The sequence below is a fragment of the Vidua macroura genome, chromosome 3, assembly GCF_024509145.1.
Source record: "Vidua macroura isolate BioBank_ID:100142 chromosome 3, ASM2450914v1, whole genome shotgun sequence".
NCBI lineage: Eukaryota > Metazoa > Chordata > Aves > Passeriformes > Viduidae > Vidua > Vidua macroura.
Window position 1 is genome coordinate 101066127 of NC_071573.1, and position 144179 is coordinate 101210305.

A 144179-nucleotide genomic window follows, 5' to 3' on the forward strand; every position below is an offset into this window, starting at 1 on the left:
TTACAGCAAGGACACCCACAGCTACTCCGACAGCACGGCTGTTCCCAGCTGTCCCTGCAGATGGCAATGCCCTGGGCTCTGGGACTGCTCCATCCCATGGACCTCTGCCGGGGAAGGATCTCTTCCCATGGGGCCTGATTCCTCCCCTGAGGTTGATCTGTACCACTTCGGGCACAGGGATCAGCTATTGTCCCATGCACAGGGGCCACGGTGTCGGTTGTCCTTCTGGTTTATTTTGGTGGCCTTTTGCAGCCATCTCCTGAGCAGACTCGAGATTTTTCAGGGACAGGAGCATCTTTCCCCCAAAGTGGCCTTACCCTGCCATGCCCGGCAGGTTGGCAGCAGCAGCCGGGGGAGCAGGTGCCGCCTCATTTCGGCTCCTTGCTCTCATTTTGGAGGCTGACCCTTCAGAGAGTGGAGGATGTATTTTTGCAAGGGTAAATAAATCTCAACGGTATTCACTGCAGATCTGCTGTCCTGCAGCATCAAGCACGTGTGCTGCCTTCCCACCTACTGAAAAACAAACAGTAAGTTGAACCCGGACCCTTCCCTGTGGTTCACTCTTTGGGAAGCTGACTGCAGGCCAAGTCCTTTTGCATTTTATTTAGGGCAGGTTGCGGGAGGTCAGCGATCATTCTGTATCTGGAGATCATGTCTCAGAGAGCGTGCCCTGTCTTAATATAGATCTGAAAGTTCAGCTTGGTCCACAGGGATGAAAGGCTGTGAGGGCCACGAGTGGCTGTCAGCTGCTTCATCCCCCAGCTCCTGTCACCTCCACTGCCTTTGCACCATAACAACGTGCATGATGAGCAATGCTTTAATAACACTTATTTATCTTCTGCTGCCATAAGATCAGCAACCTCTGATCAACCTCTCTGTTTCTGACTCTCCTATTCTTTGTAGGGGTTTGTGACAACTCAGTCTCATCTAGAGTAGGAGTTTGCACCTTGTCAAGGCCACAGTCCAAGGACTGGTCAGTCCAAGGCTGACCTTCAGCAGCTCCAACTGAGCAGCTAAACAAAACCTACTGAGGTCTAGGCTGCAAGTGTAAAACACTCTGAAAAGTAGAGCAGATAAGAAAAACCCAATCCAAACAGACAGCACAAACACATCTCCAAGAACCAGAGCTGTCTTAAACACTGAGATTTTTGAAAACAGTGATACATATTTGTTTCTTGCTACAGGCTTTTAGATGTCTGCATTTAAAAACTTATCAAGCTATTACCAGTCATGGCAAAGGTTAAAACTCTTTTCAATTTAAAGTCCCCTATCTCTGGGAGGTAAGAAAAAGCTTCCTGAAAAGCAGTATAAGTCTGACACTTCCACTGCATCTTCCCAAAGAGCTTCTGTTCCAAATCAATGAGCAGATAAGGGCTGGGCTGTCATCAGCTGAGTATTTCCCACAGACATCACTCGGGGAGCCATGAGGCCAAGGGTGCCATAACAGGGTGTGCACAAGGGACCATCATGTTGGCACCTCAGAATGTGTTCCCTCTGTTTCTAATGCACACAAGCTGGGGAGATCATTGAAAAACCTGCATGGCAAAATGGTTCAGAAAATACAGAACTGCCTTCTACTTCACTTGAAATTACATATTTGAGGCGGGGAATATGTTAAGGAAATGGGATCAAGTGAGCTTGGGGTTCTCATCACTTTTACAGAGTTAGAAATAATTTAGAAATTGCAAATGGAGCTGCATATGGTGAAGGCTAGAGACAGGTGAGAGTGAGCATGGGAGCAGAAAGGAAAGCTGTGCTTGCCTGTGGGGCAAAGGAGCAATGAGAAGGGAAGGACATGTTTTACTCAAAGCCTCCTGCATGGCCATTCTGTCAGGGCACACTGCCTCACACTGTCCCATGCTCCCAGTTCAGATGCACTGTATATTAGAACTGAGGTAAATGCCACCTGGGATTGCAGTTCCTGAAATGAGGAATGGAAGTGATCCCAAGACCATCCTCAGAATCAATTTTCTCTCTTTTGATACCAGTAGCCACACTCATAGGAAAATCAGCCACTAATTTTATGAGAATTTACCAGTATAATATCATATATATTAATGCAGAGAGAAAAAGAAGTTCCTGAAACTGTTTCCCCTTTAATCTATGATCTGTATTGTTCCAAATGAAGCTCGTAGTTTCTGCTGTAACTTCACCACCATCCCTGAGTCCTTTACATCTGTGCTGCTGCCTGCTGGAGCTGTGCTGGTATGGTTTCCCTGCAAAGCTGACAGCAAAGGAGAGCCTTCACTCAGCTTTGCAGAGCCTCTGTGTTCTGTTCTGTAGGGATGAATTTTGTGGGCTTCAGTGTGAATTTTGTTCAGTTTCAGCTTCTTGTGACCCTGCCATAATGCTCAGGGGCTGGAGGCAAAAGCCTGTTTATCCCTCAGTAGTACCATTTAGAAGTTTTAGCTCTTTAAATCTTCAACAAGTACCAAGCTGTGATTTTTATCTTTACAGTCCCTCAGGAAGTTCATCATCAGAACCACAGACCACAGCACAAAAAGGCAATAATTTACTCTATATTAAAGGCACTGTTACCAGGCAATGGAGATATGCCTGCTCACAATAAATTCTTCATCCTCCATTCAGAAAAGCCAAGAAGAAAATACTGATGGAGGCATTTATGTGTTTTCCATTTTTTCTTTCCCTCTTTTCCTTCTTTCCCTTCTGTCTTCTGAATTTCACAAAAGCCTTGGTCTGATCTTGTAGTAATGCTGGTTTTGTGGCTTTGCAGAGAAATGCTCTGCTATAATGGATGAACAAATTCTACTTTGCCCAACCAAAATGGGGAACAAGGAATTGCATAGCTGCTTCCAAGCAAGGCAGGCCAGGCAGGAAGCAGTCCCCTTTCATGAAGGTCTAAGTCAACAAGGAAAAAAAAACTGCAAAAGGACAGACTGAACACAGGCAGCTGGTCTGATAAATCTTTTTTTTATTCAAGTGCACTCTCCCTCTAAAGTGAACTGTATCAATCATCTAAGGAAGACTGCTGAGAGAAGAAAGTTTGCAGGATTAGTCTAGAATGAATCCAGTACACAGAGAATTGCTACTTTTCTTTGCTTCTTCTTCTTCAGTAAACTTGGAGCCTTTGAACCAAGTGGCAGATATCTGATCCATGGATCAGGTGAATAGTTTTAGCATATTCTTCTTTTAAATGCAGAGTTAGCAATGTGTCTGCATAGCAACACAGACAAAAAATACAGTCTTTTTTGTGCTATTCCAATCTATAGTTGTTGTTTCAATTAATTGATTCATTAATGTTATATGTTCTAGGCCAAAACAGTCACATTGCAAAAATCTGTAATACAGAAAAAAAATTAGTGAGAATACATGTTTCATAAAGGTTATTTGTCACAATTTCCTCCAGCTCTTCTGGGCTGCAAAATATCTTAAAATAAAATAAATATTTTCCTATAAATTTTCATGAACAAGTGACAAGCCCCAGTTCTGCTCCCTCCTGCTTTTGCAGAAGTTGTATTGCTGCCAAAAGGCTTTTAAAGTGAGGGATTTTTAAATCAAAAGTGCCCTCCAGTGGTCCCACATATTATTTTTGGCTGACACCTGATATTTATCTTCCCCTTCTTAGAAATGAGGCCATATGATATTTAACAGCTTGTAGCAAGTAAAACCAATTAAATTAGATGTACCCTTTAAAAAAAGGTCAGTTACTTTGGATGTATTCTTATACAGAGATATTTTGTACACCTTCTAACCAGTGTGAAAGCTTTTAACTTATTCACTTTCAATTTTTTTCATCTCAGGAGTGTTTTTTCCTGCATTGTGCTGGGGTATTCTCTCTGCTTACCCTCTGCACGTGGTACAGCTTTGACTAACACCATCCATATTGCAATCTGCTACAGGACGGAGGCGACCTTTGCAAAGCAAACAATGTATCAGGCAACTCAAGAGTAATTTTTACTTACACAAGCAATTAGGAATTCAGCATAGCTTTGCTAATAAAATCATTAATTTTCCTTTAAAATCTGGAAATTATGATGGATTACCCTATCTTTTTCTAAGTATTTTAGGATCCCATGGACTCATTATTACTTGGATATTTTAAGGCAGAGAAGGATCAGGGAGAGGTATAAACCAAGGCTTTGTGGGATTTCCATCTCAGTAAACATCTCTGAGAAATCCCTGGAGTTCAAGGATTTTCATTATAAATTTCTGAGCCCCCCCCCCTTCCTCTGCCAGTTTTGCTTAGAGGCTTTTATGAGTCAAAAACATCTGAGGGGCAGCATTCCTTCAGAGGGACACTTTGGAAATTCAATGGAAAAATACTCTTTAATAATTAAATAATTCACAATAAATACTTTATTTGAAAACTCTTTTGTAAAACAACAGTTTCCTTAATCTGTTTTAGCCTTATTAAAACCAACCAACAAACAAAAAACAGATTAAACCTGAAGGAGAGTTTTCCCAATGGGTATTTAAATGTCCTTAATTTTTAATTCCTTAGTGGATTCACTGCATGAGATGAGTCCTGGTGCTTTTGTAAGGTCAGTGGAAATGCAGCAGTCATTGCAAGTGAGCTAACTTAAAGCAGTTACAGACATGACCTTTGATAAAAAAAGTTTGGGTGCTCCAAAATCCCTTCTTCTGGAAATCTAACGTCTGTGCAACAGAGGCCAAAACTTGACTATACGTCAAGGAAGACTTGACTCTCAGCTAAGACTGAGAAATGAGCTGTGGCTCTTGCCCTGGTCAGAGCAGTGCTGGCCTGAGACAGGATGACAAAGCTATTTTCCCTCACGCTGCTGGATGAGTTTCAATAACCCTGTGCAATTTTCTCAGCTGCTCCAGCTGTTGGAAGGGGATTATGTTAATAACACCTTTTGCAATATATTGCAACATTCACCAGGCTGTGCTGTGCGTGAGCAGGGTAATGCAGTTAATAAACAGAGTACAAACACAATAATACTTTTTTTTTTTCCTATTCTATGTGAAAAATAACACTAAGTGAAAGGAATTTAAATGAAAGAAGATGTTAGCCCTATTTTTCATCAATTTCCTCTCCTGCTTCTCTCCAGCAGCTGTATTAGACTTGTAAAGGACAAGCCCATGAAGATGGGCACAGACCACAGCAACACCTGTGTATATAACCCATGCAGAAGGTTCATGTATTCTTCAAAATTAATACACTTTCTTTTTTCCCCCCTAGGATAGCAGGTTGTAGATCAGGCCATAATGGTAAAACTGAGAACAAGTAGTTTCCTTTAACTCCTACTTATTTGACTAATTCATTAGTTTTATCTTCTTCCTCTCTTGGTCAGTGCTGCACAAATCTCAACAGATCAGGAAATAGTACAGAAAAGAGAGCTCTGCCAGGACCTGTGAAACAAAAAGAAGATGGATGGTAGAAGGAATGGCATTTTATCTTGGCATACTCTGTGACAGTCAAAAAGGTGGTTTATTAATAGTGGTTTGGCAGACATACTATACCAACACTTCATGACTGCAAGAAGAAGACCAAAGCAGGTGTCTAATTTCCTGCAGGCAGCCTGTGCCTGAGGGGTGGCAGGTTTTTGCAGCAGGAGAGGCAATGGTCAAGTTTCCTCAGTTTTCTTGGCAGCTCTCTGCAGCTGGGTAGGAGAAGGAAGTTTCTGCAATGGATGAAGAACTACGACAATGTTCTGGACTGAGAATTAACCCAGTGCTTACTGCAGGATCCAGATACTTGGCTTTTGCTTGGGCTGGGCACTTTACTTGTAACCTGTAAGCAGGAAAGGACAAATAAGCAGGACAGCCTGTGGGGATGCTTCCAGGTTTAGCAGAAAGGCTGGGAACAGATGGGGGTTAATGGCGAGGGTGAAGCAGAGTTGGAGGGGGAGGGTGGACATATCCGGGGCATGGGGACACTGGCTGATGGGGAAAAGGTTTCCCTTCCACACAGCACTCATGTAAGCTGTAGGCAAGAGCTGGGCTACTTCCAGCCCAGCAATGCTTTTCCTTAGCTTTTGGCAGGAGCTGGAAGGAGCCTTTTCCCTACACTGAGAAGAGCTGCCAAACACCAGAAACATCAGCATCTAGCCCTTCCTCACATGGCATCTGGGGAAGAAACCTCAATCTCAGCCACTCCAGGGATTCCCACAGGTTCCCTGGGGCTTCCACCTCCCATTTTCCTGTGGAGAAATGGTTTCATTTGATCTCCATCTACACTGTAGAAAAAAAAGGAAAAAAATAGGATTCTACAGGTTTGTTACCTCATTTCAGTGGAAACATAGGTTTTGTATTAATACACTGAATGATTTATTTCTACAGTCCAAAGGCAACAATCCTGTCGGAGTAATTCAGTCCTTGGAATCGTCTCTATCTCTTCACTCCCTACAGAGGGAAGTGTGAGCTCACTTAGGTTTCCTCTAAGGTTTGGGAAGATGCTACTCACTAGGAATCTCCACAGCATTTACACATGGGAGAGGCAGTTCCTCACTTTAACTGGCTTCTCTCAGTTCAGAGCTATTGAACAGTGGTCTTAATTGCTTGGCAACACCAGTAATTTATTTTCTGCTTTGTAAATCCTCAGACAAGCATTCCTGAAGCCAGGCTGGAGCAGACATACCCCCTGACTACTTGCTGGCCTTGTGCTAGCTGTGCAGCATATTCCTGACCCTGCCATACATGTCCAACAAACCCTTCAGCTTATACTAGGCTGCCTACATTAATGATGACTTGTTTCTTATTATATTAATAAAGTTGGTGAAGAGAGTGAATGACTGCCCAGACTTTTGAATGCCAAGATTTGGGAAAACTTCACTTAAATTAATAAGGATTTCACAAATGAGGCATCCTATTGCAACCTTTTCATTTTGTCCCTGTACAGTGTGTGACAAAGTGAGCCTTAATTAAAGCTTCAAAGCACTGCTGAAGGCCAACAAACATCAGCATAGAATGTGAGTCTTAGTGCATCTTCTTTTTCTTTATAAACCCTAGGATAATTTGATACTTTCTTTATAAACTCTCTGATAATTTAATGCTGCAACAAAGGAAGCTCTTTTGACTGCTAAACTGCTTTTCAGGGTGTATTTGCACTTGTTTTCACTTTTTCATTGACTATGAGAGCTTTGCTAAAGAGAAGTTGACTTTGATGGAAGTAGTATGCTCTAGGTGAGATACAATAGCAGATCTATCCTGTGGGAAAAAGGGATGGAAAATTTAATGGGAAAAGAATAGCAGGCAGTTATGAAAATGATCTTTCCAAGACAGGTCAGAGGTACATTTAGAGAAAAAAGTTTGTATTTAAACGGTCTATGTCATGCCATGCTAAGGAAGCTTAAATGGATCGTGTTCTAACAGTGCAACATTCTCTATGGATTAATTAGAAAGGGAATCCAGACATAACCATCTTTCTTATGACTATTTAAGGTAAAAAGGGCAGCCCCAGGATCTGATCCCACTTAAAAAAGGTGGCCATGAAGTGAAGGGGAACTATTTTCTCACATTAAAGTCAGACAGGTACATCTGGGCTGAATATAATAGGATTCTTACATTAAATAACTTTGGATTCAATACCATGGAGACTCCAAATCCAGTCTCCAATGGAGACTCCAATCCATGAGTGCTATCTCACTAACACAAGCACTAACAATCCAGCCCAGACAAAGGATATCTTTCTATTCAACTGATGCCACATAAGGAAGGCTGTGGCCTGGGTGAAAAAGACTCTGAAAAAGTAAAATCTTGTGTTGGCACCTCAAGTGAAATAAGAACAGGTGGACCTATGTGCTTGCCCTCTGCAGGAATCCCTTCACATAGGAATAATTACATTATGGGCATTGAATAATGAGGTGAAAACAAGGAAATATGCAGGAGCCTGCTACAGTGAACAGATTATTTCTTGCCACCATCTTTCTTTTTGCTGACTACTTAATCTGTGAAGTTAGTTTAAAAATGAATCCCACCAGTCTGGAGTATCAGGAGGTGTTAATTTCTCACAGAACAGTTAACAATCAGTTAACCCATTGAAGTCAGGAGTACCTTTGAAGTCCAAAGTAGTCAATAAAAGATCATTCACAAAATGGAGCCTTGAATGTTCCCTTGATCTAACTTCTGGGAAAATCATTCCAGTGTAGGTAACAGAAACAGCACTTGTGATCCTCCACTGACACTGCTGGATCTCTGATGGCCTTGACTGTGTTGCTAGATGCTGGGGAAGGTTTGGAGGTGGAGGACTTGTAACCTGTCTCTCCATATTGTCCTTAAAAAATAAAGGCAAAAAAGACAGTCCCAAAGCATTCCTGAAGGCAGCTGGTTGTGCTCTATCAATCCAGCACTGCTTCACCACCAGCCTAGCTGCAGTGGCATCTTCAGGATTGTTAAATAAACACTTGGGGTTGCTCTACTTTTGAGTGAGCCAGCCCTTTGTGGAGCATCCACTGATTACAAACTTCATTCTCTGCAGCCAGGGATCTGTAAAGCTTCACCCATAGCAATGTCCTGCCTGGAGAAAAACTGTATGACATTTAACAAAGAGACTGATGGCTGCCAGGCCACTGAGCCTTGTTTAGGCAAAATACTGAAGAAAGTAGGAGGAGAGGCAGAGAACTTCTAAAAGTGTGACATTGTGACATGGCAAAAGAATTTCAAAGCCAATGCAGTTATTTTAGTATTAATTAAAGCCCAGTCAAGCCCAAGGGATTATTAACATTAAAAAAAAAAAAAAATTCTAAATACTTTTAAAGCTTTCTGTGTGAACAAGTACTAAATGTGCACCACAGAAAAAATGTTCCTGGCCCACTGCGTTCTGAGATGCTTCTTTCCAAGAATTTTATTCAAAGACTTCCTCTTGTTCTGCACATACTGTTTTTCTTCTAGTCAGCAATGTTGCAGCATATATTGATTGGATTTTATGACTGCCTTCTTCCTAGAAATAGTCCTGAACAATGTGTAGCATTAGTGAGAAAAACAAATCACTTACAATGAAGAGGCACACTCCCCTCCTCCTTATTTTCTGCTCTTCTGGACAAGAGCCAGTAGGAAGCTGCTTCCAAAGTCTATTTATGAACATGTGTTTACTTTTGCATACAGGCAGTCTTTACTACATGTGAGCTCTGTGTACTTACCCAATGAAGTCAGAAACTGAAAATTGAGAAATTTGCTTTCATAACAGTAGGCTGAGTTGATAATGTTTCTCTATTTTATATTAAAAAAACAGAAGCAGAGTGAGGTTAGCTGGGTTGTGCAGCAGAGCACAGCCAGCCTGCAATAGTGCCAGCTGCAATGGAAGTTTCCAAACTTCCTGACCTACCCCTCAGACGTAGGATTGTTTTTCCTCTTCTGTTGTTCCAGTCCAGAAATCTGATCTTGGGACACAAGGTCTCTTCATATTACAAAAATACCTATGTTCCACAAAATGACATAAACTTATTCCCTAAAAAGCTGTGGCTAGCAAATCCCTTTAAAAAACCCTATAAAAACTACATACAATACAATTTTTTCAGCTGTTAGGAATGTGCATGTGAGGCTTCAATATTTGAATGCTTGAAGCTTTTCAAAGAACAGCAAGCCTACCTGTTTTTTCTTTTTTTCTCCCTAGGTGGACAAAGTGGAAAAAAAACCCATGTATATTTTAATTCACTCACACTTTAATGGAGGTTTGTTATGACTCTATCAAGCCAGTCATGAAGCCATACATTAAATCCTGTTTTGCCCATCACTGTTGGTGCCCTTGATGACTCTGGACAGTGACTAATATGCAAGTACTTACATATCAGTACTGACTTAATGGAACTTCCCTCTGTGGCAGAATTTAATATTCTTTGAATAAATTGCATTCTTATGGGAGGCTTTCCACAAATCAATGAACAGGGGGATGGGAAGCATCACTGGCAGCCTAAAATAGCTATGATACCCATAGGGAAGACCTCTGAGTAAGTCTACAAGAAAACAAAGTAAATAAACAGAGATAATAAAAAGCCCAGCTAGGTTTTACAGGTCAGCTCCAGATGTGGCCATTGCCTCCCACTTGCCATGACCTTTATGCCTCTAAAGAGGCAGCTGCCCTAGGCAAATGGACAAAGGGTTCAATCATAACATGAAAGGCTTGTGCAGATTTCAGGTGCAGCACACAGTTTTTTGCTGTCATCTTCCTAACCCCATCATCATTCCTGAAATTCATGCTTACAATTGTACAGAAAACAAATGGGATCAGGGAAATGCCCCTTTCTGAAGGCTCCCCACAAGCTTCTATAAGGTATTTGTACAAGGTATTTGTATGTGACCCATGACAAAGTTTGCTAGCAAGCAAAAACATAGTCTGTGCCCGGTATTATTTGAAGAGCAGGCGCAGCACAGCAGCGGTAGCAGCTTTGCTCTGTGTACTGCTGTGAGTGGGGAGCCTGGGGATCCAATGTGTGGCACAAACCCAGTTTCTCAAATCTTTAAACAAGCCTGCTGCCAGTTCAGCTCTGCTGCCATACCTGTTTGACCAGAATCCCTCTGAACTAAATCAGGAACTTCTTGATAGTTCCCTCCTTTTTTCTCTTCAGAGAGTCCTCTGTTTACATGACTGAGCACGTATCTTGTGTCTCAAACTGAACATCAGTGGGCCAGATTAGTTTTGTTTGCTCTATATCATGAAAACTCAACATTTACGGATTCTTCATGGTTGCAGATCCTACATTCAGCCAGATCTAGCTCTGAACTCCTTTGCCTTGCACTTAACAATGAGGGTCTGGATGACCCAAAGCCTCACCACGCCTAAGCCACAGGCAGTGTCAATACTGCAGTCATGAAGCTCAACCACCCACCAGCTTTCTGCCCCTGGCTGTGAGGAGGAGCAGCCATTTTCATCCTTCTCTGGTGAAGAGCATGTATTGCCCTCTTCTGTGCTCTGGGGAAAGTTGTGAGTAGCAGCTGCCATGTCCAGGGCTGATGGAGAAGTTGCTTAGGGAGATGTCTGGGTCTGGAAAGGCTGATGCCATGAGGGAGGGTGGGGTGATGTGGATACATCACCTCATGAAACACCTTTTGGTAGCCTAGGGTGGTTCCTAAGAGAAACATTCCCAGGTGCAGTGTTAACTGCAGCCATTAAAATATCCGACAAAAGCAAGTGCCGGTGTGGTGGTGGGGCCACCACCCCTGCCAATGGTGGTGGCAGCCAAACAGGCTCCACCCTGCTGAAGGGTCTGTGGGAGATGACAAAACGGCCTTTATCAGCATGCCTTGCAAGATGTTAGATAAACAGCTGATAATTCTCTGCTGAGTGACTAGGGTGAGGTTAAGAAAAGGGAGGAGCTCAGCAGGAAAAATCCAGACGTGGCATGAGGTTCTTTCAGGGTGTATTTCAAAGACCAGGGTCCCCTGTGTTAACCCAGCCCTGGGATGTACTCAGTGAGGTTTCTGGCTAAATGAGCAGCTTCATAGTGTCTTACTTTCAGTCCTTAATTTTATCTTCAAAGTGTCGTGAGCAAACCACCATGCCTGAGCTCTGCTGCATTTTGCAGCAGCTCCAGGACAGAAGTGCCATAGATATTCTCACTTTTTTTTTTTTTTTTTTTTTTTTTTTTTTTTTTTTTTAGGGTGTATTATTACAAAGCATTCAACTTACATCTGGATTTCAAAATAATTTAGGAACTTGATGTAGTCCACTGGGAGATTAACTCATTGAGAGCAGCCATGCAGAGAAAGATTTGGGGATTCTGGTGGATGAAGAGCTGGACAGGAACTGTCAATGTGCACCTTCAGCCCAGAAAGCCAAATGTATCCTGGGCTCCATCAAAAGGAGCTCTGGTGAGACCCTGCCTGCAGTGCTGCATCCAGATCTGAGGTCCTCAGTGCAGGAAAGACATGGACCTGTTGTTGGAGCAAGTCTAGAAGAGGGACATAAGAATGCTGGAACACCTCTCCTACAAAGACAGGCTGAGAAAAGAGGTTCAGCCTGGCGAAGAGGTTCTGAAGAAACCTTAGATTTGCCTTCCAGTACTTGAAAGGGACTATAAAAAAAGATGAAGAACAACTTTTACATAAGCAGGCAGTGATCAGATAAAGGGGAACAGTTTTAAACTAAAAGTGGAGAGATTTATATTATATTTTAGGAAAAAAATCTGTACTGTGAAGAGTGAGGCAGGGACACAGGTTCCCAGAGAAGCTGTCAATGCTCTGTCCTTGGAAGCATACAAGGCCAGGTTGGATGGGAATTTGAGCAATCTGGTGTAGTGTGTGTCATCCCTCCCCATGGTGATGGGGGATTAAAACTAGATGGTCTTTAAGGTCCCTACCAACCCAAGCCATTCTATGATTACAGTAAAGGCATCCATGTTTTCAGCAAGGAAAGGACAGGGAGAACACTGCTAATGCTGCAAGAGCTGCCCTAGCACCCATGCTTTCTCCAGAGAAATAGAGGCTGTGAGGGCTGGGCAAGCAAGACTCCAAACTGCTGTGATCTTCCCACCCTACACCTGTTCCTCTGTCTCCATGTATGCCTTGGGACCCTAGAGCTACCAGAGTGCTTGAGCATAATGGCTCCTTTGACTTTGGGCCTGGTTTGAGTGAGTTGATTAAACAGCACTGGTTTCTTGTTGTGCTTTCTCTGCTTCATATGATAAAACTTGACTCTGGCTTCCATATTGCAAAGTACTTAAACTGTTCTGTGGACATCTCCATGGGCAGCAGCTCCCATGTTGCCTCCTACAGACTGGTGGTTTTATTTTGGTAGCCTTCTTATAGAAGATAAATACAGATAGAACATCAAGCCATTTAACTAAGAACTCACTACTGAAGTTTCTGATAGAACTCTTGGTAGTTATATTTTTTTTTCCACATTATTTACCGATGTCTCAAGCTTTGTCTTGACTAGTTACAACCTCTCCAGGAAAATTAAAATTGTCAGTCAAATCTGACTTATATGAGAAGCTAGGAAATGGTTTTCTTATTTTAGGTCACTTAGAAAGGCAGAATGATCATGTGGCAATTGGATTGTCATCTTACCTTGAAAGAAGGTGGCCCTCCTTCCTCTTTGTTGCTTAAAATTACTCTGTAGTGGAGATAGCATCTCCTCACAAAAGATACCTATTCTGGTTCTCTGTGAAAGGACAGACCAGCTGCTTTGCTCTAGGCACCCACACTGCAGGGAAAATATAATTCACTCTGGGCATCAGATGCTCCTCAGGGGAAGTAATAGGATGTTTCTATCTGGTACTAGCAGAAATAAAGCACAGTGTGTACTTAACTACATTTAGAGGCATGATTACTGTAGGTACCTGATTTAAATTACTTGAGTAATTCACAAATGAATAACTTTGTTTACAACACCTGTTGCATCAGTGTGATGAGCTAAACACCAGTCAGGTGATGTCGTGAGACTGAGTCAGAAGTTTGAGACAGAAGAGCTGCTTAGGTCACCCTGCCCATCCCTTGCCTACTGTGCTGTGCTTCCCTATAACTTTCTTTAAATTCAAAGCATTTCATGTAACAGGGTTTTCATCACCAGTTTCTGTATTTTTTCCCACTGTGAGATTTCCTCGCTATGAAAGAACTCCTGAAAATGGATTCTCATTCTGCCATGTCACTTTATCATAGACTAATAGAATACAAGGCTGCAAGAGACTCAGAGATCATCTGGTCCATCTCTATGCCTAGAGGCAAATTCAACTATAATTAAAACATTTCAAATGCATGTTCAGCCTGCTCTGAAAGATCTCAGCCTCTTCCGGCAAGCCATACCAGAGCTTGGTTGCTCCTACTATTATAAAGTTTTCCTAATGCCTAAATATTTCCTGTTTCTTTTCATGCTCACTGCATTTCCACATCTCTCCCAAGGGGGCATGGATTACAGTTACTGCTACTATTTTTTGCTTGCAATATTTTTATATAAGATATATTTTTCTGTCTAAGTTGAGAGTATGAAATGTAGACTAATCTGTTCTTCTGCAGATATCAGGCCATATCTGTTAGCTCTGAGTCTTCTGTTTTACTTCACCTTCTGTCAGCTAAAAGAAATATCTTCATTCTTAAACACTCCATATTAAGTTGGGAAAAGTACAGTTTAGCTTAATGCTAACAGACTGGGCAATATAGGGTCATAAAGACTTTCTTTAGGGGTCAAAGGGCAAATTTTGCTTTGCACCACAAATTAAGGTTTTCTTAGAAATATTATTGAATTTCTCCTGACAGTTTAGGAGCATATTATTTATCTTAGACATCAGGAGAGCTGTGCAATAATGCCTGTGATATGCCCACACTCTTGGAAGCAAAAAAGCTCAGGCAGCTTCAGAGGAGATCTGGATCTCTTGGCTACACTGATGGTAGTAAACTAAACGGTGACAGTGCCCATTCTCTGGCTTTGATGCTGCCTGGTGTGATCTATTCACCTCCTGCTATTATTATTATTAAGCTCCATCAGCACTAAAAACCAGTTGGCCTCCTTGAGAGGTCTGTTGGAAATGCTCTGTGCTCATTCCCAAGCTGGGGGCTGCCAGCTGGTTGTGGCAGCACCTATGCCAAGTGCTGTTTTTCCAGCATCAGGGCACAGGCCAGAGTGTCCCAGTGCCTCCGCCTGTGCCTTGACTATGATTGCCTTGTACAGGAATAGCACTTGTGTCCGATTTCACTAGCTTAAGTGCAAGGTCATCTTTTCCCCACATTAGCTTGTTCTCTAAGGTCAGCAGGGTGCCTTTTGAGGCTGGCACAGCTAAAGGAAAGATTTCATGCATTGTGTCTGCTTTGAAATAATTTTTGCTCATGTCAGTTTGCATTTCCAAGCCTACTAAATAGGAAAGGCAGACAGTTGTTTTACAACAGTCACTCAAAAAATATGGACAAGACATAATTAATTAAATTCTAAAATTTTCCATTAATTGCAGGTCTGAATGAAAGCTCCTTAGGGGTGTTTTAAAAATGTGAGCGGGAACAAGAGATTAGACAACTCAAAACATCAAATACTTAACTGCAACATTAACTGTACTTTCAAAATGTTGGCAGGGATCCTGGAGAGTCGCGTGGTTGTTTCACCAGTACACAAAGACTGTTTTACAGGACAGTCTCTGATCACTGTTTTTCAGAGGAACTGAATGCACAGGCAGCAGCACTTTTGTAAAATTACCAACTCTGTTGCAACACACTGTTGACTTTTCTGCTAATGAAATGTACTGTTTTCCTGCGGCAGTTCCTATTACGATGTTTCTGAGATTTATTTTTTGGATCATGGAATTTTGAAAGAAAGAAAAAGAAAGAATGTGTGCTTGCAGCCCTGAGAGCCAACTGTGTCCTGGGCTGCATCCAGAGCAGTGTGGGCAGCAGGGTGAGGGAGATGATTCTGCCCCTCTGCTCTGCTCTGGTGAGACCTCACGTGGGAGTGCTGCACCCAGCTCTCAGGCCTTCAGCACAGGAAAGATGTGGAACTGCTGGAGCAAGTGCAGAGGAAGCCACAAAGGTGATCAGAGGGCTGAAGCACCTGTCCTCTGCAGACAGGCTGAGAGAATTGGGGTTGTTCAGCTTGGAGAAGAGAAGGTTCTGGGGAGACCTTATGGCACTTTCCAGTACCAGAAGGGGCAACAAGAGAGTTGGAGAGGGACTTTTTATGAGGACTTGTAGGACAAGGGTGAACATCTTTTAACTGGAAGAAGGTAGACTTAGATTAGCTATTAGGAAGAAATTCTTTACTGTGGGGATGGTGAGGCACTGGAACAGGTTGGGCAGAGAAGTTGCGGGTGCTTCATCCCTAGAAGTGCTCAAGGCCAGGCTGGATGGGGCTTTGAGCACTTTAGTCTCATTAAAGGTGTCCCTGCCCATGGCAGGGGGGTTGGAACCAGATGGTCTTTCAGGTTCTTTCCAACACAAACCACTCTATGATACCTCTTAAACACAAACAGGCTCATGCAACAGGAAAATACAGTTATATTGAAATCAGCATTTGCATACAACATGCATCCGTATTTCAATTATTAATTTAGCCTGGAAGAGTATTTCTGTTCATTTAATTACTGGTGTAACATTGCCGGTATTTTTATTCTGCTTCTGAGAACAGAAAAGATAGACCACTTGTTAAAACAATGGGCCATGTGGAAAAAGGTCTGTTCCTAATTCAGATGCTAGAAGTTCTTTGTAATGCCAAGTAAGTAATTTAATCAGGGTGTATTTCAATTTCTTAATTTGATAAATGGAATTTATAATATCTTCTGGTCCATAAGGTTGTTGAGAGACTTGGTAAACTTGTTTGAATACTGTGGTGCAATCCTGAGTGGAATGTTCCAAGTGCAAGATATTGTCGTGAACAGAAGGCAGCCTATGTGCCAGACCTCTTTGTCTTCCTCTGATTGTGCCATCTCAAACTTACTTGTCACATCCCCCACATGAAATGATATTCTATTTACACATGTACCAGAGCATGTGAATGTAATTACCAGTGTAATTAACAGTAATGGAACCCTTAAGAACTGGACTTACCAGAACTAGGTGAATTTATTTCTGTAGTGCTTGTTTTGCTATTTCTGATTGCTCCCTATTTGTAATGGTTTCATAGTCTTTATTCAAATTGAAGAAAGTTCAGAAAAAGGATAATTTTATACCTTTTCTATTTGCTCAGTAAAATTCTACAGAGTATTCTGGGTGTCATATAACTTGAGAATGGTAGAGAGCAGAATGTTTTTTCTTTTTTCCTGGTGAGCATTTTTGTCTGAAAAATGTTGAGATTTGAATATGTGGGAATATGGGTGTTTTGAGAACACACCACCAGCAAATCTGGCCATAACTTTTCTAGGCAAAAAAGGGAAATCTTTCAAATTATTTGTTCATATCATCATCATCATCATCATCATCATCATCATCATCATCATCATCACTGTATTTATTGATCCTGGGGTGTTAGTCCATACAGTATGACATTTCACTATGGAATAATTTCTCTTCAATAACTTTTCCTTTTATTTATATGTGTCCCTTCATCTCCAGCAGCACTGAAAGCTTACCCTACTTAGTGGGTATTAATTAATGTTAATATGTCTCACAACTGTGGCTTCTTTGAAAATGAAATCACCATTTACTCCTACTTTTGTGCGTTCATCGTTCATAAAGAGGTTGTCACAGTAATTGTCACCTCAGCTGTGGGCTCTGTCTCTGGAAGTACAGTCACACCGCTGAGGCTCCTGTGCTGCCTATCTGCAGAGGAATTACTCATGGATATACTCATGCCTCTGCTATGCAGACCCTGAGCACCAGGTTGCTTCAAAGGGGCTGAAGTGTGTTCTTGTTCTACAGAATGGCTTTTCCTGTCCTACTGGGTACTAGAGGTCTTCCTGTACCATGAACACATCTAGGCATAATGCCATATGAAAAGATCTTTGGCATCCCCATCCTGCAAAAGAATAAACAGACACTGTTATGGTTCTTCAGAGCTCACAGTATTTGCTGACTTAGAAGTTCTCTCCAGCTGATGAAACAGATCCTACTAGTAGAGGACTAAATCCTTCTGCAAAACCCCTGAAAACTGAGGTGGTGGAAAGAGAGAATTGAGAACATTTCTCAGTCCAGATAAAAAGTGAGGATAACACAAAGGCCATGTGGCTTACAAAGGAATCTTAGGAAAGGTGTTAATTGAATCTGGGTTTCAAGGACCATGAATGATGCCTGTATATATTAACTTCTGTGTATGGTTAATTAACTGTGTTATTTTTTATTATGTTTTGTTTCTTTCAGATTCCGTTGATGAAAGACCCTGGTTGGATTCGAAATGTCTGGACACGCAATCTAAATGTAGGAATTTGATTGTTCATTTGCTTTTTAACTCCAGTGCCTTAGAGCAGGCCCAGCTTGAAGTCTAGTGGTCTTTGGTAAAGCAGGATGAGGAGTGGTTAATTCTTGCCCACTTCCTGATACCCAGTGCAGAGTGTCCAAGTGTCACTCTTTGGACACTGTGTTACTATATGTCACCACTATAATGTGATATTATTATTCCTGTGAAAGGCTGGGTAGCTCTGTGAAGCTGGTGGCCCTCATATGTGGCCAGTACTAGCAGGATAAGGATGGAAACACATAACAATTTGGAAATTTGGCACTTGACCTGGACAATAAGCAGAGTGAGCAAACCTGTGACAAATGTGAGATGCAAGACATGTCCCAAGCCAGGGAAAACATGCCCAGACATCTCTGCTGCTGCTCTCCTGGAAGGCAGAGAGCATATCTCTGAGGTGGTGGTCTTGGGACACAGCCATGGATTGACAGAAGAGCCACTCAGGAGAAGGAATGAGAGGGGGAGAACAGCACTTCCCATACCAGTTATAGAACTGCCACTGCTGAATGATTGGTGGAGGAGGCAAAAGAGGCAGATCCAGGGAACAACCTGATGCTAGTCTAAGTGATTCGAGACTCTATTCCTCAGAGTGACCTACTCTTACAGTGATGGTGGGGCAGAGTATTTAGAGGCTGATTTGATGAAATCACATGTAAGTCCACAGCATTTTTACCCAGCACCAAGCAGAGCTGAGCAATCACATCTGCCTAGCTGAGCTATTGGAGCCACGGTCCAGCTCTGCATAGGCTTCACAGAGGTATTAGCCTGGGTGGAGTGTGATGTTAGATAGCTACACTGCTATCTCATGTAAATCCCACCTGGGGGCTCCAGACAACCTACACAGTGCAGTATAGGATATTCTCTATATTTTCCAGAGGAATCTTCCTGATCCAGGAGCCTGTGGAGACTTGCTTGTAGCTTGTTGGTGTGGGAGCTGGTTGTCAGAGCCTGGCAGCCTCTCAGTTGGGTCTGGCAGATATAGGAAGGTATGTCAGCTTCAACAAATTGAGGATCTAACCTTCATGCTGAGCTTGATATTAGCAATGTCACATAAATAATTACAGCTAGATAAGCCAAACAGGCTGTCTGAAATTAGGATGGGGTTGGTTGCTGTTGGCAGGAGTTGGGTTTGGACATGCAATTCAGTAGCTGTGCTTTGCAGACAGACAGGTATCTGGGAATTCAAAATGCCAGTAAAATAAACAGAAGGAACTCCAATCAGCAAAGGACAGCATAAAATGTGAAAATTAAACATATGTGAAGTGATACTACAGATGTGATCTTTTCATTCCAAACTTTGGGAACATTCAGATCTGCATTCAGGTGAGATTCTGAAATTTACAAGAACATATGCTGGGTGACCAAAACATGCCATGTGAACTTGTGATGTAACTTTGAAAGAATGGAGGATAATACATACTTGCAGTAAGATTATATTTTAAGAAGGATCAGGTTATGGGTTATTTGGGCAAAAATTTGAATTTTTAAAAATGTATCAGTACCTTGGTTTTTGTTTTAAATTTCTCAAAAGCTAGTACAGAAATACATGAAGAAGAGGAGGAGGAAGAATTTTGTAACATGGATGTGCTACATTTAAAGCCTACTTAAAGAAAGAAGATTGAGGGGAACAAGCTAACCACTAATGATAAAAAAATCTTAGATTTTTTGCAAATAAAAGAGGTGCTTGCACTAAGCTGTTTCAATATCTGCAGAGAGAAGTTAGCAGTATGAAACAAAAAGTGAGAAAAAATATATCAGGCTGAATCTGCCACAGGAAGCAGAATTACACAGAACAAATAACATCTGACCTGGACAAGGTAGATAAGCAATAAGCATGATCCCACGCAAGCAACATGAAAAACATGCAGGGTGAATGAACTGGGCTGTCATCTAGAGCTGCAGGGGAGTGACATCTGATATCACTGGGATGACTGCACAGGGAGGCTTTTTTGTTAGTGCCCAAATTGCAGTGTGGGGGTTGGAATGGGGAAAACGGTTTCTGAAGAGCTCACATCAGAAGCAGACATGTACCTTGACATGCCTCTGACCTACCTATGGGTATGACTTTGGTTTTTATTCTACTAAATTATTTTCTTTGATTTCTGACCAGTCCTTTGTATCTTCTTGTACTATGGCAGTGCTTGATACAAACCACTGCTTTCCTGTTCCTACTCTTGCTTTTTAAAAAAAACCCCAAAACTTCACTGTTTGAAGCAATGAGCAAACCCTTTGCTTGTGTAATACAGAGTTCACTGGCTTTAAAGGGATTACATTGTTCTGTGTGAACTGAGCACTAGGCCTGATACTTTCAGACTCTATACTCACTGGGACGGGAATTCCCTTTGTGCATGATACCACCAACACAATGTGGCTGATATGTGAGTAATAAAACAAGCTGATGTTGTTTTTGTGGGCAGAAGCTGCTGGCTTTGAGATACTGTGCATGGTATGTAGATTTTGAAGTAGATATGGAATGAGGGTAGCAGGAATGAGGCAAAGTACCTGATGAATTCTCATATTTGCATAATGGAATATGTGTTAATTCCTGAATGTACTTATTTTCTCAAAACAATTCAGAAACAAAATGTTTTTAAACAATTCTTGCATGTATGCACAAGTGCTGATAAGCTTTTTTCAAACAGTGAAGAGGAAAACATGGAGACAGAATTGACCCATTTATGTAAGGGCAGTACACCTAAAGAGCTACATTAGAGCAGGCAGGCTTGGTAATGCATTCATTTATATATACATTGGTAATACATTCATTTATAGTATCTTAATACTGGACTAACTAAAATTGTTTCAACTTTCTCAGTTCAACATTGAATTACTGGCAGTTTCCTTCTGATGGATCATTGCCTCCTGAGAGCCATTCAAACACGTCATACTTTGTGACCAGATTACATAGATATAGTAAACACCCCTTTAAGACAGTTGTGTTTCACTTGCAAAAAACTGTTGTGCATTTTAGACTTCAAGACTCTTTTATACTGAAGTTTTCATTAGAGTAAAATTTTTATTTTTGCTCAGCTTTCAACACAGTGGCAGAAATCAGAAAAAAAAAACTTTCTTTCAAACCACAGATTACAGTTCCTCCATTGGTTAATATACCCTTTGTCAAAGCAAATCTAAATTTAGTTTTCCAAGTAATTATTTTTAGACTGATGGAGATGAAATGTTGCTTAATTATAGTTCTAAAATAACATTCACTGCTACGTTCAGGGATTTTAGTGCTATAACACTTCTGGAGAGACTATACTCATTTTGACACTGTGAGTACTTTAAGGGAAGGATTTACTGAATTACCTGGGACATTTCTACCACTCATAGAAATTTGAACCTGAAACAGACATAAAGTACCATTTTCATAATTTTGCAAACTCAATCATACCTATTAAAGGTATTAGCTCTCCAGTTGTAGAAATCATAAAACTTAAGCTAATTTCTCAGATAATATCATGTAGATATGCATCTCCTTGCAGGAGATACAAAGAATGACAGCAGCTAAAAAACAGAAATAAATGACAATGTTCCTGATTTAACACAACTGACTTAGAGTTAGAGTTTTATACAAGTTCTCAGCCTAAATCAGGAGAATGAAGTGCTTAGATAAGAGAAAGAATGCAGTATTTACTGATTAATTACCCAGGCTTGATACAAATAATTAAAGAGAATTTATTCTCTTGTGATGTGCAGGATTTAATTCTGTGCCTCAGCTTGTTCCTAGGATTTTCACAAATTTTTTATTATTAACTTTATCTATAACAAGATATTTTTAAGAACAAAAGAGCCAACAAAAATAAGATTGTCAGCTTTTATAGCAACCAACACTGAAAAGATTATTTGCTTAAGCAAAATATGTTTTAAAATAGTGTCATTGTTCCATTTAGCTCAAATTTTGCCTGATAAAAATTTATCACAAGAATTCAATGGATGATTTTACTTTTAACTCAAAACAAGCACAGTGGCTCAAACTGTAATCACTAAAATCCCCAATAATGGAATTAAAAGGAAAACACTTCTAAGACAGATTATCCCAATCCAGTATCTCACCTCTCCCCCCAATTCACCCAATACAGAGCCTTGAGGTTAAAGATCAGAGAGATCTGAAATCTGTGCTGCCAGATTAAGTTGTCTTCAAGTTTGACACAGAAGAAGGAACGAGAGGACAGTGTGGAAAGATCTTAGAGCCAGAGCTCCCTTATGCCTCACTGTTACAGAAAGCCCTGAGAAGAGAAAGCAGGAGTCCTTCAGGTGGAGGCACAGGACCCACACCTGCTGCAGAAGCTGAATTGGGAAAAGTACCCTTTTAATGTTACACACAGTTGTTAAAAACAAAAAAAAACCAACAAAACACTGCTCTAACCTGGTTATATTCTGTCACTTCAAATATTCAAGAAAACTGAGTATTAGTGAGAGAGGAAAACACTAAGTAGTACGAGGTTGCACTATCTCACGTTTTTTTTTACAGCAAAAGTAATAAACCTTTCTTCACTTTGGATGAAGGGATAAAGATGTGAACTTCTGGGCAGTACCTGCAGAAGCCTTCCCCATCAGTTCACTGGTGAGGGAGACAATAACCACAGTCTGCCTCTCCTCCCAACAGGCTGCTCACAATCCTCCATCTGCCTCTTTCTTGAGGGGAGAATAAAAACCCTTTTCATCCAGTTTATATGAGAGCCAGAACTAATTACAGTACCTGGGAGAGTACAGAATTATCTCACTTCAAAGCCAAGAAAACCTGCTTCTTGTAAAGCCAAGCCAGGGACAGAGTGCCCCGCATTCACCAGGAGCCACACACAGCAAAGCCCCCCTCTACCCTGGTCTGCACAGAAGTGAAGAATTTTTCTGTCACAGAGAGAAGCACCAAATATTGCTACTTGGATTATAAAACACATTTTAGATACTTCACTTTCTCGGTGGAGTTATAGAATGAACTTCAAGCTAACCTATATTAGCACTCAATTCTTAGCTCACCAGAAGGAAAAGCTTTACACACAATACGTATTAATCCTCTTATTATCATAAGTGCAGCTGTTACATCTTTGCTACCTACAGTTTTCCTGGTAAGGTGGAAACAACACTGTGTACTAATCAAGATGTCCAGTTTTACAATCCCCAAGAAATAACTTTCAGAACCTATTTGCAAGGAGAATTTCACATTGGTAGGCATTCTGATCTGGAAATTTCAGACATGAGGCTGAGTGAAAAGCAACAAACTTCTCAACAGAAGGAGTTGGCTTCCAAATATCGCTATCCTCTTTGGGATTAAGATTGCCATTTAGTTTCCAAGCATTGCAGGTACTGTGAAGAAAAGATTATACCCTGGGAAACAGACCAGCTTTGTTTGAAGTTCTCAAAGCATGTTTTGTACTATTTTGTTCTGAACAAATAATACCAATTATTTTGGTTTGCTGTGCTTTGGAAACAGTATTCTGGGCAGAAGCTTTGCTAGTCATGCACAGATATATTGGACTAATGAAAAGCTAGATTTTGGGCTGGAAAGCATTTTGTCCATGACAGGATAGACAAGCTGTGTTATAATATCTCATTTCTTGTATGTATGCGCACTTAGACATCAGTATGTATTTTACCTGAGCAGGATACAGGTCTGTGTTTGAACAAGCTCATGCAGGAACTGTGGTCTTGGCTGAAGAAAGAACACATTGATGATTTCACTGTTATATCCTTAACCTCACATTGCAATTGCTTTGCTTTATCAGGGCTTGAGCTTTTCTAAGCTTTTTAAGATTATCTTTAGAGAGTTCAACTGTGCTATTTACAGATTTGGAGCTAAATTGCTTTCTGATGAGATTGGACTGGTACAAGTGCAGCTCCAGCAGGGTTGATATATTTAGCCTCTCTTGTTCCTAATTTAAATACCCCTACACTCTTCTGCTTTGATGATATTTGGATCAGAGGAATCAATAGAAGTCTCTGTTTCTCAGTAGCCAAGTATTTTGTAACAGAGAAATTACTTTTGACTGGGGAAAGTGCTGCTAGGATACAAAAGAAGCATTGAGGTTCTCAAGGGTTTGCACGGTTGGATGTGGACTTAGAGAAAGAAGAAAGGGTCTTCTGAGAACCTTCACCATCAAGACTTGTTATACTCTGAGAAGCAAAAAAATACTTGTCTAGTGGTTCATTTGCTAGAGATCCCCTTTTCCCATTTTTTTTTTTCAGTGAAGGGGAGGAAAGGGTGTATCTGTCACAAAACTAAGTCCAAAAGTACTTGGTTCAAAATCAACTTTGGTTAAGCAATGCACACATTGATGGCCTGAGAGACGTTATCATTACAGATGAGCATTTTGGTACATGATCAATGCTTCCTGCCCTGCCTCTAATTCCAGCTGCAACAGTTCCTGGAAAATTGCAATCCCACATTTGATCATTTGGCAAAATAATCCTCTCAGTTTCGCTTTTCACTGGTCACTGTCAATAATGCCTCATTATTGACTAAAACTTTATACTACTTCTGATGACATCACCATCCTGAGGATGATGTCATCATCTCACCTCTTAAAACAGAGGTCAAAGAAGAAAGATAAGAAATTATGTCAAAAGTGTATTGCTGGCATGTGCAACTGTCAGCAAATGATTACAATACTCAGGAACTGTGATGATACAGAAAGCAAAATCCCAAAGCTAAAGCTGTCAAACTGCAAGGACCTCAGGGGGACAGATACAAAGCAAAAGCAGCAGCAGCACAGTCAAAACTGGCAACGCGTTAAAGTCAAAGGCAGGGGAGGAGGGAATGTTTTAGAAATGTCTGCAACTAAGTAACATCTACATATAGTTTTAAAAATTGGTCTCCAATCAAGCACTTAGAGGCAGATTAAATGCCAGTATTTGCATGCTACAACACCCTGTACTACTGTGTCTTCAAATGAAGGATGAAATGAAGTAGTAGATAATTGTACTTGAAGGAAAAAGGAAGAGAAAAAGAAAGGGGGGAAAAAAAGTGAACCAGACAGAGAATTCAGTAGATTATCAGAGGCAGCTGTAGGTACTGTATAAAAATATCTACTTATGTTAGGAGAGAAATTTCTTTGTTAGGATGGTGGGATGTTTAATCAGGTAATTACAGAGTCAGTCAGACTGCTTTTTGATGTTTACACTGGAATAAAACTAGATCAACTCTTAATTTACACTGCATGAGCTACTCTGAGTTTATTACTTATATAAAGAATGTCAGCACAACTCCAGACCATCTTTGTTTATGAGTTAATTATAAATTAAAAGCTAAAAGCTCATCTTTTCTATTTACTGAATAATTTCTACCTGCACATTGGGCATTCATTAACAGTTGTAGTCATTCAGAACCCAGGTCCTGTGTGCCTGAACATCAACCCTAGTTTTAGTGGGGGAAAAACCAGACATTACTGCTAATGCACAATGGTTTGAATGGTTATTTTGCTCACTGGCAACATCTTTGCTAGGAAAATCTAGCATCCTAAGGTAGAATTGAAGGCTTTTTATCCCCCCGTGCATGGATTTATGTAATTTTTTTCTAGGAATTTATTCTTGGATTTTATTAAAATCTTCTGTGCTTGTCAACTCTTTTTAAACCCAGTTTTATTAATTTACAAAAGACTACAAAACTCAACTTTCTTCATAAGTGTATTTTCATAGTAACTTTGAGCCCAGATCATAGGCTAGAACTCCACTGTGCCAGAACTATACAAACACAGACTGAATACATAACTTATAAGGTCTTTGAAACAGAATCAAAATAATCAGAGTTAGGTAATAATGAATTAATGTACATTGACCATCAAATGAATGGAAAGAAAAACGTCCATGAGCAGGTCCTTCAAAATTTTGTGGACAGTTTTAGATCAAACCTTGGTAAACAAACATCTGTTGACTAACACAATACCTCCAGAAAGAAACCTGTCAAAGGCAAAACCTTTCAGGAAGAAAACAATAATACTTCAGAACTTCATCATTCCTGAGTGTGTTTTGGAAACTACACTGTCAAGGACTTTCCTCTTACTAGGGCCATACTCCCTCTGCCAGCTAGTCTGTGGGTAACTCCAGATTATTTTTTAGGAACCATACCTGACAGTACTATCCTCCAAACTCTGCACTGGGCTGAGTCAAATCCACAGCCATGACCATGCTAAAGCTTGAACAATGTCAAAGTACTGGTTATGTACAAGTGTTTGGTCCTCTAGATAGAACTAATTGAGAGCAGTTATGAGCTGAAGTGCAGCCCAAGTAAGGATTTCAGAATGAGTTGGCAAAGGTTGTTCCAGGGAAGTAATCTGAGGAACACCACTCTGCACACTGGTCACACCATGAATAAGAATAAAGTGAAAAAGCATAGAAGGATGGTACCCTGCTCACTGTTGCTGTGCAAGCATTTGGCACTTCCCACAGCATCTTGTGTGTATTGTGGCTCTATTTACTCTGCTCTGTAGGAAGAGAAAACATGACTTTGTACATCAAATAATTAAAAATGTAGAGCATTATTCTGTGGGCTATTTTACATCAAGCAGCAGATGGTTAGACATGGTAAGTAGCTAAACACAATATAGTACTTCCAAAAACGAGAACCTAGCTTCCTAGTATTTCTGAAAGAAGCATGGAAGGGTGGGTGTTGTTGAGACTGTGGAAAGACAGTGTTTTTGATTCAGTATGTTATGATCATGTTTTGGCTTTAGCATAGTAGTAGAAGACCACAGTGGACCAGTATATTAGAGGAGTCCTCCCACCTAACATGAATGGTGATGGCTGGAGATTTCCACTCTCTCAGAGGGAACACAATATGGGATTGTATTCAGCAGAGATGTGGTGGGCAGAGCACTGGTAGGATCCACAGTCAACACAGATAAAGCTTCTTGTATTAACAGGCATGGGATTATTTACCAACATTTCTCATTGCCTACTGACTGCCCACTGGCAGGAAATTAGATATGAAATGCCTGGGAAGTGAAACTGCAGTTGTGTATTACTTTCTCCTTGGGACTAAGTATACACCTTTCTTTGTCATGACTGGGCAGAAACTGTCTTCACTGACTTTTCTGTTCTAAACTGAAGTGTACTCATTAGTGTAGCTGTGTAACCAGGAATGGAGGAGAGAACAAGAGGTTGGGCTTGGAGTCTGTGAGTTTGCACTGGGTCCTATCACTCAGTGGCTCTGTCTTATCTGTGAGCTGTACAAAGACTGGCCAACATGGAGAGACAACTAAGAGAGATACAGGAAGAAGATGTGTTGCAGAAACACAATTTGAAAGGTTACAATCTAGTGATAACTTAGAGAAGATTCCACTAAGATTGTTTTGGAGTGTAACCAGAAATTTAACAGAAATGGAAGCCTTAATTACTCTAATTACTAATTACTCTTCCCAAGCTTCAGCTGTATGTACATTTGAGGACTTCAACACAGAGATGCTGGAAATCCAGCTCTCAAAAACTTATTTTCAGGCCTAAAACTAGCAGAGTGCTTCAGTAATGACCTCTGATACTTTGTTGTTGTTGTTGTTTTTTGGTGTGTAATCTTTTTCGTGTTTTCTTCCTCCGTGTTACTCTGTTTCCTGTTTATTCGTAATGGACATAGCACCACCCTCTCCTGAGTTCTGTAAACAAGCCTTCAAAAGGCCTGGAAGATTCCTTCTTCAGTTTGTTTTTAACATGGACATCCACTTCCCTTTTTAGCTGTATAAGTCCATCAGTGCAAAGAGAGGTTACAATACGGTTTACATACAAGGAAACCACTATCAGGTGGAAAAGCTTCATTTCATCGCATTTATTTAAAGCGATAAAGCGTCTGACGCTGACAGACGCGTTCCCGATGGTGATGAATGCTAGGCTCTGGCAGCCCAAGCGACGCCTATCGCGGACCTGCCTTTGCTCAGCCTGGGCTGAGCGATTCCCTTTCCCACTCTCCTTTTTTTTCCCAGCCAAAAACCCGACTCGCCGGCGGCCGCGGGATCACCCCACACCAGCGCGCCTCGGCCCCGGGATCACCCCACACCAGCGCGCCACGCCCCGGCCCCGCCCCGCCCCGCCCGCGCAGGCCCGGCCCGGCCCGGCCCGCGGCGGCTGCGGCACCTCCGGCTCCGGCTCCCGCCCCGGCGGGCGGGGCCGGCCGGGCCCCCGCTGTGCCCCCGCTCCGCCGCGCCTTCCCCGGGCCCCGCGCTGCCTCCACCCGGCCCCTCCTCCGGGGCGGCACCGCCGGGCGGCCCCAGCGGCCCCGCAGCGTCCCCGCAGCGTCCCGCGGCCGCGGCGCGCACAGAGGCGGCGGCGAGCGGAGCTGCGGGAGCCGGCCCGAGGCAGAGGTGGGTGCCGGGGCTCTGGCGGCCTCTGCGGGAGGAGGGAGGCCCTTCCTCCTCCAACTGCCCGCAGGCAGGGAAGACAAGGCCAGGAGCTGCTGAAGGCAGCGGGTCCGTCCGGCCTGGGCATCCTGGCGGGGCTCCGGGCGGCTGCCCGCATCTCCTGCCCGCATCCCCTGCCCGCCTTTCCTTGCGGAGCCGCCTGGCTCTGGGCAGTGACAGCTGCGCCCGGGTGGCTGGGTCCATCGTGGCTGGACACTGCTTTGTGCATGGGATTAGAGGGAGGTGTGATGCTTTTCAGGTGTCCCCTCAGAGGAAGGCACTCTGCGTGGGGATCTCGGGTTTGGGTCCGTCCCCCGTCGATCTGTGTGAGCTGGTGGTGGCCAGTGGCTAGCTGCCACTGGAATTTTGCTTCTCTTTGCCTGGCAGCTGCTGATGCAAATCTCTGCATTATGCCCCTGCTTCACTAATACTTTCTCTGAGCCTGAATAACGACAGCAATAACAGGACAGAGGGATTTAATGACATAGCAGAGCCTGGCTAGCAGCAATGCAATGGCTACATGGGAAATTAATCTTTCAGATATTTTGTATTTCTTTTATGTTATCCCCCCCCCCCCCCAACAGTTATTACTTTTCTATTGATTTGAGTATTTCCTCTACCTTCGAGAAGCAAAAGTAAAAGCAAATGTGCCTTGTGGGGAGGAGGCAAAACACAGCAATATTGTTATCCCTGTCAAATAGAGGAATTGCGTAGAGGTAGTATCCCAGCCTTGATGTTGCAGACCATCTAGCAGATAATTTTTCTTTTCACATGCAAAGTCATAAGCCTTGATACATCTTTTGACCTCTAATTTGGCTTCTAGTGTGGACGGTGTTTAGAAAAGGTTTATTTTCTGGATAGCTTTATCTATGTCCCTGCCTCCGCTGTCTCAGGAAGCAAACACTGGTAAATGCTTAGTGTACACACATAAGGTTTTGTTGTCATCAGTGCACTGTTAGATAGGTGTACTCCTATTACAGTAAAATGAGCCTGCTTCCATCAGGAGAACTTGGAGAAAAACTGGGGAGACAGTGAAGGAAATCAGATGGAAAATGCTCAACATAAATATGATTTTAGGCATAAAGCCATGGAAATAGCTTTTAATGGTTTTAGATAATTTCTGCTTTTCTTATAGCTCCAGGTCACTAACGCAGATGCAGACTACCTGATAATATCTGCTTACCTGATGCAGTGGGGCCTGTTTGTAAGGGAGTTGGGCAAGTTTTTGTCTTTGACCCTTTTCCACACCTGAGCATGTGCAGATGTACAGATCTGTTTATCTGTAAACATATATACACAACAGCAGTCATCAAAATGAGTTGGAATATGGTAAAAGCTTACTTTAAACTTTTAAAATGCAGAAAATATAGAGCCTAATGTACAAATTTGTTTTCCAGTCCTGCTGAGAGAAAGCATGCCAAGTCACGTGAAGTGTTTGTATAGAGTAGCACTGCTGTTTTTCCACTCTGATTAATGTTCTCTCACTGACATCAGAACAGTAGCACAGGACAACACAATACATGACGTACCATATATTCTCAGCTACTTCAAAAGTTCTTGGCTTCAGGCACCAGTCTGTACTTTTCAATTTGTTGTAAAGTTTGAACTCCTTTATGCAGGGTCAGTCCAAAGGGGTCCAGTCCTTCTGTACGTTCCCTCAAAATGTCTCCATGAGGAGGGAAGTACTTTACAGATGGGAAGTTAAGGTACAGTGGGACTAAGGGAAATGTGGAAGGTCTCCCAAGAAATCTCTGGGAAAGGAGTAGACAAGTCTTGAGATATGATTTCAGGACTGCCTGGAATTTCAAGAGGTGTCCCTTGTACTGTGCACTGCTGACTTTGTTTCTCTCTTTGTTTGGTAGTAGCAATTGTATGGGTATGTGGTGAGTCAGATCATCCCATTGATCTAGCTAGAAATTATTTTTTCTAGCTTTATTGGTGTTACTTTTCAGTGCTGACAGAAGGGTGAGATTTAGAGAGTGGGGAATGTGCAGCTGGGAGGTTGGTGTGGGGACTGTGGTTGTACCCTTCAGTTGGCCTTGAAATAATTTTCCTGGACTCTTGGGTACCAGTTTGATACCCTGACTGTGGGGCTTTGGGCCAGTTCTCCTTTTGTTTGAACATGGGGATTTACTGCAGGAAAGTTTTGAGTCTTCAGTTTGAATTTTTGATTTTAGATGCTCTCAAGAAAATACTCTGTTCTTTACAGGGACTTAATGAAGTATTGCACCAAGTAAAGTTTTAATTATTTGAAATACAGTGCAATAACAGAGCCAGAGGGATAGTCACATCATATTCAAAGTCCATGACTGTGAGTGAGTGTGAGTGGGTGGGTTCTTGGATGGACAGGCAGCTTGGGAGATAAGTTTGACATTTAATCCATTTGACTCTCTGGCTGTTGTAAGAAGTCACAATTTTTGGCACTGGTCTTGGGTAACTTGGAATAGAAGTCAAATAGTTCCTAATAGAATTAGGCCCAGAATAATCCCAACCCTGAAATATTTCTGGAGGTTTGACTGGCAGGAAGCACAATGCTCTTACTCTGGTGTAGAGTCAGCCACAGGCTGAATTTTGCTTTCTCATGTGGGACATACAAGTGAGCTGCACCTGTCTCCCAATCGACCAGATGTACTGTCAGATCACCTGCAGGAATGTGGTCTGTCCCATGCAGCTGTGACTATGGGGAAGTCTGGAACAAATGTGAGTATAATCGGACTTGGACAGAGTTTGCCCTCCTATTTACAGAACAACCAAAGTCACACTGCTCAGCACAGTGCTCTGGAGTTCTCTCTCAGCAGCTTGTCCAAACTGGGGTCATGGCTGCTTATGGCTCCCTTTCAGGTCATGTGTCCAGGTTTCCTTTCCCAGGAGAAAAGAACATGCAGGGAGAGTGTTTATCTATATCTCAGTTGGGTGAGCTTGGCCTGCTGCAGTTAGGATATAGCCCCAGTGGTAGACCCTGCTTGCAGCCAATGGGAGCTACACCCTCTGAGATAAAAGCCTCAGTAACTTGCCCAGAGTTATGCAAGGATCTTGTAGGAAAGTGGAGCTCTAAAGGGAAGTCTCCCAAAGTCCTGTGCAATGTCTTCATGGCTCCTCTATAGAAACTAAATCCAGGCTCTGATTTTACTCTTGAAAATGCACGACTTTGAGGTTCTGCCTGGGCACTTACTCAGAAAGGTAGGGTGGGAATTCATGGCAGTGACTTTAGGTTGGATTGATGTAGGAACTCACAAATAGTTAAGAAAAAGGCTTTTGAGAGTTCTTAATGATTTTCAGTTTCCTGAAAATGGCATAAAATACTAAGGGATTTGAATGTGATAATCAAACAGCATTAGTAACTTTTCAGTGTGTTGACAGCTTACTAATAAACAAAAGTACATATTTTAAAAATAATAGAATGATAACTATCAAGAGCTTTTATAGTTAAGAAGTCAACATTACTATCATTGTTGCACAGACATGAAGAGCTAAGCTTAATTTTGAAAATATTCATCTAGAGAATCTTCATCTGAAATATTTTCTTGTCTCCCCTACCTTTTTATCATGAATCTTTTTTAGAACATAACCTCTGAAACTGTTTTTCATGGTAAAGAATATGTCAATAGTAAAATTCCATTAGTTGCAGTAGAGGGATTAAGTGTTCAGTACTGCAGACAAAACGGAATTGTTTCAGAGTCAAGAATAGAAATACTTGATATTCAGTAAAAGAGTGTTAATAAGCACTGACTTTGAAGTATTATAATTTGCTTATTATTTTTTGTAAATGAGGAATAATTTTCTTGAAGGGACCACAGTCTGATTCCCAAATATAGTCCGATCTCTCAAGCTTTACATCTTCAAAGCAGAAACCAAGGGCAGATCAGGGGACCAGATGGACCAGGTTTGTAAAATTGTCACAGTTTCAGCATCAACAGCAGAGCTGCAGTGATGTATTCTAACTGAACACTGGCCCATCAATTTTTATCTTCCCTTCACCATTTCACAATGGTGAAAGTTATGTATGGAAGTTCTTAGGAGGAAAGTTGATTTGTTTTGTGCTTATGCCCATCACTTCAGCCATGGACCAGGTTCTCATCATCATATCAGGTATTAGAAGTGTAACTGAAATATTTGTCTGTATTTTTTGTGGGATTTTTTGTGTTATGTTTACCATTGCTGCAAATCTTCCTCTCCTGGCCTACAAAACCAGTCCACAATCATAACCATAGAACCTTAGAAAAGGGGCTGAAAGAGACCTAAATGTTGCCAAAGCTCATTCTTGGTGACCAGACCAGTTAGCACCATCTATTCTACAAAGCTCGGTAAAGCTTTAAAAGAAGGTGACTGCTTCTAAACTGGCCATGGGAGTAGTGCCCAGTCCATCTTAGCTCCTTAGCTGTAGCTTGGCATTGCTGTGAGAGTGCTTATTGGCCTGTGCCTAAAAGAAGCAGATTTTGAAATTTACCAGAAGCAGATTTTGAAATTTAAATAGATTCAGTAGAGATGTCCAGATAGTAATGGTCAGGTCGGTGATGGGATATGGGTTGATTTACTGCCTTGGCCACAGGCAGAGCAACAATGTCTTTCCCAAAGGTTGCAGTTGCCTTTTCTTAAACCAGTCCCAACAAATGTTTGTCCTGTTTTCAAAATGTTCTGCATTGGAAATTTCATATCTTCCAGAGGAAGTGTGTTTGACTTTTTAATTACCCTTACAGCATACCACCTAAATCAACTGTCTGTTTTTAGAGCATGTTGAATAGCACTTGCATCCCTTAGTAATTTGGATATGTGTGGATATCTAATCTATTATTCATTAATACTGTGGCACCTGATGAGACACCAGGTATTGCAAAAGGAAAAAAGGCCCTTAGTCTCTATGATTTTCAGTATTTTATTTTGAAAATTGCAGTAAAGAAAGATGAAGTAAGGGGAAGAGCTGAGGTCTAAAAAAATCCCCAGAAAAACAAACAACCAAAACCATGCCACAAGGGATACAATTACTGGCTTTTCCAGTGGAATTAGGACATAGTCTCGTGTACGAAAGAAGTGGATTATCTAGATGACAGTGTGTTTGATCTTACTGTGGCATCCAGCAGAGTGGGACTTTAAAGAATTATTTATTTTGTTAGGTCAATCTTTGCTAAGTGAATAAATCAGTTAATAATAAGGGAGATCACCAGCTGTTTATTTTTGACTTATTTTTCCAGATGATGATAAATTCTGAAAAATGGCTGGTGTCTTTAACAATCAAAAGAGTTGGAAATTTTCTAGGCTATCTGGAAGGTGATGCTAATTAGATTTATATTTAAAATTATACTAGAAGATACCTTTAATTTTATAGTAGATGCAAAATGTAGAGCTGTGAAATGTCTTCTGGCAAAGAACAAAACTCAGACCATTTGAGAATCCTGACAGAAGCAGTACAGACTGTTCTCACTTGCAAGCTTAGATCAAAGGATTTCTGAATTTTCCCAGCACGAAAAAATATTCTGTGCTGCGTCCACTAGCATGGTATGAGAACAAGAGTTTTCCTAAACTGAGTATAATGAACAGGCAGACACTGGGGGTGTAACCCATGATGTAAACTCGTGTTTGCTGCTGAAGTTGCTGCTGCCTGGTCAGTAAGTGAAAGACTTCTTGGAGTGGCCAGAGTGAAGTGTTGCTCCAAAACCACATCCAGTCCCTCTGAGGTTTGAGGAGTGTTGGTTTCCTGGAGTGCTGACATGGCATGGATCAACTTTAGATTTGGAGTACAAACTGACAAACCTCACACTCCAAACAATCTCAGCATTGGTTGGCATGTATAAAAGGTAGGGTAGAGGGCCTACAACCATCAGAGTCTAATTTCTGAACTCTTCCCCATTTTAACTACAGCATCTTTTGTTCCCTACATTTGAAAAATAAACCCATTTTTGTAAGTTTCTTGGGGAAGTGGGGTTTGTGTGATCAGTCTCCCAGTCTGTCTTCAAATTCCACAATGACTTTTTTGCACATGCCAGGTTCAGCCCTGCTTGAGAGGAGTGTCCACTACCAGCTCACAGTTTGAATGTGGCACTTTTTAAGGGATAAGAGATTTCCACTGTATGGAAGCAAGCTGTACTGAGCTGTTTAGCGTCAGAGCTTGTGGATGGTGTCCACCTTTTCTAATTTGTGGGTATAAAAATAATCTTTGTGTCCAAAGACAGGGCAGGCAGAGTAGCTAAGATTTGTTGTGAGCAAGAATAGTTGCAAAATTCTCTGTTTAGGATTTTAGGAGCCCAGCTGGTGTGACTTGTAATAAGGACGTGTGAGTCCTCATGTTTGGATTGTCTGCCCAGAGCTCTCCCAAACAGTGGGGTTTATATATAGTCCCAGCAGCTACTTCTCCACCAAGAAAGTAATGGCTGTTCTGCAACTAGAAATTTTGTTACTTCGTCAGATCAAGCATTAACTGGGGTGAGCTGTACTGTGTAATTTTGACCCTAACTGTAGCTGTATTTGCATTTAATTTAGCTCAATAAGAAATGTGTTTGTTTTTGTGCTTTAGGTTGGAAAAATCGCCAGTAAAAACTATTTTTCCACAGAAAAGGGGTAATTTTAAAAGTTTGCTTATATCTGCCACCCTGGAGGCTGACTTCTGAACTTAGAGTTGTGCCTGTGTCATGCCAACTTTTTAAGAGTTTAGATGGTGGACCCCAAGATAATTAGGGGGCTAAGATCTTATGACTTAGAAGCAGAGTTTTATTTTTCTTCAGAATACTTAGTTACTTTTTGGGGGGGTGTAGAGGAAACAGCTGGGATATTAGAAGTGCACAGTGGTAGGACAAGAGGCAGTGGCACAAGCTGCAACATGGGAAAATCGGGTTAGGTATAATGAAGAAAATTTCCTCTGTAAGGACAGGGATACATAGGATCAGGAGAGCAAAAAGGCTTAGAAATCTTCATCCTTAAGACAGTTAGAACTCTGTAGGATTAAGGTTGTGGGCAGCCTTGGGCAGATGTTTGGACCAGGTGACCTTTAGAGGTCTGTTCCAGCCTGTTGTTCTGTAGACATTTCACACAGAGTAGGGTGTGCCGTGAGTTTCAAGTGCTGCTCCCTGTTAAACAGCTTGCCACTAGATTTGCATTCAGGAAGGTGATGTTTCTAGTGTATAATAGGAGACAGAAGTGCTGATACCAGTTCAGTGCTGGAGAAAGGAATATAATTGCCATGAAGTTTTTGTGTATTGGTTTTTCAGTAGGTGGCACTTTCTGGATGCCTGAATTGAGGGCTGTGCAGAAATAGCCCTCACTTCTCCAAACACTATGTAGGCATTATTCTTCCATTAATTAACATTTTTCCTGGTTTTGGCTGAGATAGAGGTTTCTTTCTAGTAGCTGGTATAGTGCTATGTTTGGGATTTAGGATGAGAACAATGTTGGTAGCACACTGCTGGTTTAGGTGTTGCTGAGCAGTGCTTACATTATGTCAAGGATTTTTGATGGCTTATGCCCTGCCAGTGACAGGGCTGGAGAAGCATAAGAAATTGTGAGGGGACACAGCCAGGGTAGCTGATCCCAGCTGGACAAAGTTATATTCCATACTGTAGACCAACATGCTTAGAATATAAACTGGGGGAGGAAACTGGCCATGGGCTGCTGCTTGTGGAATGGCTGGGAGCTGGTGGGTGGGTGGTGAGCAACTGCATTGGACATCACTTGTTTTATATGTTGAAATTCTTTTGTTCTTTTTATTATAATTTTTATTGCAATTTTTCATTATTTTCTCCCTTTCTGTCCCATTAAACTGTCTTTATTTCAGCCCATGAAGTTTATCACTTTCACTTTTCTGGTTCCCTCACCCATCCTGCTTAGGGTAGGGAATTGGTTGTGAGTGAGTGACTGTGCAGTGCTTTGTTGCTGGCTGGGGTTAAACCACAGCAGCATGTTGTGCACTGAATACTTAGAAAATAAACCAGATTTTTTTAAAGTTAGTGCCTAGTTTTAGTCTTAATCTTTTTGTGGTTTCACTCCCCAGTTGTCAGATGGAGAAATCATGATTGTTTTTCAGGGACAATGTAGTGATGACTACCATAAATAATTCTTCCTTCAGAGCACAGTTTGTGTCCTGACCCATGTATTGCAACAGAAGCAGAGAAGAAAGCAAAGCCTCAGTCCACACAACGTAGAGGGACTTTTGAAAAAAAACACAGGTGAACATTAGTTAATTAGAACAGCAATGCATGGAAGAAAACTGCCTTAATTATAGCATTTCCTAATTTTCTGATTTTTTTTCACTCTAGTGCTTTCATGGTATTCATTAAATAGTCTTTTGTTTATAAGTGTAAATCACAGTTAAAATTTGGAGCCATTTTGCAGCATCTCATACATCTTTTTTGTTGTTTATGAAAGAACACAGCTGAAAGAGTCTCTATTGTAGCAGATGCTTCTGCTGTGCAGTGATTGTCTCAGGCTCTGAGCTCAGTTCTGTTCTCATCACCATTAGTGGGAGTTTCAGACTTGCCTACCCTGCAACTGTCACTTTTATTGATGTCCAAGTGCTGTAGTACAGCCTAGCAAAGAACTTGTGTGTGAGTCTTAATGCTCTATCCTGTGTGCACAAGGACTTTGATGAAATCAGGATCTTGGAATCTGCAAGAGGTACTGGAAAAGTAGTGAAAACAATAGACACTGGAAGTCTTTAAACCCTATACTATTCAGGAAGGTATCTGCTTAAATTCACTCATATTTTGGGAGCCATTGAAAGACTTCCTTATCTTTTAAGCATGTCTGAATATGCATATTAGTCATTTCTGGGGGACTAAATATATTGAACAGGATGTGTATTAATAATGTGGAAGCAGCAAACTAAATGCTAAATACTAAATAAATGCAGGAGCAGGGGAAATAAAGCAAATCACTTCAACAGTCAACATAATTGTAATTTTTAATAATAGTGCAGATACTGTTTAAAAAGGCTGTTGAAACAAGAACAGTAAAGTTGCATTAGGAAACAATGTTCAACCTTAATGCATATCTATTGTTTGAATGCATTATAATAACCTTTTAATGGGAGAAATCAATGTAAGACGGGAAAATAGTCTTTGCCTTTAGTGTGGTGTGAAATTAGATATGCTCAAAGCTATTCACTTGCCCTGCCTTTAAAAGCCTGTGGAAATACACCAAAAAAAAGTATTTCCAGTGTTGAGGGCGCAATAAATGTTAGGAGGAGATGTTATTCTGGAAGTAATGCTTTTCTCCTCAGAGATAATTGGAGACATTTGAGCTTCAGAGTCTCAAAGTCTGACAGTTGTTTTGAATTCAACTGATTTTAATGAACCTTTGAAAGTTGTTACAATTTTCTGACTTACAAGGTCCCTTTTGAGTTTTAATAGCTCTCTACAAACATGCTGTAAATAAATTAGGTGGGAAATCCTGATTTTGTGCAAAATTGTTAATTTGTCAAACAGGAGAACACCCCACTGGAAAATTCTCCATCTCTCACGTCTCCAAAATACAAAGCAGGGATCAAAATCCAGTTTGTTCCACCTTTTGCCTTTCAGGTCCAAACCATGAATTACGTTGGACAATTAGCAGGGCAAGTGTTTGTAACTGTGAAGGAGCTCTATAAGGGTCTAAACCCAGCCACGCTGTCAGGATGTATAGATATAATTGTTGTACGTCAGCCAGATGGAAATCTTCAGTGTTCCCCTTTCCATGTTCGCTTCGGGAAAATGGGAGTTCTGCGTTCCAGGGAGAAAGTGGTAAGAAAATGTGTCATTTTTTATATGTCCTGTCTGTGAGTTAACTGTAATAGCATGGAAGTTACTGAATGTTCTTTGGTCTGCTAGTTGAGGTTTTCTTTAGGTATCTTTTATAAAGAGCCTGAATTAATTCAAGCTTCAGTTAAAATGGTTGTTACTGATTATTGCAGTTTAGAGTATAATTTGTTAACTATAATAAAAAGCAAAATTGACTATAATAAAAAACAAAACTAGCCATGAAATTTGTAATATTTATGTTCAATAAAGCAAAATTTCAAATGTGCTAATTTGAATCTATTCTAGATTTCATTAGTTACTCATTAACACCCCTTTCTTTGTTCAAGTTCAATTATATGTTCAGTGATAGTTCCAAAAAGGAGATATGAGTGAAGTAATATTTTCAGATAAATGTACCTTGAGGTTAATTGAAGCTAGAAAAAAAAACAGTGAGGATCTTGAAATAAATGTAACTAGGCTGAGTGACCTGGTAGTGTATCAGATGTGAAGTTACCAGTGTGACAGATTATTTTAGGAAGTAATTTTTCACTCCATAGAGCCTGGATTCTACTGTAGCTAGAATTTTCAGCAGAAAGATCCTAAAGTCAGCATGGACATGGTTCAATTCTTACTTAGATCAGAAAGAAATTCCAGTATTTAGATTCGGTAAACATTGAAAGATATTACTGTGCCAGTGGTGCGCTGTGTCCTGAAATAGACTTGTAGACTTGTGCAAGTCTCCAAAAAATTTACAGTGAAAATGGAGTTGCTGGCAAGCATGGTTATAGTCAAAGAGAGAGAGATCTTCCTGAGAAGAAATGGAGATAGTTAGGGCTGTACAGTGATAGGATAAATGTGTGGAAGGAATAGTCACAGGAATTGAATGCAAAATTATTTTTCTCATTTGTGCTTCTCATAGTGTGAAGAGAAGTCTCCTTAATGAATTTGAAAGACAGTATATTAAGAATTTGCATTTGGAAGTACTTCTATCACAATTAAAAAATAGGCTAGGAATTGAAAGAGCAAGTAGATTTGTGTGGCAAGTGAAGCATTCAGAATTTCATTTAAAAAGATTGAGAACTTTATGTAATGACTATAAACCTTTCTGAGTAGAGGAGCAAGGTATCAATGAGCTGAACAAGTTAGAAAAACATCTTTATAATTGATTGCTTTGTGAAGGGGTACTGAAAGAAAAAAGAGTAGGTCACTATTTCCTGTTTATTGTAATGTTTCCTACACTTCCCTGAGAAGCATTTGCCCAGTGTCAGCAGTAGAATTAACTTTCTTTTCATATAGGAATATATTTATTTCCTTCCAGGTTGACATAGAAATTAATGGAGAGGCTGTAGATTTGCACATGAAGCTGGGAGACAATGGGGAGGCCTTTTTTGTGCAGGAGACAGATAATGATCAGGTAAGAGTAAAAATGACACTTAATTCATTAAAAATCCGATGCCAGCTTTTCAGAGTCAGTTTTGAGTTTAGGAATCTTGTTGAAAAATACACCTTTATCCATTTTATAGTTTTGAAAGTTTCTGGACAATTTTCTGCTATGGAAATTTAATGCTGTGCTGTTACTTCAGGTTTTTTTTTTAATTGCTGAGATTTGAAAAAGCTGAAGATAATCACATGAATGAAAAATAAATAATTTGCATGCCAGTGTGTGAACAGAAATGGCAGCTACAGAGTTCACATGCTTCAAAGTTGCATGCAAGAGGTTAATGTCCAGGGACCTGTTTTTTTGGAGAAATCTTTAATTTGAACATATGCACCAGACTGCCAGTAAAAGTGCACATGCTCTGTAAACATCTGTGCACACATTAATTCTCGTGCTTCTCATAAACATGATCTCACAACTATTAGTCATGTGGGACTGTATTTAAATGAGAATGTCTGCTGTTGTGCTGTGGTTAAACACTGGTCCAAATAAATTATGTTTACAGTAACTTTGAGTGGTCCACATGTAATGTAATATAAGAAAACTTTTGCAGGCATTTCTCTTTATATATCCCAACTAAATTTTTTCACTGTCCAGAGGAGGATGAGTGTTCAGATTCCTGTCTTGAGTATGATATTACCAGTTTCAGGTGAGAGTTTTGTGAATGTGCATCTCTATACCTTTATTTTTTAAATTTTTGTGTGGTAACAGTTATTTGGTGACTGAAAACTACTGGAAATACTTCTATGAATGTCTAGAGATGGATATATATATATGTGAATGCATAGTAGGGTGTTTGTGTGACCTAATTATAAACCATTGACCTGTCTGATACTATCTGTCATCTGTGTTGTGAAGGAGAATTGTATTTTACAAAATGTTCAGGTTCTGAACTAAGATTTTGTTTCTGCTCTGTATCTTACTTGAGGTGGACAGAAACTTACACTGTAACCTGGCCAATATTAGATGCTCAAAGGATGCTGTATTAAGAGTATTGTCCCTGGTTTGTCTAAGGGGATGCAGCTATGGAAAAAATTTCCATATGCCATAGGAGCATAATGAGTATCCGGGTGTCTAATCCTTGTTATTTTTCTGAGGAGTAAATAACTTAGATTTTTGGTAATATGTGCATAGGTTGCCAGTTGTATGACTGGCTAAAGAGCTAACATGTTTTATGGTTTGAATTTTTTCTTTTGCAGGAGGTAATTCCTTATCATCTCTCCACATCTCCCATTCTGTCTGAGGGGACTGCCTTAATGGAATCCCAGCTGAAGAGGAATTCCATAGACAGGATACGAAACCTGGACACCAATGCATCCTCACAAGTCCCACCCCAAACCCATGGATCCCAGCCTTCTACTGAAACATCTCCAGTCTGTAGCTCTGTGAAAAAAAGGAGGAAGAAGAGGAGGAAGTCAACTCATAAAATAGACAGCTTAAAAAGAGAAGACACACATGGAGACACATCAGAAGATGAAGACATGTTTCCCATAGAGATTAGCTCAGAGGAGGAAAAAGAGCCATTGGACAATTCAAGGTATCATAGTGGAACTGAGATATGTAATGAAAACCTGGGTTAATGATACAGTCCATGCCTTCTAGCAGTAATTCCTAAGACAGAACATATGGCTTATGAAGATGTTAGTTTAAAAATAAAGCTTTAGGGTACAGAACATAAGAATCCTCTGTAGTGTTGTGAACTAGATGGTTTGAATGAGATAACATTTCTTTATCTCCTTTTAGTTCAGGTTATACTAGTTCTTCTCTGCGATAGGGTTTGTTAGCTGAGATATATGAAAATTCAGTAACCAAATATGTTTTTTAAATGTCACTTCTTTCCCCTATTTAGGATCCCTGTTCCAGATGTGTTTGTTGATGATGTATCTGACATAAAGGCTCCTGCAGTTTCTGTGCTTTCTCAGTCTGCACCTTACACTCATTCAGATGGAGAATGGTCACCTCTTCAAAGGTACTTTTTCTGATAGTACAGTTCTAGATAGTACCCTTATTTTAATTTTTCCATTGGTGTCTTCTGTGCGAGTACTATACGAAGTCTCACTAGCGATTTTGATATCAAACATGGTCAGTGACCATTATTAGATTAATACTTTTATATTTTCAATAAGATAGTGTACCAAAGCATCAGGTTGGCTTTGTCCTTGATGCAGCAAATGCATACATAAAAATGCAGGTCCATAAATTCTGAAGACTATTTTTATCTGTTAATGTCACTGCATATAAATACTATAGAGAGGAGGAATGTTTTGTGAAATCTGACTATATGCCTGATGCACACACCTTGTAAGGGCTTCAGTGAATGTAGGTTTATAAATCTTCAGTGTAATTTAAGTGTAATATTTTTAAAAATTTCCCAGATACGAGTTAATATATAAAAATAAGAATTTTTAAATGAATATGAGCTTTTCATGTCACTTTTAATATAGATATGATATATTTACTTTATGAAAAAAGCGCATACAGTAGTTTGCATACTTTTTCCTGTGTGTGTATTTGTGTGCATGTGTATACCTTTCATGTCAAAACAGAGCAGTTTGGACCTCCCTTTTTGTGTCTGTCAAAAAGGGACAGTTTTTTGCTCAATGCATTGCACTATAATTCCAGTTAGGTCTGTGTGTGTGTGCCCCATGCACGTGTGCTCCACGTCCCCCATGCAGGCTGCTTGAGTGCAGCAATATTCACAAGACCTTGTCCTAACAAGTCTAATCTCAATATCCTGCCTCTGTCGTTGAGGGGCAGAGGAAGGGAGTGTGAGGAGATTATTTCAGGGCAATGGCTAAATTGAACTGTTTTGAATTGCATTCTGGAAGAAACATTGTCCAGTGCCTGTAAAGCTTATTGTGATTGGCTTCACCAGGCTGCTGATAGCATTTGTCAATACTCTGCCCTTTTGATGGCTTTTGGAACTGTATGTTCTGTTTGTTTCTTGATTGCAGTATCCTGGGTTTTAAAAACTCTCAGTGTAAAGTCAGCATTTGTGTAACTAATGCACAAAGAGTTTATGTTAATCAGCACTTGTGAATATAATGACACCCTGTCTTTCTTTCTCCCCACATGCTCTGCTGCCCAGTAAGGTTATAGATTGTACAGGGCAAACCACTCTCCTCACTGTTCCAGCAGACAGAGGCCTATCTAATTCTTGTCCTCAACAATCTTCTCGCTTTTCTCTTCCGGACAGGTAGAACAGTTGTCCTCCTTCTTTTCTGGACTGCTTTACATTTTAATACACCTTTTAACACTTTAATACACCTTTACCACATTAAGACTATGTGAACTGCTGTTGTATTCTAACTGTACTTACTGCTAACCCAGACACTTTGAAAGGGACATTGGAAACCACTTTCTCAGTTTGCTTCTTTGTGTGCATTGAGTAGCAGTAAGTTACTTTGATGAACCATTCATTGAAAGATGGTGGCTCATACAAAATGATGTCAATGAAAGCATGGGTTAAAAATCAAGTTCATTAAGATGGTAAAAACCCCAAAACGGAAGACCTTAGTCAGTGAATTCACTCCCCTGAAGAATGACATTTCCACATAGCTTTTTACAATCAGTGTATATTTTAATGACATTTTTATCCCATGAATTTCCCGAGTTGTTTGCTTGTGCATAGATTGCTAAAAGCAAAACAAAAACCTCAGAGAATAAGTGAGCAATAAAAAATTTAAACCTTGTAATGGGAGGAGCCCCGTGCCAAAAGAAAACTTCTCTCTCTAGGCCTTTTCAGTAGTGTAGGATTCCTCTTTTCCACAGCGCTAAAATGGATACAGACACTTTCTGTGTTATCTTAAATTCAAGAAGTCTCAAGATTCTGCAGTCAAGCTCTTTCACTCCATAAAGTCTGTGGAGAGAGGTCACAGCAACGTTAAAAAATATAAAGTAGTAGAATATGACCTCTACAATTCTCCATTAGTACTGGGAAAGCTTTGAGTAATACATCAGGCTAAATTACTCATTGCTTATATCAACATAGTTGCCATACTAGGTGCCTAAAGCCATATCAAAACTGATAATCTTGAGGTTTTCTCAGCTTCTAGGTCTGCCTTCTTTAACCTGACCATGTTGCAGCACCAAGTCAAAAGTGAGAGCCTGGGTTGTTCAAAACTGTTCTCCTTAGCATGTTCTCACGGCAAGGAAGGGCAGGAACACAGATTGGGATGGAGCAGTGATGTGCTCTGGGTGGCTTCATGAACTTTGTTCTGGAGTTCACGTGTCTTACAGACTAGATAGACATTTAAAGTGCTGTGCAACTTGTCTGAGTGAGGCTCTGTGTTTGCAGCTGTTGAAGAAAGAAGTGCTTGGTGGGTCTTTCAGCAATTTTTTTTTTTCCACCATGTAAAGTAAGGAATGCTATTTTGGCCACCTAAGAGGTGCTTCAGAGGCTCTCAGTCATTGCTGTGACATGTACATGATGTAGGCCTCTTTCCTTCTGATCATCTTTTATCACAGGTACTTTTTGTCACACAAGACAGGGCTTTTTCTCAGGTCTTATTGCTGCTTTTTGAGGGATCTCTTTGCTTCCAGTGGAAAACATTGCAAAGATCATTGTAGTCTGTTATTGCAGAACTGCCAACTACAGGCCAAGTTCCTTGTTCTTTGTCATTAGATTAAGTGCAGTCATAGCTGTTAAAGAGTATAAAGGACTGTGATACAAATATTCAGCATCTATGGGATGTGAATCAGAGATGCTGATCTAAATACCTGAAGTTTCCCTTCCTTCTTGTGTACTGTTGACAGGATGGGTGGCTCTGGTTTGATCTGCAGTATCTCAGCAATCTGTGCAAGGCAAGGAAATTTCAGCTGGGCTGAGGCAGTGCATAACTTAAGGACACAGGAATTGCAAGACATAGTTCAGCCCAAGGTAAACCCAGACCACTGGGCAGCAGTTGCAGCAGGAACCTTCACAGAGCAGAGCTCTGCTACTTTAACACAGCCATGTGTGTGCCCTGTATTTCCGGTGCTTTCCTTGTGTCTCTGAGAATAGAAATCACGGGGCTGAGTAACAGCTCGGGCTCTTCCCAATCACCTGTGTGTACAAGGGAACTCTATTTTCAGGGAAAATCATGGATAAGACCAGGTTCCCCTCCAACCCAAATCTGTTTTCTTACTGCAAAATGCAGAGCTGAAGCAATACCTTTATTCTTTCAGGGTGTCCGAGGAAGTGGGCTGAAAAAAGACAGATTGGAGATTTTTCTAGGTAAACAACAGGTATTTTGGGGGTTAAAATGTCTGTAGTGCACAGGATAAGTAAGACATGAAGTGACAGGGCTTCCTTAAATCTAGATATTTTAGGCTTAAAGCAGCCGTAGGAGCATTATTGCCTACTGAGATTTTCTGAAGTGCTCAGGCTAGTGATTTCCCAGGTTTCAATGGCCTCTAAATATGGAACATACTGCAAATCCTACAAACTTTTCAGTGGAAGATTTAGAAGTTGCTTAAAAACCCACTAAGCAATTTTTTAATTCTTAGAGCTTGAAAATACTTTTAAAATTGCACTGTATTGAATCTTTCATCTGTCAATAGGTTACACCCTAAGGACAGATAAAATATTGAAATTCTTAGGCTCTAAAAAGATGGCTTACAAATTTTATAATTTAATTAGGTAACATAAATATCTGTAGCTAAAATGTCCTAGTGTTTGTCCATATTCAAAATGTATTTTACTGCATAGTTGAAAACAGTGAATAGTATAGATAATTAGGTTGCTGTTGTTTCAGATGTGAATGTGAAGTAATTATTTTGCTGTGATTAGTGAATTCCCTACCAGTTGGCTCTACAGAGCATTGAAAAATGGAGACTTTATAACACCTTACAGTAGCTAAAAAGGAGAGGAACTTTTCACAGGGGCAGGTAGGTACGGGACAAGGAGCAGTGATTTTGAACTGAAAGCTTGGATTTTGGAAAGAAATTCTTCACCGTGAAGGTGTTGAGGCAGTGGAACAGGTTGCCGTGAAAATTTGTGGATACTCCATCCCTGGAAATGTTCAAGGCCAGGCTGTATGGGGCTTTGAGCAACCTGGTTTCATGGCAGGGTGATTGGACTAGATGATCCCTTCCAACCCAAACCATTCTATGATTTTACCTTTACATATATTCCTTATGTTTGATTTATTCTTTTCTGCATAAACTGAACATCCACACCAGTTTGGATTTTTCATAGAACTGTAGAATCACAGAATGATTTAGGTTGGAAGGGACCTTAAAGATTATCTTGTTCTAACCCTCCTGCTATGGGCAGGGACATATTCCACTAGGCCAGGCTGTTCAGAGCCCCATTCAGTCTGGTCTTCAGGGATGGGAAGTTCACAGCTTCTCTGGTCAACCTGTGCCAGTTCCTCAGCACCCTCCCAGCTTTTTGTCCACAAACACCCTCAGCTAATTCTTCCCATGGCTGCTGTCAGTCCATTCTTTGCCCAGGCTGTATTGGAATTGCCTTGTCTCAGGCATAGCACCAGGCACTTGGCCTTGTTGAACTTCATGGAGTTAGGCACTTCATGAGATGGAAACCTTTTGTTTTTAAGAATGACAGTAACTCAGTTTGGACTTTTGGTTTGGGAATATTGTGGATTCTTTTGTTGCTTTTAGTTTTTAAATCAGGATTGGATGAGGATACCAAGACATGTTATGGCTCTGAGAAAAACTGCAAGCTTTGTTCAGGTTTTGGGGGAGATTCTATGACTTGTGTTATACAGAAAGGCAGAGAAAATAATGTGCATTTTTCCTTCTGTCCTTGAAATTAGTGATTCATTATTTATTAATGACTGACTTGACATCACATTCTTGACTTCACCACATTAAAAATACACTATAAGCTGATAATTCACTAATTAATTTCTAAATATTTATTATCAAGCAATTATCAAAACAAACAGTTGAGTATGTTTCAACTTAAAGGGCTCAAATTCTTTGTGTAGCTCTCCTGCTGTTTTCCTTATAAACATCCATCCAGTGGTTGAGCTGAGCAAGTTAGAAAGGAGTCAACTGGATTTCTTAAAGTATTACTTAGGATAAGGTATCTTGTTCATGTGAGTAATTTCTGCACTTTGCATACATTATTCACCTGCTGCTGCTGCTGGTACCATCCCCATTCTTTCTACCATGCAGAAAACCAAAAACTGTCCTGAAATCAGGTTCAGTGTTCTTTTCTATCTCTTTCAGCCTCTCAAATACTACTTCTCTGACAGCACTTGCTGAAAAAGGGATGAGGCCTCTGAATGCCAGTATAAGAGGATCCTGAACTCTTTAAACTATTTTTCTATGCTTTCATACCTTCAGGTGGCTCTTGATTATTTCAGTTTTCAATTCCTTGTATTGGTGGATATCAGTTTGGAAAGCACTAGGTGCGTCGTGGTTACTTTTGCTTTTGTAACATTTTTTGTTTGTTTTTCTTTAGCCCATCAGACTCACGTCCTCCTACTCCTCAGAGTGACTCAGAATTAGTCAGTAAACCTACAGACAGAAGTGGACTGAAGGATAATCCCCACATGCACTGGGCATGGGGAGAGCTACCCCAGGCTGCAAAGGTATCCAACATAAGTTCTGTAATTATGCTAGCATCTCTTTTGCTTTAATAGGGCATGTATGCTTAGTCTACTGCAGACTCATGAAGAGGACATGGATCCTGATTTTACCTAAAATTGCAGTGTTTTATGTAAGAGAATTGAATCTTACTCCATAGGAGGTATAGGAAAGTACCTTATGGCATGGATATTCTCAATACTGGTGATAGACAGTAGAAAATAAAGAAGTAACTGAGACCCAGTCTTGTAAAAGTTGGAAGCTTAAAAAAAACAGAAAAAATGAAACCCAATGTCCTTTGGTAAATCACTGACATTTATAAATGATCTTAAATGGAAATTAGGTGCTTGGTATTAGCAGTCAGATTCACAGAAATTAAAATGGACTGCTTCAGTACAAAAGCATCCAGAGACACCTGCAGTTCTGTATCTGCGGATGTGCAGACCTGCTGTTCTCTTGGCTCATAGGACTGGCTTGGTGCCTGTCTCCTCCTGGAGCCATTTGTCTCAGTTAGGTGTGGAATCTGCAGCCAGCAGTGTTGTTTCCAGTGCTGCACAGAAACTGCGGGCAGCTGCCCACACTGCAGGCTGGTCAGGTGCTGGCTGGCTCCTTGTAACAGCTCCTGAGGAGTCACAGCATTCACATGGGAAAGGGAAGCCTTAGGGTTTACACGTGCAGCAGGGTATGAGAGATAGAGGTCAGGTTTCAGTGGAATACTGCAACTATGGGGGCTGGGATAGTGCAGAGTTTGGCACCTCCTGCTGAAGGCTGGCTTCTCTGCAGAAAGAACTGCAGGTGAGATGGGCTCACACACAGTGTAAAGAGGAAAAATTGCTGTTTGCAGGCCAGGGAAGTGGGCATCCTGTTCAGAAAGACTTCTGTGTTCTGGTGATGGCACCAGAATTATAATGGCACTATTGTAATTTGTTGTAATTAATTCTCTGTTGGTAATTAGTGAAAAAAGGAGGGGTGGGAGTCCAGAATTCTTAATTTCTTTAGAGGAGCTCTGGTCTCTTCTTTAATATGTCAGTGGTGAGCTGTCTCATCACCTCTGCACTCTTCTCCTCCCTGTGTACATTACAAGAAATTTGGGAGCTATTTTCTGCTCAAAGAGAGCTGATTTAAGTGCACAGGTCCATGCAGGAGTTCCAAATTGGCAGTTGCAGTCTAGAATGGAGGGTTTCCTGCTAGGAATTTAGGTGTACCTTTTTTATCCCAGTCACACACCCTTGTGTGTATTGCAAATCTCACCCCCAGAGGCTTTTCTCTCTGCAGACCCTGCCTATGTCCCAAGCTATTCTGATCTTGCTATACCTGAACTGGGAGTCATACTTTGGCTGCTGTTGAACTTCATGTAAGAGTTGTTTGTTTGCTATGACATGAAGGTTATAGCAGCTATGCAGCTATTGCTGTAGTTCAGCTCCTCTCTGTCCCTCTGTAAGAGCACTTCCTGTCCCACACTCAGAGAAGATCTGGAATTGTTCCTATAAAGTGATTTAAATTCTAAATCTGGGAATTAGACAGTGACCTGGTGCCTGAGACCATTTTGATTGTGCAAGGACTCCTGTCTGCACCACCTTCTCTTGTTTGTCAGGTTAACCTTCTGAGGGACAGCCAGGATTTTCACAGGAAGAGAGGAAGGCAGAGTGAGAGGTGGGATGTGCAGGTGAATGGAAAATGAAGACTGTAGAGCACATTGCAGAACAAATTTTTCCTGGCCCCAAGATGCAAATGAATTTTGCACAAACACACAGCAGAGAGGTCTTTTGCATATTGTAGTCTCTATCTCAGTGGTGGCTTTCTGCTGTAGTTGGTCATCCTGACAGTCTGATCTCACTGGACTGAACAGAACAGGTTGAACTCTGGCTGTTGTATTTTTTAAGGGCTCTTCTTTGTAGTAATCTGTTAAATTTTCCTCACAGGCCAGTTCTCTGCTCAAAGCAAAGGAACCCAGCATGGCAGATGTAAATCCTTCAGAAAGCACCCACTTTCGGGTCATCCAGAGCTCTCCTGTAGAGGAGTTTAACACAGTGTCTCCTCTGCCTGCCCTTGGACAAGCAGATGCAGCAATTGCTGATGAAAGTGAGCCTTTACCAGCTGAGACAAGTAAGCCAGAGACAGAGCTGCCAGGAGCAGCTGAACCCCCATTTCCTGCAAATGAAGAAATAAAGCAAGCTGCAGCTTGCTCAGCCCAACCGACTGGCAAGATGGATTCCCCTTCCAGAAAGAAAGGTAAAGGTGTTGATCCTGCACTTTTATATGCATGACTTTATCTTCAAATTTTATGGTGATAAAGCATCTTATTGCCATATAAATTAATCCATGCCCTGAAGGCACTTTCAGATCAGAAAAGGAATAAGCTTTGGAATGAGCCTTCAAAACCTGAGTTGTGCATCAAGCTGTTCACATGAGATATGTATTAGAAGATTCTTCTTGGTGTGAAGTTGTCAGCAGCTCTGTGCATATGAGCAAGACTACAAAACTTGCTCCAGTTGACAGATTTGGGGATTTTACTTCTATGTATAAGCAGACTGTGGATCTGCTGATTCACCTGAGTGATGCGTTGCTGGAAATTGTGGAAACTCTGCTCTAGTGCAAAGCTGTAGTATGTCTTTTGCACAATGAATATTGCCATAAAATAAGGTGCTGTTGTTTTATATGCTTTTCAGTTCTGTGTGGTACATACCCTGTCCTGAATGTGTGAAATATAACTTCATCTGCTTTTCTATCCTAATTTCTGGGCTCTATTTCCATGGTATTTTATAACAAGTGAACAAGTGTTACAATCTTCACATGAAATTGATTTGCTTACAACTGTTCTGTTTTAGAGTGCTGATCATTTCATAATTATGTAAGCTGTATATAAGTCTAGTTTGTGCAGCTGCTTTTTAATCAGTAAACATACAAGTTTCTTGGCCTCTTCCCCATGCATTCCACTGTCTTTGAAAACAAAAAATGACGTGTTTCTCTGCTTACTATTCGGTCCTTGTATAGATTTTCTGATTGCTTTTGTGATGCTTGGTGTTGGAAATTAAGATGGTGAGAAGTTGCGGGTTTGAGAATGAATTCCAAATTAGGTTTTGACCTTACAGTGGTTACTTATCTAGGTGTACTGGCAACAAAAGGATAGTGGTGGCTCTGTGTTGGTCCTAGTGACAGGCCTAGAAGGGATGTGTTGTCCCCTACAGTGGTGCATGTGCACACAACAACACATCAGCTGAATGTGCTTAAAAGTGAATTGTCTCCCTAACGAGCCAGTTATAGTGTGTGAGTGACCATATTTTAGTCTGTTATTTCCCTTTTTCAAGGAGGAATGTAAGATTAGTTCTCAAAGATTAAATGTTCTGCCTGCCATACTGTGATAATAGGCCTATGCAAATACTTAGAAAGTTTTCCTGTTGCTGTTTTCCTCTGGTGACCACTGACTTCTGATTCACAGTGGTTTTGTCTGGGATAGGGGGTCTTTGGCATGTCTCAAAACTAGTCCTCTGCTGTCCCGTTTGGTTAATTCATAGTTTGAACAATGTATATAAATGACTTGTTTTGAGATTTTTGGCGGTATCATTTTGTACAAATACAGTTCACAAATTGTTATAACTTCCTTGATTCTCAGTCTTAAAATGAATAGCTAAACAGTAATAACAGCTCTGTATTGTTACTCAGAAAATATTAATTAATAGGCTTATTTGTTCTGTCCCTTACAGACAAACGGAGTCGGCATCTTGGTGCTGATGGTGTCTATTTAGATGACCTCACTGACATGGATCCAGAAGTTGCTGCGCTTTATTTCCCCAAAAAGTATAAGTCTTTTTCTTATATTTTTACTTTTTAAAGAGCTCTTTTCACCTTCCATATTTAGATCAAACTCTTCATTGCCAACCAGATAAGATGAGTTCAAGCAGAGATGAAGGCAGAAAGAAAGTAAAATTTTCTAGAGAGGGATTTTAGAATTTTTCAAAGGTGCTGCGTTTGAGCTTGAGAAAGGTGCTTGCAGCTGGTTTTCTGTTCTGGTCAATTAAACATCGTATATTGATTGTGGATGGTTATCTAATATACACTGATGTTTGTGAGTGTTACATGTCCTGGGAGAGCAGTTGGCCTTGGGATATATTTATCCCCATGTCCTGACTTACAACAATAAAGAACACATCTTGCTGTTAACAGTATTAGCAGAAAATTATTGGTCAAATGTTGCTTTACTGTGGTTGATTCACCTATAAATATGAAAAAATAATTTTTGGAAGATGATCGACAGAACTGCATATGAAAATACTGCACTCTGAACATACAATTTCCAGCTTGCTCTGATCTTTATTGGAGCGTCTTGCAACATTTATAGTTCTCCTTCAACATATACTCTAGTCACTTGATGAAAGTCATTGAGCAACAACTAAAGTTGCTTGTATATTTTATTTTTCTTTTTTTGCTTGCTTAAACTCAACTGCTGTAATATTAGCATTTCAATAAAACTGAAAAGGATTAGTTATATGGGGAAAATGTTGGATTGAAAATTTCTTTTCTCAAATGCATTCATATAAATCTGAAGTGCAAAGCAGAGTTTGATGAGCTTGAACTTTGTAATATTGATCTCATCAGATTTTAAGTGGGTATAATGATTTATTGTTTCTGGAAATTTTAATCCTAGTAGTTTACATGTAGAGTGTTTTATTTATATATACATGACACATAAATACACAAACATACCCATTATTTATTTGCATTTAGCTATCAGTTTATATAGTTAATATAAATTAAATAATAAACTTACATGCTTTTTCTTGTTCCTGTGCGGGAATAGTTTTACTAGTATCAACTCTGCTTATCGTACCATTATTTCATCTACTAGGACTATACTGTTTTTGTCTTATTTTCCTAGCTCTTATAAATAAGTGAAGCTATAATTATACATGCCTAGTTTAGACAAGAAGCAATCTAATATTGGAGGCCATACAAGGCCTATATTACTTTGTTTTGTTTTGCTGTAAAATTTAAACAAGGGGGGTTTTTTTATCTTTTTTGTTCTTTTTAAAATTTTTTTCTTTTTTTTTTTCTTTTTTTTTCCTAAGCTTGTACATGTTAAAGGGAATGAATTTGGGAATGAACACCTGAAGACTGAATTCTTCATTTTTCTTTTCCAGTGGGGATAATGCCCAAAGCAAGAGCACGGCCGACGTGGGGCCGCGGCCGGCCAGCCACTCTCCGCAGTCTGTCGGGAGCTCAGGTGTTGACAGTGGGGCTGAAAGCACCTCGGATGGAATTCGGGATTTGCCCTCCATTGCCATTTCTCTCTGCGGAGGCCTTACTGAGAACAAAGAGATAACCAAAGGTACAGGATGACTGTGTGAATTGCAGACTCTGTTGGCAGCTGGGTTTGAGCTTCCCAGCCTGAGGCTGCAGAACCCTCCTGTGGCTGTGCTCAGCACTGGGTTGAGAAGATAGATGCTGGCCATGTAATGATAAACTTCCTAGAACTCATGATTTTTAACACATTTGAACAATCCACCATATATGAAAATTTTTGGAATTATTTTATTGGTACTTTTGCTTCCTGATAGTGCTATGTTTTGTATCACAGTAGTGTTAATTATACATTTGCCACTTAGTACAGTATATAGCTAGGAAATTCACAGCAAAAGTGTAGGAAATATCACTTTTGCTTCCTGATAGTGCTATGTTTTGTATCACAGTAGTGTTAATTATACATTTGCCACTTAGTACAGTATATAGCTAGGAAATTCACAGCTGTTGGAGTCAGGAGTAAAAAAGGTGGTCCATAAATGGGAACGTGAGGTGAAGGAGTTGAAAAGTTCACCCTGATTCCTGCCTTACCTCCAGTTTGTTGTGTAACTTTTAGATAAATCACAATACTTTGTGCCTTAAACTTCCAGTGGCATAATATGGCCACGTGAAAATAAATGTGTTAGCACTTGCTCTTTCTGCAGTAATGTGGTGTCATAAAATCATATGAGCATGATGCTACACTGACTGCTGCTCACAAGCTACTTACTAAAATATTTCAAATATGCTGTGATTTTTTTGAGTCTTACTGTCATCTGAATAACTTGTAAATTACATAATTTTTCTAAAAGGAGATTTTCCACCCTCACAGTTCAATCCCTGAGCTTTCACTTCAGGTTGTATTTTGAAAGGAAAGACACCCAGAAACAAAGAAACCCTTATCTTCCGAGATTGAGAATCTCTGAACAACTTGCTTCCATATTGCAATTAAATCTCAGCACCCTTGTAATGAAGGTGAAACCAATGTATCTGAGAGGTGCTGAGAGGTTTAGGTTGGCCCATCCCAGGCATCTATAAATGCATGCTTTACAAATGTAACTTCTTTTCCCCCACAGAAGAGTTCTTAGAACATGCAGTAACATATCAGCAGTTTGTGGACAATCCTGCTATCATTGATGACCCTAACCTTGTGGTTAAGATTGGAAATAAGTAAGTATATTTCAGAAAAAAAAAATACTGTTGTAACAGAGACTCTTCTTTGTCACTTCAGTGCATTACATCAGTATAACTGTAGCTGAAAACCAGGTTTTGAATGTTTGTAGATTGGATTCATCCAGAAAGAGTCAACTCCCTAATGAATTCAGGTCCTTCTAGTTACCTTTCCTCCTTTGAACTGAAAGTGAAGAGCAGTTTCAGATGACCTATTACTGACACAGTTTGAATTTCAAGAAGCTGTTATTAAATGCTAATAGTATTCACATCCAATTGACAGAGTAAAAATGAAATACGATGTGAACTTGCTAAGGCTTGCCCTGGGCCAGTTTGAATAATTAATATTTACAGGGATACATCAGTCTGCTTCCAGTCATTCAGTACCAAGTAATTTTTTTGTATATACTGAATATTTTGCTAATATGCCTCTGTGGAGGCATTGCTTTTCAAGGCTTGTCAAACTTCACCAACTAAGTATGAGGCTTCCATTCCTGCAAGGTTAAGATATTATTTTTTATGTTTATATTGCTGGCAGAAGGGCAGTGCTGTGTTCTAAGTGAGAGGCAGCTTTTTGGGGGGTTCTTTAACTTGAGAGTTCCTTGCACCTTGCAAACAGAGGAGAGATCATGGCTTTGTGCTGCGCTTAGAGAGGTTTGGCTACCCTTAGTCACAGACATGGCTCATGCAAGGTTGATGTACCAGGTGATAGTTTATATTGTGGATGCTGCAGCCTCATACCTGACCTCAGCTCACTGTGGTCTGAGGTGAGTCATTCATTGCTTCCCTGACACTGTTCTCTGAATCTGATGGTAGTCTTTATCTGCATGCTGAATGTATTGGGGAGAGGGGAGACTTAGTGAGGATCTTAAATGTCATATTCTCTTAATGTCGTGTGAACTTCATCTTCCCTAGATAATGGATACTGTAATTGTCCTACTGTCTGCAACAAGGGTTGAGCCATGCTCAACATATAATTGCAGGAGCTTGACATCCTACAGGCTGCAGCCCCTAAGTTTTATGTAGTTCCTTGATGGAAAAACAGTGAAAAAAAGCTTGTAAAAATGTGGCTTATGCTGTGATAAAGAGGACTATAATAAGGCCTGTAGCTGGATGGATGCATACCCTGAAAAATATATGTGGTAAATACCTGTGAGCATTCTGTGGAATAAGATGGGGTCTGTTATTACTAGAGCAGGTCAGAGTTTGACCTGTGCTTCATGGCTTTAATCTGCCAGGTGGTGAATACCAGGTGGATTGTGAATTGGGACTTAGGGATTACAAAATGCTGTAATTGTCTCCCTTGCATGCCCAGGTACTACAACTGGACGACAGCTGGTCCCCTTCTGCTGGCAATGCAGGCATTCCAGAAACCTTTGCCAAAGGTGAGATTGAACATGAAAGCTGGTAACAGGAGGAGTTTGGAAATGATGCCACTGATTAAGGGAGGGAAATGGGTTGTTGTACAAGAGAATCTGCACGTCACAGTAAAATCTACGCACACATAGTTATTCGTCTATCTTGTGATGGCCTAAATAAGGACTAAGTTTGGTCTGTGACTAGTGTTTGTTTGCTAGGCTAAAGTTACTACAACTATTTTGAAGTAGGAAAACTTCTTTTTTACTTCATTAATATGGATTTTAAACATAAATTTTATTGACCCATGTTAGTGTTTGCTGTAGCTGAATACTTGGTGTTTGCTTTCTTTTGTATGTTTTATATGTATACAGCATATATGTTTTATATGTATATAGCATATATTATTAAGTCAATATAAATAACCCCAGTGAATAAGATTTAAATGCTAGATGAGGAAGGCCTGCAGCTTGGTAGCTTTTTGTTTCTCAGTTGGTTGTTCATAACCCAGGTAGGTAGTGCCAGATAGCTCTATGACTGTGTGACAACAGTGAGTGTTGTCTTGTATAAATGTGCTGAAGAAGTTAGTTCAATGCCACATGACCTGGTGCCACCTCAGTGCTCGTGACAGAAATACTGTAAATGTAGCTAAAGCAGTAGCATCACCACTATCAACATTTTGTGTCCTGGTTAGACACAGATTTAATAAATTTTTGAACTTAAACTTTCCTCCTGCCATTTGCAGCACTTCACAGATCTTTGGGATTGTTCTGTGTGAATTCAAATGCTATCTCTGTTGACATCACTGTGGACTAGAAATTTCTATAAATCCCAGAATATTCTCTGCCAGTGTTTCTTAGTGCCACATAATATGCAGTCATGTGCAGCTGCATGGTACCATCCCAGTATAAAATAAATTGAGCCTAAAAATCCTAAGTATCTGGTCAATGTGGCTTAAATTTCAAAGATGTCACAGAGACAGATGTTTTGTGCATTACTGCAAATGTTCTAGTAATCATCAAAGATGGGATTCAATCCCATGAAACTCAAACGCCCACGGAAGTTATCCTACTCTATATTTGTTGGGTGCTCACACAGAGTAATTCAGACCTTGATAGGTGCCTCTTGGGTCTTCAGTGGCAATAAAAATAATGTCAGGTAACTGCATTTTAAATTAAACACTTCAAAGCCTGAGCCAGATGTCTTGGGTTTTGCCTAGGATGGGTAAATGGAAAGAAGTGTTATAAAATATTTTTCTATAATGTTACAGCAGATGGCAATTCTTTCAACAGCTTTATACTTATGTCATTATTCATATAGGTTATCAGTTGAGAAAAATCTTCTATGAGTGTGTAATTCCATGTGCTTGGGTTTTTTAATGGTTAATTTATATTCTAAATGCTGATAACTTTCTTGAGATTGCAGTTTTAATTCAGTGGAGAAGCCAATATTTATAGTTTGAACAATCTGTATGTTTGGAAAGGTTTACTTGGTTTACTGTACCTCTGAAACTGAAATGACTCATTTATGTTACCAGTCATCCTTCTGGTTTTCTTCATCATTTGTTACTTAGAGTTTTGATTTGCTGTAGTAATGAAGTTAAGGAATTGAAATACTAAAATACTTTAATAATAAACAGAGTTTATGAAGTGTTTGAAAATGTAAGTTTTTGCAAAAAAAATTTACTGATGTTCTGTAAGATACACTTCAATGCACATCTAATTGTAAGCATTCCCCCACTAAAAGTCTATAGGACATCTGCTTGAAGTTGTTGACATGTTTGAGAATCTCCTTAAATTGTAGCTGTTTTTCTTAATTGTGATACTCCATTCTCCATAGCTCCATCTGCTCCCTGTTTTTCTTATTCTGTTTGAAAAACTCAGCTTTATTCCTCTGTCATTTCTTTTTTTCTCATACACTTTAGATAATATAGTGAAAAAGTCCTATGGAAAAACTGAGAAAAGGAATCCATTGTGCTGCACAGCCCCCTGAACACAGCCCACTCTTAACTGCTAAGAGTTCTTGGTTTTTAAATTTTTTTAAAAAAAACATTAATCAACGTCACAGCTTTATTTTGGTGACTTTACTTGCAGTGGAAGCTGTCATCTCAGAAATATAGTGGCCAAGGTGTTCTAGGCTGTGCCAAACCCTGTGGCCACTTGTACCTTAATATTTTCCTGTTCCATCTGTTGCTTCTCTCTGAGTGAAAGAATTCAGCTCTCCTTGTTAAAATGCATAAGGCTCCAGCCATTATGGATATTGAAAGAAACTTTTCTACTGGTGTCTAGTATGTAGAACCAATGTAAAGTAGAAAAGGTTTATAAAAGAAACTATTCTGACGTTTTCAGTCAAATTCATAGCATGATAATTCATAAACTCATAACTCATAAACTCATAAAAGCTAGTAATTGCTTTTTGCTAAGCTGAGGATTAAATACAAACTTTGTAAATAACTCTCTTGCATGTCAGTTTGTTACTGTTTTGCATGACGCCTCCTTAAGGAAGTGATGTTTTAATTTTTTTTTTAATGTATAATTTGTACTAAAAAACTTAGAAACAGCAGGTTCTCCATTCTTGACACTATACTAATATCTCTTTATGCTTTTTTTCTTCTTTGATTTGATTTCTTTTTCATTTTACTTTAAAAATATCATAAGTATTCATGCTTAAGTTACTTCAGAGCAGCTCTGGATACCATTAGATTTTGCTTTAGTAGAATTTATGGTCCACAGACAGTATGTTTACTTTTATTCTATTTATTATCAGTTAAAATTGTGTGTTTGGCACTTTTTCATTTACGTATGTCAGGTTGTCCTTTATTTTGGGCCTTTTTTGTTACCATCCATTTATCACAGGCAACTGTGGAATCTATAATGAGGGACAAGATGCCAAAGAAAGGTGGAAGATGGTGGTTTTCATGGCGAGGGAGGAACAGCACTATTAAAGAGGTAAGTTTAAGAAGCAAGCAGAGTTTCCTTCTGCTTGCAGTGAGAAGGCTGGGCATATTCATCCCTCAGAACTTTACTTCAGAGGGTAACTTGGTACTCAGTTTGACTGAGGATATACACATTAAGCATAGTCTGAAGTCTGGTTTGTTTTGACTTCAGAAAGATTTGGATTAGATCCTACCTGAAACATTTTCCTAAAGAGTTTTGATTTATTTTCATTACACACATCTGAGGCAGTAGTATCTAATGTATTAAATCTCTGTTTGGTAATCTAGAATCAGAATTGTGCCAATAATTTAGTTAAAAGTTTTCACTCAGATGACCTACCTTTCAGCATCTTTCTTTTGATGGTCAAAGAGCAGACATACTTATGAGTAGAGTGAGCTGTAAAACTCAGCAAAACCTAAGATGGCAAACTGACTACATATATTGGTTTGAAAGTCTTTTTGAGTTTCTTTCCAGAGCATTAGAAGTTTGTGATAACAATCTTAAAATCATGGATGAACATTGGAAAACTGAAAAAAACAAGGCTTTATATGAAATATTGTTGGCTAGTAAAACCTCTTCATATTCATTTATACTATTGAAGCATAAGTACTTGAGGGGAGAAAATGACTTTTAATACAATTTTATGGTTGTGCCTCTGTCAAGAACTTCTTTAACCTTGCATGAGATAACCATTGTACTGGTCTGTGGGTATGGGTTTCAGAGCATGAGATTTTAGTTTTATAGTTATTTGAAGTTTTTATTATTTTATCTGGAAGTATTTGATTATCTCTTGAGGTGTGATAACTTTAAATGGAACTATGTAAAGCAGAACTATTCACTATTTAGAAATCTTGTGGAATGAATTTGTTACTGTTCAGCATCTACTCAAGATAAAAGCAGTTTAGAAAGTTTTACTGGATTTAAGATTTAAATGATTCTCTGAAAGGTAATTTGTGGTCTTTTTTTTCCTTCTCCCAAATCATACTTTCCTTTCTCAGGTGAAATCTAGGTATTTGAGGTGTATGAACTGAGTAGCTGTGGAGTTGATTCCAGAACTTCAACAGTACTAGATGTTAAACGTTGTTCTTCTTCCCTGCAAAACTAAGTCTTAATTATTGTTCTCAGTGTTATAGTTGCAGTTTTTAGTTCTTTGTACTGCCTTCATTCTTTAAGGGTTTCATTTTGCCCACAAAGGAGACACACATACTGTTGATTTTTACCAAATCTGTACAAGGCAGAATTTGATTTTCAAGTATTTTTCTAAAAACATGTACTTTCTGCTCAGCAGGAGATGCACAGCTACTCATACTTGTATTTTTACAGGAAACAAAGCCAGATCAAGGTATGAGTGAAAATGGACTTACAGAAGACTCTTCACAGATGAGCAGGGCAAACAGGTATCCCCAAAATCATCTGTACCTGAAACAAGCAAGAGTGACCATTTAAAACAATAGCAAGTTACCTCAACTATTCAAACAAAGGAATACTGTCTCAGTGAAATACTTTTAATTTGTTACTCATTGCACCACAGAAGTGCAAATAGGAGACCCCTACCCATGGCAGGGCTACAAATCTTGTGAGTGCACTCCGGCATTTCTGTGGTTTGGCTGGCAGCTCTGGGACACACATTCCAGCCCCTTGGAAACAAACTGCAATTGGAGCAGTTCTCCAAAGCTACATGTATTTCTCTAGAGTTTTTAAGGGAACATCATAGATGAACCCAAGCTGTTGTCAGATCCCAGTTGCTTAATTTTTTTTTATTTATTTAAATTTATGGCCTGACAAATTAGTTGGTTCCTGCATATTTTGGAAATTTAAGGGACTTTCCAGAGTGTTTTCCACAGGCAATAGTCATGGTTTCCAGGATTGCAGAAGTCTCTTCCTTCTTGTGCTCCTAATGAATCACACTGTATAGCCAGAATCTCACCCTGGAGGGTTCCATAAGATGAGTTTTAGCTTGCTTTAGAGGGATGAGTTAGCCAGGGATAGCTCTCCTACCTTGTCCCTTTAAGATGCATATACATCTTAATGTAAAGACATCTTGTTTGTGCTGGCTGCAGTTACAGCTGAAAAGGACCAGATTCAAATATGCTTTATGCTCATTAAGGGGGGTTGCCCTTCTGGAAGAAGAAGCTCTCATTCTTTCTGGTGGTCAGCAGCTGCAGTCCAGGCAAATGTACTGGAAGGAGGAATCCTCATTCTATAGGATATTAGCTGTTGACTCCATTGACTCTCTGAGATTGAAAGCCAGAGTAAATTGGAAAGGCTGATTTTCTTTTTAAGGATGGCAAGTGGCATAGAGGTCTGTTTTCTTACATGGTTGTTTAAAAATAATGTTTAAAGTGGTATTAAGAGTTCAAGCACACTAGATTCTGAATTTGATATTCTTTGTTTAAATTTAAACTGGCCTTATAAATCTCTCATTAAAAATGTATTGTTTGCAAGCAAAATATGACAAGTGGGATGTTGAGTAAAGCTTTTGAGATCACACGTCACAAAGGATAAGATAGGCTTTTAAATGTTGCTAGTCATGACTGCAGTACCTTGATATTGGGTCAAGACTACCTAATATTACAAAGCCTCCAGGTGTGATTGAAATAAAAGGCCAAATACTGATTGTTTTAAAGATACGATTTGTAGGATCTGAAAGAATTTTAACTTACAACTACAGTGATAGGTTTTTTTTTTAACTGTAGGAAAATGTTTTTTCTGAGGAAGAATACCCTTAAGAAGTTTCTAAAAAATGGTTGTAGGAGAACAAAAGTAATTATTCCAATGTGTATTTAAACAAAGTACTATGAGGGAGGTCAGGTTTTATGACTTTTCATCATTGTATTCTGAACAGGGTAATCATGTTCAAATCCCAGAAAAGAATAATCCAGTTATCTGAAGTTGCTCATTGAAAGAACTGGAGGAATTATTTTGTATGATAAAACTTCCATAACCTGCGTTTTTTTTAAATTAAATTTTAAATTCTTTGTGGGAGGAGAGAAGAGGGAAAGAGAAAGGCAGCATAACAAGTGCCTCTTTCTTCTTTTGAGAACAGAGAATTTTTTTTGTAGTTATAGTATCTAATGGGTATTATATTTGTATCATATGAGATTTTTGAGTTAATATAATACATTAATTTATATTCATCAAATTTAAGTGATGAAACTGTTGTTATAGCCATTCACTTGCCTGTTACAATCCAAGTCTGAATAATGGCAAATGTGTGAATGAAAGTTTGGTACTTCACTGATATACTAAAACTCATGATATGAATGACCTCCTGTGAGACAGTACTTGGTAGCAGAGAATCAATGACTTATTCGGTGACTCACTGTTAATGCATTTTTAATGGATACTGAGATGCATTTACTGACACGATAACATCATTTTCTGTGTGTGCAATGTTCCAGAATAAAAGATGAATCTTCTTCGAGCGATGAAGACCCTAGAGCTACGAAACAAAACCTCGGGTCATTACAAACCAACTCCAGTCATCTCTCATTATTGTCTGGAATCAGTTACAAAAAATCACTTCGACTCACTTCTGACCAACTTGTAAGTTAATTTTACATCCTTGTCCTGAAATGGCATTTCTAATGCAACATAAATCTTTACTGTTATTCAGGCTTCAAAGCTTAATTAGCTCTTACGTCTTGCATTTAATTCTCTCTCGTTATATTTTTCAAAAAAGCTTTTTCCATTCTCTTTTCTGTGTTAAACGTGAATGTTGTTCCTTGCAGCAAGTGCTGGGGTTTGGAGGTGGGATCTAATTTAGAAAAATATCAAATTCCAAAGTGTGTATTTGTCACCTGAGTAAGTGTATTGGAACCACATCCTTCCTTGTACTATGTGAAATGTGTATAAGGTAACAGGCATCTCTTCTTTCTCCTTCCTCTCTTTTCCTTTTCTCTCATTTATAGGCAGATAGTAATATTTTGCATAAATACAGTTTTCTGTTAGTAACTTCTGAAAGAGCTGCTTGTGAATTCATAATGAGACCAGGCTATTGATTTATTTGGAGCTTATTAATTTCTTTGAAGCCAATTCTCTTCCTCTGTGACAGAGGTGTTTTGGCTAAAGATGACAAAACTGTTGCTGTTTTGTGTTCTGTACATTTCAATTTGATCTGGAAAAATGGGCTACTATAGGGAAATACTTCTTGTCATCTTAGGTACAGATAATTTTCTGAAGGAAACCCACACGAGGCGTACAGCATTTAACAGCCCATCACTCACTGCCTGGATAATTTGTAAGAAATGCAGTTTTAACCAAGAGACAGATGAGATGTGTTGGTTATTTTCTGTTGCAAAGAGAGAGCAGGGGTTACACAAATAAAGTGAGACATTACAGTTTCAGAAACTTTGCAGAAATTAGTTGAAGTTAAAACTAAACTGCTCTTAAATTGGTTTCTTGATGAAACAGTGGATGAGATTCATCAGTTACCCATGAGTTCTGTATTCTCACCTTCTTTTCACTTTTTAACTAATTGAAAAGTTGCAATGAAAGATAATGAAGGCAAGATACACTGAGATAATGAAGGAAAGATACACTAATATGAAATTCCTACAGGTCTTGGGAAAATGAACATCTAGGTTCTCAAATAGAATCAAATCAGTAGCCTCCTGTCCCACATGTCACTAAATGGCACAGGAGACAGTGAAGGGTACAAAGTGGGAGAGTTAAGGATAGCTAGTGTAGGCTGAAGGGTAATAGTTCGTGTGATGTGAGAGGTCCATTATTGTACAAAAGAGATAAAATACTGTAGAACACAAATCCTCCTAGAAAAGGTCTTAATTACAGTTTATGGAACTTCATGTTACTCACGTTTCTCTCTGTGTATGTATCTGCCTTTCAGAGTGGGAAACGCCCATAGATGGTTCCCATTCCATCATTTGTTACTGTTTATGTGAAAATTTGGGGATTTTTTTAAATGTACCTGATTGTGAAACAGATTTTTTTTGTATTTGTTTTTTTCTGTTCTATAAATCAATGCCTAGTATATACCACACAGGGTAAGCCTCTGCTGTTGTTATTTAGAATACCTCTACTAAAAGCAATAAAATTCAGTGTGACCAAATTGAGTTGATTGGTTGGATGCCAAGCCAAGCCACTCTGTCACTCCCCTTCTCAGTGGGACAGGAGAGAGAACAGAAGGTCGATAAGCAAAGAGAAAAACAAGCATATTCTCTACTTCCCACCAGTGACTGATGCTCAGCTACTTCGCAGAAAACAGGGCTTCAGCTCTGAGAGGCAAACATTGTAAAATAACAAATGCCCCTTGTTCCTCATCCTTTCTTTAACTCTTATGTCTAAGCTGATGTATGGTATGGAGTACCCCTTTGGTTAATGTGGATTATCTGGCCTGGTTGTGCCCCCTCCCACAATGCTGTCCACCCCTAGCCCCTTGGTGGGCGAGGAATGTAGGAGAGACAGTGCTGGTGCTGTGCCAGCGCTGCTCAGCAGTACCCAAAGCACCAACACCTTTCTAGCTGCCAGTGCAAAGCACAGCACTGTGAGGGCAGCTGTGGGGAAATGAGCTCCAGCTCAGCCAGACAGAATACAATTTCCACCCCATTCCATACCATTTTTATCTAACTCAGTTCCCACATAATTGATACATCTTCTAACTGTTCCATTGTATTTATTTCTCATTATCAAAATCTCTCCTTACCCACAGATTCAATTTAACTGCATTCTTAAATCATCTCTATACCAAACATGTATTTCATTAACTACTATCCTATCCTTTCGTAGATACATGTTACTTTTCTATTCCATGGCCTTCCGCCACCCCTCCAGATCCATGACTTGGTCTCCATTGCATCAGGATGGGTGGTCAGGACAGGAGAGCAGCATACCTGATTGTTGGCACTGGCACCGGTCCGGCTCAGGTCCTCATTGCATTCCCCTCGCTCCTTGCAAAATTCATTCTTCATCAGTTCGTGTCATTGCTGCTACTTTGCTTCCTGCAGCATACAACTTGCACCACAGATTATTTTTCCCCCAAGGTTAAATCTCCCTGAGGCACATACTCCAAGGCAATGATCATGTGCAACTTTTACACTGTGTCCATTTCACATGCTTAGTTTGTTGATCACCTTGCTGGTAATGTCTTGCAGAAAAGCTTAAAGCTCAAGAATGGCCCCAATGATGTGACCTTTAGTGTTACGACCCAGTATCAAGGCACTTGCCGCTGTGAAGGCACCATTTACCTATGGAATTGGGATGATAAAGTTGTTATTTCTGATATTGATGGAACAATCACACGGTGAGTTCATGAACAGGGACAGACTTTATATACAAGGATTTTCCTCTTTAGTTTAAAGGAAACATAATTAACAAGGAACGTTAATCACAGAATCTTCATATACAAGTGTTTTGAGACATTTTATTTCTTGTTTTTGGTGGTTTTTTTTGGTTGGTTTTAATTTTTTTTTTTTTTTTAATTTTTAGATCTGGCTTTCAATACAATACAACAATCTTTAGTTGAATTCTTAATTTAATAGACACATGTCATATGTGCCCATTATTTGTCACCTGTTGGTGTTTCATGATAATATTTACAGCAGTATTGGAGGACTTCTGCAACATTCTGACCTTTTCATGACACTCATGAAGTAGGTTGTAATTAAAAGAGTAATTAAAAATGAAGGAGTAATTAAAAAGAAGAAACATGTGAATTTTGTTTTAAATGGCATTCACTGGAATCAGTGTTAGGCATTATTAGAAGATTAGACTGCAAAATCCATGTCAGAACTAGAATCTGATGGAAAGTTTCAGATTAGTACTTTGGGTAAAACTCATAATTTTGGAGTGACCAAAATGATTCACTGACTGGCTGGTTTCTGTTTATTTAGTGTATTTAACACTGGGGAAAACAATTGTGTGTGGAACAGGGAAAACATGAAATAAAAATACAAGCATTGTCTTTTGAAGTGAGATGTTTAATTTGTTTTGAAATCAATTTCTTTCAAAATCAAACTTAGCTATATCTACTTAGGAAAAAGAAGAAGGAAAAATAATTTTCAAGAACAATCTGAGGGAAATTAAAATACTTGATTTAAATGGAAACTCTCTTCTTTCTTGTGGTTTATCCATTGTATGTCAAACTTCCCATTTGGTGCCAACATAAATTAACACCTCTCCCCACTTTGCTTTCTTAAGCTTCAGTAAAGTGAGTGGGATCTATTCTCTCTGCTATTGATCTGCCTAGAGTTACTGAATCACTTCACCTTACAATGCCAATGCAAATCCATCGTAAGCCACTGCCCAATATTTCTTCCTCTAAGATACAAATTATTCAGGGTGTGGACTTTCTGCTGTGTACAGAGCTTTGTCAAGCAAGATGCTCATTTGCACTATTTGTTATTATAGTGTAAATAATTTTCTGTCATATAAAGCAGGAAATATATTGAAGCTAAAACAAATATTTCAAATTAGTTTACACCTGACCAACTCCTGGCTTAATGTGGAGAAGTTAGTTTGAAGTAAGCTAGACTGTGACTTACGTCATACTTTCAATTTCCCATAAAGTTCCATTATGGGTATGTTTTGTTTATTTGGAAGACAATGTAAACCTCAAAAAGTATGTTTAGCATTGGTGGCCTCCTAGATGTCTGAGTGATGGTCTGTATTACCTTTAGGGCGCAAGTTTATCCATCTCGGGGCACAGGAGTAATTTAATCAACATGGCCAAGTATGAGCATGTCATTCTATCTAAAAAAAAAGGGAAATAAACTAATTCTCTTCTGATGACAATCAGTCCCTTACAGAATTACTTCTTTTCGTTTGCAGCTACCCAAGTAAGTTAGTGGGATTTGTATTAGACTTGACTGTTATTATTAAGTATGGGTTTTTTTCAGCTCAGTTATATTGTTTTTCCTTTATTCAGGTCAGATACTTTAGGTCATATTTTGCCAACCCTTGGCAAAGACTGGACACACCAAGGGATTGCGAAGTTGTACCATAAAGTGAGCCAGTGAGTATTCAGTAAATGTGTTCATGCATCTGTGGCTTGTGTTTATTCATTTGCGCATATAAATTTAAATTTCTCCAGGCTTCTCTTAAGGGTGACAATTTCATCAATTTCTTGTCACTTCAGTAATGCTTACACGTTAATGTCTCCTGCATGATATGCAGAGCAAAACCTGCTTTGTGATAACAAAAGCAAAAGCCCCCTATCTGAGTGGTGATTGCCCTTCAACCAGCCCAAACAGATACAGATAGTTCCCAAGACTGCAGTAATTTAAATGAGTTCTGCAGTTGCAGAAAATGGAACATAAGATGCTAATATACCTTCCTTTCACTCCTTGTTGAAGAAATGCATAAAGACTGTGGCCCAGGGTTGTCACTGTAGTTGGAAGTCTTCTTGCTAACTTGACTTACCTGGAGTTGTGTAGGGATGGAACCTAGAACTTATGGAATGAATCTGTTTGGGGGAGTTCCCTTTCTTTCCACTGAGTAGAAAGGGAGTTCAGTGAAACAGTTTTGATTTGAACTGTTTAAACATCGGGCTTCTAGTCAAGCAAGGTAAATCTCATCCTTAAACCACAGCACAATGTCTTATCTTGACGAGAAATCTATATATTTTGGGTACTCATTACTAATACTATTGTTGTTTTACTTGTATAAATAACGAGCTTCAAAGACATTGATGATGATCTGCTCATTGTATAATTTCTTTTATTTCTGTATGTAAGTGTTGCTAATCTATTGTTAAATTGCAGGGTAAGGAAGGATCAATCTTAAAATATTTATGTCATTGGTTAGTTTTGAGAGCAAGTGATAAGTAAAAGTTGCTTAAAATGCAATTTAAAATTATTGGAAGTCAACAAGGACCATGCTGTGAAGGGCCTAAGGAAAAGCCTTTAACCTGGCAACCTGCTGTATTATAGCCCAGTAACTGACCTGCACTGATGTCTGCTGGTCCACAGTAATAAATACCTTCCATGCCATTGGAGCAGGGACTTGGATTCATCATATTTACTTGTGGCTTTTACATCCTGTGTAATTCTTGAAGAAAGATGGGCATCTTCAAAAAACAGCTCAATATACCTAGGATCTAATCATGTTTAGAAAAAAATATTTTTTCCCATTAGCTCTTGAAGAAGTATCAGGAAACAGTATATCAGCTATTCTTTAGGTCAGTTAATATCATTAACATTCTATCCAGATATGACCTATTCATTCCAAAACAATGGGGATGTTTCCTCTGATGAAGATGAACAGGAGAGAAACAATTAGACTGTACCAGCTCATGTGTGGTGGTGTGTGGGAATGCCTCTAGGTGAGCAAGGCTAGTGCAAAAGTACAGGTTCCCTGGATACATTTTACAATGTAGTCAAGGCATTTTGTACACTGGAAGATCAAAGACAGAGTATGGGGATCTTTGTAATTACCCCTTGAGAGAAAAAAAGGAAATGAGGAAAAATGAATTGATGTCTGAATGGGGTCAGATGGAGTATCTGATTTTAATTTTTACAAGGAGGATTAGTGATTGCTGTTTTCTTTTATTGCAAGAATGTCAGCTTTTTTTTATATATTTAAATTAATATAAATGTTTGAAGAGGCTCTGGTACACATCACAACTCTCCTCTTAGTTAATCTGATTTGTTCTTTGTACTAGAGTTATGCTAAGGTTCGTTTAATGCTTTTTGTTTTACATGGATGATGAATTATAAATTATGGGTGTTAGAATCTAAATTATGCCAGAGACACTTGTCTGCAAGTTAGACAAACGTGTTCACAGAAAAGACAGGACAGCCTGGGAATTCACATGCTGAGTTTTATAACCTCTGCATTACATTTGGTGAAAATGTTAATTAATTTCTTTAATTGCAGTTGTTATTTCTGTGCCTGCTAGCATTATCAGTTGTTAGGGCTTTGATGATCATAAACATAGGGGAAAAATAGATTTGAGTCATGTTGGTTTTCAAATTACTGAGATAATTATGTCGTGGCTAGATATTACAGCTGAACACCATATAAATGCTTAATAGATAGAACTAATGACCATGTGTGCACTGAATACAGTATTTCTTTATTTTATGAGAAGTAATTATTAATAGGAATTGGAAAGTAAGCTGCTATTAAGTTGAACTAATATCAGATAGGATTCTGTTTTATCATGAACAGAATCAAAGGCAACTTGTGACTTACACCAAAACTTCCATTTCAGTGTCAAGTTAAAAATTAGTTCTCATACTGTGTTTTGAAGCTAATGTTCTTCCAGCTTGAGAAAATATGTTGCTGCTGGACATCTTTTTTTTGCAGAGGCCTGAGAAGCAGGAATGCAACACTGTTAATATAACAAAGGCCAATACACCATTGTCTGCTTTATGTCAAGTGTTTTTTTTCCTCTTTGCAGATGTCATTTCAGTTAATTCTAATGACAGTGGTTCCACAGCACAGGGGTGGAAGGGTAACCATAAGGAGTCATAAGTCCGGAGAGGAGCAGAGATAAATGAGCCCTCTTTAGGTGAAATTACTAAATGTAGCAGGGCTAGATGGATTTTAATTATCCAGTTTTCTGGCATAAGTGTTTTTACTCCTTTTAAATTAAGTCTGGGTTAAACATATTATTTAACAGCCATGATTTGATTCATGTAAAAGTAAACCCTCAAAATTATTACTATCTAAACACCTGCTTTATTTTTACAGTAGTTTCTTCTTTTATATCTGCTCACAGAAATGGATATAAATTTCTGTACTGCTCAGCACGAGCTATTGGAATGGCAGGCATGACCAGAGGATACTTGCACTGGGTCAATGAAAGAGGAACTGTGCTGCCTCAAGGGCCAGTTTTGCTGAGTCCAAGCAGCCTATTCTCAGCTCTTCACAGGTAATGCAATTTCGCTTTTACAGAGAAGGAAACTCTGAGGTTGGTGGAGGCTGAATTATCAGCTTTTTCAAGTGGGAGTGCTTGAAATAATTAATTTTTTTTTTTTTTTTTTACATATTGGTGCAAATTTAAATAAGAAGAAATTTTGTTAGACCAAAATTCAGTAGTTATGCAATATCTGGTTTTTGCCTAGTTTATATCTTAGCTGTATATTAAGGCACAGGTGTGTTCACTGTTTACCAGTAGGTACTGCTTGGTGACTTCATGTGTTTAACATTGTGTGTTCATATTTAGCTATGGGACAAATGTGGATATAGTGATCATCTTGTTACCTGTAAGGTGTTCCAGCTGGCATAAGTATATTTTTGTGGAAAGTTATTTCTTGATGGTTTTGAAGAAATTCATGTGAAAGTGAATTTAACTTTTTATATGCCTGACTGCACTCTGGGATTCTGTGAGGACAATGTTATCTTTTCTAGGTGTTGAACTGTGGTGAGTGAATAATAACAGCACAGATTATTAATATTGTACCTTCTGCCTAATTCAGCGAAGCATGTCAAGTGATTACTGAAAATATTTTAAGCTGTTAAAAGCTGCTGTGACAAGATATATTTCATTCGAATTTTTAATGGAAGGATTTTCAGATGTTCTCCTGATTGAGTGACATGTTACAGGCTGTCTTACCAGTCACATTCTAAATATAAGAAACCATGGAGGTATTACAGTGCACTTCTCAGACTGATTATTAAATGCAGTGAAAGGTAGTTGCTGTTATCTTATGCTCCTTGTATCTAGAAGTACATTTAAAATTATACTCCTTTTGGTATCTTGTTTAGACTAAGGAATGCCCATTTTCAGTGTACACTGTTGTAACTTCTGAGGTGTATGGGCAATAAATGACTTCACTGTTCTATCCATAAATTTAATCCTTGTAGATTTGAGATCAGGTGTATGTGAGACTGAGGAAAGGTGGTTTTATTCATCTTTTGCACATTCTCAGACATTGATTTATACATGGATCTGCTCTTCCAAAGGGCTGCTTTACTCCCATGAAGCTTCTGTACTATTCACATCTTCTTTGACATTTGTGTTGGTACTAGGATCTAGGATTCTGAGCTTCTTAAGTGTTTTTGTGTCATGCTGGCATCTTCCTATGTTATGGGAACTCCAGACTCTGCCACCTGTTCAGTCCTCTTGCCAAGAGAAGCTGTTGTGAAAGGGCTTTTGCCCAGAGATGAGCTAACTCCTGTGTTCATTAATGAATTCTCTATTCTGCAGGAAGCAGCTGAAGAGAAATAGAAGATTCCTTTATTCCTTAACTTTTGCTAATTAGCAGTGGTGGAGAACCTGACTGTAATTCTGTCTTAACAGGCTGAGGTGCTTCTAGCACATATGGTGCTAGAGGATTGCAATCCTTTTAAAAATAAATTTTTTTTTAAAAAGCACCATAAACAGTGAGGGTTAATATAATCTAGAATCATTCTGCAGTTCTCAGGAGGCAGTTTACTTGGTAAGAGTTTATTCCTCATAAGGATTGATTTAGCAGCTACTCCCTGTAATCCACTATCCTTGCTCTGTAGCATCATTGTGATATAGATTTCAATAGAAGTTACCTTGTTTCAGAGGATTTATTTACTGTGCCCATTATATAAGCTTGGGAATACTGTTTTGTCTTCATGGGCAATCTGACTTCTAAAAGATTTATTGGAGAAAGGTGGATGCTATGCAGTAGTATCTAGCTAGGTGAAAATGTTGAATAAAGAAGATAAAATGGTTTTTGGTGTATTTCATGTGTACTTATTCAGCTTCCCTTTTTTATCTTTTCAGGGAGGTCATAGAAAAGAAACCAGAAAAATTTAAAGTTCAGTGTTTGACAGACATCAAGAATTTGTTTTATCCTAACACGGAACCCTTTTATGCTGCTTTTGGAAACAGACCTGCTGTAAGTAATAGCTGAATTTATTTCTATTGCAGAGAATAGAAACATTGCTGTTATTTCATGGTTCTGTTGTATTGGAACCTAGAAGCTTTAAATGAGAATTAGGAGCATTTTATTAGGTCCTGTAAAAAAGAAAGTATTAAAGTTCTTCCTCAAAAATACCATGATGTAGGATTTAGAGATGGAAGAGCAGCAAAGTAACTATGTTATATCTGCATAAATTAGCAGTTAAGCTTGTGAAGAAACAGTGATCTCATTTTAATCCACACAGATACAGTGTCAGTGAGATAACTGTGGGCAGGCAGAAAATATTTCAGATTAATGTTGGTGGGATTTACTTCAAACTACACTCAAAAGTACACTCAAAAGACCTTGAACATCCCATCGAAGTCAAAAAGGTTCTGCTTCATAATGGAAAGTGATATACTTGACATAGAAAAGGAAAGACAGATCTCTGTCACTCATTGGAAGACTGGATTTTTGGACTATAGAAGGCTCCTCCTTCTGCCCTTGACCAAAGAATAATGTTGTGCATCTAGAGAAGGAAACAGTCTCATGGGCTTGGGCTGACGCGGGACCCTGGCATGTAATTATCCCTTCTTTAAAAGCATTGTGTCAGAGCTTACATTGCTTTATTGAATTGTTATATTTGAGGCAGTTTAGTTTCCATTATTGAAGCACTTTTAAACAATGATTATGAAATAACATTTTAAAAACTTCTGTGATGTTGTATTATAGATAATAACTACCTCTGGTTCCATTTTTTTTGAACCTCAGGAAAACATGCATTAAAATAATGATTTTATTTCAATATTATTTCAAGTAAGACAGTTACTGTTTCTAAAGTAATTACTGTTAGCTTATTCTCATGCTTGCTGCCAGAGTGCAGGCTTCAGGTGTGTAGCATGCTACAGGTTTTGTATAGCTCAGGATCACAGCTTTCTCAATTTTCTGCTCTGGGTTTTCTGTTGTTTTTCTGTTTTGGTGGGGTTTTTTTTTGAAGTTGTTTTTTTGTTGTTTTGTTATGTTTTGATTTGTTTAGTTTGGTTTCGATTGTTTTTTCCAAGAAAAAACTTGGGGAAATTTCTGTACACATGGGTGTTACAGGTGCAGACAATGTGTGGACTGCCATGATACTAAATTCTTGAAGTGACTGCTCTTTGCTTTTGTTCAGTTACTTAATTTTTTGAACAGTCTTTACAATATAGAAATAAAAATAAACTTTGTTGCTTCATTAACATTCCAGTTTTTCACCATCTTGGTTTTTAAAACCATGATTTATATTAGCAAAATGGAAATTGGTTTTGCTCTGATCTTCTGGGAGATGTTTTCAACTTCGGTTTTGTCAAGCTTTTCTTCAGAGCAGATCAAAACTTATTTATTGTTTTCTTTAACAATCTGAATTTCGTAGAATGCATTCTTAATTCTGACTTCTACTTGTACTTCCCATAGTTGTATCTGCATTACCTGATGGGGCTCACTGCTGCAGTTTTGGCATGTATTTCTTGCTTTCCCTCCTTTTCCCCTTGCTCTGACATGGAGTATGCCATATGAATATGCCACAAATCTGAACTCAGGAGCTGAGTGATGGCTTTAGTAAAGGCATATTTGTTATGAATTTTGTGACCTTGTCCTTAAAAAATTTACATGTAAGTTACATTTTAACCTCTGTAACTGTTGTAACATACTTGGTACAATGCACACAGGACATCAAATATTCTCTGAAAGAAAAATGAAGGTGCTTTTATACCAGATGTCATTAGTTCTTCACTGAATGTTATTATTGTGTCAAGGGAAGTTGCTAAAAATTGTGGCAAACTTCTTATCTAGCAGCAAATTGTCTGTTTCATGAACATTTCATTAGATTGACCTCATTTGTAACATAATGGAGAATTCCAGGCACACAATAACTAGGTGAATTTAGTACCAGTTCTGTGTAAATATGTTCTAGCTGTAATATATTACAGCAAGATTACACATGGATTTGCAAAGGCAAAATCATTATTTTTCTTTTTTATATTCTTTTTAGGATGTTTATTCATACAAACAAGTCGGGGTTTCTTTAAACAGGATATTTACAGTTAACCCCAAAGGAGAACTTATACAAGAACATGCAAAGACAAACATCTCATCGTAAGTAATCTTTTATCCCTAACACTTGATGGACTACATGAATTTGCTGTAACTTACGACTCAAGTTGCCCAAAGATCTATTCAACTTCAGTAATTAAAGATTGTTTTGAATGCTTCAAACAAAACAAAAAAAGATTTAGAATAAAATACAGACTTTCCACTTCCCTTCAGTTAAACTGACAAAAAGATTTTTTTTGTATTTAATATAAAATATTCCATCTACTTTAATAATGTAAAAGATTTAGAAGTGGATGATTTAGTCTGCATAAAAAAGAGACTCACTAGTTTGCTGACACCATCTGCCTTTTCCTGGCCTTTTCAAAATTTCCTTTTCCTGGATCTCTTATCTAAAAGAACCAGAAAACAAAATCTGAAGAGAGGGTCAAGTGCTTCCAGGAAGATGCTTAGGCACTGGTAACCCCTAACACTGAAATGGCTTTTAGTAATATTAAGTGCTGGTGTCCTTAATTGAAGGGGAGCCATATGTGTATAAAATATGAATAATCAGCTGAGCAGGGAGCTGCTTGAGCCAAGCTGGACAGAAATGGAGAAGCAGAATGTGGTGCTTGAATATTTTAGCAGATGATCTGGGTGTAAAATGGCATCTGTCTCTCACTAGGTAAGTATCATTTGTTGGAATGAATGGATTAGAATGAATTTCTTATCCTAACTGTGAATTCTTTCTGGAAGCTGGGCACCAAAATTAAATTCAGTTTTATTCCTTTGAGGACGGTGACTTGCCCACTTTGTCTGTCTGTAAATGTAGTCATGCATGAGTGGTTTGGGACATGAAAAAATGAAAATGAAATGGTTCAGCATTCTTTTTTTTTTTTTTTTTTTTTTTTTTCTCCAGCTATGTCAGACTCTGTGAAGTGGTAGATCACATTTTCCCTTTGCTGAAAAGAAGTCATTCTTCAGATTTTCCTTGTTCTGACACCTACAGCCAGTTCACCTACTGGAGAGAACCTCTGCCACCGTTTGAAACTCAGGATGTACATCCAGCCTCACCTTAACCCCATCTCCAAATTGTTGGTCTCACCTCAAAGAATGGGTTGGCTTGTGTTGAAAGGACACCACTTGGCTTTTGCTGTTGACAGTTCAGTTGGAATCTGTGAAGTTGTGAGCATTGTATTCTGCTGTTGTGAGCAAACTTGGAATGCTTTTTCATACTTAGTCAGGTTTCCAGACAAGAGGAGTCTTGCTAGAAATAGGAGTTGCTTTTCTAGGTCCTCTCTCAGTTCCTCAAATTTTGTCATGCACTTTCATTATATAAGGTCAATTAAAAGTGCAGTGATGTTAGGGTTGCAGGTAAACATGCCATAAGGTTGTAAAGTGATTCCATGTCTGTTCTGCATCACTGAAACCATCTTCCATCTTGTCAGAACCCCTTGCCAGCAAGGGAGCTGAAGGTGCTCACCATTCCTGACATTATCTGGTGTCACAGACAGGGATTGCAACCTATATGTCAAAATTCTGCTCTCTGAAGGAGCAAATGATTCTTCCCCTCTCTCCTTGCTTGACCAACAACTGTTTGTTTAATTACTGGTCTAGAGTTAATTACTGGTCTAGATTCTCAGCAGATGTAAATCCGTGTAGCTGTGAAAACCAATTGAGCTGTGTTTGATTTATTCCAGCCTGTTTTGACATGGGACATTTCTGAAGAAATAAATTATGTGCATTTTAAATAGAGAGTAAATTAAATAGGATGGCCAGATTCTTCCAGTCTTTCTCAGTTTGAGAACTATCATGCTTCAAGAGTAGCTTTTTGGATCGAGGTAAGTGTTCAAGTGGAAAATACAGGCCACTGTGGATAGTGCCCACCTTACTGAAGTGGGTGATTTTCAGTAAAGACATCTTTCCCACACACAGTGTGCTGAGGTTGAAGATTTTTTACTGAGCCAAAGATAGTAAGGATTTTATCAAAATGGAATAGTTTTGTTTGAAATATTATTTAAAAATGTGAATTTTGATGCTGGTAAATGATGCATCTCAGGTTTTTACTGTATGGATTTTTTTGCTTTGTTTTGTATCATAAAGAATGGATACTTTTAGTGCAATTTACTGTCCTTGAAGGTAATGAAATCTCCTCTTTTTTCTTTTTTTTTCCTTATTTATCCAGACACAAAAGCTGTAGATAGTGCTTTTGACAGCCTTAAGACTGAACTGTGTGCACTAAAAGCAATACTGTGGATCAGTTGATAACATTTTCCAAATGGTCTGCCTTTACACAATGTGGTACTTGAAATATGGACTCCAAGTGCCCACATGCCAAATGATTTCAAATGTATTGTAATTAGGAAAGAAACTTTCTTCTTCCTTTGGAAATACACTGAAAAGTCTAATTGCTCTCTGAAATGCTGAAAATGGCATCATGGGTTGTTATGTACATTGTATTTCAGTATGACTACACTGGTGGTTCACAAGCTGTGGTCTCTGCCAGCATGTGATCTGAGGCTATAGTACGTGTTTTGCAGCTGCTTTGTAGTGTTTTCACTTAAGAATTTAATAACAGGAAGGCAGAGTGGTCCAGCAGAAATTTTAAGATGTGATTATGGTTAGTTATCACCCAGAAATTTGGAAATGGCTGCTCTGTATCACATTTGTTCTGTAACAACAAATTCTGGTTTTGCATGTCAAGAGTGATAGCAGTGTAGATAGGATGGTAACTCTCTGGTAGGGGTTTTCTGAGTTTTACTACTGAAGACTTTATCTGGAATCTTAGTGGGCCAATTTATGATTTCTCTGTGCCTTCAATAGTAATGAGAACAAGTGCAATGCTTTACATAGCAGCAGTGTGCAGTGGAGAGCCCTCCCTAAGTCTTCCTTTTCCAGGAACGTTGCTGCTTCAGGAAAGGTAAATATCTGCTTTGGACATATCAGGACACAAAGAGGAAGAAATAAATGTTTGATACGCCAGAACTGATTGTGTTCTCTTGAAAGTTTCAAGAAAATGCAAATATCTTTTTACTTCAAGGTGTAGGAAATATGGGGTGGATTTTCTGAAAGACAGTCAGTGGGGATTGCATATTGCCAAACTGAGATGGTTGCATCTCTAAATGTAGCCACACTTCCCTTTAATTATCTATTAATACTTGTCATTAATGATTGAATAAATGGACGGATTGACTAGCTGCATCCTGTTTAAATTCAGTTTTGATAAAGGCCTACTTCAAGCCATTTATTATGTAAAATATATAAAATAAAACAGTGAGAGGCTGTCAGTTTTGTGGTTTTTATCCTTAACAGTAGTTAAAATCTATTTTCCTAAGATGCTACACACAGCAACTCCCACCAGAAAAGATGGTCCCTGAATGTTCTCCACAATTAAAGTCTGTGATATAACTTAATAAATATATAGTATAACTTAATAAATAGGCAGTCCAGGGTTGTTTGTTGCCTTTAGTGTTTAAAACCAAATCAGTGTGAATGAGGAACTATTGTAATTGTCAGATTGTGGCCACAGTGCAGTGCTGGTACAGGTAACCCTGAGGTGCTGCAGAATCTGTCCCAGTTTTTCAAGATTTGGTTAAACAGAGTTATGGCTGACTTGATCTAATGTTGGTAACCATCTGCTTTAAGGCTGAAGTTGGACTGCATGACCTCCAGGGGTCCCTTCTGACCAACTTTTCTGTGATTCTGTGACGTTCAGCACTTCAATTCCGAGTTGCTGCATCCCCTTTTGTATCCAAAATTGAAATCTAGCTGAACAGTGTCAGGAATGTGTGTTGCTGTAACTTTTATCAAATTTACTGACTAAAAAGACACTTACATGAAAATCAAGGATTTGACCTGCTAGAAACATCACCATACCTTTTCAGAAAGTGTAAGACATTTTGATTTGGTAGCTGAATAATTTTAGCATAATATTTAAACTGCTTTGTTAATTCATGTAGAAGAAAGATGTATGGTTTAAAAAATTGCTACTCTTTCTGTGAAAGAAAAAAATCAACCTTGCTTGCAGTGTCATGCTGATTTTTATTACAGAAAGAATATGTTAACATAAGTATGCTGACACATTAAATCACAGTATATTCTATTCATACAATACACAGAAACTAGAATATGCAGCAGTGAGGAGTGGCTAATGTTTATTTTCTTGATGCTGATGACCACACCACTCTAGCTGGGTCATGAGAGGGAATGAATGTTGTACTTGTGACATTAGTTATGCTGAAGATAAAATGTTACTGCTGTAATTTGGGGAAGGAGGAGAAAGAGGTATTGGGTATTTTTTTTTTTTTTTTTTTTTTTTTTGTAGATATGGTTTGTTATTATTTGAAAGCCTATTTATATACAGTGTTTACTCTGTATATGTATGTGCTACTGCGGTGATGAAAATAGTTTTAACACTTCATTTTGATCTGCTGAATGCAACAAGGGTTGAAATATATATTGTAATAAAGGCAAAAATAAATTTTTTCCTGACTTTTCTATTTTCCTGTATTCTTTGATCATGGCAGAGTGCTTTTGCAGAACTGCTGAACCATGGCTTTTGTATCTCCAGTTTCCACTACCTGTTTCTTACGGGGGCTATCCAGTATAACTTATATTATTTTTGCTGTTCAGCTGCAGTGTTTTACCCAGAGCCTTTTAAAACTGAAAGATTTAAGTTTACTGAGGGAGATGGGGCCAGGATCTGGGCTCTGGCTGTTTTGGGACATGGGAACAGCCCCTTGGAGCCAAGAGCAACCAGATGGGAACTGGAGCAAATTGGAAGAATCAGGAATCCTACCCCACCCCAGCATTTTTTGAATCTTCCTTTTGTCTAATTCCTAGTGTGACCTAAGCAAAATCTGTCCATCTGTTTTGAATGGGGATGTTGTCCTCCATGGCAGTGAGACCAGACAGCCTGTTCTGTGGGGCTTCTCTTCTTTGACATAGGCCATCCTGCTGGGGAAAAGCCAATAACCTTTTTTTTTCCTCCTGTCCCTGAGAACACAGTGGTGCCTTTTGCTTCCACTGCCAGGTTTGCTGAGCAGACTCACTGCAGTGCAGTGATAGTGCCAGGCCTGTGTGTGTGCTGGTCTGAAAACAAAGATGTTTGGGGTTGATAAGGCTCTGCGGCATCTCAAGTTCTCTGTTAAAAATACAAGAGCAGCCATATTTGGGCAGCCTGCAGTCACTGCTTCTTCAGTCTTCTCTATCTTCTGTATGTCTCTGCCTTGTATAAACATTTAGCCTGGAGCTCTGGAGACAGACTTGGAAATGAAGGTGCCCTTTTAATTAAAAGTCAGAGAAATTGTGCTTTTGCATCAGCAAACCAGACTTTATGAGGACACACTCATTGCTCCTGGAATATCCCATTAACACTAGAGATACAGCAGTCTGAGGGAGGAAGCTCCTTAGCAAAGACCATAAAGTTGTTGGGGGGGATCTTTTTATGCCACAGGGAAGGTAGGGAGTATTTCCTGCATACTACATTTTCGTTATAAATAGATAGCCTTAATTCAATATGCATTGCATATGCTATCAAGTACCTCAGGATAGTTCATTGCAAGAGATAGAAGATGGTTGATGTTAAGTGCTAATGCCTAAAAATATAACTAGTTTAACTTTCAGCTCTTTATGAATGCATGAAAAGGTGAAGTCTGAAGGTTGTTCTTAGTAGGCTTTTCTTTGTGTTATGTTTATTTTTTTTTTACTTCTTTTCATAAAAGTCCAGCAAAATATGGTGGTGAAGGGAATATACTCACAGTGCCATGACCTCAGGTAGTCTCACTCCTGTGCTTGCAGTAAAATACAGCCCCTCATTGTGTTCAGTAGCATTTCGGAAAAATGCAGTCAAAGGGCTACTTATAAATGGGAGCCAAGAGATGGTGCTGAGGAATTACAGCTGTTGGATGCTGTGGGAAGAAACCTTCATTGAGACCTTTCCAGCCATTGGGAAGTGAGGGAGAAAAATAAAGGCAAAATGAGAATTAAATTTTTTTCTAAGGGGAACTAGAGAAAGGGAACAAAACCAGAACATGTGGCCAAAAAGCACCTTCTTGTTCCTACCCTGTGCTGACCGTGGGTGGTGCTGGGTTGGGTGCTGAGCTCTGCCTTATGCCCCCTAAGCAGTGCAGCCTGAGATCCCGTGTGTCTGTGCTGCACAGAAGACATCAGAAGGCCATTTTGGCTTCATTTGCCAGACAGAAGAGAATAACATTGAACAAAAGGAATTCTATGCTCAAGTGTCCAAGGAGTACTGCTAACAGCAAAACAAAGTTGCTATTACAGCTGAATTTTAAGCTTATGTAAGGACTAGGGCTTCTTTATTATTATTTCATGAACTTGGGAAACAAAGCTTTCACCTGCAGTATCTGCACCTTGGTGGTACCATGCATGCATCCTCTTAATACAGCTTGCTTCAGTGAATAAATACAGACGTCATCATTTTTCAGTCTATTTTAGCAAGTGTTTAACTCATCCCTCCCCGAGCTGAAACTTTATGCATATTCTTAAACACTGCTGGATGAAGCCAACTAATTCCAAGAAAACTGTGTACTGGGGAGATAGAGCTTCTGAGCTGAAGAATTGATCTGACTTTACTAATGGTTACCCTTGAACCGGTTTTTAGCCTCCAGCACTGTCAGGTGTTCTGCCTACTGCCAGCAATCTATTTATTGATACAGGAAATCCATTTTGCCTTGCCTTGCTTTTAATGAGTTTTGCAAGCAAGTGGCCCCTTCCTGTGACTCATTCTGTGTTTTCTGAGCAGGAGATTGTGGTTTTAAGTTTCACATTGGAAAGTAACCGCTGTGTCTGCTTTCCTTGTCTGCTGGAATCTCAACAAGAGGAATACATTTTGGAACAAAGAAATGTAAATGGAGTAGAACAGTTCATGTTTCTTTGCAAAATTGTATAAACATCCTTCTTTTCAGGACAGTTAAAAACACTAGTGAAAAGTAAAAATAAGTCAGGTTTTAAAATAACAGCTTTATCTTAGAACATTGCTGTTAACACAGGCAAAAAAATATATTTCCCCTGCTATGTCAATATGTGTTGGCCCTTCAATTTATAGGCAATAAATATCCAAAAATTAAATAGTGGAGGCCTTTCTCTAATCTTATTGACACAGGATCAGCTCCATTAGCATCTGGATGGCTGCTCAGATATGCACAGCTATGACTGCAATCTGAAGTCTGAAGAGTGAGTGCTACAGATTTCTGTCCAATTCAGGATCCCTTTCATCCCTTCAGAATACTGGAGGCGAAGAGGTAGGAGATGTGAATGTGTTTGTTTTTGACTTTTGCCAAAATATGGTGGCAGAAGGGGAGAATCCTCAACAGGCTTGGACCGTTAGCACTGAAAACTTAGATTTACGTTAAAACCAGCCATAAATACATCAAAACCAATGACCAGGACAGTTTCCATTCCCCATTGCTAGATACAACTATTTATATTTCAAGCTCGTGGCTATGTCTGTGCAGATAAATTGCTGCCCAGTAAAGGGTAGGGATCGTTTTAGGCGCCCCCACCAACGAGCTCGCTTGGCCGCTGTCCAGCAGCCTGCCTGCACACAGGGCACTGCTGGCCTCTGCTGACCCTCACACTGTGCCCAGACCTTGCCTGCGTGAGTGCTGGGTGCTCTGGCTGAGGTCACAGGAGATTGGACAGGCAACTGTGTGCCAGGGCTGGGCTCATGCCCTGATGCTTCACTGATATGTCTGTGCTGTACCTGGGAAGAGCCCAATTGGGGCTTGGGTCTGGCAGTGGTTCCTTTCCTCATGCATGTCCCAGCTGACTGGTAATCAGATATTGGGATGTCTCTTTCCAGAGGCTTTGAGATGAGCTGAGCTCTTCCTATGGCTTCAGGAGGTGCTTCAGTTCATCTGTAGCTCAGTTCAGTCTCAAGAGAAGGCACTCTCTGGTCCTGAACTGCTTTGAACCTCTGTCTGCTGGGAGCGTGTGCAATATTAATTTGTTAGAGAAGCTGCAGTTCTGCAACAAGGCCAGAAAAATCTAAAACCTTTGTTAGCACAGGCTTCTTAGAGATAAATATGGAAAACGAAGTGTGTAGAAAAAAAAAAAAAATACCTGAGAGCAAATAAGTACACTGGGAAAGCAGAAATTCAACTGATCATGCTTAAAGTGTGACCTTCCAGTTACCCCTCTCAGTTGTCAAGTTCAAGCTGGCAGAGACAAAAGCTGGGAGGAAAAAATGTGAGGCTCAGAAAGTGAAGCAGCTTTATTGGGAATTTACTAAGAGGAAAGAAAGAGGAAGACTCCATATTATCCTACTCCTTTCCTGTATGGATCCAGATATTGTGTAAAAATGCAGTGGCCTGTTTTGTGGACTTTTTTCTGATCCATGTATCGTGTGAATGGAAATAACAAGAAACATTTCTATTTCTCAAAGTACGACAGGGTGGGATGGTTTTTGGAAACATTGTTTTGTGTCAGTAACAGATTGTATGGAGTTACAGTGACTAAGGGAGCAGTCCAGCTGTTCACACACACATTGCTTTCTCATGCACTCTGCACAACCTGAGAGCCTGCATAGGTATTGCACTTCTCTGCAAACCTCATTTCTTCTCTTGTTCTGCACTGCTTTTCTGCTCATCACTGGCATGGAATAACTTCCATTTCTTTTGACCTAGTAAATTATTGTAAATGAGGGCTGTGTTTTTAAGGGTGGCTGATCTGATCTACTGTTTTTTTTTTTTACTGCCTAAACGAAAATGTCACTTTCCCTGTTTGTTCCTCTTGATTCTCCACCCCCAAACCCTCTCTGTACTCCTGGGATTTTGTTATGCATTAGGGAGTTACATGGTCTCAGAGGTAAGAAGAACCTTATGCTTCTAAGTCGTATGAAACTGTAAAATAAATTTTACTCTGTCCATCCCAATTCTATACTTGACCTCTTTATTGTTATAGTAATCATCATATAATTGTGGGCAGACCTTACAAAGTGACATGCCTGGTGTCCATCAATGAACTTGAGAGCATGGGATAATCTCATTCAGATGAGAACCTGAATGGTAACGTACCACATGTAAAGAAATTGCAGGATCAAAACCACCTGCCTAAAAGGGAGGGACAAATACCAATGCAAAAACCTGGTTGCCAGTAAGGAACTGGATCCAGTCTATGCCTGGCACAGAAATCTTGTGTTGACTGAGTGAATCCTTCACTGTGCTTTGTGCCTTGTCTCCATGCAGAAGGAGGGGATGATGGCAGTTCCTCTGTCCCAGGCATGCCCTGAAAGCAAGGCTTTAATGCCTACAGATGCTACTATGTGAAACTGAGGGATCATGCAAGAAAGATATTTGAACCACCAGCAGTGGCTCAGCTTCTGAACACCTGACAGTCAAGTTTTATCCTTGATGAGCAAGAGAGATGGAAGAATACTGTCTCCATTTAATGTCAGGAAACAGAACATCTTGGTAGCCTCAGTAACATCAGCTTTCATTTCCTGAGTCTGTTGTCAGGGCCCCAGGTGTCAGCCTTCAGTTTGCTCAGAACAAGGATTGAGAGGAAGCAGGGAGCTTGGGGCAGATCCTAATTTGTCAAGTAAAAGCTTCTGACCTTCAGACTCGTGAAGGCTAATGCCTTATGATACTGTGGTAGCCTGTAGGATGTCTCATCATCATCCCTGTGGTAACAGACCACCTACAAGTAGAGCCCAACTAGAAGAAGAGAACCATCTACCAGAAAAACCCAGAAAAAAAAAAAGTATTGCAAGTATAAGGCTATTTGGATGTGCTGAAAAGGAGCAGTGGATTAGGCTGGTGCAGAGAAGCACCAAATTAGCATTAGTCTCTGTAACAGAGAGCAGTACATACCAGGTCATACTGGCTTGTGTGAGCTAACACTTGCTCTTGGGGTCACTGCCTGATGTCTGTTTGCTTGCTGGTTATCTCCCAGCTAATTTTGCAATGTGAGTCTAAATCCTTCAAACCACACATCCAGTTTGTAATTTAAGCCTGCATAATTTTATCTCTCCTTGCTTACACTCACTGTCTCCTGGTTTATACAGGCCATTGCTGGTTTCTGTAAGAATTACTGCATTGATTGATACGTGAAACAGGAAGGTAGGACGTTTTAATGTGGAACGGTATTTAGAGAGATGCAGCATCTGTGTCTAAAGCGAGAGATAGTTACAGGGTTAGACAAGTAGGCCATCAATTACCGGAGACTGAGGTTAGGACCATCTGGCTGTTTGAAACAACACCAGGTGTTAGCAGAAGCAAATTTCCTGTGTTGCAACATAGGAGCAGCAGGCAAGAAGCAGCCCTCCGGAGTGAATCTCAGCCACAAAAGAGGCCGCTTCTCATTTCCTTCTTTAGTGCTGTCTTGTGGGAAAAAAATCACTCCAAGATCCTGACACACCTGTGTCTCCTGTTTGGTGCCTCCCAGGGCTGCTCCGGGGCAGTTCTCAGCCAGGGATGGGGCGGAGCAGGACCAGTACCCTTACAGCTGGCTTTGCCAGCTCCTGGCTTTCAGTCACAGCTGCATCCTTGCTGTTGAACCTGAGCACCGAAGTCCTGGTTTGTTTATCCAGGATCCATGGTCCCCTCGAGGCCCTCCTTGCTGCCAAACCAACAACACAGGGTATCTCCACCTACATGCGTCCCTACCTCGGTGTCCCTCCCCACCCTGAACTGTCTCCATCAGCCAAGGGAGAAGCAGCCAAGGGTGCGCTGATTGCTGGTGGAGTGCCAAGAGGTGCAAAGAGATGACTGTCACCCACAATCTGTTCAGCAGATGAGCCATTTCGAGCCATTCAGGGCTACTGGGCAGTAGTTTTAAATAGTCAGTGGCTTGGTATATGCAAAAACTATTGTTGCATATTCCAAGTGTACGTTGCTAAACCTTAAGGAGTTTCTCATGTGGTTGTACTGCTCCAAATTTTCTCATGTATGCTTGAGAATATTATTATTTATATTAAAAGGGGGAATAAACCATAATGCTAAAATTCATCCAACCTAAAAGTTACATAAATATAAGGAAGCAATCTCCCACAACAGTTGTTCTTAATGTACTAAACTTTAAGTGTAGTGAAGGCTTGATGGAGGCTCTGGCAAGGTACAATGTCCAAGGCAATTATTCCCAGGAGGCACCCCAACTCAGCAATGTCCTCTCACAACAAGTAGACAAAAGGTTAAAATCCAGGTAAATGCAATCTCAGTAACTCACAGCAGAACTTTAGATCAGTTTTTCCTAATTTCTGTCACAAAGTTCTCACAGGTTTATTTTAAACTTTAGTTATTATACTTTAATTATCTGGTGACAGAGGGAAAAACCCTCTGATTTGGTTATAAATGCTAAACTTACATGAATTCCTTGATAAAACACTTCATTTAGGGACCATGGCAAAGGTTGCTAAGTGACAGTGATGCAGTTCTATATCAGAGCACTTCCAAACCCCTATTGCCAAGAAGAAAATGAAATAGCTGGAGACAGCAGCATGCAGGCAGGGTGGGAGGCTAAAGGGCTCTGGTTTGTAAGCAGCCTGGGCCTATGTATTTTTAGCTACCTATTAAATGCAGGCTGGTTTTCAGAAGCTCTGAGCACTTATGACATCCACTGAATAATGGCAATGGTGAGGTGTCCAGGTCACTGCTACCCAGGCACTCTCATGAAAGGGGATAATAAGGTGTTAGCTCCAGCAGGATTTGAAACCATCGGCTGTTATGCAAATGAGAAGGGCTCACACTGTTCATTAAAATGCAACAAGATGAGTGTTGACCTAGGGATAATATATCCACAACATCCCTGTGACAAACAGGGAGGTAGAATTTTGACTAGCGAAAATTTCTAAACATTGCCTTCAAAGAGAGCATTTAGTGGGGAATACTGCAGATAAAAGCAATAACCATTCCTAAAAATAATGCTCTGATTGCAATTCATACTTTAAAAATTATGGAAAATTTCAGATATCTGGTCAAACTAGCTTCCTACTGATTTACCTGTGAAACTGATTGGTATGTATGAGTAATAACCTCATGCATGACCTTCCATACGGGTAAGCACACACTTATTAAATTCAAGAGATGTGAGCACATAAGTCACATAAAATCTGCCTATTTTCAGGAGCAGAGTAGTAATTTTTGTGTTCCTTTCTTTGGTGAAATATTTTGTTGTATGTGACTATTTTATATTTTGCACTTAGGGATACAAAAAGTAATATTTATTTTAATATTGTGCACTACAAATACATATTTTAGTCCTTAACTCTTTAAAATGCTTTATAAAGTTTTTACGTGACAGTTTGTCAGTCATTGATTTGACAATCATTTTACTTTAAAAGGAAATCTTATTTGCAAACCAAATAAAATGTTAACTTCTAAAACTAGGTGAAAATGAGACAGAGGGTTGGTTTGACTGCTAAATGAATGTATAAAAATAACACACAACCACAGGTTTCCAAGATTGGGCTAGAAAGCAAAATATCCAGAAAAATGTATTGGCTGCATCTCTCCAGGACACTTCCTTTGAGTGTTTTGGGTAGCTAGGTGCCTATTTCTCTGTTCTCTTTAAAGAGATGCATCCATCTCTTTAGCATTTCGAATTCCACTCTCTTCCTATGTGTTTTATCTTTACCTTCCTTATGAGCTGCCTGTTTCTCGTGCAAGTATCAGGACCTGTTTCTATTTCAGAAGGACAAGAGATGAGGATGTGTTGGGCCTGATCCCTCCTATATGCCCATCTGCTTCTCTGTTGTCAGAAGGCTGTGCTGTGGGGTTGTGACAGGAACCAAACAGCTGCTCATGGCCCCAAGGCCGACTGCAAAGATTTCACAAGGACTTATTTTGTTTACTAACCCCTTGAAAACTGATGGGGCTGCCTCACCTAAATCAACCCTTAGCCTGTCCAACAACCGGTCTTAGCTGACCAATGATGCACTGGGTTTGTGCAGAGACATGGCATAGCATCACTTTACAACAATATATATAAAGTGACCTTTATAAGGCCCTCATACAGGAGCCTGGCTCCATTTGCAGCTCCAGCCTGGCTTCACATGTACTTTCAACCCTGTGCAAGAGCATTCAGAAAATTTGGCCGCAGACAGCAAAAACTATTCTGGTAAGAGAAGTGGAGCTCAGTCCAGCTTAGGCTTGGCTTCAGTCTTATCTAAGCTGCAGGGTGATGGGTCTGGCACAGATCTGTTGTGCTGGATGAAATGTAGGTGCATGGGCAACCACCCCCTCTTTGGCTTCTCTCATCACTGCCCAGCCCTGGTGCTGATGGTGCAAGGCTGAAACTTGTATGTTTGAAAGAGCAAGGCCCACCTGCCAAGCAGCTCCTTTGCTTGGTCAGGTCCATGAAGGCAGGTGATAACTGGGCTGGCAGCGGGTTGCTCCACGGTAGAAAAAGTCTGGCCAGCAGGGATGTGATGCTGTCGCATCCTGAATGAGCTCCTGCAGTCAAACTGCTGGTGCCTCAGGAAATACTTTGGGATATTTAAATGCCACCGGCTGAGGGCAGTGCTGAGGATGATTTTGGATCCTTGTGTTGTGTCAGTTGCTGGGGCTTAGGGGCCAGGGGACTGTTTCAGGTACAGCTTTGGGCTAATGCCTAAACAACTGCTCTGCAAGCAGTCCTGGGAGGGTCTATGCAATTCTGGTGCACCTCCTGCCTTTCTGGTCTGCAGGACAGGACAGAAAACTTGAAGCTGGGATCTGTGATAAAGCCTCCTTGGTAGGAGTAGCCAAAAGAAACTAGAGAAAGAATATTAACACAACTGTCTTTTGATCTGACTGAAAAATGTGTTCTCAAGAATAATATGTGAGAAAGGCATTGGAATTTTTGCCTGTTTAAAATTTCCTATTGTCTTCTAAGGAGCAAATACTTTGGTGTATATTTTGTTTAGCTGAATTCTTTTGCTATGATGGTCTGTCTAAACTGACTAAGTTCTTGTGCTAATGGCTCCATGATGCTGCATTTCAAGATTATAATACATTTATAGCCCACTGATAAAAAAAAATTAAAAAATAGAAGCAAGCAGCTGTATAAAAGCCAGGTATTAGCTGTTATTAAATAAAAATAATTTACAGCTTACCACAGTCAAAATGAATGAGATTGACTCACTCATGGGCCTTAGGACATTTTTTCTAGTTTTTGTTTTATGAGTCTGTACATGAAGGATGTTAGCTCAGTTGGAGATTTTTTCTTTTACTCTATGCCAAGGTTTTCAGAAGTGACTAATGACTTTGGGTGCTTAACTGGAAACATTGTAATAACGCCTGAATTTCAGAATGGCTGAGCACCCATCATCTGAAATTTAAGTCCTTTTATGGTCGTTTAAATTCAGCTCTCAGGACTGAGATCCTCTAATTCATCAGGAGCTCTTGAAAAGCTTAGAAGTTATGGAAATATATTAAAGAATTTAAGATGCAATTTCCTCCTTAAAAGCCTTCCCATGCCAAATTTTCCATGTCCCAATATGTGTGGAATTAGAAGAAAGAAATTGGCAATTATTGAATGCAATATGCTTTGAGTTTATGATAGAGAAAACATTGTGTTCATTTCCTTACCACAGTGTGGTAGCCCTGCTTTTCTGATAAATTGTGATAATCATAACCTTGTTCTTAAAGAGGGTTGTGTCAGTTCTCTAGATCTTCAGCATAAATCAGTGAAGTGGTTGAAGGAATTCAGCCTTTATTTTTTTTTGTAAAACTGGACACAGCTCTTTGTCTTTTTACTGGGAGGAATTATTCATGGAACATAGTAAGCACAACAGGCTTGGGATACCCAGGAATGAACATCACACACAAGATGACAACACTCTTTATTTCATAGACTTTCTGGTGCTGTGCTGCCAGAAACCCACATAACCCACAGTTGCATAGTGGGCACATATTGCCTTTATTAACATTGCCTTTGCAGATACCAAGTCAGATCTGTCTTTGATATCCACTGGTGCAAATTACCACCAGTTAAATTAAGGCATCTGACACTAGGTGGTCTTAGCATTTCACTGCTCGCTGGAAGGTGAAGCCTTCCCTCAGGTAACTGGAGAACTCTGGCTGATCATCTCATATAAACCAGCCATTGCATCAGGCATAGAATAGAAGGAAGTGAATCTCTTAAAGGAATTGTAACTGTAAGCTTTTACTCTGTTTAGCCAGGCTGTTACCCACAGTTTAGATTAGATCTTATCTTTTTACGCTTCCCTACAGGTTTGCTCTGATTGTCCCCCCATTTTCCAATAAACACTCTCAGAGACCACTGGGCAATTACTGAGGAAGTCCCTGGGAACTTTTCCCAGCACGTCTGATCCATGGCATGCATGGTCTACAGGACTTGCACAGGATCACATGCTCCCAGACACACAGGGCACATGGATGGCTGTTCCCAGAAGTGGATGCCAAGAAGCAAACTAGTGAGGGGCATGGGAACAACCTTGTGACTGTAGCCCACGGCAGCAGTGGGAGACTGAGGGCTACAGCTGGACTGTGAGAAATGAAGCAGCATGTTTGGTCATGAAGTGAGAAACCCAAATGCATGTCTGAAGCATACTGGACATCCCTGAGCACCCAGATTTACAGTGACAGTGCTGCACAGAGGTGCTGGAAATCCTTTATCTCTACCTGACTGATCTTTCATCACCTGATCCTGAAAATTTAGCTCCAGGTAAGGACAGAAGAGTTCTTCTTGGCATCTTGTCCTCTATTTTTATTAAAGGGTTGTAGCAACTATGATTTCCTCCAAATGCTTTTCCACATCCTACCTCTCTGACCCTGGCCTGTAAACCTACACCTATTCCTGCACTGGCTCATTACCTTTCCAGTCTCTGTTTTCATATCATTTGAGCCAGTTCTCTCCCCAGCTTCAGCCAGGTGACTCACTGCCTTTGTGGAGGACGCACTGGAGAGAGCAGATTCTTGTATCTTTTTTTGTAACAGTTTGCTTTATTTCTTCTCATTCAGATGACCCTACTGCAGTCTGTTTTATTGAAATCTAGCAAGACACCTGGGAATCTCCCAGTGTGCAACCCCAGCTGTGGCCAGGATCTCCAGGACCTTGCTGCCCACATCAGTTCCTCTTGTAGGATAGGCTACACTCTTCCTGACTGTGCCAGATCCTTTCAGGTACAAGGTCTCACAAGCCAGGCCTGTTGTGCAACTGAGGCTGCACCATCTACAGTGGCAGCACACAATCATATAATCATAGAAATCCTGAGTTGGAAGAGACCTACATCAAAGTTCAGCTCCTGACCCTGCACAGGACAGTCCCAAGAGTCATACCATGTACATTTTGGGCTTTTTTCTTCTGTCCCAAGAATCCCAAGTGATATTTTTTTTTTCTTTCCTCCTGTTCTGCATCCTCTGAATTACCAGCCTGGCACTTGAAATGCAGACACCACAATGCCAAGGGCAGCTTAATGCCACATATCCCTGCGTTATTCCCCCTTCTCTCCCTCCCTTCTCATGATGTGATGTGCTGGAATGGTTGCAGGAAACATAACAGAGAAGGAGGGTTTGTGAAACCTTCTGCCTGTCCAGTTACCCTTCAGCTGAGGGTGAGCAGCTTGTGCTTCTAGAGATACCCAGATACCCAGAACCTTCTGTTCATGGTACCTGTCCTTCAGCTAAAATATGTGATGTCTGTTTTAATAAGAACAGACTAGCAAGGTATGTATGCCAGACATCATGAGTTTTGGGACTTGAGAGATTTACAGGCGTAAAATGAAGCTGATATTTTTATTTTTTAAATTAAATTAGTCTAAGAGTTTGGACAACAGCATTGCATATGGGAGAGTAAAATTGACTCTACTTGTATTCAAGGAAAGCTACATTGTACTGAGTTAGCATCCAGACTGGGCAGAAAATGTACGGCAATGGACTCTGCAAGGAGGGTCTGACAGATAACGCTGGAGGTACAACCAAACCAGGAACGTATTGCCTGGCTCATCACCAGGGAATAAGGTTTACCTCACTTACAAGGAGGGGAACAGGACCCTGGAGCTATTTCAGAGGAATGTGACACTGTTGTCTGCACTAAGCATGGCTTGATATGACCTCTAAACCTCCAAGGCCACATCTGCTGCTGCTAAGGAAGCAGAAGCTGCACTGGCCGCGTGGTGTCAGTGAGCACAGTGTTGCTACAGCCCCACTGGCAGTAGCCGGGGCAGTGAAGTCTCCAGTAGAGTTACAGCTGCAGGGAAAACCTCTGACACCCCAACCACATCCCACCTTGTTCCACTTCTGCTGCCAGACTTGATTTTTGTAGCTAACTAGATGGTCTTGTAGGTCCCTTCCAACACAAACCTTTCTATGGTTCCATGATAACACTTTTTTTTCTCTTTTCTATCTGTCCATCCGTGGCTGTGCCGATTAACAGCACAAAGGTGTCTGCCTGCCAGCTCTGACAACACAAAGATTTTGGGACGTCTCCCCCAGCCCCATCCCATCCTAGCACAGCACCATGGCCGCTTCCAACATCCCTCTCAGGCACTCAGGCGCCTGTGCCTAATTGAGGCAGCGGCTGGTTTTAATATGAGCTCGGAACACTGTTTTGGCCTTTTTTTTTAGGTCCTGAATTGCTTTCAATGGGATGGTGCATCATTCCCCCTCAGCCTGCACTGCCGCGGGAGTGGCAGGACAGCCTGTGCAGCCTCCAGAAGATGGTGCCCTGCTGTTAGGAACAATGCTGCGAGCACAGTCATTCCAGTTCACTGGCACAATGTCACACAGAACGCTTTGTGTCTGTCAGCACATTCCTGGAAGGTCACAGTGAATGATGAATGCTCCTGTGTAGGAGCTGAGGAGGGTTTGGGTATGTTTTTTTCTTCCCTTTTTTTTTTTCCCTTTTCCCCATGAATTGCATCACTTGGCAGTCTCTTGGCTTCATTCATTTGACTCCTGTGGTTACAAACCTTTCCCAATTGTTGTGAGCCTGCTTCCTCCACAACCCCTCTGTGGCCAAAGCAGGATATTCATGACTGACTGCCCTGGAGAAGCTGGATGACTTCCAGCTACTTTCCACAGCAGAGTTGCTCACTTCCCTCCCCCCGAGGGCTGAAATATCCTGTGGTTCTGGTTAGCTTTCTCTCCGGATGCACATCAGCTAAAGCATATGCATCATCATGTGATATCCAAGGTTGTTTCAGCACAGCTAATTGTGACAGAGGCTTTATTTAGATGCCATGTATAAAAAGATGTGTATAGCACTCCAGTGTGAAGTCAGAAGGATATTTGACTTGATCCTGAATGAAAAGCTAATTTTAACTGGCATGTAGCATTGGAGTTCTCCACTGAGCTTTGCACATATGTCTAAGATGTTTAAATAATTCCAATAAACTATGATGTCATCTTTGTAGCTCTGTTGCCATTTCCTATGATTTGGTTCATGATTTCTTTCCACTCTGAGTTACTAATTGCTCATGAAGCTTGTGCAATTTAATGGGGCTTCTTTATTTTTTCACACCCCCTTCCCCCACACAGAAAGCACACAGACCTGCTAGTTTTAATTAGGGGAAAAAACCTACAGCTAAATTCAGCATTACTTCTCAATGGGAATTGACCAACACCTGAGTAGCAGTAGTCACTTGGCAGAGTTCAGCCAACCCCACTGAGGGGGTATTTTGTTGGCATGGGGAGTGTCTGGATGGGAGGAGGGTTCTGAATGAGGAACACCTGCAAACTGTGTTCACGGGCCTGTTCATCGGCTCATGTGGGCACACATTCTTCTGGTGGATGAAGATGCATTCAGTGGTCTGGACATTTAACAGCCTCCAGTACCCCTGCTCTTGTTTGAATAAATGCAGCGGATTCTGAGAAGGCAGCACTGGTTCTCCAAGAGTACATCTGTTGAGGACTCATTGTCTCTGAAGCCATCTGGCAATGTCTGTACCCTTAAACTCTCTCCCTGGCCTCCAAAACTCCAAAAAAGGGTGCCTGCATCCAACCTGACTAGTAAACAGTCCTTGGTCTAATGCCTTGGCTGTGCCCAGGAAGTGGTTGAAGGATGCTGGCAGGCCGCATTCAGAAGTGGTCCTGGCACTGCTGTGACCATTCTCTGGTGCAGATGATGGTGATCTGTCTTTGTGTCCTTGCCCTACTGAACTGGCAGGTTGGACAGATTCCTCTGGGCTGTACAGGGTTCACCTGTAGAACTGGGAATCTTCATTTTGGAAATAAGAAAAACATCCCTGAGCAGGAGAAACTAGAAAAGGCCAAGATAGAAAGTCAGTTCTGGGTGAGGAAAAGTGTCTGGACTTCAATAAAAAACTAAATAAAGCCAGAGATTAAAAAAAAAAAAAAATCAGGGACCAAATAAGTTCTTGGGAGTCAAAGTTTGTGAACTAGGGCAGGATATTATATTTTCCTGAAAACTGCAAAAAAAAAAAAAAAGCACATGTTGCTGCAGGTTCATTGGCATGTCGGGAGAAACTACTCAAAACATCAAGGGGCTTTTTTCAGCAGCAACAAATAAGGACATTTTGACATTTTGCAAAAGCTTTGGTGAAGACAATCAAATTGCAAAATGCTATCCAGTAATGGCTACATGGCACAAAATGTGGGATAAAAGGAAAAGAATCCTGAAGATGTTTCACACTTTATATATTTCCAGAGAATTCATCAGAACTTTCAAGTTGTTGAAGAAATATCAATAAATAGAGAAGCAGAGGTTTTGCAAAACCTATGAGTAATTAAAAAGAATTATTAAAAAACCTATGAGTAACTAAAAAAAACAAAAAAAAGCTTCAGTCAGAGAAAGAAATCAGAACTTGTTTGGGTTGATTTTCATGAAATCCCTTGGTTATTACTTCCCAGGTCTGCATTTACAGGATCAGGATTCTTTATCACTTCTCTTTGTGCAGATCAAGAGTTGTTCCATATACAGGCACAAAAATAACAACTAAAACCTCTGGGCAAAGATCACTTCAGATCCAGGGAGCTCTGTCAGCATCTCTAGCAACCTGACAATAACAAGTGGAAGCAGGTTGGCCAAGAAACATAACAGGATTGAAACCAACTTTTTCTTTCTTCTTCAGCATTTTTTGATGTCATTAAAGGGCGTTGCTAGCCAGACCCTTATCCTTGTATTGCTGTATCAAGCCATGGTGGGCTGCTCTGTGTGCCACTTGTGAAAAACACAAGGAAGTACTGAGGTCTGCAGGGCTTTGGATAAAGGGCTGGAAGCATGTTATGGTGTGAAACCACATCTGCAGTGTGTTCCAGAGGTGTGGCAGAGGTCCATGCAGACATGACGTAACCAGATGGAACAGCCCAGCTTAACCAGAGGCTGTACATGCTCATGCAGGATGCTGGGTTGCAGTTGGTGGCTGTAAGTCCACTGTGTCTGCTTTTCATTAGTTGGCTATAGCTCACTCCATGGTGTCTTCCTGAGGATGGGAGATCCTCAGGTCTCCTTGCCACACAGGAACTATACACCCAGTTCCTCTCAGGGGAGATCACAGAGTGACAGAATGGATAAGGTTGGAAGGGACTACAGCGGGTCATGTGGTTCAACCTGCTTGGTCTAGCAGGGTTATCCCAAAGCACATGGCACAGAATTGTATCCAAAAGGGTCATAAATATCTCCAGTGAGGGAGACTCCACAGTCTCTTTGGGCAATCTCAGACACTTGCACAGTTAAGTTGTTCCTCCTTATATTCAGGTGAAACTTCCTTTGCAAATGTATATGTGTATGATGCCAAGTATACAAAGAGCAGTAAGAAGGGCAATGGTGCTGTCTGCACCTGTCTTCCAGAGCTCTCACAGAGATATTTGTATAATTACTCAGTGATAAGGACTACAGCTCATCTGACTGCACAGGAGAAGAAAGCCTGCCAAATCTGCCTTTTCCATCTGTCCAAGAGCAAACCTCAGTGTGCCCTGATGCAGCCATAAGAGCCTGTAGTAGAGAAGATAAGGAAAAGTAGTCTGCTGTCATTCTCAGTGCAACACAGCTTGAGTACTCATGAGTCACTGTTTGCTCTCACCTCTGATTGAAGGAAAATGCCTCCTGATATGTCAGGAACTGGAGAAAAGTAAGGACTCTAAGGCTCTTCTCAAGGTATTTTGACATGCACACCACACCATTTGAATAATAGCAAAATTATTATCAGCATCTGTAGTGTGACCCAAATGCACTCATCACTGGGATGAGGGAAGGAAGGCTTTATTACATGCCCAATGTGTATAAGGAAAAAGGGTTAGAACTTCTGGAGTTCTTCAAAATCAGTGGTTTGTTCTGCATGCTGGTGTTTGACCCATGCAAATAAAAACTTCCTGTGTATTTTGGCTTTTGCAAATGCTATTTACATATCAATGCTCTGAGCACTTATTTGGAACTGAGATCTCCTCTACCACAGACAGTGCACCTGGAGGTTCCCTGGCTGTCTTGATCTGCAGTGGCAGCACGGATACCTTGGAAAAACAAAAAGACTTTCTCTGCTATGGTCCATACCCAGCACTGGCAGAGCAAGGCAGCTTGGCAGTTGTTTCCTCAGCTTCTCTTGCTGTGAGGATGCAGGTGGGCAAGGATAAACATTCTCCACATGTGCTATGTCTTGCTCTTGGGTGGTGTGGGACTCCTATGTCCTGACTTCTTTATGTGTTTATCATAGGTAAAACCCACACTTGGGTTCAGTTTTGTTCTTCTGAGGGCCCTGGGAGGGAGCGGCCAGGACACTGTGGGATGGATGTGAAAGCTATCAAACATGATTTTCAATTACCAGTAGTGTAAGTCCAGGCAAATCCACCATTGAAGTCAACAGGGGTCTTTTTAATGGCTTCAGCTGGGCTTGGATTCTTACTCTAATTGTGTGCCTATGCAGGGTTTGAAGACTAGGATTCATCCACCTAAATGTCGGTATTTGATGAAGATGTCTGAGGTAGAAGAGTACAAAGAGACAGATGTAGTCAGGCAGTGGGCCAGACTCTTTGATTGAACCTATCCCATGCTGTTAACTGTGAAGAGTCAATAAAGGAACTTAATCTTCTAATTTGGTGCCTTGAACAGTGCCCAAACCTAGTGGGAAGAACAGGTTGAAGCATCTCAGTACCCAACTGAAGCAGTGGGAAAATTATTGCATAAATTTCCTGTGACAAACTTACTAAGATGAGGGTGGAAATGTGCAGGTGTTGCTGGGTCTGACTGAGGGACAAAGAAAGAATATAATAAATTAGAAAAATTAAGATGAAAATAAAATTTTATTTTTATGCTTTATTCTAATGTAGCTAGAATGTTAAGAATTTATCACCTGAGATAAAAGACTTAATCATTACTAAACCCTTTGGCAATTGTTTTAATAACATTAATCAAGATGAGCTCATTTAGTGCTAATAGGGGTGTTTTAAGTACTTTTATAGGATTTTCACTGAAATTCAAAATTAAATAATTGGGCCATTATTCTAAAGTGTTTTTGTCATCCCTCAGGGAAGTCTCAGTATTCTGGATTTCATGTGCTTGGTTTTACTTCCTCTCAAGCATTAATTCTGATTGCCCTTGACAGTTTTGAAGCATCTCCTCCTAGTTATAATTTGACCCTCTTCTGGACACTCTGAGGTTGGTTGCCCCTGATAATCTATTTTGTCAATGCAGTCATGGACAAGAAAGATTTAAAATACCATGTAATTAATGTGATGATGGATGATGAGACAGGAAAGGTGTTGATTGCCATTGGCTAAAGGTTTTGATGAGTTGAGTTTTTCCCAACATCCAGAATGGATGAGCAATTAGCTAATTAATTGCCCAATTCTACCCAGTGTTTCCTTAAGTGAGTTTCTTTATTAGGCGCTGTAGCCTTTGCAATCTGCAACACATGGCAGTTACTGAAGGCATTATGGAAGGAAGGCAAAGAGCTATGGACTTAGGACACCTGCCTGAATTTATGCTTTTAGTGCCAGCTGGTGCACCCAAATGTATCTGGAGCATCCATATGATGGCAGGTGTAATATAGGATGTAGAATAGACTTTTGCCTTCCCTGACAAGCAGTTAGATGCCATGAGTGATCTGAAACAACACTAAGTGTTGTGGGCAGCTTTATTGAGCTCTACAGCTGTGAATCCATTTGAGATTAGGACTCCATTTATACATTAACTAGGTATCTAGACTGTCACAGTCACTGGAGGTCTAGTTAATGCAGTCACTGGCACCCAGCTCATCACTTGGCTCATCACTATCTCTCTGCAGTCAGACAAGTTGAGTCACCCTCCAGACTCTGGTGACTGTATCGAGTAGATCTCTGCTAATATGCTGTGAATCTGGTGCCTCAGGCTCAGTTCAGCTGACTGAAATTAGATGCCTAGTGCCATGGTAGATGCTCTAGACTATCCTGGCTGGCCTCCAACTCCTTTGTCAGATAGAGGCATGTTCGTCTCTGCCAGCCCAATGAGGACATACAGACATTCTATGACACCTAAAAAATTGCAAAATGGCTATATATGGGCACCAAAATGCTACCTTTTGTCACACAGTGCAGGATGCAATGCTCAAAGTCATTTCAGTACAAATGCTAAAACTCTCTGAGTCATCTGTATAATGATACATTCATTTGTATGATAGTCATATTGGAAGGTTTTATTTGACCTGGTTGAAAAGCCTGCATCAGCCATCCCTGATTTTGATAATTGTAAGAGATGTTGCCATTTCAGTCTTACTCAGCAAATCTTACTCCCATACCTAGGCTTCAAAAATGACAGTAAAGGTTAACTGTAATACATTTAAACATGAAATAGTACATATTTTTTCATATTCTTAGAATTTTCATAGTTTTATGACTGCTGTTTTCTACTTCCTTCTCAGAATAACTGAAAGTTTCTTACTCTTACTTCATTTCTCCTACTGATTCGAAATAGTACAGGCTGGTAGATATATGAGAGGGTAAAAAGTGGAAGAAAGCACTCTTATTTTATATCTTGTCTGGAAAATAAGCACTGAAATTTCTTTGAGAAGATTATCCTCAGTGCAAAGAACTTTACTCCAATCATTGTATCAACCACAATAAACAACTTAGATTACATACAGCAAAACTTCAGTTCCATAAATCCCATTTTCCAACACTTTTTGTGATAACAAAGATCAAATTTTGTAACCAAAATGTGTATATCTTGTATAATATACTTTTTGTTTGGTTTCAGCATAATACAACAATACATTTAAGATAGATTTAACAATTTCTAATTTTTCATTCACAGAAGGAAGTTGAATAATTACACCAAACAATATGACTGAGAATACTTATTTTCAGTATCGCTTAACCATTGTGTAGAATCATTAAGATATATTTTTACTGTGTAGAGCATCTTTAGGTTTTTTGTGTGCTTTTTGATCCCACAGATAGGTCTCAGGTTTTGCAGCACACATTGGACATGGCTTATGACCACAATCTGAAAATATATAAGGAACTCAGAATCCAGGTAAAAATATATGACATGTATCCTTTTTACACTTATATAATAGTTCAATCCTTTACAAAAAAATGGGTGCATTAAGTTTTCATTTCAGGAGGTTACACTCTGGCACATGGGTGACCTAACTTTTGCAGGCTGCAGGTAACATTTACATGTCTCCACTACACCTGCATGTTACTGGTCTAACAACACCTACTGTATCCAGTCCTTGAAATTAATCTTCCAAACATCTAACTCGATTTGAACTTTAGCTGAGCCAGAATTGACTAAGGATTTCAGGATTTCAGCTGCAGCATGTAACTTATGAAAAAATGAAGCTGGAAAATTGACACTTCCTGTGCCTTTAATTCATGGCAGTGTTGCACCAAACAACAGTGAGGATAGCTATGCCTGGAGATGCTAGTTGGTCATAATCTGGTAGGCCAGAGAAGAGGAAAAGCAGCTTGACTAATTGTAACATTTTTTTTTCATTGAATAGCTTCAGAGATTCCAAGGCACTCTAATTATCTAGTCTGACCTCATGTGGAACAGAGGCTTCACAGGTGGTTCCTGCACAGTCTGAATGGTTCTTCCCTGGGCCATAAGGAAACTCTCCAACCAGTTATATGGGTGAGCTTTACCTCATGCAATATATTGGGCTGTATCCTGAGTTCATTTTACCTTCTTGTAAATCCTGGGAGTTTCACTAGGCAGCCCAGGGCTTACATGAATGAAAGAGAAATCAGAATTTGGTTCACCCTTCCTCACAATATGGTACCCAGTGAAAACTTTTCTTTACTCTTCTGAATAAAAAGTGTAGGATACATATTTAGTTATTCTGTACATCGCTTCATTCTGAAGTGCAGTGCTTTGATGGAATCAATGATGTTGAGGTAAGTGGCTCCTTGGTCCAGTCATAGATTTTGGTGCTGTTTAGATGACAAGGAAGAATCTTCAATATTTTTATTGCAGTTTATAGATGTGTCTGACCTTCTGCCTTGTACATTTCATCCCTAACATTGAATACCGAACCCATCACTTCTCATGTAATCAGAGAAAAACCTCCAAAAGACTTAATTTAAGAATCTACCATATCATTAAGCAGCTATTTTCAAGCACTTTCAAAAGCTATATGCCTACCTCCAGAGACAAAAAGAGTGAAAAGAATGACATTACAGACTGAAAATCCTTAATTGTAGTTTGACTACATATTTTTTCTTCTTCCTAAAAGCAAAGTAGCATATTTTAAATACAGCTAAATCTAACGTGACAAGAAATAAAACAATTCAAGTCTAGTCACTATTCTAGGTAGTATTCTGATGCTTAGAAAAACTGTATCAGTGCATCTAATTATAACTAAATAACAGAAAAATGCTGTTATACTGTAGTCAGCTGGGAAAAGAGGGGCTAGGACAGCTAATATCAATCAGGTTACTGGGTAGCTAAATCTGGGTTTCTGCCAGCCAAAACTTTTGGGACCTATATTTGACTGAGATCACCTGTTTTCTTTGACACACTTATTTGCATATCTGTATCTTGCACATTATGTCGCAGTTCATTTCAAGAGAAAAGGATGTTGTATCTTTGAGATACTGCACTTAAGGTATCCACTTTATATCCACTCTAAAGTGGATATATGAAAATGATCCATGATGCTATTATCCCAACCACACTTCCTGAGCGATACTTTCTAATATCAGAAAAAAATGTTGCCATGGTGACTGGCCTGACCTAAAACAGTTCAGTTGATGCTGAGCTTCCTTTCCCTTCCCCCCAAAAAGGAGCTAAATATAATCTTTTGGAAAGGCAATTTTTCTTTTGATTAGTTAACGGCAATCTCTCTCGACCTGTTGTTCGTGCCATATTGGCTTATTAACACTCTCAGTTAGAACAAATAGAGAATTTAAAGAGTGAGCTTGAAAGCAGGCTACAGTTTTAACTGAAAATTATCCGTGTAAAAGGATGCTGTGCCCACCTGTCTCAAGTCACCATCTAATTTAACTTCTGAATGGAAATGGAAAGTTCAAATGTGCCATTAAAACCCAAAAATGCCAGTACTGGGTGAATTCAGCATTACCTGCCCACAGATAAAGTGGACAGTGGTATGTTAAATGTTACCTTTGATCCCTAGTAATTTAGTTAATTTGCCCCATCATTAGCATGCATCTTACTTTAATCCTCTACTGGATTAAAAGGTGACCTTTGCATGACTCTCAAGTGAAGAAATTTTTTGCTGAAAATTTTCTTTTCTCTGAAAGGGACGCTGAGAAGGCAGAAAAGTCAGGAGTGGCGTCCTTCTGCAGCTCCAGTAGCAGCCGGGACATGGTGCATTATTGGCAAAACAAGGGCTGAAATCCACAAAAGAGCACATGTGCTGAGGAAGGATGTCTTAACAGTTTTTAGAGGCCAAGAAGAAAAATCACAGGACCCATAATCAGCAGCAACTATGACTTCTCTGATTAAGTTTACTAGGTACCTAGGGAAAGGCTCCAACTGTTTAGTGTTGTCCAGCTTGCCTAAGGGGTATAACTGGGGGTCCTAAGGGCAGTAGCATAAAGATGTATATAACCTGGGGGTGAGGGCAGTCTGTTCTTTAGAATGTAGACCAGACAGGTACCTCAGACTTCCTATATTTCTGAGATTTTTTTTTTTTTAATAACCTCAGTTATTAAATAATATTAAATATTTAGTAACTGCTGTTCAGGGATATCAGCTGCAGTCCAGGAGTGGAATTTGGGAAAAGGATCTTGGGACCTTTCCTGCCAACTACTTCAGAATGAAGCAGCATTGCCCACCGTAAAAGGATATTGGGCCTCTTCTTCCTCACCTCTCCAGTCACCTCTTACAGGCTATCCTTCCCACACTAGCATCCTCCTCCTCCTGACTCAGTGCTTTCACCAGACTTAGACTTCTTAGACTTCATCTTGCTTTTTCTTTTTGGCTCAGGGCTTTTGCAGGTCTGGTGCAAATGACGTTCTTACTTTCTGACAGGATTTCAAACTGTGAATTTTACCCTGTGCTTTGGAGACAGACTTACTGGCATTTACTAGCATGCCTTTTAGGAATAAATTCATCCAGTGTGTGGGCCTCCAGGTCTGAACAGGGAAATGAGGGTCTGAATACAGCATAGTGAGCTCAAAGAAACACAGGAAATGTCCCCAGGTCTCTTTGTGGGATAATGGAGTATGCTAATACTGGGAGAAGCAACTAACTTGCTCTGTGTTCTTGGCACATCATTTCACCTTTCCAAAGTCTCCTTCACAAACCACAAAAAGGGGACCATTAACTGCTGCTAGGAATATGTCCACTGAAACAATGCCTGAATAGAAAATTAGGTTCTTAGCTGAAATACTTTGATGGAGAACTTCTGCATTGCTGTAAATTTTCTCCTTTTGGTTGGAAAAATTCTAAAGCAGAATTGTTTGGCTTTCAGCCATGTTTAGCTTACAAGATTTTTGCTTTGCTAGATCTTTTTTCAGGAAAAGATCATTCTGAGCACCAATATTTATATAAGACATTTCAGAAACTAGCAATGAAAAATGATTTTGAAATGCAAGAAGCAGGAGTGTTATAACTGGGAGCACCATCATGAGAAGATTTGTAAGGAAAATAAAGTTTTTCAGTATATCATCTTATATAATTGGGGGGAAAATATGGGGATATAAACCCTTCCTCAGACCTCACTAACTTACAGAAAGGTCCTAGCTGGTAATAAAGAGCAAAGAAGTATGCCTTCAACTTCTCCAGAATTGCTCTCCAGAGTCTCTAATTGCTCTCTTTCACACACACAAACATACACAAACAAGTTTTAAAACCACTTATCTTGAACAGGTCTGCAATCTGCCAAATACCATGTTCTCTGAAAGGTTACAAAGGAACATGGGATTCCTCTTACCCCAACAAACTAACTGACTTTGACAGCTAAATTTCCCTTTAAATATGTTTAGAACTTCCTTTATATAGAAGTGTGAGTCATTCTGACAGACCTAATTTGTACTGAAAAATGAATGTGTTAAACTTATTAGCCATTCAGGTTAGAAAGACTGTAAACAGTAGACTGATGACATTTGTACTTGGTGTACTACACCCTGTGTGCCTAAAAGTGAAATTACAGAGTAAGTGAAGGACATGCTTAAGATTTGCTAGAAATTGTATCTTAATCCTTTTCTGCTCTTGACTCGATGTTTCCTTGATGTTTCATTTTCTATAATGAGGAGACTATGTATGAAAAAATAGGCCTTTTTTAGCAGCATTGTATTTACGGCAATTTATTCATATTTCCGTCAGAACTTAACTGTGATAAGCACACTTAACAACAGCATATAGCAGGTTGTTGGAGCTAATAAAACACTCCACAATAGACCAAAAGATCTGTTTGAGTCTGAAGACCCATAAAGTGATACTTAAGGAGATGTTGAAGTTCCAACCTTTGTTTAGAGTCCTTGACGGTGTCTGGATCTGCCTCGGTTTCTGTGCTAAAAGCTTTCCTGACTTGTAAATAACAGTGAGTGGAAAGGATGTGGTATTCACAAAGTCAAGTGTGAGTTACTTGGGAAATCTCTCAATCTCTCTTTGTTGTCAGGTAAGAAAAGCTCTCCAGAAGGTAATTCAGAGGTGAAGCCTATCTCAGGTGCTCACATGCAATGTTTAGAATTGTTGGATGAGCTCGGGGTGTGAGAGGACTCCTCAGTCCAGCCTGCACATGCCTCTGAGCTGGCTTGTCTGGGGAGAGCTGGCAGGTCCTCCAGGCAGGGAAACTCAGGCAGGAGTGTTCATGAGCCCTCTCCAAGCTCAGAGTCTTCTGGCTGTACTATTGGATCAGGCACTTAGGACTCAAGCATGAGGGAGGATAGAGATCTTATTTGAACTGTGTGAGTCAGCTTTTGGCTTTGAGTGGTCTTCTAGATTACTAACAGGGACATACAAAACTGGAAAATCAGGTTTAAAAATGCTGTAATCTACTCCTCTCTGCCCTTCATAATCAAAGAGTGGACAAGATCACACAGTGCAAGAAGACATGCTTATTGTGCTATGATCTTGGATGTCTTTGGAAACTGGTTGATGGCACTTTGGATCCAAATCAGCCATTGTTTCAGTGGGTCAGGCATAGTGTGGGAGCCACTAGCTAAAGCTGAGGCTGATCTTGTCAGTATAGACCTTTCCCTGTCTCCTATCTTCAGCAACTAGCACTTGAAGAAGCTTTAAGAAGCCTAAGCATATAATGTAGGAAAAATATTTCAATTTTCTTAATATTTATTTTATGGAAAATTCTCTACTGCCGAACAATTGAAGTATGGGGAGTATGGAGAGATATCTGTAAATTAGAGATGTTTTAAGGGTTTGCTTAGAAATCATAGCCTTGTCACTCATACTTGAAAAAAAATCTTCATAGCTCATCATCAAATCCAGCAAGTGTATCTGTAATCAGGAAGGAAATGTCTGCTGAGATTATTTTCTAGTGCTATGCAGACCCTCTTAATTTCTCTGGATTGTGTCAGGAGTGTGAAAGAGAAGATAATGAGAATGAAGATTCCCTGTCAAATAATAGCACACTAGAACAAAAGAGGATTAGGGTGTATGAAAATGAACACTCATCTGATCTGAATGTGCCAGTTCTATGAACCCTTGTATGGCTGACAGCTTTTGTGTGATGTACTCTGCAGAGGACTTTGTTTTTTTCCCTTTGCTGACAAATTTCTGTTGGGAATCTAACGCTTTATTATATTCCATGGCAAATGTTTGCAGCCCGTGGAATGACAGTGAAAACCTGTGACTCATTTAGAGCATTTCATCCTCTTTGTGTGTCTGTGTGTGTCTGTGTGTGTGTGTGTTTGTCTATGTGTCTGTGTGTCTGTCTGTGTGTCTGTGTATGTGAGTGTCTGTGTGCGTGTGTCTGTCTGTGTATGTCTGTGTCTGTGTGTGTGTCTCTGTGTGTGTTTGTGTGTGTGTGTGTGTGTGTGTGTGTGTGTGTGTTAGTGTATACTTTCAGAACTGTTCCATGTGTTGTGCATTGCATTTGCCATCAGGCCAGACTGCAGCTCTCCAAAGGTCTCGAGGATTAGGACTCCAGTAAAACCGTATATCAGAAAAAGATGCAATTTTATATACAGAAAGAGTACAAGCACACCAAGCTCATGTAGAAGTACAAATGAATCTAGGTATTTTGGATATCTTTTCATTTGGATATAACTATCTTCTTGGCTAGAACTACAATAAATTATTAGTTTCATATTTTTACTATAGTGAATCAGAAAAGATAAGTCCAAGTGAATCTCAGTGCTCTTGTTGCCCTGGGAATATAAAACTGATTTCATGTGGTGCAGCCTAAGATATATTGTACCAGAAAACAAAATGAAACCAAATATCCCACCCAATATCTACCAACCCTTAAAAGAACAATTCTAGGGTTGCAGATGAAGAGATTTAAAAAATAACAACATACCAGAATTAATGTCATCTGTGGTTTTCCATTCACTTTCTTAGGTTACAATATTGAATTAAATAGTTACATATGATTTTTCCCACTTTGCCAGGGGGGTGAATCAGACTTGTGCTGTGAAGGCATCTGTTGTCTGTTAAATCCCCTGACTCATTTGTTGCACAAGTTGGAAGATGTGAGATGAATGAGGCGGGGGAGAGCAGGGAGAAAGAGGATTGTCTGGTGGCTGAGATAGGTGGATGTCACTCAGGACAACTAGATTTCATCCCTGCTTCTGACACAAAGATCATATGAGGAACTGCAAATCTTTTAAACTGCAAAATCTTTTAACTAATTGTTATTTTCAGTCACAAAGAAGAAAATTGATCTTCCTATTGCACAGATATGGATTTCAGTTCCTTTGTGGACTTCCCTGTTACAATCAAGTTTTTTCTAGCCCTCCTGCTTTTTCCTTGTTCTAGAGAGCATATTACTGAGTTGAGTCCCCTCAATTCCATGCCAGCACCTTGGCCTTTGCCTTACAGGGTCTTTGGCACTTCCAAAACTCAGGACAAGGCAGATGTTTCCTGGAGAGGTGAGGATACAGGCTGTACACCGCAACCAATGGAGGACCATCTAGCTCACCAGTCTCATGATCTTTTCCTCAAGTTTTGAGAAGTGAAGAAGATCAAATTTTGTTCATCTTCAAGAGGTTGGAGCTGATGTCCTCTTCCCAGCAATGCATTTGTGCTATCCCATGGGGGTAACTCAACGCTTACTTGCATGGGAATGAACTTCACTGCTGGATGTAACAGGGATGCTGCAAATTTCACACATGTACACTAGCAGGGGATGGGACATAGTCAGGGAAGGGGCTGAATGGAAAGATTTTGAGCTTAATTTGCAGATCTGAGGATGGTTGTGTTTGGCTTTTCTGCTCTTTAAGCAAAACTCTTGTTGTGCCTTGTTTTAGTCCTATTCCAGTCCTGTTACAATTCCATGCCTAGCTCTTCACTTAACAACATGGAAATCTCAGAAAATTCAGGTATGCCCCATTTGGAGATTCATATCACAGTCTCACTTTCCCTTTCCCAAAAGATTTCCGTCACCAAATATTCATTCAGTGTTGGTCAGCCCTCAGACTTCCTTCTGTGACCTTCATTCCTCCGCACTGGCATCCAGTTTCTGCAATGGGTTCTCCTCCCACCCTTGTGGACCCCTGAGCACAGTTTCTTTGCACACAAACAGTCCCATCTCTTTCCTCAGTGTGACTCTGGCTACTGCTTGGACCTATGGCTCACCTTACAATTCCCAGGCTCTAGCCCCTATTTCTCTTCCAGGCTCCCCAGTGTGCTGGATTCTTCCCAAAACAGACTTGAGGACAGAATTTTTAGTGGGGCATGCAGCAATAGGACAAGGGGTAATGATTTTAAACTAAATGAAGGTATATTCAGACTAGATACATGGGAGTGATTTTTTTAATGAGAGAGATACTCAGAGAAGTTGTAGATGGCTCATCCTTAGAAACATTCAAGGTCAGGTGGACAGGGCTCTGAGCAACCCAACCTACTTGAAGATGTCCCTGCTCATTGCAGGGGCTTGGAATGGATGGCCTATAAAGGTCCTGTCCAACCCAAACTATTCTATGATTCTGTATTTGCATGGATTATTCCCAGTCTCTATTCCTTGGCAATACCTAGACCTAGAGTTCTCCTCCAGAAGAAGTCACATTTTTCTACATACTTCCTTTTCCTGACAGCCTTTGTTCTCCTCCTGCCCAACAGGAGGTAGGTATCTCCCTTCTCTGTGATGCTCTGTTTCAGCAGTGGGTGGACTGAAAGTACAAGAGATACCAGTTCCCTGGGGCCACATCCAGTGCCCAGGACTGCTCCAGCTCCAGACACATGGGGACAGCCATTAGAGAGGAAAACTGATTTCATTCCTATAACCAATTCAGCCCAATACTATTTCTTAAAAATTTTTTTCTTTTCCCAGTGACTGTGAAGCACATATGATTCAGCATATACAGAAATTGTAAGGAGCTGGGACATGCTCATTGAAGACAGACTGCCTGGGGATTCTGGCTGTTAAATTCTGGCAAGTCTTTATGAAGTATGTGCAAACTACTACTTGTCAAAGACCTGTACATTTTTGGGTGTGTATGTATTTCACAGAGAATAAAAATGAGTAAATGAGGTTTATCCTTAACAAAAGCCACACTCTTCCACCATACAGGGTTCCTGCAAAACACAGAATTCCAAAGCTTTTCAGCAACATTTTTTAAAACATTGTTTAGCACGTTTTTTTTCTTTTTTTTTTTTTTTTTAAGTCTTAGCAATTTAAAAAAAAAATAAGGTAGCAGGAGAGATGACAAGTGTGAAATCTCAAAAGGTTTCTCCAAACTTCAAATGAAAAGCTGGCTATACAGAATAAAATGTTAGGCAATCTTAGCTGAGATGAAAGGATAGATACACTGCTGAAGCACAAATGGACCTGTTATATAGGTTCATGTCCATTATTGAGCCAAAAATTGTCTTAGGAGTCAATTAGACTCTCTCTAATGCTTGTACTCAGGTAATCTGACTAAGACTATATAGGTGTGCAGATACAAACTAAGTGTCATCCCCACTCTTCAGTGTCTCTTTTAGGAGTCAGATCCTTATTCCCTTGTTCACTGAGGAGTAAAACACCTTAAAAGGAATGGAAAAAGTGAATATATCCTTATTTATATATATGGTATCCTGCTGCATTCACCATACTGCAGTGGTGGTTTAGAGCCTCTCAGTGGCAGCGCCTGGCCGTGTGTAGCCTCGTGGAGGAGTGGCAGCACCTCTTTGACATGTACAGCTGAGTTCAGGGAAGCCACAAATGGGGCTGTTCACATCTGTCTGGCTGTGAAGTTCATCTGAGAGGAAGAGGAGAGGGACATCTCATAGCCCTACCACTAAGTAATTTTTGTTATGGAAACCTATTTTTAATTTGTTCCATACGAATCTTGGGAAAACGAACCGTTCAAGAAGTGTATCATAATTCTAGTCTAGATAAACAGCTCAATAAAGAATGGAAAATATGTATTTTGTCAGAAGGCACCACTAAAAATATTCACATATGGCAGTGATTTCCTCAGGATTCAACAAAGGGTTGGCTCAGGAGCCTTCTCCTGTAGATACAGATCAGATTTATCACTGCGGTAACGTCACCTGACTAGTACGATGTTTAAGCTATGAGTCAGTAAAGCAGAAGGACATAGATCTCCAGCATGTACAGTATTTATCCTCTCCTTTTCCACTCACTGGTGCTGATTTTGTTTTTAACATTATGAAGGAGTGATTCTTCATAGCTAAGGTTACAAATGAGTTTGTCTTAAAAGTTTGTTTTGGCTTCTTCCTATGACCTACCCTGCCACTCCAATGCTATAGGACCTTGGAGACAATAATCCCGAGAACAAAATAATCCATCTTTTCAAAATGTGAATCAAATGGAAGGCTTGCTGGATTCCATTTCTCAGAAAATGAAAGTGCTCCCACACCAGAAAGAGAAGTCCTCTTTGTTTTGCTGCTTTGTCCATCTTCAAGGAATTAGCAGAGACTTGCTTTATTTCTCTGTGGGAAATACTGGATGTTTCCCCATCATCCTGAAAAGAGATCTCCTGTTTTAGTCATCACAATTTAAAGATAGACATTGCCTAGAATAGGGAAAAAAAAAAAGAAGTGTCAGTGTTAGCTCTTTGTAATGGATGACCTGAACAGACTTGTAGATTTGAGCTCTTAAAGCCTGCAGGGCAGTGATGTAGATATAGATCCACAATTTTGAAGTTCTATGTGAAGAAGATGATAAGCCTAATAAAAAAATGGGACTAACTAAACAAAAACTTTCAACCTGAGGCCACTGAAGTTGCAGACTCCTCTGTTGAAGCCAGTGTGGCTCTCTGTGCCCAGCATGGGTCCTGCTGGGAGCAGCTGGGAGCTGGAGGAGGAACAAGGCAGAGCAGCAGCTGGATCCTGCAGGGTCCAGGTCTGCCAGTCAGGGACCCTTAACACCCTGACAGCACCTTCCTGCTCCTGACACATCCACATGGCAGCATCCTTCTGCTTTCTTCACTGAGATAGATTGTCAAGCGTGAGGACAGCACATGGACTTCCTCTACCCCATCCTTCCCAACTTCTCATGTCCAAGACCAAAGTGCCTGAGTGCTGAGGCAGGCCTGGAATTAAAAAACTTTAAATCTCTCTCTTTTGCTGTTGTATTTCCTTTCACCTAGCACTGTCTGTAACAGGCAGTTTGAGAGGGCAATTAATTTCCGATGTACCAGTATTTATACAAAAAACTTGGTAGAAATTATGGGAGCTTAATACACATATATCCTATTTGTCATTTATATAAAAACTGGCTATTGTGGTAGATGACACAAATAGCTTTTTACTGGATTGTTTTCCCTGAACAACAATGGAGAGCATCCAAATTCAGTTTCATGTTTAAATATTTTGGTTTAGTTTAGTATATTACTGTTACAAGCTGCAGGGATCTCAGTCTAGGCTTGCAAAGAGTAGGGTTTTCATATCTGAGGGCTGCTCAATCAGCACAACTCTCGCATGCACCCCTAACACTTCCACTGGCAGACTGACATACCTGGGGACGTGCCCCACTTACCAGGTGCAGTTCACAGGCAGCCTGTGCATAAAGTCATGGAGAATTAGGGCAGAAAGTATTTCAGGAAATCGTATATTCCAGCCTCCTAGCCCTAGATCACCAACACATTTGACTCTTGTGAGTTATTAAGGTGACCTGTTTCTAAAGATGCCTCACAGCATTCTCAGGCAGTCCATTACAGCAGACTCATAATTTTTGTCTTGCTTCTCCTTTGCACTGTCATTTAAGCTCATTATACTGTTTTTCTTTCCTGCCCCTAGACACAGAGAAAAGAATACTCCTTCCTCTTTGCAGCTGCTTTTCTGTGTTTGAACACAGTTGTTCTGAGACTATTTACCCTCCTTTCTAGTCTATGCAACTGTTTTTTTTCATTCTTTCCTGATAAGCCTGGTAGGCAAAGTCTGACACATCTTCTGCTGAAGGTAGTAGATGTTGAAGTAGATTAAAAACCTTGGACATCAGTTAAAAAGAAAATAACATGGCACCACCATTGTGATGGGGTCAGCTGGACACTACTCAAGCAGAAAACTTCAGTTGACTACTTCAGATGTAGCAGATTAATTGATATCAAATGAGGTAGAACTACAGGTTTTTAGCACTACAGATTTTTAGCACTACAGATTTTTAGATTTTTAGGAAAGGGTTATCCTACAGTAGGAGGGTTCCCTTTGCAGAAATGGGAAATGAACCCTAACTCAGAGTTGAAACCAGTATAGCTGAACAATATCAAAAGATAGACCAATTCAAGGTATGTGACTGTCTTAAAATAGTGAGCTTTAGAAATGAGGAAGCATTATTAACTACTCTTCTTTGCTTTGGTTTGTGAGCCTGCAGGAATAACATAACATTTCCAAGATATCTCCTGGAAGCCTCTGTGAAAGAGACTGAAAACTGAGATACTTGTCTAATCACTTGGCTCTGGAAAGACAGTCCTTGGGAGAACACCAAATGTTGTAATTACATTACTAGCATAGGTGTCATAACATTTTGTTTCTTTCTCAGTGGAAAATGAGAAATTTGCAGTTGTTGATGAGCTCTTGGATAGGAAAAAGGTGATTCACCCAGGAGACTGAACAGTCCTTTCTCAAACATCAAGGCTGAATCATCCCTACTCATCACTGTGATGGATTTCAGGTTGCTGAAACAATTGTCTGACATGAAGCCAATTCACATTGCAACACTGTGCCATACACAGCAGGCCCAGGGGCATCTTAAGATTTGTCTAGGAATAGAATCAGCAGAATCTAAGCTGAGCTGAAGCATCAGATGGAAATGAATCCTCTGAGGGATGTTCTGGCTTATCATTAACTTCCACCAAGCTCACTGTGAGATGTCAGAACCATCAATAGTTAATATGAGAAATATCGGATAACCTTTAGTGAGAATTTGTGGGCATGTACACTGGCATATCAGATTGCTGCAGCACTAACTTAAAAAGATGTTTTGCTTGCTATTGATTAGAGTTTGGAGGAGGGAGAAATACTCAAGACAGAGCTACAATTATGTGTGATAGATCTCAAAGTAGCTCAAATATTTACTTAATACACGATAATTTAAATGAATTAGACATTAGTTTATAATTGCAATCAAAATGTGTTTTCCCTAAGACTTTAGCTGTTCTAATGATTCTTTAAGTGTAAAGAAAAGCCTGCTGCTTGATTGAAACATGTCCAAAAGACATCACAGCTGACAGGAACTTGAATTGGTCTTCTGCATTCATTTCTGATAGCAGAGGCAACATAATCTGACAGCAGATGTTAAGCAGGCAACATTTCTCTTTTGCTCCTAGGAGCAGCTGACAAGAATCTGTAGCCTAACTTAAAACAAATAAACAAACAAAACCACCACCACTAAAATGGTCCAATTAAAACTGGCTTACTTCTTTCTTTGTAGAAAAATATAATTTAAAACTCAGCAGGGGCAATTAACTTGTCCTGATAATTGGAAGAAGTGTGTCCGTAGATATTTTGCATTGCTTGACTAATTTTAACATTTCTGTTCTCTCCATTCTATTAATCTTGCTTGACAATTCTGTTTAACTGTGCCAGAATGATCTACAGTTCCTGAAGCTAAGAATCCCTGACAATGTTTTTTCCTTTTAGGCAGGAATATATGATCCTTTTTTTTACCTCAAAAGCCTCCTGAACCACTGTTTGAGCTTGACTACAAATCTCTTATTTATCTCTCAGTTGTACAATGATATATTTATAATTTATCCCCTGTAAAATGAGTTTGCTTGTAAAGGAGGGATTAAAACTTCTAGTCCCAGTCCTCAATAACCAGAGCAGCCTATGGCCTAATGGTTAGTGTTTTTAGGTGTCAGCAGAAGATTTTGCCTTCATCTTAAGATATCTTAAGTGTCTATACCAAAGCGTCTACTTGTGCTGGAAGAGTCTAACTTCAGTGATAGTCTGTGGAATGACAGTGCTGTAAGAGAAGCCTAAAGAGCAATTCAGATGCCCAGCTACTACCTGCTTGCTATAGGGTGCACTGAGGAGCTCTGCTGGGTGTACTAACTAGCTCTCCAGTGACTTCAAAGGGAACTTAGGCGCCTCTAGTAGACATCTACTTTCATTTAGGTGTCCTAATCTTGAGTAGAACTCTACCTGGAAGGCTCCAGTCTGTATTTTGAACAAGACACCCACTACCACTGGAAATCCTCTAGAATATGTATGCACAACATCCATATGGACTTAGAAGACATGATTGCAGGCCATAGGAGAGAACTCCATCTTTTTGGAGTAACAGCAGCCGTGGCAGCACTAAATGTCCATGTTTGGGCACAAGAACTGAGCAAGAAGGATGGGATTTCATCAACCAGGTGTAACTACCCACCACGTTTTGAGAAATCTTTTGCCATTCCAGGAATTACACATGAGATGAAACATTTGTGGGAGACATACATCCTTCTGGAGATATGGGTAAAATTCATAAAATGTTACTAGATGCCGATGTCCAGGGAATCAAGTCTTAGTCTGAGAGCTGATTTAGGTAGGTTAGTCTCAGTGTAATTCCCATATAGAGAAGGGGGAACTGTAGCTAGGTTGCCAAGGTCCCCACTCAGAATGTAGTTCTTCAGATCTAGGAAGAAGGGTTTAATACACATGTCTCTCAGCATGTCCTACAGAACTATTTGCAGAGGCTCCCATCGAGGGCCAGCTTTGTGTGGAGCCTTTTCTTAAGCATGATTTGTCATCATCTGCTCTGTGGAGCACACAGAGGCATCCAAACTCAGGGCTCTTTTTACTCTGAGAGTCAAGAAGAGTGAGGCTTTTTTGTTCATTTGCTTATTTATTTACTGCTTAGGATGTAGCTTGATCTTTCTGGTGTCCCAAGCACAGACACAATTACTGCATTAACACAGCCACAGTTAATTATTATAAATAGGGGAAACCATGGTACATGAGCCACAATGAGCTTGTACATGCAACAGAGCACACTTCTAGAATCAGGAGATCAAACCCAATTTTTGAGTCCATACCAGAAATGATGCTGATTTAATTTACAGTAGATTAAACATCTGATTTTGGTTAATATTTTGTTATTAGAAAGACCTATTCCTGGAATCCTGTGTATTTTTTAATTGCTACAAAGTATTAATTAGCAATTAGTTCATTAGTCAAGACCAAAGTAACAGTACCTACAGGGTACAGGAAGGTTTTTAAGTATTTTTCTCAACTAAGATGGCAGAGTATGTACCTGTGTCATTGTCTCGTATTTATTTAGGCCTGGTTCAACACCTTCAGAATACAAGTTTTGTCTTACAGCTAAAACCAATTTTTCCTCACCTAAAAGTATTTGAAAGAATGCAATTAGATTTTGGTTCAATTGCAGCAAAACATTTTTATTTAGGAAAATTCAAACATTATAAATTATCCTAAACAGATTTCAGTTTTCACATTAAAAATTAAATTCAAATAAAAGAAAAAAACATCTGGCAGATATATAAAAATCTTGAAATAATTTACACTCTTCCTGCAGGTCCTAAGGAAAAATCCAGTTTTTTTCCTGGCTCTCTCTTTGTGTTTTCAAGATGTCGGCACTTCCTCTTCCCTTCAGTTGCAGTGAAAGACTTTGAGCCTCTGAGCAGCATTGAGCCTGGGCCAGGGTTGTTATTGATGCTGCCCTTGCTAGAAATCTCCTTCCTTTGTGCACTGGGTAATGTCAGAGCCCAGAGTAGCCAGGGGAGCACATGCTGCAGTTGGCAAAATCCTTCAGTTGCGGGTTTGTGCTTCTGTCCTGGGTGATGCCTTTAGGTACATAGCCCTTATGAGTTCTTGCAGGAACATCAGATCATTACTTCTTCTCTTAGCTCACCCACTGCCCTGGAGCCGCAATTTACAGCCCATAATGTCTGCACTTTGGTAATGGAATGACCCAGACACATTAAATATTATTATTATTACTGTAGAGCATGACAGTATGCTCAGAATAAACTCAGAAAACACCCTCTTCATTCTACAGTGACAGATCATGCATTTTGGGTGATTTCTGCATCCCAAAATCATTGTCTGTAAAAAAATGATAACCAATAGCTGTACAGTGAGCTATTAATTAAAATGCCTTGCTTCATTACTCCACTACCTACATTCATGTAATTCCACTCCAAAAAACCTCAGACAACCCCCTAAACCAGGGTTGCACCCAAACCAACAAAGCCTGTTTAAAATCTATGGTTCACAGTACATACTTAGAGCAATTTTGGGATGGTATTCATGCTTCATTTAGCTCTGCATTTTGTTCTCCAAGAAATTCTAATGAACATACTCAGGATTTAACAGTTTCCTTTCCAGGAAGGAGTGATATCAAGATAAGAAAATGTTAATATTCACAAAAAAACCCAATGTCCAGCCTGGCCTCTTTAAGCAGCAAGCCTCAGGTAGCTTCCATGACAATACTGCTAATCTTGATTTAAGTGATCAATTAAAAATATTTAAATTTTGACTGTAAGGATAAAAATGTCTTTGCTTCCCAAATCTGTTCTAAGATAGCAGCACATTATCACAACTGAAAGTTGTAATTATGAAATTTTGATTAGGATGCTGGTCTGAAAAAGAAGGCGTTTTGCATTGTTCTACATCCCTTTCTTTGCCTGTAGAGACTGTACTGACCAGTGATTAATTCCATTAAACCCACCCGAGGCATTATTATTTAGAAATGATGAAGTTGTATATTCATGGTTCTCTAGCACACTGTGCATACACAAAACCTAGAATATTTTTCACTATCTATAATGGTAATGCTCAACAAATGAGCAGTGAGTGTTGGGAGTTCTCATTCACTCAGAATGTCCTCACGAACCAAATAAAGCCCCGCCTATCTTGAGAGAGAGTTTGCACGTGTATGCAAAAAACCAATCCTCTCTTTCTAATAGCAATCACATAAAGGAAGTGTTAGGTTAGTAATCAACAACAAGAAATACTTCTTTACTGTAACTATCATCATGGACTTTTCATGGAGAAGCTTAATTCAGTGTGCTTTCAGGGAAGAATATTTGAAATGAAATGGGAAAAAATGGCTAAACACCTCTCCCTCCCTTTTCTTCTTCAAATGTACATCTAGAAATTCCTATGGCTAGGTTGTCATATGAATTTTGAGTAAGAGTACAGCCAAAACCTCTGATAAAAAAGGCTAATAGGTCTTCAGTGACTTTATTCAAATTAATTTAGTGGAAATCTGGGTTAGGGCATATCAGACCACTGTAAGTTTACCTGAGAGTCATGGTGAAGAAAATTCCAATAGTTAAAAGTCTGATTTAAGGAAAATTCTTAATCTAAATGTCAGTAGTAAGAATTCTGAGCCTAAGGTTACACATATGTTCGTGTGTCTGGTTGAATCAGGACTGTGGATTTATATTTATAGGACTGAGTTTCAGTTACTTTTCCCCATCTTTTTGTACAGTAATAAATAGCCACTCAAACTGATATTCTCTCCAGTCTCCATATAAATCTCAAAACATTTTTCTTGCAGACTACAGAAAACTCATGAATATTAAGAAGTTGCCCAACTCCTAAATGATACACAAACCAAATACCAGTGAAACTCTCAGTGGTCAGACACCTAATTGATTGTGTTATTATGGTCCATGCAGTCTGCCTTTATGGCATATCACTTACATGGATGATTTTGTAAGAACTATTCTGTGAATCAAAATGAGATGACCACCTAATATTAATTTTTGTTCAGTTTAGCTAAGGTGATCTCACATAATCCGATTCCATTGCTGTAAGTACCGATGATTAAAAAAAATAAGTGCAGATAGTGACAGAGAGGAATTTTCAAAATGTTCTCCTTTGGAATTGCAGAAACAGTTGTTTTTTTTTTTTTTTTTGGTTTTTTTTTTTTTTTTTTTTTTGTTCTGTTCCCATCTTAGTAGAGATGATGCAGCAAAACAAATATTCCTAGTAATTTGATTTCCGTGGTCTAATATTTGGCCATGACTCCCTGGCTAACTCCTACAGCAAGGGATTCCCAGCTAGTCTCTCAGTGAAGCATAAAATTATTCAGTTGTTTTGGTGAGATCAGACTGAGTGCATTCAGTCTGACATAGCTAAAGGTAAAATAATATGAAGGCCAAGAGAATATTAACAAAGGTTTGAAATAAAAAAAGTCACATGAACTCTTGGACAGTCAAAATGGCCAGGATTCCATGATTCAGCACATTTTAAATCATGCTTAAGCTTTCATACTACTGATTTACTTTTCACTTTACTTTTCTGACCAGAGCCTGCAGCACATAATCTATGGGATTAAATAGCTCTTAATGGTTCAATCATTTGGATTTTTGAATCTCTGGAAGATTTAAACTGCAGAAAATCACCAACTTCAGCTTCAATTTCCCACCTCTGTTTCTCCAGGTGGATGGAATTTTTAAGAACTGAAATCTTGTAGTGGTTTGAAAGATCCTTCTAATTTCCATTTTAGGTGTACTCCTGGCTAGTTTATACATGCTGTTAACCCACAGCTTGGGAGGAGTAACTTCTAGCAGTAACAGCATAAACCCTAAACATCAGAGGTGTGTTAGGATTCCAGAAGCTGGGACCTGTGCTCCTTGCAGCGCTGTAGTTCCTTTGAAGCTGTTGCACCAACAATGAGTTGCACCAACCTCAATAGTGCCATCCAGATCATCACTACTCAGGAAAACCAAAATGGGCTTATGACCTGACTGAAGTCCAAATTACTTGTTATCAAGCCTCACAAAATGTCATGGCTCACTGAGATCTCAGGAAAACATATTCACATCACAATTATTATTCCAGTAAAAGTGCCACCCTTCCTAGCAGACAGGCAAAGGACTGGATGGATGTTGGCTTGAATTGCTTCTTGTTGATACTGGTTTACCAGTCAATAAGGCCTCCTTTCAGTAGAGTACCAGAAGTCAGGAGAGAATAAGATTGTCAGGGCATCCCTGTCTCTTCCTCTGATAAATTACATTTTTGAATAAAACTGTGTGGTGAAGAAAAACAGCCAATTCAAGTTGTCACGGAACCAACATTAAAGAAATGTTCCTGTTGTGCAGAATAGCTTGATCTGATGTCTGACTGCAGGAAGCCTCTTCAAAATCCCCTCTGGGAGAGAGAGCCCTTAAAGCCAGGGTCTCACAGCCTCCCGTGGCACCTCCAGCCTGCAGCCTTGGGGCACAGCCGGTTTGGTTCACACAACTCTTCTCCCCAGGGTTTTTCTTTGGAGGCTTCTTCATTGAGTAGAGACCATAATGCCCCCAAATGCACAAAATCAGTGCATAATTTTAGCTCTACTTATTTAAGGTAGCTTCCTGTCCATAATTTGACAAAACAATTTTTTAAAGAACAAGAGCCCAGCAGCACCCAAGCCATAAGAAAGATACTTGCTTTTTAATTATTTTCTAAAGTGCCAAAATGCTTGTGAAGTGATGGACATAGTTTCATACTTTAAAAATAGAGAATAAACCATGTAGGCAGTTTAGCAGAATAAGAGCATGGTATGAGGGAGAGATGATAGAGAGAAATGTACTGATCATGAAGCATCTTTCTTGTTGATAGAAGCTGGCTAGTGATACCAAGTAGACATATGTCTGGATAAATGGTTAGCATCAACATATTTCACTAGTACTTAATTGACACATCATTATCTAGGCTTCTTTTTATATTCCTTTGCTGTTAGGGATGGGTCCTCTTGGAAAGAATTTCTATTTTTCTTAGTGCTACTTATTGCAGTAGGGGAAAGACGAGTCATTTGGCACCTTAATCTTTTCCAAATACATGAACAGCTCAGCCTTCCCATTCAACCAGGGAGTGAGAAGGGGCAAGAGAAGGGAAAGTTATGAGGCAGAAAGTGGAAAGTTGGTAAGGGGTGGAAAAAATTATTTAGCTTAACGGATGTGGTAGAAAAGAGAAAGAAAAGGGTTTCTCTAAGAAAAGAGAGAAAACAAAAGGTTTGAAATAATTTAATGTTAGAGTTTTATATTGTAATTTCATTAAGGTATTGAGATGCCCTGGTAATGAGCACAGCTGAACTATCTAAGCACTCTGGGATAGAATATATTCAAACAAAAAGGATAATTAAAATAGTGCTTATTTAGAGGAGGGATAATGTCTCAGTTCCAATGCAAATGAGCATAGTTAAAGGATCACTTGCCTTTTTATGAAAATGAATATTGAAAGTTTGATGAGAAACTTGGGAGAGAAACATTCTGGAAGTCAAAGCAAATGCAATCTCTATATGCAAATGAAATCAATTAATTTTAGCAGCCATGTATGAGTGTAAATGAGAAAATCAATGATTTTCAAAATGTAGTAATTTGATAGCCATTAGTCTCATTAGACTTCCTTTTTAGAGCATAATTATTCAAAAATACAACCCGATTGAAGTGTGGCTTAAAAAGGACACATTCTTAAATTAATTACAGTAGTGATTTTCCCTGCAGCATGAGGATACAGTGCCAGTACACAGCTTTGTAGATAGAAATATGGGGTTTTTTTTTTGCTGTTTTTTAATGAAGAATCCCCCAAATCTCTGCAGATCACCTAAACACCTATGAAGAATCATGTGAGTCAACCCACTGAAGCCCATGGAAGACATATTATTTGTGCCTTATGTTGATCAAGTCCTTGATTTCAGGGAGAGTTTTGGTGAAGAGTCCAAGCAGAGCAGAGAGGTGACCCTGTGCAGAGAGCTGGCCAAGCAGCACAGCACCCCGAGGGCTGTGAATGTAGGCACTGACTTGCAGGGGGGTCAGATCTCCTCAGCTGTCTCTGGGGCAGGAATTTCTGCGCATAATCTTCATAATAATCTCCTGGCAGCAGCACTTACCCAGGAAATGGTGATGTGACATTTGTGCTATTTGTCAATCTGGAGAAGATTTAAACAGATTATGGCTGTAAATTTGGTGGTGTTGAGAATTGTCTGTGAACTTGATGATCTATAAAGACATCTTTAGTCCTAAATATCACAGTATACATCCCCTTCTCTTTTTCAGCCATTCAAGACAGGATTTTCTGTTTGCACATTTTCATTTATGAATGTCTCTTTTCTGAGCGTGAGGTGCTGGTCTGGTTTAGCTGAGTTCATCCCATTGAACTCAGACACAGGTTAAAACAGATGGCTGCATCCAGACTGCCAGTCAGCCATGGGCCTTGGCCTTTGCTAACTCCAGAACTGTGCCAGTGCACAACTAGGAATTGTTTGGATGAATTCTGTCCAGCTCAGGATAAAATTATGCTGAGGCATTTTAAAAATTTGTCAGCATTTACAATGAAGTTCATATTCTCAGGACACACCTTGACACCTTTTCATTTATTAGTGCTGATGAACTTTACTAAATAAATTATTCTCAAATTTTAAAATCCATTTCTCATAGGAAGAACTGTAATTATCCAGATTCCTAGCTACATTTCTTCACCCTTTGTGAAGATATGCCCTAAGGCATTTCTGAGGACCGTGTTATGATAACTCTCTCCACTGCTGCAACGCTTGCCTATCGCCCCTCCTCTGTCCTCTTCCACTCCTTGCAGGTCTCTCCTGACTTCCCTCCTCCGCTCTCACCTCCTACTCAAAATAATCAAGATGCAAGGAAGATGTACTTTTAGAGGCCAATTAAACACAGCAGGGCACCAGCTGAGATGAGGAGCTGCAGTAAGTGAATTTAAATCAAGCTGCAGTTTCTGAGAGATGATCTCTGTACCACCACTGGAATATTTGTTAACAGTGGCAAAGGCTTCAGGCGGATCTGCACATCACCAGGGAGGCTAAACCTTACTCAGATCATTGTATGACCCAGAAGTGTGAATTTAAAAAAAAAAAGGAAAAAATGTTTAAGTTATAGCTTGTGAATCACAAACATGTCTGCAAAATTTTGTACTGAAATCGTCCATGTGACAGGCAAATGAGGAGCAAGACAGAAAGAGGCACAGTTGGCTAAATCACAGTGTTCACATTTATATAACCTGTGATTATAACTCAGGATTGCAGAGGATTTAAAAAACCATTCTCTTTTACGTAAGGCAGCTACTTTTCAGTAGTGGCATTACCACTACTCTCTGCTTGGCAGAGACAGTTTTCAGACACCCCTTGGATTTTATTCTGGTCACAATTTTGAAGATTACCCAAAATTTCAGCCCTTGCCATAGAACATCTCCCCCAGCTCCACTTTGCCATTCTTCCACTGCAAAGGCCTTGATCCCCCGTGGTGTGTCAGATCAGGAGAGCTGTGTGCCCACGTGTGCTGCTGCCACCTGCACTGCCCCTGACCCCGGTGTGAACCCCTGCTGCTGCCTGGCCCCTGGCCAAGGGGCCAGCTCTCATCTGCCCTGGCCTTTGGGGCCAAAGCTCCATCTGTGCACAGCAGAGCTGGAGGGTAGCTTAGGAGAGGAAGTAAATAATTCATCGGCTGTCTCTGCAGCACAGAGCTAGGAAATAAAAGATCTTCTTTTCCCAAATATCATCAGGTCAGCTGGCCAGAGGAACACCCTTCAGGGCTGTTCATGATGCCTTATGGCATTGAATACAGTGGGAATTTTGCTTTTGTCTTCTGTTCCAGCAAGCTGAGAGACTGAACAGACATGGGATTCTCCAAATTAGTGTCTCAGTTTGCAGTTTGCTTGACTCTGTCTCATGGTGAAGGATGTTTTATGCATTACATGTCCTGCACTGCCCATACAGAGACACATTTAATGTGGGCTGCAGATAGACAATTACTTTCTCAGACAAACAAGAGAAAATGAAATTGTAGTGGCATCTCTTTTCCTGTCTCCTGTCTCCTGTTTGCAGGGCAGAAGCCATGGCAAGGGAATATATTTCCAGAGCATGGACTGTCCCAGAGCTCTGTTTACAGGTGCCACCAGGAGGCTCTGCCAGTGCACAAGAGTCACAGCAGGACTTTAATCAGCCACAGCAGGACTTTAATCAGCCACAGCAGAGCAACAGAGCACTTTGCAAAATGTCCCAAAGACTGAGTATGTGTCCCGGTTAGTGCCCTACCTAGCAGCAGAAGAATTTCAAGATTCTGCCTCTTTCCACAACTCTGCCCTTAATAAATTATTAAAGTCTGCACTTACTATTAAGTGCTGGTGGAATTTAAATGGGTTGCAGTGTCCAAGCTTGGCTTCTCCTCCTTTTTGGAAGCAGGGCTTAAGACAAACTTATGAAACCTGCAGAAATGCAGTCGTGACTAATTCTTGGCTGCAGCTGGAAGGAAGAGAGAGGGAAGGCATAAAGGGCAAAAAGGGTTTTCTTGAGCACTCTCGCTGGCCTGGCTTCTGTCTGCTTATCCTGCTGAAAGTAGACAAAGTGACTGCATGGCCCATTCCAGCAAAGTCTACAGAGAACCTCAGATACATGGCCTAAGAGTTATATGAACTAATAATATAAATCATAAAATTAAATACTATGATTTCACTCTGCAAATTATTTGGAGGCATAGTTTAAAGGAAAGACAGAACACAAAGAAAAATTGTATTGCGTGGAATAATTCTTTATGAGCTTTTTGTACTTTAATATGACATAAAATTCATATTAATAGGTGCCATTTTTATGAAGAAATTTATAGCCAAAATATGGCAACTACTTTGCTGTAAGAAAGTTAAATTTGATGATTTCATTTTTTTTATTTGCATGGATATTTTGGTGTGAAACAGTGAATTTTTTAAACTTGAGACCTTTTATAACATATGCTTTTTTATTAGCCACTTTGTTCATGATCAGTTTTTCTGTGGCATCAGTAAAAAAAATGTGGTATCTGTCCATGGGCCAAAATGACATCTGTACTTTTTCACTTGCATCAGCTGAAGAATGTGTAGCCTAGAGACACAATTAATGCTAGGCTGGCCTCTTCCCCAGATTAGTGGTCTCCTATGCATAGCTTTATATACCATATGTGAAGGGCCAAATTAGTCCCACTTGGGTCACACTTTCCTTGATCACTTCAAGAACTAACTCCACAACAGTGGATGTTTGTAGAGATGTAATTTTCCATGACTGAACTGGTACTTACCTACAGAGGGATTTTTCCATTAAACATTCTGTCTGAGATGTTGGGACATAAAATACACCAAGATATATTTATTAGTAAAAATCTATCAATATTTAATATCCTTTCTGAGACAAATAATCAAGGTGTAAAGGCAGCTGATGTTTTCCTTCTTTGGCCAGGGCTTTTTTTTTTTTTTTTTTAAAGTACCCTAAACTGTATTTGCATACAGATATGGGAAGTTACCAGCTTTCTTCATTATGGCTTCAGCAGGGTTCCTCAAGGGCAAGCCCAGAGCTCTGATACCTGGCCTAAAAGGCCACTGCCAGGACATAATAACTAAATGCAGTTAGGCATACAGAGATTACTGGGGATGTGGCAAATCCTGATGTCTTCTTGGGTAGGGGTTTTTTTCCACTCTTGTTATTTCTACCCCTGGCAACTCTGCTATGGGACTGATCATTAGAAAGTAAGGGAACATACTGGGTTGTTATCAAAGTCTACAAGCGCATGGGAATGTTACTATATATAAGCAAAACAGAAAAAAAGAGCACAGTATAATCATTTAGGCTGGGAAAAGGCCTCTAAGATCAACTCCAACAGTCAACCTAACACTGCCAAGCCCACCACTAAACCACGTCCCCAAGTGCCACATCTTCATGTCTTCAGGGCTGGTGGTTCCACCACTCCCTGGGCAAACTGTTCCAATGCTTGACAGACCTTTCAGTGAAGAATTTTTTGCTAATATCTAATATAAACCACTCCTGGTGCAATTTGAGATAATCTGCTCTTGTGCTGTCCTCTATCTCCTCTTGTTTTCTCTATTCCTTGGGAGAAAAACCTGATCCTCACCTGCCTACAGCCTCCTTCCAGGCAGTTATAGAGAGTGATAAGCTCTCCCCTGAACCTTGGTTTCTCCAGGCTAAACAGTCCCAGCTCCCTCAGCCGCTCCTCATTGGGCTTGTGCTCCAGACTTCACCAGCCTTCCCTGGACATTCTCCAGCCCCTCAATGTCTTCTTGTGAGGGGCCCAGAACTGGACACTGGATCTGAAGTGTGTCTTCACCAGTGCCAAGTACAAGGGCACAAGCACTGCCCTGATCCTGCTGGTCCCACTGTTTTTGATATAAGATACCACAGGCCTTCTTCATCACCTGGGCACACTCTGGCTCAAGTTTAGTAAGGATGATAGGGCATGAAAGAAGACAGGAGTTGGGAGTTTCCTAATTTGTACATTAGAATGTAATTTGTACTTTCCCTCTAATCCACTTTGATTCTGAACCAGAATTCATGGCTATTTGTGATGTGTTGGTTGAAAATGACTGAAGGGATTATACTAAAAAGAGCTGTTACATATTTGGGTTATGTTATTTTGCTTATGTGCTAAGATGCACGGGTTTTTCTGCTGTTCACATAAGAATCTCAGTAAAATGTTCTGATGAAACCTTAGGTACATGATTTTCATCACATATTTTGGAAGATAATTTAGAAAACATTTAGGAAAAAGCCCACAAATGAATCAAGATATGTTTCTGTTTTTGTTTTCTGCCTCTAAAATCTAAAGGCAGAAAAATTTAAAGTATTAAAATATTATAAATACTTTAAATATTAAAAATTTAAAGTATTAAAATGTCTACAGTATTAAATATCACTATTGTACTGAAGAACAAAAATATTTTAAAAAATTTGAATCTTTGAAATGGTTTAAAGAAGCATCATAAACATTAAAAATCCTGTATAATAATGATATTTGGTTATTACTTTATATTATTATTATAGGGTGTGGGTAGTGGGGGTATTGTTTTGTGTCTTTACAATACAATTTATGTCTTCAAGTCTGGATCGTTTTCCAGGAGAATTTCTGATTTCCTTATTTTTCGATGACTCAGCAATGGGATAATTGCAACATATGGGGAACACTTTTCAATTTAAGTGATTTTATATAGTCCTAAGGGAGGTTTTTGGCTTGATAATATGTGTAAGTTATTATATACAAATTTATAACTCTTCTGATTATTATTAAAACTTATAGTAAAGGAACAATTATTTGAAGACCACTGTCCTGTGTCAAAACACCATCATTTTCTTAAGCACTAAAAAGCAGTACACACTGGTGGAGCATGGTACCAAGTCTGGGACAGAAACTGATATCCTCTTTAGAGGCACCTAGAAATCTGTTCTGTGGTAGAATCATGAGGATGGTAGAAAATAGGAAATAGTAAGAGGAAAACCATGGAAAGTTACTTCTTTAAAGTCCATCATTTAGAACAGGTACTGTAATGTTAGAGAGAAAACAACAGAAACCTTCCTTCCAAATTTCAAAGGAAGACACGAACTTATTTGTTATTTTGCACCATCCATGTCCTTAATCATTAACATTAAATAGCTTTGTCTCTAGAGGAAGAAAGATAGCGACATGACCAAATCACTGTCTTATGCTCCTGTTTTTTTCTGTGATTGGTTCAATCATGCATGTATTCACCAAAGTCATTAGAACTGCAATAGTAATCAGAAAGAGGAAATGGTCTCCATCTATCATCCAGTTTCTAACAAGAAGAGGTAACAGACCATTTTAGTTACAGTGCATTAATGCTTATTACTGCCCTAATGAAGATTTGTGTTGCTTTCCCAAGAACCTTGAAGCTAATCTTCGATTTCCTCTCAGCTTTCAAAGAAACACCAGTTTTCACATGACTTCAGCCTGTTGGAGCAAACAAAGAAATATTACTCTGACCATTATAAACCATAGTTTCATCAGGGAAATTAATATGAAAAACACAAGGTAAAGTCTAGTTATTACTGTGGCTAAATCCTCTGAGTTTGGCAAACACTGACTGACTCAATCCCTTTGACTGTGCCCAGACTTTCCTCCTAGCAGCTGTATCTATACAGCTAACACATGGCTAGTATTAAACCATTGCCTATGAAACTATTATCACATATTCAAGTCTATGTTACTGTGAAATATTATAGTAACCATATGGCCATTGCACATCTTGCCTAAGCTAGATTTCTACTAACCAGGCTCAGTATTATTTCAAGCACTTTCGTTCTTACAGTGTGACATTCAGGCTGCAATGGGAAATCCCAAATGATCTTGACTCATGACTTTTTGTGATGTGTCACATGACATTACAACTCACACATCTCATAGTGAATACTGACTGGGGACTGGCTCTCCTTTGAGCAATGTTTGCTGTGTTTATCCTGTCCTGGTGAGATTAAGTCCCAAAGGAGCTGTGTGCAGGGCTTATTTCATGTCCCAGAAAGAAAGGTATGTCACAAAACCTGCTTTTCTGCTGTTCTGTGTGACTGCTGTCTTGGGCTGGACACAGTTAACATGCAGACATGGGACTGAACTTTCACTTACTAATGTGGGTGTTAGCTCACCTATCCTCTCTAAATAGTGGGTTCAGGTTTTCTCTCTGATTTTGCCTTCAATAGAACTGGGTGTTTGTTCAAACTGAACACCTATTCAAATATCTTGCTCTATCAGACAACCTCAAATGTCTGAGGCTCCCAACACATGAGGAGTTACTTTCCTGAGTTTTGTTTAAGCATCTGTTGGAACACATTCATCCTTAGTAATTACTTGACATTTGGACACAAAGAATTCTAAGGAAAGGAAGTACCTTAGTAGACTTAGGAACATTTAAATGCATCCTAAGGAAAGACTAACTTGAGTGTTATTTGAAGAGCTTTAATTTCGTTGGCAAGGCTACTGGGAACTAAGAAAGCCCTTTACATTTGGAAACAAGTTTGCCAGACCATTTCCTTTGCGTATCTTGTTCTGCAGAAGTAACAGAATATTCCATTCCTGCATATTTTAATAATGCCAAGGGAAAAGGTGTATGTGGAGTTAAGGAAAGCAGCTTTGTGACCAGCCTGTTTCTTCCTGTTCCCATGGTTTATGTGTCATGGTTGTGACACACAATTCCTCCTTCCCAGGGAAAGGATATCTGTCACAAAAAGAAGTTCTGCTGCTTTCTGAAAGATTGACCTCTTTTATGGGTAGCTTGGCAGGTGTTTGTTTTAATTTTTAGACATGTAACTTGCAAAAACTAAAATGGGCTGTAGGGATTTGACCATCATTCTATTTTACATCTGCTTTCATCAGCATAGCTCTATGACCTTGATTCATGTTGGTGTGAATGAGAAGAGAATTAGGCTCTGAGTTTCCATTTTACTATGCAGGAAAACTAACATTATTGTAAAGAGAAACAGTTTAAGGATACTGTGGAGTATGTCTATATGGAGATATAGATCAGTGACTTGGATTAACATATGGCAGTCAATTCAGTGCCCAGTAGTAGGTACTTGAAGAATAAAGAACTTAATTGTGAACAGCTGTTTCCACACACTTAATAAAGTGTGCACAGCCAGTTCAAGCTCTATAAAGTGTAAAACATAGTTTTATAAAACACATACTGGGACCATACACATTTTTCAGAGAGTTCATCATCCATTCTGACTGTTAAGTCCTGTCTATCTTTTGATTTAAGAGGCAGATCTCTGTAAATATTTTTCTTGGTTTTTTTTTTTTTTCATAGTGTAACAGGCTTGGATGACACCCTAATATTTGTAAAAAACATGGATATTCTTATGCAAAAGGAGCACTAATTTATTATTTTTATAGGTGTCTTCCCACCTCAACTAATCTGTTTTGTGATGTTAAAAGGAGGAAAGGATTGTGGCTTTAGGAATGGTTTTATTTCAGCTTGCATTATGGTTTCAGAACTACAAAGAATGTCAGTATCTCAGGGGAGCTTGGAGGAATCAGAAATTAATAGTATCTAGTTAATCTGCAACTTATCAGCAGGAACTGAGAGTCCTGGGCACTAGAAATGACCCACAGATGTCATGCATTCAGCTGCCAATCCCATGGTTTGCTCTGCACTAATGATGATTAACAAACACTGAAATGTGTGGCCAGCCAGGGAGGTTTGAAGGGTCTTTGGGCCATGAGCAACTAATGTCTTTTCATTCCTCTTTTGAGTGCAGGAGTCAAGGGCATGAACAAAGGCCCATTTCTACCATAGTCTGTGCTCTAGAATTGGGTCTTTGCCTCCAGTGGGTCTCAGCTCTGGTCCTGCAGAGTGGTCACATACAATTCTTGTTTTCAGATGAGTCCCTCCAATGTAGTAGGTCAAAACTGCAAGCTGATACACATTTTTGAATCACTTCTTGATTGCAAAGAGCAGAAATTATTCTACCACTTCCTTCAGAGGCCAAGGACTTTCAGGTCTGACTTTAAGCTGGTTGAGGGCAAAAGTGGAGAAACTCTGCAATGGATTAAGCAATCAGAGTAAGACAGCTGGGTGAGAGAAGGCAGCTTTTTGGAATAGGTTGTGCTACAAGTTTTAAAGGCATTTTGAGAATTAATGTGATTTAGCAGAGGTTTGGCAAAATTAGACTAAACCTACACCTCAGCAACAGGTTTCATAGCAGGAATTTCCACCTGTTGAAATAAATCCCATATAGAGAGAACCTTCCTTAAAGTTTACATATCACTATCTGAAATGCACAAACATTAGTTTACATGAATGCACAGTGTTCTGCCAGTCAGCACCAAGTTCATACGAGAAAAATTAAATAATAAAAAATAAATCAATAAAGCATGGACAAATGAAGATCAAAAGGATTTTAAACAGTCTATAAATTTCTTCCATTCACTGACCAGTATCCATGCTCCTATTTCTTCATTTGGCCTTTAAGCCCAGAAGAATCAAGTTGCACATCCAATATAAATCAATGAATAAACAAAGTGGGAAAGTTTTTTTTCTTGTTATTTGAGTTCAGCTCTCATATACATCTTGTTCAATATCTAAGCAACTAATGCTAAATGAATATGAATATTAGCAAGTACAAAGTCAAGCAAGGTCAGCAACACTGAAGTACAATTACTTGTTGACATTTCTTAGTTGTGGTCATGTGCATGGCTCTTTGAGCTCAATTATCTTTTACTTTAGACTTTTATATGCAATTTACTGCGTTTATTTTTAATAACAGATGAGAAAACTCTCCCAGTTTCCTGCTCTTGATGTCTTTATGCAAGTTTTCAAGAAGCTTGAGCTCTTCAGACCTGCTCTCGGTGAGGCCAGAGGGCTCCCAGCTGCCGCACTTGTCCAAGGGCACCTGGCACTAGAGGGCGATGCAGACACACACTTCTGTCAGCGTCTCCATTTGTTAGCAAAACTAGAGGAGTAGCAGATCAGTTAGAAAGTTCTTGAAAGAAGGGTTTGCTACTGCTCTGTTATCCTCTTGCCTTCTGTTCTTATACCTTCTCTCTGGATTCTGCTTATTAAATTTTTGTCCTGTGGTAGTTCTCCACATTCCTCTCTTCCTGTGATTATCGCTTTTTGCTCTTCAGCCTTCAAGTGATCTGAAACATGTGTCCAACTCCCAAACAAAAGTATTCTTCTCAGGAATCTTCCTTCTCTTTTCCAGTCCTTGCTTTTTTTGCTTTGGCCTTTCCCTGATCTTATTCATTCTTCATCCATCTTTCTATCTTGTCCATCCTGTCCCTTCCTCAAAGAATCATTCCCATTGTACATCCTGCCCCAGCCTGCACTGAAAAAATGCAAAAGCCATGAGGATGAGCAAATAAGAGTAAGAGGTACACCATCATATGTGCTAGCGATTAAGACAGAAGAAAGAAGAGGTAAGAGGTCTTTGTGCCTAAGGTATCCATCCATAGTGCAGTACACAAATCATTCATGAGTAGGTACCATAGTCAGGCTTTCCTTTAACCTGGGTAAGTGTTGCAATACTAAACTGCAGTGTCATGTAGCAAAGCTCCTTCAGGAGGAATGGAGTGTCCTTAACTGGTACAGTGATGATTTGAGGAGCAGGCAAAACCAGCTTGACCTCTGTCTGAGGGAGGCTGAAGGCTGGACTGTTCACTGCCTAGCTGCTAAGATTGTGGTATGAAATTGGATGGGGTCATAAGAGACCATGGATAAGCCTGGCAGCTCCTGAACCCGCAGTGAACTGAGGATCCTGAACTCCAGAGAAGATGTCAGAATACCCTGCATGGAATACCTCTCCATCTATCAGCTCAGGGCTGCTCTGTATTCACACAGTGTTCAGTGTCATGTGTCAAGGGCAGATGGGATGGAGGAAATTGTTTTCTCTGCTGTGTACAGGCAGCTGCCAGAGGTGCACTGGTGGTTGGCAGGCAGGAGTGGTTTATGCCTGTGACTGTCCATGGGAAGCTGTGCCTCTGGCTCTGCACAGCATGCTCTGGTGCTAGCAGCTCTCCCATTGAGGTTGCCAGCTTTCCTTGTTTTGCAAGCACCACATCTCATGAGAAATGTTGTAAACTGTGCTGATTAGGGCATGTGGGATTAGTTGTGGGTTAGGCTGCTCTCAAGAAAAAATTCTTGTGCTGCATATAGGCAGAAAGAGAGCTGACACTCAGTCATCTGCTTCAGTCCATACAGTTTTTATTATCCTCCCATGGCTTCTCTAACCTAGAACTCTAATGACTTGGAAAAACATCCTGGATTTGTTACTTGAGAACCCTTTCCTCTTTAAAGAAGATTCAGGATTATTCCAGGGAAAAGGCAGTCTGTCTGTAGATCTGTCAGCCTGTTTCTCTAGAAACAGACATGCCACAAATCCCCCACAGGTGACTCCAGGCTAGATATTGTCTCTATACTCATAACTTCATAAAGCTACTTGAAAGAATGTGTGAGGGAAAAAAAAAAAAAAAGAGAAATGAGAGGGTTGGGGAAAGACATGCCTTTAAGCCACCATAATTTTTTAAGATCATGCTGAAAATTGCATCAAAGAACACCATTGCCCTGCAAATTGATGACTCATCTTGTATTTGCTTTTTATGGCTGCGTACCACCAAATGTCCCCACTTGCTCAAGTAGTGCTGTCTTCTCAGAGCCTTATGGACATGTTCTCAGTTGCCATGAAGATAAAAACTAGGAAAATGACACAATGCTCTCAAACTCAATGAGATCGTAATGTGGACAGTTCTCAAAACCATCAATTTTTAAGTTATTAAGGTGACAAATATTTACTACTCCTCCAGAAAAAGCAATCTTTCACCTCATCACTGCAGGATGTGATTCCAACTGTATTTCTCTGGAAATGACATGATGACAAGAGGGTATGTGATGGAGAACGAGAAGGTATTATATAGACTCACATTCAAATTCATTATCAGACTGTGAGACTGATGACTCAGAGTTAGAGAAAATGAAACAACCAAAGATCATGTCTCAGTCAGTGCTCATAACAAACTTGAATTCCCATTTGCACAGCTCATATACATGGGAATTACATTGCATGCTTAGAATCAATTTGCATATGCTGTTTCTACTCAGTCACACATCAAATAATGTATTAGGAGAGCATTTTAATGTACTGTATTATCATACAGCTTGAAATGCTGTCTTCTGTTAATGTGCCTTTCGAAGGCTGTGTGTATGCATGCGAGTATGTTCTCACTTGCTCCCCCACTCACTGATCCTGTTAGCATAAGGTCTTCTACCTGAGGGACCAGATTGAAAAGAATTTGGGAATCAAGGAGTTTGGTAGAAGTAACAGATAAATATGCATATTTCAAGCTGAAGGTTTAAATCCCTTCTTTGGCATTGGAGAATTATCTAATGTACAAGCAGATTTCAGAATCTGGGCCAGAGACCCTGCCAAGACAGGATCACATGGTCTCCATTTGGCCTTGTCCTCCAAAGAGATCCAGGCCCTTCATTAACTGCAGAACAGTGATCTCAGAACTGACCAGCCCAACTAGACCTGCTTTGACAGTATAGTGTTTTTGCTGTGATGATTCACTAGGTCTGCACTTGCTAAGTACCAAAGAACTCCAGAATGTGCTAATGTATCATTAGCTGATTTTTTTGATCAATAGTAAAAATAAAACAAAACATGGCAAATATGGCACTGTGTTTTCAGTGACTGGAAAAGTAAAAACCAACCACGTCCCCAACTATGCATCAGTTCATCAGATTGAGCCAAACAAAACTACATTTTGAAGTTCAGCCTTTCTCTTGCTACAATTTCTGGTGGAAGACCTAGGAGTCAGGAGGGGTTACCTAACTTTCTATTCAGCTATTTTCAGCAGCCATTCTTCCTCTCAAAGGAAGAAATGAACAAAGTGCTTGGAACAAATATTGCCTCATGTGCCTAAAGAGATGTTGAGAGCCACACATGCCTTTTGAACTATAAGAAGCTGAATAAGTAATGGAGGTTGCTCTAATGTCATTCTGTGCAAGTGCTCCTTATTGCTGTCCCTTCAGTGTTTCTCTCCCCAGGACTGTGCTGTTATCTTGTTCCTTTCCTCCTCTTCCTGGGAAGGATGGGTGAATTTACACAGATACCTGCACATTATCTCTGTATTCACTTCTTATCACTGTGTATCAGAATTTCCAGGTGACTCAGAGGTAAATTAAAGAGCATTTCAGAGATGCAAACTAAATTGTGCCAGGACCTGTTTTCTAGCTAAAAAGCCAATAGGCTTGTCTTGTGAATTTGACCAGTTTGGAGTCTGAATATATGTTCATCATCTCTGGCTGTTGAATAGCTTGGCTGCTAAATTTGACTTGGTACGGATTTTATTATTCCATCGTCCATGAGTTATTAATGATCAAAACTGACGTGCTAAAAGAAGTGGTGATTTCCATTAAGATTGTGTTATACCAGTGTTTACAAGATACGAGCTTGAGATAATTGTTTCTCTTTTTGGCTTTGTTTGAATGTTTTTGATGACTTAGACTGAGTTTAAATATTTGATGTATGCTAGGAAAATAGCAAAGAGGACCACATCAAAGGAGAAGAGAGAAACTTGGTTGTTCCAAAGATTACAACAGACATTGGTATCTTGGAGCAGCTAGCAGGCACCTTAAAAAAGCACCTGACTATAGAAATTTTAATAATAATATTCAATGGTACCCTCTAAAATCTGTAAATCAAGAACACTTTTGTAAAACAGACGTGACATGGTTCTACTGAGAACAATGATGTCATGGTTTAAATTCTCAAATATTCTTTTCTGTATTATTTAAATAATTTATATTAGCATGGGTCCTCCCAGGGTACATAGGAAATGCTAGTTATTCTAGACACAGTGGAATGACAACTTTATTGTAAAATCTCTCTGCAGTCAAGGTCTCACCCTAGAAAAAAACTGGATTTCTGCAATTCCTAAACTGTTATTTAAGCAGATCACCTCTCAAAAAGGTAATTCATCATGAAGTGGCCTGAACAGAGAACAGTCAACTTATTGTGTATGTCAACAAGTTTCCTAATGTAGTGTACTCTCATTATTGATATTATTTTCATAAGAAGAGTGCTAGTCTATGTCTGCATTATGTAGTGCTTGATTCTGGAATAATAGACTATTATTCCAGAATAACTTTATTCCAGCAGTAAAGAACTGCAGAATTAATTTACATAATCTACTGCCTGAGTGCACTAAATGCCACAAAATACAATATCAGAGTATCCTTCAGAAGGAGGGCATGCACAGTAACACTTTAAAAAACAGATGATATATGCTGTCTGTAGACACTATATTCTCCTCCTTTCCTCTTGTGCACTGGTTGCTATGTGGATATCATACCATGATGGCATATTCTGCCCCTGACTTTTAGGAAACAAACAAACAAACAAACAAACAAACAAATAAATAAATAAATTTCAAACATGGTTGCAGAATTTACTTGAATAAGTCTAGAATGGTAAATATTGAATATTACTGGGAAATCCATTTTAATGCATTGAAGAAAAGCTTCCATGAAAGATAGCCTGTTGACTGTATATAATATTTTCTTTCCCACAGGCTGAAACATATGGGGTTTAACTGCTACACTAGGAACAACACATCCATACTGCACATATGGCACAATGATGTGAGCAACACTGAGCTAGGACACCATCAAGGAAGATGTAGAGTGGTTTCATTTAAACATGAACACACAGGGATGTGAACAGCAGGGCTAAAATATCAGAGGTTTGGATAGAAATTGCTATGGGAAGTCAATGCTGGCCCTCATTGTATTAAATACAAGATGAAAGGCAAGAGGTCTGATGGGCCTTGTGTTGATGCTAACCAGGGCAGATCCTACTCCTGAGTGACTGAAAAAACATAAAGGAGGATGCAAAGCAAGACCCACCCTGGGAATTGCTGCAATTATTGCTTTAACAAGTTGCTGAATTCAGGCCTCTGACTCTGGCAAAGATGATGTGGGCAATTTGTTCTCCTGCGGTAACATGTTCAAGCAAGAGAGCTTGATGGCCATTAATTGATGGGAGACCATCTTTGGGTGAATTAATGTTTCTGAATGGGGAACAGGAAGGAAGATTCCTCTAACTTCGAAAAAAATGAGTCAGAAAAAGGTAAGAGACTTTTCTGCAGAAACTGGAAAGTGTTTTGCAAAAGGAGAGCCCCTATTCTCCAGAACTGCTGCTGATCTGTTGAACAAGCTTAGGGAAGTCACGTAGGGTGGCATTTAATCTACCTCTGCTCTCTCGTCTGTGCAAGAACAGGGCCATCAAATGAAGCCACACAAAGAAAGGTTCAGAAGAAGCAGAAGGAGGTGGTTCATTAAGGTATTTGGGAAAACTCTGGTTATTTAAAATATGCATAGGTGTAAGGGAGGACTGAGCAAATTAAGAGAAGAGAAATTGCATCAAAATACTTATAAATGCTCATCATGAAAATGTTTATTGAAAGCAGAAAATATGACTGGTTTCTAATTTGCATGAGCAACAGTTGTCAGGTGTATGTGATAAGTGAGAGAGGGATGAAATGGGGCAAAGAAGACTGCTGTATCCCTGGAGGGCCTGGGAATCCAAAAACCTCTGTTCAGGTGAGCACAATAGTCCTTGTGGACACTTCCATTGTTTGTGGAAATGGCTGGTTGTAAAGAGGTCTAAAACATGGCCTCAGGAGTTGGCCAGTGCATACAATCATTCTCCACATCTCCCACATACTTCTCCTTGAGTATTATGGTTTTGACTAATACTTCTTTGGGAATTCTGCCAGATTTTTACAATCCAGTGGATCATATAAAGTAGAATTAGATTACATATCTCCTGTAGAATTCATATAATAGGCAGAGTATTATGATGCCTGATTTAGAGTAGGACTTTGATTTTCCCTCCCTTTCTTAGGCTATAATTGTATAAACTTAATTACACACCACCCGTCTTTAAGAAGTGAATGCACAGGAGAGATGAACACTGTATTTTTAATCTGATAGATTTGATTACAAGAAGAAAGATTTAGGGACAAGTGATTGATTTTTCAAAGATGCAGGTTCATTTGAACTGAAACTATTAATGAATTTTAATTGAGCTAAAGCAGTTACATGTTATTGGTGTTTTTTTTTTTTTTTTTTTTTTGTTTTTGTTTTTTTTTTTTTTTTTTTCCTGGAATACACACAAAATAGAGAAATGCTACAAATATCCAGTTTTTTATTTTAACATGAAAAAAACCCCAAACAAAAACCCCAACTCTACCAGACCCTTTATATCACTCTCTTTAAAAAATGAAATAGAACATCACATTTTTTTTCTCTAAAAACTCATTCTGCCAATATCTCCTTTGGACACACACAGCTGATGGAATGTAATGTGCTGAATATCCTTAAATAGTGTTAATTTAAATATCTAGTTACATAAAAGGCACCTGCAACATGAAAGCCAACTTTAATATTTTTCCCCAAGACTTGCAAGAGCAAAGGAAAAAAAGGTGATTTATTTAACCTGGAACAGAATGTTCTTGGAAGACTGATAATTTTTAACAGAAAGCTTAAGATTGCTCAGATTTCACCTCTCATAATTATGAATAGTTAAGGTCAAAGTTTAATGACCATACTGATTCATCACAAAATGTTTGTTTACCATCCTTAGAAGAAGATTATGTCTGCTGTTCTTGGCAAGTCATGACACTTTAATACACATTTTTCTTTCCTCTCAGAAATTTACCCCACCCACTAATGAGCTATTAATCAGAAATCAGTGCACTAGTATAAGTCTGTGGGAGATGAGATGAAGATCTCTGGAGACACCTTTCATCCCATTTTACTTCTTTTATGGGGCCTCAGCTTCTTTTATAACAGCTCACTATTTAATAGCCACTGTCACTTTAGCCTGAAAGTTCAAAAGACCTATAAATTCCTTGACACAGCTTATCTGTCACAGAACAGGAAGGCTACAATAAAATATGAAAATAAATTAATAATCAATAATAGCTGACAAGGTTTCTTCTTTCTCTCCCATGTGATACAGCTTGTGCAGTTGAACCATTGTAGGGTTTGTGTCTCACAGCAGAGGACTGCAAGGCAGAGCTTGAGTTTTGGGGTTTTCTCCTAAAATTACCTGTAAAGACATTTTTCATGCCAGCTCAACAGCTCAGACTGTTATTCCATAGCTTTAACCTCTCTGTAGTTAGATTCAAATGAGAAGACCCAGAAAAGTGAGAACTCTTTTTTTACAACAGCCTGCTAATTTAGGAACCTGGTTACAACTGCTTGAACATCAAAGGTATTATTACTGTAACTGACATAACTTTTAGCCAATCTGCAGACAATGAATAGCTTTTAGTATATGAGAGGCTATTTTTCCTAAGGAGGCAATAAAAACACATCTCAGCACATTCCCTTTTAATCTCACCCAAATGTAGAATAGGTTAGAAATTTCTGATTACTGTCCTGCTTACAACTGCCTTCCATTTTTTATCTGAATACAGGAAATGTCTTCTCCTGATTGTGGTCTTAGGATCTAATGATGATACAGAAGTGAATCAAGAGCTTTTTCTGTGGGCTTAAGAAAGAGCATCTTGAATTATTTTGTGCCTATCCCTTGCTATCCCAAAGCAGTCTCAAGGTCAGCCTGGGAGTCTGGGCAAGGTTGGCAGTTCAGCACTCCCCAAATGGCACAAATGCACAACACTTCTTTGGATATATGAGTTAAAATCAATTTCTCTTTATCACTGAAGCATCTAGTACTATATTAAGTAGCGTGACAAATATCTGTCGCACAGACTTCATTTCCTCTCTCTGATTTGTTTTGCACTCATCAGTGCCTCAACTGTATTAACTAAACAGCCTCCTATTCTGCTTTCTTTTTTTCAGAGAGCTGTTGGCATGCTGGATACTGCATACCTACCTGCCACTGCTGCCACTGTCATGTCTTGAAATGATAAACACTTCTCTTTTCCAGCAGGTGTAGGGACAGCAGTTAAGGAGTGGGACAATGACTTATGAAGCACCAAGATGCTAACGGAGATCTTCAACACTGTCTCTGCCTCTTTCAAGCTCCCATGGCTGCTTCATACCAAAGAAGTGGCATAAGACCTTTCCTTGGCTTTAGCATTCCACAAGGTGTGATTCCCATGAGTGAATTAAAGCATATCACTGGAAGAACTGGATCACAGGATGGCTTTGTGGAAATATTTTCCTGTAAGATTTGAAATATCTTACTTACTGCCTTACAAATAAGGATCAACACCATTCCTCAGATTCTAGTAAAGTCATTGAAAGCCTCCTGTATAGGTGGGTGCTATATAGTTTCCATATGGGGAGGAACTTCACCATTTAATGGTTTGATCAAGAGGACTGTTGTTGCTAGGAAAGGTGTCTAAGCCAGATGATTTCAGTTGCTGCTCCTAATAAATGAGGGCTGCAAACCCATTGAAAGTGACGGCAATGGCTACAAATGAGATTAAAGCTGAGCAAGCTCAGAGGTGTGTTTTTTGCCAAGACAAGTTTATGGTGGGTGGTAGAACATAGAGATTATTTTTTTAAAAAAGGACTGTTGTCTGCATATGTGCCTCCTATATTAAAACCAGAAATTCTTTAATCTTATGATAAATTTTTTGAACAGTCAAAAGCAGAGTAAAAAATATGTTAGAATAAATTTGAAGGCTTCAGAAACAATGGCACCATGGTTCTCTGCCTTGAATTACTTAATCAATTAAAATGTTAGTCTGCATGATACAGTTTGTTCAAGTAATTTGCGCTGAGTTAAGAAAATCTCCAACTTTATTGTAATAATTAATTCAAAGAAGAGACTTATTATTTTGTTGAACATTTTCTTCTATGCTAGGAATACTTAATAAGTCATTAAATATTATCACTTCTATTAAGAGTACATTGATGTTATCTGATCACCATGCGTGGGTTTCTGCTGGAAACATGACGTGTTTTTAGCAAGGTGGAAGGAATTGCAGGCACCCTGTGGTGCTCCTCAGCTCAAGAAAACCAAGGTGTGGACTTATCCAAATGGGTGCTCAGTCAAATGCTGAATTCCAAGCATAATACTGCACATTCCCCACATTTATAAGTTGTGGATGCTTTGAGTGCTTCTAGAGAGAGCCAGAACCTCTGTGCTCTCTAAGCATCTAAGACCCAAGATCATAAAGTGAGCTGAGCAAGACCTTGTTCTCCAGCTCCAGGCCAGAGCACAAGGTACCATGCCCATGCCATTAAAGACTCTCCTTTTCCTCTCCCAACTGAAATACCAACTCAGCTACTGGAAAGGTTTCAGGTCCATGCCAGTGCCATAAACAAGGCTGAAAGACCACTAACTGTCTGAAAATGTGCCAGAGTCATGCCAACAAACAACAAGGAGGGATTTCTGGATTCCCTCGTTTGTGCCCATGCCCTAGCACTGTTTCCTTTACAGCCATAACTTGAATTAGGAGGACTACATCCCATCTGATTAATACAATGAGTCTTACCTCTCCAAAGTCATCGTGCAATAGATTATGAGTCAGTGTGCTACATTTGCTTGTAACTTCAGAAAGTTAAAGCTTCAGAAAATTGCATATACTGCATCTGCACTGGAAGCTGAGCTCAATAACCTGAAGGAAGTGGCAGTTTTAGGATGCTGCTGCTCCTACAGGGCAGGAAGACCACACTTTTATGCTTTCTTTGGCTCTTGATTTTTCCCACAAGTGACTCTGAGAATTATCACATGTTGCTTCTCTGCTTCATTTAAACGTTACTATGAATTATGAGGCATTATGAAGCCTCATTCTGCTCTTTTTAATTTCACCTGATGCATTTATTCTTCCAGCTGCCTTTCTAATAAAATCCCCCAATAACCCTCCTGACATTTATAAAAAAAGAAACAAATGAAATGTCCTGGCTTATTTATGATCATTCACTCTGTGCTGGTCCATTGCCATTCCTTGCAGGGTTGTGTGTGAATTAAACTGTACACTACTCAAGACCAGTGTATTTAGACAGCTACTCACCCTGTGCTGAACTTACAACTGCAATGTTAGAGTCTGGGTTGAAGCCACACAGAAAATTTGGCCCTTAACACTGTTTTAGAGTGAAAGATGATGTTTAGAGTGCAACGCTGAGACATTGGACTGCCTTCTATATCTCCAAAACCCAGTTTTACAAACTACAGAAACTTTTATTATTTGAAATTACTCCAGCCAAGAGTTACATTATTGATGACATAACTTCAACACAGACAGTGGCTTGAACATTCCCAGCTGGAATTCTTACTCCTAGCAGTCAGATGTGAGGCTTATGTATAGATGATAGTCACCTCCTGACTGCTGACTTTTCCTGTCCACTTAGTAAAGTATGTTCCTGCAGGGCCCGAGTTAAAACCCATGTGAAGTTTATGGGACACTTTGTACTGATGCTTTTGAATGTTGCATCACTTTTTTTTATCCCAGGCCATCTTAAGGCGTATTTTTAAACTAATCACCATGAGCCTTTACCTACAGCTACAGATGGAGTGACAGAAGCAGCCAAATAACCACAATGACATATTTTGTACCACTGACAAGTACTACTTTGGCCATAGGTCATGACTCATTTGAGTCATGTGAAACCTGCCACAGTGTGTAAAGTTTACCACAAGTAAGAGGACTTTAGGTTTTAATTTCCTTGGCTAGCAGGCTGCAGCCGCTCCCACAGTGAGTTCCACAGTATCCAGTGGAACCTTGGAAATCTCAGCATCCAAGTCAGCTCTTCCAGGAATCAAACAAATTGTTCCAGGGAGTCTAAGTATTTGACCATGAAACAAGTCCGACTCCCCACTTAACTGAGACTAGACGCTCAGAATGTTTGTACCTTTTGACTGTGATCCACAAAATAGGCCATATTAAGCAGCCAGCTTACTGCTTTGAAAAAAATTTCCTTCTGAAGTCTGCCTGTGTTCTGGGATGCTCTTTATGCAGTCCCTTTATGGCAAAGCAGTAACGGGGGAATATGACCCTGCAAAATACAAGTCAAATGAATTACATCCAGATTGCCTAATGCCTTTGAGAAGGCACCATGGAGGAAATCATATATTTTAGGCTAGTGTGAGAGACTGTAAAGGAGAACACATTGCTTACATTGCTTTTATATGCTGTCTGTCATACTGCATGACAATCTTTAATGCAAGAATGAATATGAAAGTTTTCCTTTAGTCACATCAGCCTTCATTCTTCATGCCTACATTCCAGTGACTCTCTGAAGTCCTCAAGAAAATGTCTTAATCACAGCATGCCTGTTTATGCATCATGGTATTATGTCTGGTATGTATCATGGCATATCTGTTTTAGGGTGAAATTGCATATCAGTAGTGGACATCATGAACGAATGAATAGACAAAGATTTCAAAAGGCAATCCCCAGTACAAGAAAGACATGAACCTCTTAGAGTGGGTACAGAGGAGGGCAAGGAAAATGTTTGGGCTGGAGTACCTCTCCTATGAGGAAAGTCTGAGAAAGCTGGAATTGTTTAGTCCGAAGAAAAGAGGGCTCTGTGGAGACATTATTGTGATCTTTTAATATTAAAGAGATCTTGAAAGAAAGATGAAGAGAGACTTTATATTGAGACCAGTACAAAAGGGAATGGTTTTAAATTGAAAGAGAGAAAACTTAGATTGGAGATAAGGAAGACATTTTTTTACTGTGAAGGTGGTGAGACACTGGAACAGGTTGCCCAGAGAAACTGCATATGTCCCATCCCTGGAAGTGTTTGAGGTCAAGCTGAGTGAGGGTTTGAGTGACTTGATCTAGTGGAAGATGTCCCTGCCCACTACTAGTCCAGGAAATTGACTAGATAATGTTAAAGGTCCCTTCAACCCACACCATTCTATAAAATGTACACTGCTTAACTGAAATGACCATACTGCTGCTGATCAAACTATATCAGTTTACATCATATTATTCCTCTTACCTTTTCATGTTCTTTGTTTCATTCAGAGTATTTGAGACATTTTCTATTAGGTCTTGTTTGTATAGCAGTTGGTGCAATGGGGCCAATTCTAAGACTGAAAAGCATTATTAATAGTCATTTTAGTGTCAGACACGATTTTGAAGTAGTTACCCTTGACTCTATTTGGAAATACAAGAGCAAAGTTCTTGTCTTTAGTAGAATGTTTGCAGTCACTGGCCAGCTATGAACATTTCAGTCACACTGGATGGGATTCATCTCACCTAGTCTTAGAGCCATGCTGCAATTATAAGTACATCATGCAAGCTGGTTATGTAAGCTGCATCTATTCCAGTACATAAATTGAGACGGGCACTTTTTTATTTGTCAGCATTGGGAAGCGTCCCTGACTAGCTCCAGAAATACACCCAGACTTTGTTTTGGAGAGTGCTGGCTGACCTGGGTCAAAACTGCACCAGGGATCATGCTAAAAGTTAGACAGTATGGACAATTGCATGCCAGAGGATGAACACATACACTGGCTTTAATGATCTTATTAATTTAAAAGTAACTGGAGGTATTGGAGTGAGATGGGCACTTCCAGATGTCAATTCATCACATCTATTGATAACTGTTTACAGCAGATGGAATTAAGCTGTCATTGGAGGTATCTGTGCTGACTGGAGTGAGGTCCTATGGAGGAGCTTAAATGTCCAGTTTAGCATAGAAACATAAATTTCTGTCCATTGTTTCCCATGCATAGATGGAGTATTTAGTGCTGTCTGCTGAAGTTTGGTAAATATAGCACATAGCAGCTCTGCACGCATCTGCAGCAGCATCTGCCAGACAAGCAACTTATCTCCAATCGTTCTAGAAGCGTATTCTAGGAAAGAGACTAGTGCTCCTCACAAAAACAGCAGCTCTGGCATGAGATGAGGTCTGTGCTTAGCAGCAGGTTGTAAGGTAAAGATAGGCACAACACACAAACAGAGAGCAGTGCAAAGGGAGTAATATCAAAAGGAGACATAAGTTAGATTCAGACTTCAAATATGATATTGTATATATGTAATATGCTAACTGAAAAACTGCAGAATTGGTGTGAAGTGATGGACTGCACGACTGCATAGAAGTGGGTGTGCATGCAAAGGTTTACTTTTTCAGTGTAGATGTGCTTTATTTCACTCTTGGTGAGTTGCAAGTGGATATCTGCACTGTATAATTTACTCATGTGTTTTGCATTCCTCAGTGATATCAAGTAAATTCTTTGGTCAACTCCTATAAACAGTGCTTGAATCATAAATGAATCAGACATCTCAGATGGCCATTAAGCTTGTGCCTGTGGAAATATGAACATTTTATATTTGCTGGCATGTGGAAAAGGTCATTATTTATTCTTCCTAGCCAGATAGATGTATGAAATTTTACTTGCTGGAATGATTCCTTGGCATTTCCTAATATCATGGAACATGCTAAGTATTTCTTTTTTAAACAGAAGACAAAAAGGGAATGTGACTGTGTTGCAAATGTTAGTTGGAAACAATTTGAAAAAGAGAACTAAATGTCCATGTTTATCCAGGAAAGGTAGATGGAAACTTGGAACCACAAAGGTGTTTTCAACTGAGGAGGTCTGCATGATCCATTAAACACTACTGCATCATTTTCTCAAAAGTCTGGGGCCTTATCCTCTTCCTCTGGAAATTAATGGCAAATCTCCCATTAACCTCAATGGGAATAGAGTCAGGTCATAAGTCCAAAACTCTTCTCTTCCCCAGGTATATAAAAAGAGCTAAATGATTAAAGAACTGCTTCTAATCCCCCTGAAACTGATTCTAATATAAGAGGTGGAGATCTGTTTTCCATGAGACTGACTTCAGTGGGCAGATCTGTTGATAAACTTATAAAAACCAAGATGTGTTTTGTCCGTGGCTATCCAGGGAATAAAGAATTCCGTGAGAACCATACATTAAATGAAATTATTTTAAATTCCATGCTTTCTGCTTGTGAATAGGTGAACATAATGACAAACAGCCAGAAAAAGTCTGGAAGTCTTGATAGCCATAACATCCGCTACTAAATCCTTCACTGGTTATTACTGGGAGTGGTCTCATTGAAGCAGAAAACTTCCTATTCCAGAAGAAGGGGCTCTGTGGTAATAGATCTTAATATAGTGGCAGAATCTTGGGAACGGATTCAGATTTTAGCTGCATTGAATTGCTCTCTGTAGAAGCCTTTTATTTTCCATTAAGGAAGTAGGGATTCTGGAGGGTTGATAGTCTTAATTTAGCTCTTGTTAAGAACTCCGAGTTCAGTAGAATGGCTGTATTAGTGTCATCTGAAAAATGAAAAAAAAAAAAAAAAAGGAACTATATGTACTTGAGTAAATATAAAATTCCTTCATTCACCTCATGCACCTCATGCTTTGTTTCCCAGTCTCCTGCTGATTTTCCCTCTGTGCTTGAGGCTCAGGTGGCATGAAGCAGTCCAGGCATGAGTGTGACAGTGTTTGCTGGGATATGAGCTATCCCACGCCAAGTGCATGTGTGGATAGCACAGGAGAGACAACAGTGCTGTGCTGCCTCTGAGCTGTGTGCCAGCTCTTGTGGCTCTTGGAAGTAGTGCCTTGTGTAGACCCCCAGCTGGCAGCATCTGGTGCATCAGGTAGACTGTTTGGTGGAAACAGGCCACAGCATCACACCACAGCCAGACAGGAGATGATTTATAAAATGACGCAGCTGAAGAGGAAGAAGAAGAAAAAGAAGAAGAAGAAAAAGAAGAAAAAGGTGCTTTTTAAAATTCCGTACTTTTTTAAGCATTGAGGTTGTCAGACTGGAATTTACAGATTTTAAGGTCAGAAAGAATGCTTAGGAACTTCTCACTTGGCCTCCATAATCAGAGCAGGATAATGGTCTCTATAATAGTAGCCTTGAGGACTACGCAGGCATTGTTTAATTAATCTTGTATCTTAAAGAAGAGATACCTATTCTTAATAAAATACTGAAAGTGTAGTTTATTTTGATAGGGCAATTCTATTCACTGAGTATATACCTTACAATGTATTCTAAGACATAAAAACAGAGGTATGGGAATGTGATTCTTGACCTTGTTTTTGACTTGGCATAATTTTCCCCTTTCAATTTACAAATCTGACTGTGTACTTCCTTAGGTATTTCTATGATAAAATCTTGGTAGGAATTGTAATACTCTTCTACAGACAAGCTATTAACAGTGCAGGTAAATAGGAACTTTGATGTTCCCATGATGAGGACAGTAAAATTAATTAGCTTGTTCATAAACTCAATTTAAACTTGCAAAGATTTAAGAGTATTATTAAAGTACTCATGAGAATGCTATTATAAAAGCTAAATAGTGGAAAAATATGCATTTCATTTTGAAATGGTGAGAGAATTAATTATATGTGAAAATACATTGCTCTTTGTATGTGCTTAGTCAAAGGATAATCTTAAGTACTCCTCTGAGATATTTCTGCTATGTTCCCGTGTCTGATATACCTATTATTTTTCAACATATGATATGAACATTAAGTTATACAACTTTTACATGCTTTTACTGTATATAACCCAAGTTACATAAATTCCAGGCCTTCTGACTGTTTGCAATCTTTAAAATGTAATGAGCTGAAAGATTAGCTTTGAGCCCTGGGGCTGGATTGATGTTTTGCTTAACCATTCAGCTGAGAACAGCTTTTAGAGGGATAACTCATGCTGCATCACATCAATAATAAAACTAAAGACCTAGATCCAAGCAGCTATGAATGGGAATTAAGTCTCTCAGAATGTTATAAACTTAAATGAAACAAGTCTTAAACAGAAGGCAGCTGCAGGCACTGGATCTAAACTGCATTAAGATGACATAATATTCTTTTGGAAACAATAAGGCTTCCACTGACGTGTTCTAGAAGACAATCCCTCAATGGAAACGAGTAACTAAATTAACATACTGTGATGAAATATGACTCATACTGAAATACAAGTCTCTGTGGGGTTTCCACATCTGAGAAACATATTCATAAGTAAGACTGTCAAACTGAATGCTCAGTTTCAGGGATATTCTCTGATTAGCTACCATTCAGAGAAATACAGAGGAAAGACTAAGATTTTCCACTGATGGCAGTGGAAGTAGGACAGGGAGAACAGGAGAAGGCTTTTATTAAACATGTTTTTGTTGAAGATGCTGCCTTTATTGATAATGATTGTGCAATATTTGTCCTAAACTAATGATATTGATTCTCTTTCTTACCAATACAGACTATTAAGTCTCTTTTAAACCTTTGGGTGTGATAATATGGCTGCATAGGGTGTCACTAGCATGTGTAACTTCTCAGTTTTGCCTTTATCAAGTGCTATGTTGTACCAGTGCAGTGATATTGCTGTGTGGGAAGGAGGACCTGTCTTGAGAAAGCAGAAGTTTGACTTTGAAGACAGAGATCTGTTTTGTGTGTTACCAACTCTGACTGGTTGCATTTAACCAATCAAGGTCAGGTTGGGTGTGGTCCTAGGCACTCAATCTAGTGGGTGGCATGCCTAGCCATGGCAGGAGGTCTGGAACCAGATGAAATTTAAGGTGCCTTTTAACCCAAACCATTCTGTGATTCAGAGCATGCCTGTGAAACACAAAAATTAGAGAGAAGTTATCTCATTTCTAGAATTCATTTGTGTGTGAGAGCACATGACAATAGAGATCAGCCAGGACAAAAACACTTCCAGGCCTGTGCTGAAGAGGAATGTTAGGTTCCTGGGAAGCTTCAGTGGTAAACCTCGGGTAGTAGGATTCACACATTCATAGTTAGGCAGCACAAGAGAAAGTGAAGGGTTTTTTGATTTTTACTTTTTTTAAAGGAAATCTGAAGGAAGAGAGCTCATGCTGTATTTGTGCCCAACATTAGCATTTACAACTATTGCAATTAGATAGGATATAAATTCCTGACCTTTCAGGCATTTGAGGATCACAGGGGATATTTTATGGACAAAATTATAGCATTCACAAGCTAAGTATATGAAACCCTTGTCTCCGAGTGCGCCATCATCTGTTACAGTCAGGTTGATACTCCTGTTCCTTGGAGGACAAGATCCTGTTGTTAGGGTGCCTGTCTGCACTTTGAGTTCCCATCTTCTAAGCTTTTCTGTTGGATTTTCCCAGTTTAGCTGGTCAGTGAGCTGCCTATGGCAACTTCATTTAGGTTTGTAGTGGGTTGACCCTGTCTGGTTACCAGGCACCCATAAAAGCCACTCTATCACTGCCCTCTACAAGTGGACAGGAGAGAGAAAATATAACAAAAATTCATGACCTGAGCTAAGGATCAGGAGAGAGCACTCACCAAATACCATTGTGGGCAAAACAGACTCAGCTTGTGGATATTAATTGACTTTATTACCAATAAAATCATAGCAGGATAATGAGAAGTAAAATAAATCTTAAAACTACCTTCCCCCTACCCTTCCCTCCTTCTCAGGTCTACCTCTTCTCTGACAGTAGGGCAGGGAGATAGGTATGGGGGCTATGGTCTGTTCATAAAATGTTTCTGCTGCCCAGGGAGAAGTCCTGTCTCTGTTCCTCCTTCTTCCTGCCTCCCATGGCAGACAGCCCCCCATGAACTTCTGCAATATGAGTCCACCCCACAGCAACATGAGCTGCTGCAGTTTGGGCCACTCTTTCATGGGGAGCAGTCCTTCAGGCACAGCCTACTTCAACGTGGGTCCCCTACAGGGTCACAAACCCTACCAAGAAACCCACTCCAGTGTGGGTTCCTCTCTCCATGAATCTACAGGTCCCTGCCAGGATCTTGCTGTAGTGTGGGTTTGCCTTGGGTTCATAGCATCCACCTGCTCCAGCCTGGCTCTCCTCCATGGGCTGCACATGGATCTCTGCA

General features: G+C 39.8%; 1 protein-coding gene and 1 long non-coding RNA gene across 4 annotated transcripts; one reads left to right on the forward strand and one right to left on the reverse strand.

Annotated features, from left to right (window-relative positions):
- Positions 1 to 4299: 4299 nt before the first annotated feature.
- Positions 4300 to 13098, reverse strand: LOC128804976 (uncharacterized). Of its 2 annotated transcripts, none has more exons than XR_008436230.1 (2): positions 12928 to 13098; positions 4300 to 5716 (listed from the first exon to the last, which is right to left on the reverse strand). It is a non-coding gene; the product is annotated as an uncharacterized LOC128804976 (long non-coding RNA). The 2 variants fall into 2 exon arrangements; XR_008436231.1 differs by lacking the exon at positions 12928 to 13098 and adding an exon at positions 9248 to 9326.
- Positions 13099 to 27936: 14838 nt separating this feature from the next.
- Positions 27937 to 76794, forward strand: LPIN1 (lipin 1). 2 transcript variants are annotated; one of them, XM_053973353.1, is made up of 20 exons: positions 27937 to 28008; positions 37548 to 37748; positions 39064 to 39159; positions 40383 to 40720; positions 41033 to 41152; positions 46595 to 46724; positions 48642 to 48951; positions 50424 to 50517; positions 51858 to 52045; positions 53073 to 53166; positions 54482 to 54551; positions 57378 to 57470; positions 58782 to 58855; positions 60860 to 61004; positions 63569 to 63717; positions 65341 to 65427; positions 68137 to 68289; positions 70117 to 70231; positions 72258 to 72361; positions 73215 to 76794. In XM_053973353.1, the coding sequence occupies exons 2-20, from the start codon at positions 37557 to 37559 to the stop codon at positions 73372 to 73374; spliced, it is 2712 nt and encodes a 903-aa protein (XP_053829328.1). In that variant the 5' UTR covers positions 27937 to 28008; positions 37548 to 37556; the 3' UTR covers positions 73375 to 76794. The 2 variants fall into 2 exon arrangements, with proteins under 2 accessions (XP_053829328.1, XP_053829329.1); XM_053973354.1 differs by lacking the exon at positions 27937 to 28008 and adding an exon at positions 36135 to 36197.
- The last annotated feature ends 67385 nt before the right edge of the window (positions 76795 to 144179 follow it).

What these genes read in the sequence shown, in the direction of transcription:
- LPIN1 (XM_053973353.1), top strand. Translation starts at nt 37,557, where the DNA reads ATGAATTACGTTGGACAATTAGCAGGGCAAGTGTTTGTAACTGTGAAG. An exon ending in GAGCCATTGGACAATTCAAG is followed by an intron (nt 40,721 to 41,032) that starts GTATCATAGTGG and finishes TCCCCTATTTAG; the next exon opens with GATCCCTGTTCCAGATGTGT. An exon ending in GCAAAGACAAACATCTCATC is followed by an intron (nt 72,362 to 73,214) that starts GTAAGTAATCTT and finishes TTTTTTCTCCAG; the next exon opens with CTATGTCAGACTCTGTGAAG.